This window comes from Henckelia pumila, unplaced genomic scaffold (genome assembly GCF_033568475.1).
Source record: "Henckelia pumila isolate YLH828 unplaced genomic scaffold, ASM3356847v2 CTG_525:::fragment_3, whole genome shotgun sequence".
NCBI classification, from domain to species: domain Eukaryota; kingdom Viridiplantae; phylum Streptophyta; class Magnoliopsida; order Lamiales; family Gesneriaceae; genus Henckelia; species Henckelia pumila.
The window spans coordinates 1,205,627-1,349,805 of record NW_027331857.1 but is presented as its reverse complement, the minus strand read 5'-3'; the positions used below and the strand labels follow the sequence as shown (position 1 = coordinate 1,349,805).

General features: G+C 37.2%; 3 protein-coding genes, 1 long non-coding RNA gene and 2 pseudogenes across 10 annotated transcripts; 4 read left to right on the top strand and 2 right to left on the bottom strand.

Moving 5' to 3' along the window:
* Window positions 1-26,232: 26,232 nt before the first annotated feature.
* Window positions 26,233-28,559, top strand: LOC140873323 (uncharacterized). Its single transcript, XR_012147998.1, has 2 exons — window positions 26,233-27,961; window positions 28,282-28,559. It is a non-coding gene; the product is annotated as an uncharacterized lncRNA (long non-coding RNA).
* Window positions 28,560-30,642: 2,083 nt separating this feature from the next.
* LOC140873266 (accelerated cell death 11) lies at window positions 30,643-34,421 on the top strand. The gene is made up of 4 exons (XM_073276347.1): window positions 30,643-30,952; window positions 31,774-31,946; window positions 33,392-33,537; window positions 34,070-34,421. The coding sequence occupies exons 1-4, from the start codon at window positions 30,746-30,748 to the stop codon at window positions 34,174-34,176; spliced, it is 633 nt and encodes a 210-aa protein (XP_073132448.1). The 5' UTR covers window positions 30,643-30,745; the 3' UTR covers window positions 34,177-34,421.
* Window positions 34,422-39,839: 5,418 nt separating this feature from the next.
* Window positions 39,840-85,286, top strand: LOC140873083 (uncharacterized; annotated as a pseudogene).
* Window positions 85,287-96,762: 11,476 nt separating this feature from the next.
* LOC140873372 (histone-lysine N-methyltransferase family member SUVH9-like) lies at window positions 96,763-107,080 on the top strand. 7 transcript variants are annotated; one of them, XM_073276478.1, is made up of 3 exons: window positions 96,763-98,898; window positions 99,015-102,451; window positions 106,603-107,080. In XM_073276478.1, exon 1 carries the CDS (start codon window positions 96,893-96,895, stop codon window positions 98,834-98,836), a length of 1,944 nt encoding a protein of 647 aa, XP_073132579.1. In that variant the 5' UTR covers window positions 96,763-96,892; the 3' UTR covers window positions 98,837-98,898; window positions 99,015-102,451; window positions 106,603-107,080. The 7 variants fall into 7 exon arrangements, with proteins under 7 accessions (XP_073132579.1, XP_073132582.1, XP_073132580.1 ...); XM_073276481.1 differs by having other exon boundaries at window positions 100,207-102,451; window positions 106,603-107,077; XM_073276479.1 differs by having other exon boundaries at window positions 96,764-100,523; window positions 100,691-102,451.
* LOC140873373 (uncharacterized) lies at window positions 103,518-105,673 on the bottom strand. The gene is made up of 2 exons (XM_073276484.1): window positions 105,049-105,673; window positions 103,518-104,970 (listed from the first exon to the last, which is right to left on the bottom strand). The coding sequence occupies exon 2, from the start codon at window positions 104,919-104,921 to the stop codon at window positions 103,971-103,973; it is 951 nt and encodes a 316-aa protein (XP_073132585.1). The 5' UTR covers window positions 104,922-104,970; window positions 105,049-105,673; the 3' UTR covers window positions 103,518-103,970.
* A 36,858-nt stretch (window positions 107,081-143,938) lies between the features above and the next one.
* LOC140873082 (uncharacterized) overlaps window positions 143,939-144,179 on the bottom strand; it is a 13,027-nt pseudogene continuing 12,786 nt past the window's right edge.

Genomic DNA, 144,179 nt, shown 5'->3' with positions numbered 1-144,179 from the left:
ACCGTTAAATTTTACAATATCAGTAATTTCTAAAAAGGTCCTGAGATGCAAGTGAGGATCAGCTGTGGCACTCCCATTAAATTGGTTCGATTGTACCATGTTGATCAAGGCCGGCTTTAGCTCAAAATTGTTGGCATTGATTGTTCCTCGAGCTATTCCAGAGTATGAGCCTGGATCGTCGGCCTGAAGTGATCTCTGATAGGCACCAGGGGAGCTTGATTCACATTCTCTTCAGCCATGTTATTAATTTCTTCTCTTCTCGCTCTTCTCAAACACGTGCAGTTCGTTCGATCTCCGGATCAAAAAGTAGAGAATTCGCACTTTGAGATCGTCGCATAAACTGCAATTAAAATTAAGAAGAATTTAATTAGTAACTTCAAAATAAAATAAAAAAACTCTAAATTAAAATCTAGACTAATTGGTAACAAGACTAAAAAAAATAATCAAAATTACTCCCCGGCAACGGCGCCAAAAACTTGTTGTGAAAAATCCTCGCAAGCGTACGAGTGTCAAGTTTTAATATAGTGATTTAAATCAGATATCGATCCCACAGGGAGTAAAATGAAAATATTCAATACTTGTAATTAAAATAGTCTAAACTTTATCTAGAAAATCAATATTTGAGAAATTTTCAATAAATAAAAATAATCAGGATGTTTTTGATAGCATGCACACAACTTGCAGATATAATCAATCAGAGAAAATTGGTCTAGAGGTATAGATTTCACCTGGTTTCAACAACAGTCAATCCTAAATGATTAATCTTCATGAATTTCAGTCAATTAATAGCCAAGAACACTTAAGTTTATTATTTTCCTCTCCCGAGCAACAAATAGTGTTTATCAACTACAATTCAATTCCAATATTCCTATTAAGAATTTATCGCAGTGATCTATCACAAAACAATGTTATTTTTAAAAGCTCTGTTAAAATCATACACTCTCCCGAGCTGTATAAATAATTAACAGTGTAGTTTCTAATGTCCTATTCAAAATCCCCTCTCCCGAGCAATGATTTCAAATAAATATAACAAATCAATTATTAATCAGATAATTGAAAAGACAATCAATTCAAGAAAAAACAATTAATCTAGAATAAACTCAATCCAATAAAATCAAGAATTCATGAAAGCGTCTACACCAGGTTCCATCTGACCTCTAGACTCTAAAAATTTAGTTCATAATAAAATTTTGAATAAACCAAAACATGTTCAAAAATCCAAACATAAATTCAGAATTAAATAAATAAAGATAAAAGAAACAAATCCGTCATCGACGCCGTGTCCGGTCGATCAAACTCCGTCTTTGTTCTTTAGATAAGCTCCAGAAAATCCTTCCCAAAAATCTTCACAATTACGATCAATCTCTGATGTGCGTGTAAAATATTGTGGCGGCTCCATCTCTTCCATAGTCTGATCAAAATTCCCTTTTATACCGTGCACAAAAGCCCACTCAAAAGCCCATAAAATAATTGCCCGATATAATAAAATCTTTCCAATTCAGCAACGGGCGAGCGCTCTAGTGAAGGCGCGGGTGCCCCTTTATCTCGACTTCAATTCTCTCGCTTCAACAAAAACCAAGCGCGATTGCACTTTCTTAACGCTAAAGAGAAGCGCTAACAAGAATTCTTTGGCCCAATAAGAAAGCCCAAGAATAATTATTCCTTGTCTGTACGTTTCTTTCTTTCTTTCTTCTTCTTTTCTTTCTCAATTCTTTTCTTTTCCACATATTTTTCAAAATTCCCTACAATCACAAAAACAACAAAACCCCCACATAAATCTGCTCGAAACAAATAATTAATAATTAAAATCATATATAAATTAAGTGTATAAAATACACTTATCAAGAGACCTTTGCGTATCATAGGTCATAAGGATAAGGTGTTACGCAATAAGACCATTCCTCTTGTTCTAGTTCAAGGGCAACGCCGAGGCATTGAGGAGGCCACTTGGGAATTTAGAGTCGTATGCGTACAGATTATCAAGAGCTATTTTGAATTGTTGAATTTTCAGATTGTAACTTGTAAAATAAATCAATTTGAATAAAATATGTTTATTCAGTATTTTACTACATTCAGTACTTAAGATTGTTTGAGGATGAAATATCTTAAGTAGCGGGAGAATGTAGTAGCCCGGTTCCATTTTACAAGATTAAGTGATTTTAAACATGTTAGAAAATGACATATAATTTTAAAAATGTCAAAACATGTTCAAGGATTCCTTATTTGGTGAAAATAAGTGGAAAATCAGATCCGAAACGTCCGAAAATGGTAGGGTAGGTCCCGGGGGGTCCAAAATGAATTGGAAGGACCAAAACAGTTTGGAGCGTGCGGACCAGTTCGAGCCATCCGAACCAGTTTGGACCGTCCAAACTCAGCAGGGTCTAGGTGTCTATTTGGATCGGACAAGTGGCAGTTCGGACCATCCGAACCCAGTTCGGACCGTCCGAACTCCGCCTATAAATAGGCCATCCGAGGCTCACTTTTCTTCACACCATTCAGCTCCCCCCTCTCGGTTCTTAGGCTTTTCTAGGTGTTTTGGGATGATTCCAGTCTTCCTAGGCTTGGTCCCTAGGTTGGTCAGGTGCTCCGGGGTTGCGGCAAAGCGGTGCCCAAGTTCTGGGGCAGTCGTCATCAGTGGGCTGACAACGGACGCAGGTATAGCTCTGGCTACTTATAGTAAATGGGGAGTATGCTATAGAGTAGTTAAGGCTTTTAAAATAAGATTATAATGCATGAGTACTTTGCATTGTAGTGCGGATTATAGGCTTGGACATAGTGTTTGTGGGGACCCGGGTTGCTAATCTTATCTTAGGGAAATTTATAATCATAACAATGAATCAAATACACAAAGGATATAAAGATCCAAGAGTTAAAAAAAAATTTTTTTTTTAAAAAAATTACAGTGTCTCGCTCGATCGGCGAAAGTTGCCCAATCGAGCGAGCTCAACTAGAAGCTCTCGGATCCAGGGAATTCTTGGCCTCGCTCGATCGGTGAACTTCTACCGATCGAGCGGCCAAGAAAACTCAACCCCCTGTTTTGCAAAATAAGGCCCTCGCTCGATCGGTGAACTTCTACCGATTGAGCGGGCTACATTTTCCAGAAAATGCAGGAAAGATTTTTGCTGTCAAACTTGAAACATACATCCACATACTCTGATACAAGCTCCAAAATAATAAACATGCAATCTAATAACCTCTGATAAGCTTTCCTACACAAGTTACACATGTATTTAACAACTTATACAACATTCTTGTATCCTTTCTAACATGTTTATCCACTCAAAGTACATGTCTTGCTGCTACAACCTGTGTCCTCACATGCTAAGACTCTATCTCGAGCTATCCCTGTCTTTTCTGACCAGCTCCTGCCCCACCTATTGCCATGCACACATACAAAACAAAGCAATAGCCGGATACCTCCGGTGAGAATAAAATCCCAGTATAAACATCATACAAAACGAGATAATAAACGTGAATGCAATGCATATGACAAAAGAGGCTATCAAGCTGATATCAATAGGATATAAGTTCTTTGGGATCCCGAGGAAATAAAATCTTTAACGAACACCAACTCACCAATCGAGGTGAAGTCAAATACTTTATTTCCTCTGACTTTGGTGCAACTATAGTGAGTCTTCTGGCTCTGGAAGTAAGTCTACATTCCGTGCCACTCAACTACATCCCTCCAAACGTCATATGCACTCTAGGCCTTTCAACTCTCTATGCTTTTCGGGCTGGAGTTCAAGATTAATGCAACATATTATGTATGCATTAAATGCTATAAAACACCTTGAACACTTAATCAAATAAGCAAGCAAAGCAATCAAAACATCTAATCACATAAAAACACATAAACAACTAAGTATGTGATTAACAAGGGAATACTCGAAACAATAGCTATTTCGAGCATTCTATGCCATCTGGATTAGCTGTCATTTATACCTTTCGATAGCACGTCTGAAAGTACTTTAAATCTGCAATGACATCAATGATAAACCATATCAAAAGGTTGCTCAATTTCTCACTCAATCTCAATTGCAATGCTATCAAACCTTGCTTCAACTTTGTCACTGTTCGAAGACTACTTCTCGAGTCGTCAATCTTGTGCTAAGATCTGAAATGATATGTATACAATCTCACAAGATCAGATTTCAACTCCACTTCATGTTTCATTCAATCAACAATATCAAAGTCTTGACATTTTTCGAATCGACGGCATAACGGCTAAAAACCGGCAATCCAAACAATATCCAAATCAATCCAACAATCAAGATAACTTATAATATCATTTCAATACCATCAAAAGCATCATAATCAGATAAGGTAGGGTTCGAATTTTGCTTGCTAAAATCATATAAAATCCGAACGATAGTCTTAATCCGAACCGTCTGCGAATACACAATCGGTACAGCTCATATATGACTATATCTTAAAATCATAAAATTCCATCTTCAACATAAAAATAAAGTTTGATAAAGATGAATAAAACTTGTACCAAAACGAAGGTCTCGGAGCGGTGATCGCAGATATATATTTATTCGAAATTTCTGACAATCGGAGCGCAAGTTATCGAAGCTTTTACGGAGCAAAAATGGCGTCCAAAGGTTTCAGCCGTGATTCTGCCTTCTTGTCTGATGCTTCACGTGAGAATGGATGAATATAAGTGTAAGTTTAGATAAATATTATCCAAATCGCAGTTTATGAAAGAGTGGGTGCCCGGTGAGCCAACTTGTGGCTAAGGGCTTTTATGACTCTATGTATAAAAAATCTTTTGTTTAATATAATTTACACTTTTATAATGGCATTTACTTTATCTTTTATCATATTATTATGTTGTGACATACTATAAGATGTTTAGATGAAGACCTTGAATATACTATAGTGTATGTAAGATGTGGTAGCACATGGGGATGGCTATCATGAAACACATCTTATAGTCACTGTATATTCTAAACAGTTCCTAGTCGATTGAGCCGTCCGTTAATAAGGATAAGGATCGCTCGAGATTGAGACTAGCGTTTGCGATGCCGAGTACCACGTTTCATTGGTATGGAACATAGAGATGTTCAAAAGAATGCAAATGGATATTCATATGATGAATGATTGAACTACCCTATCCGGACTTTCCAAGTGGTTATCACTTATCGAGTGGATAAAGTCCGCGGTTTTGGTTGTACACCATTAGTCCTTACTACTTGAAACATCATTGAGACTCTATATGCTAGTACTGTACTTTGACTCGTTTACTGACTCTATTGGGTCATCAGGTGTTGGGATTGGGTACAGTTATGACACATATAGGAGTCGATGCTTTGTTGTCAAGGATTCACCACATACTTGCAAGTGTGGATATCCTATGCGATATGAGGAGATATTAGTGTGACGAATCTCTGGCCAGAGTACATGATGTGTTTTAGGTTACTTGGTGTTCCTAGTAACACATGCGATGTCACTATTTGATCTCCAAGATGTAATGCATAGTTATCGAATCTCGAACGACTCTCGATTTACCAATGATTGTTGATTCGATCGGGATATATGGATGAAGGGACCGTACTGTACTGTAACGCCCTGTTTTTATCTTAAATGAGTTTATTTGAGTTAATCAGAGTTTGCAGAGTTCACGAACCGATTTGATTTTGATCAGGGTCCTTTTTGCAAATTTTGGAAATTTCGGGGACTAAAATGCAAATATTGATTTTTATATATTATCTACACTTGGAATTTATTTCTAAAGTCTTCCTCCTCCTCCACACAACCGAGAGACTCCATTGAAGCGCCCCTTTTGGATTTCAAGCTTCCAGATTTCCTCCCGAGCTCGATCCGGCCGTTAGAAATTATTTCTGAAGGCAGATTATCGATCACTGCAGTGAGAGCTCTGTTATACCGTAAGTATTTCTCCGATCAGATATGTTTTGTTTTTCGGAGGTTGTTAGAATAGATCTAGATTCTAGTATGTTGTTCTTGGCGGAGTTCTGATCGTTTATTATCTGTCGATTTTGAATTAGAGCGACGTTCGGAATTGTTATGATTTTTGGAAGCTATTTTCGAAAATCATGATTTTGAGATATGTTGGGTTTGTCTTGTTGTTGTTGTATTAGCATTGAATTGAGTTGATATCGCTATTGAACTGCTGTCTGCGTTGTCGGTTTGTTCAGTTTATAGCCGTTATGCCGTCGGTTTGAGTTTTGGGGATTTCAAACCGTTATTGAGTTGTTGAACTTGGCTTGTAAGTCGATCATGGTAATTGATCTTTGATTTGTATCTGAACAGATTCGTTTGGAGTTTTTCAAGCCCGTGTTAGCAGCATTGTTCGTCAAGAGTTGGACGAAGATCGGTAAAGAGATTTTCTTGAACCGTTGTTTGTTGTTTAGGTTGTATAGTTGTTGATACAATCTTTTGTTGTAGCTTGTCCGGAGTTGGATCTACGACATTGAAAGGTAAAAGCAGACATCGATAGCGGGATAGCATACTCGGGACAGTTGGTTCTCGAGTTTTCCTTAAAAGCACATACTTGCATCTACACTCGTTCTAGCATGAGGAACTTGTGTTCTGTTGTTTTGATTGAGCTTTTGTTATATGGCTATGTTTTATGTTTCTGTTATGCATTCATCTTGAGCCAATCTTGTTTTCAGTGGGCAGAACCGCCCTTTTTGTTTAGACGTTTGGGAACTATGATTGAGTGGCCTAGGTCGTAGTCGTTTCGCCTAGTGCTAGCATACTCATTATAGTTGTTCAAAGTCTAGAGGAGTGGGATACGTGGAACCACCTCGATTGGGTGAGTCGGTGAGTCGTTACGTAATCTCACCCTCGGGATCCCAAAAGCACAGCAGCAATCCCTCGTTTATCAGATTTGATATCCCGGTTTAAAGACATGCATCTCATTACGTTGTCATGGATTTCGTCGTTGTCTTGAAAGCATGATTATTGTTATATTACTTGTTATGTTGCTTTTACTGGGATTATCATTCTCACCGGTTATTCGGTTGTTGCTTTGTTTTGTATGTGTACTTGGCAACAGGTGGGGCAGGATCAAGTCAGAAGAGGCATGGTTAGCTTTGAGGGAATGATGTAGAAGTGAGACTCGGTTTAGAAGTCTTGTTAGCATGACAATCTAGTTTATGTTTTGAAGCATGTTAAGAACTGGAACTTGGATTGGAAGTGGTCTTGCTTGTGGTTAGAACTCTTGTATTCTGTATTCGGCTTATAATAGCTAGCATCGATGCGTGTTCTTCACTTTTTATGTATTTAAATGCTATGTTGTTGGATATATATTAGTTGGATCATGTTAGAGTTCTTTTGGTTATGTTATTGCACTTTTGGAGGCTTGTTTTGAACCAATTCAGCAGGCCATGTGCTCCCACGCCTCGGGTGGCGCGCCCGCGCGTCCCGCACTTCGTTTCGAAATTTTTGGGCAGAGCTTCAGGAGCGCCCATGCCTCGGGTGGCGCGCCCGCGCGAGGGCTTGGGCAGGACGCCATGTGCGCCCGCGCGTCGCCTTTTAAAAAAAATGCTCTTGGCTTTTAATTTCTTACTTATTGAATTACTCCTTTAACTGTTGTTTAGAACCGAGGTCTCACATTAAGTGGTATCAGAGAGTTAAGATTCTTGGTCGGACTAGAGTGAGCGGGTAGATCGAGTCTGCGTGTATTGGCTCCTCGCATGTGTTTGAATTATTTTAACTGTGTACTTAATTCCATGCAAGCATGCTTTATTATTGAGAATTATTGAATTACATGGTTATGTGATTTAATTTATAAAGCATGATCTACTTGAGATATAACTGTTTCTATTATCGACTGGTATCCGGTATTCCAAGCGGTTGTAAGGGCACTGATTGTAGCGATTGAGATATCTCGTGTCCTAACCTTTGATTATCAGATGGGTCCTCGTCGAGTGATAAACAGAAACACACCGCCAGTTATCCCTGCAACTGATCAAGCTAGCACTGAAGTTGATCAGTTGGATGCTTCAGCAACGCCTATGGAAACCTTGTTGAAGAGGTTTCAGTGTTCAATCCGCCATTATTGATGGGTTCAGAAAATCCAGTTGACTGCGAGAGTTGGTTGGATGATATTGATCAGCTATTCGATTCCATTGATTACACAGATGACCGCAGAATCAGGTTAGTCATTCATCAGCTACGTGGGGTTGCTAAGAGCTGGTGGATCATGACAAAGAAAGCAATAGAGAATAGAGGTATGGAAGTTACTTGGAATCTTTTTAAATCTGAATTCTATAAGCGGTTTTTCCCTATCTCATACCGTAAGGACAAGGGAGCAGAATTTGCCAATTTGAGACAAGGGAATCTGAACATCGAAGAGTACGTTGCAAAGTTTGATAGTCTGTTGCGTTTTGCACCACTAATTGCCGGAGATGAAGAAGCTAAGGCAGATCACTTCATTAATGGCTTGAATCCTGACATATTCACTTTGGTAAACACTGCTAGGCCAGACAACTTTGCGGATGCCATGAATCACGCAAAGGGAGCAGAAGCAGGCTTGTGGAGGCAAAGAGGTAATCAGGTAGCACCTCAGCAGCAGAGGCAGCATCAGAACCAACCCTCTCAGTATCAGAATCAGCCACCTCAGCATCAGAACCAGCAGCAGAGGTATGAAGGTGGTAACAGTGGGGGAAACAGAAAGGATCAGTACAAGGCAAGGGGTAAACAGTTCAAGAGGCAGGGGAACAGTTCGTCCAGTTCCAGTGGTTCGAAGCAATTCGGTTCAGGACCGAGTTCTGGGTCATCATCCTTGTACTGCAGCAAGTGTGGAGGAAGGCACTCACTGGATCAGTGTGTGGGAGTCTTCGGCAATTGTAACACATGTCAGCAACCGGGACACTTCTCTAAGGTGTGCCCTCAGCATAATAGAGATAGAGCTCAGAGTGGGAGTTCGTCTAGACCTGCAGCTCAGCCTGAGAGGCAGTCTTCTGCAGTGCACTCTTTCCAGCCTCAGCAGCAGAACAGACAGGGATGTAGTACCAGTGCAAATCAGCCTCCGAGACAGCAAGCACGAGTCTTTGCTCTGACAAAGGATCAGGCTCAAGCAGCACCTGACGAAGTTATAGCAGGTAACTGTTCGATTTTCGGTTATTCTGCTCATGTCTTGATAGATACAGGTGCTTCCCATTCTTTTATCTATGAGAAATTCGTATTATTGCATGCTTTGCCAACTGAATTGTTGCCTACAGTAGTAGTTGTTACTTCACCTTTGGGTGGAGGAATTGTTTCTGTTAGATTAGTCAGGAACTGTGAACTGTGTTTTGAAGGAAATTTGTTAGAATTCGACTGTATTGTACTTGGACTGTCAGATTTTGATTGTATTGTCGGGATAGATGCTTTAACCAAGTACAGGGCGACAGTCGATTGTTTCCAGAAAGTTGTCAGGTTCAGACCGGAAATGGCAGACGAGTGGAAATTCTTTGGTAAGGGTTCTCGATCTAGAATTCCTTTGATTTCAATGTTATCTATGACTCGTTTGCTACAGAAAGGTGCAGAAGGATTTTTGGTGTATGCAGTTGATGTACTGAAATCTAGCCCAGCTTTGGTAGATTTACCGGTGGTTAGAGAATTTGCGGATGTGTTCCCGGAAGATGTTCCTGGATTGCCACCTATTCGAGAAATCGAATTCAGCATTGACTTAGTGCCAGGTACTCAACCTATTTCAAAAGCTCCTTATCGTATGGCACTTGTTGAATTGAGAGAGTTAAAGGAGCAGCTTGAGGATTTGATTACCAAGGGATACATCAGACCTAGTGTATCGCCTTGGGGTGCTCCTGTTCTATTCGTTCGGAAGAAGGATGGTTCTATGCGGCTCTGTATCGACTACCGTCAATTGAATCAGGCTACAGTTAAGAACAGGTATCCTTTACCCCGAATAGATGACTTGTTTGATCAGCTGCAGGGTTCTTCTGTCTACTCTAAGATTGATCTGAGGTCAGGTTATCACCAGTTGAGAGTGCGAGAGGAAGACGTTCCTAAGACCGCATTCAGGACGAGGTATGGTCACTTTGAGTTTATAGTCATGCCGTTCGGTTTGACTAACGCCCCAGCGGTTTTTATGGGTTTGATGAACCGTATCTTTCAGCGTTATTTAGATGAGTTCGTCATTATCTTTATCGATTATATTCTTATCTACTCGAAGAACCGTACTGACCATGCAGAGCACTTGAGGACCGTACTGCAGATTTTGTGAGTTGAGCAGTTGTTTGCCAAGATGTCTAAGTGTGAATTATGGTTAGATCGAGTTGTCTTTCTCGGTCACATTATTTCTGAAGATGGGATTTCTGTCGATCTCAGCAAGATTGAAGCGGTTATGAATTGGCCTAGACCTACTTCAGTGCCGGAGATCTGAAGCTTCATGGGTTTAGCTGGTTATTACCGTTGTTTCATCGAGGGTTTCTCGTCTATTGCCAAGCCTATTACCCAGCTGACTCAGAAGAATGCGCCTTTTGTTTGGACTCCAGATTGTGATGCTAGCTTTGTTGATCTGAAGAGAAGACTGACCAATGCTCCAATTCTTTCTATTCCGAAGGGTACTGGAGGTTTCACAGTCTATTGTGATGCTTCTAACCGAGGCTTGGGTTGTGTTCTTATGCAGCATAAGCATGTGATAGCGTATGCATCGAGGCAGCTGAAACCGCACGAGACTCGTTATCCGGTCCATGATCTTGAACTAGCTGCGATCGTCTTTGCTCTGAAGATCTGGCGTCACTATCTTTATGGTGAGTCTTTCGAGATCTTTTCTGACCATAAGAGCCTTAAGTACTTGTTTTCACAGGCAGAGCTAAATATGAGACAGAGAAGATGGTTAGATTTGTTGAAGGATTTTGACTGTGAAATCAAGTACTATCCGGGGAAGTCTAATGCAGTTGCAGATGCCTTGAGCCGAAAGCTTTGTTCTTTATCTCTTTCTACTATCGGTGTTTCTCAGTTGATCGATGATTGTTGCACTTCTGGTTTAGAGTTTGAAACAGATAGGGAGACTATCAGAGTGTTTGCTATTCAAGCCGAGCCAGAGTTGTTTGTTGCAATCAGAGAAGCACAGAAGTCTGAGCCGAGCATCCAGATTTCAGTAGAGAAAGTCAGATCGGGTCATCAGTCTGAATTCCAGGTTAGAGATGATGTTTTGTTCGTGAATAACCGTATTGTTGTGCCTGATATTTCGGATTTGAGACAGATTATTCTCCGAGAGGCTCATTGAAGTCGGTTTAGTATTCATCCTGGAGGTCGTAAGATGTACAACGATCTGAAGAACCAGTTCTGGTGGAAGAGAATGAAGAGCGACGTAGCGAGGTTTGTATCTCGGTGTTTGAATTGTCAACAGGTGAAAGCAGAACGGAAGCGACCAGGAGGTCTGTTGCACAGTCAATCTGTTCCTGAATGGAAGTGGGATCACATTTCCATGGATTTCGTCACGAAACTACCACGATCCGTTCGAGGATGCGATGCTATTTGGGTAGTGATCGACCGATTGACGAAGTTTGCTTGTTTTATTCCGTACAGGATGACGTATCGTCATGATCAGATGGCTGAGTTGTATGTTAGCAATGTTGTGAGATTGCATGGTGTGCCGAAGTCGATTGTTTCAAACAGAGATCCTAGATTCACTTCTCACTTCTGGCACAGTCTTTAGGGGGCACTTGGTACTTGATTGCATCTGAGTACAGCTTATCATCCTCAGACCGATGGACAGTCAGAGCGGACTATCCAGACGTTAGAGGATATGCTGCGAGCAGTAGTGCTAGACTTTGGCACTATTTGGCAGGATTCTTTGCCTCTTGTCGAGTTTTCTTACAACAACAGCTTCCAAGCGAGTATCGGTATGGCGCCTTTTGAGGCATTGTACGGTAAGAAATGCCGATCTCCGTTGTTTTGGGATGACTTGTCCGGGTCACCAGATTTGGGACCGGATATGCTTAGAGATATGGCAGAGCATGTTAAGATCATTCAGACCAGAATGAAGTCAGCTCAAGATAGACAGGCGAAGTATGCGAACGTCAGAAGTAGACCTCTGAGTTTTGAGCAGGGAGACCGCGTTTTCCTTAAGATTTATCCGTTCAGAGGCACTGTCAGATTCGGTAAGAGAGGGAAGTTATCTCCGAGATTCATCGGTCCGTATGAGATTCTCGAGAAGATAGGTGATCTTGCCTACAAACTTGCACTTCCTCCGTCTTTATCTGGTATTCATGACGTTTTTCACGTCTCTATGCTGCGAAAGTATCATCCAGATCCTTCACATATCCTTCAGCCTGACGAAGCCGAGTTAGACGAGACTCTGAGCTACTTTGAGCGACCGATTCAGATCCTTGATCGGAAGGAGAAACAACTCAAGACCAAGTCGATTCCGTTGGTGAAAGTGCAGTGGAGCCGTCACGGCGTCGAGGAAGCAACTTGGGAGACAGATTCTGACATGAGACAGCGTTTTCCGGAGTTATTCAGATGACGTGAGTTCTTCTTACTGTCTCTAGTTCTTCTTTCTATCTTATGAGTTGTGGTTCTCATTGATTTCGAGGACGAAATCTTTTCTTAGTGGGGGAGAATTGTAATGCCCTGTTTTTATCTTAAATGAGTTTATTTGAGTTAATCAGAGTTTGCAGAGTTCACGAGCCGATTTGATTTTGATCAGGGTCCTTTTTGCAAATTTTGGAAATTTCGGGGACTAAAATGCAAATATTGATTTTTATATATTATCTACACTTGGAATTGATTTCTAAAGTCTTCCTCCTCCTCCACACAACCGAGAGACTCCATTGAAGCACCCCTTTTGGATTTCAAGCTTCAAGATTTCCTCCCGAGCTCGATCCAGCCGTTAGAAATTATTTCTGAAGGCAGATTATCGATCACTGCAGTGAGAGCTCTGTTATACCATAAGTATTTCTCCGATCAGATATGTTTTGTTTTTCGGAGGTTGTTAGAATCGATCTAGATTCTAGTATGTTGTTCTTGGCGGAGTTCTGATCATTTATTATCTGTCGGTTTTGAATTAGAGCGACGTTCGGAATTGTTATGATTTTTGGAAGCTATTTTCGAAAATCATGATTTTGAGATTTGTTGGGTTTGTCTTGTTTTTGTTGTATTAGCATTGAATTGAGTTGATATCGCTATTGAACTGCTGTCTGCGTTGTCGGTTTGTTCAATTTATAGCCGTTATGCCGTCGGTTTGAGTTTTGGGGATTTCAAACCGTTATTGAGTTGTTGAACTTGGCTTGTAAGTCGATCATGGTAATTGATCTTTGATTTGTATCTGAACAGATTTGTTTGGAGTTTGTCAAGCCCGTGTTAGCAGCATTGTTCGTCAAGAGTTGGACGAAGATCGGTAAAGAGATTTCCTTGAACCATTGTTTGTTGTTTAGGTTGTATAGTTGTTGATACAATCTTTTGTTGTAGCTTGTCCGGAGTTGGATCTACGACATTGAAAGGTAAAAGCAGAAATCGATAGCGGGATAGCATACTCGGGACAGTTGGTTCTCGAGTTTTCCTTAAAAGCACATACTTGCATCTACACTCGTTCTAGCATGAGGAACTTGTGTTCTGTTGTTTTGATTGAGCTTTTGTTATATGGATATGTTTTATGTTTCTGTTATGCATTCATCTTGAGCCAATCTTGTTTTCAGCGGGCAGAACCGCCCTTTTTGTTTAGACGTTTGGGAACTATGATTGAGTGGCCTAGGTCGTAGTCGTTTCGCTTAGTGCTAGCATACTCATTATAGTTGCTCAAAGTCTAGAAGAGTGGGATACGTGGCACCACCTCGATTGGGTTAGTCGGTGAGTCGTTACGTAATCTCACCCTCGGGATCCCAAAAGCACAGCAGCAATCCCTCGTTTATCAGATTTGATATCCCGGTTTAAAGACATGCATCTCATTACGTTGTCATGGATTTCGTCGTTGTCTTGAAAGCATGATTATTGTTGTATTACTTGTTATGTTGCTTTTACTGGGATTATCATTCTCACCGGTTATCCGGCTATTGCTTTGTTTTTTATGTGTACTTGGCAACAGGTGGGGCAGGATCAAGTCAAAAGAGGCATGGTTAGCTTTGAGGGAATGATGTAGAAGTGAGACTCGGTTTAGAAGTCTTGTTAGCATGACAATCTAGTTTATGTTTTGAAGCATGTTAAGAACTGGAACTTGGATTGGAAGTGGTCTTGCTTGTGGTTGGTTAGAACTCTTGTATTCTGTATTCGGCTTGTAATAGCTAGCATCGATGCGTGTTCTTCACTTTTATGTATTTAAATGCTATGTTGTTGGATATATATTAGTTGGATCATGTTAGAGTTCTTTTGGTTATGTTATTGCACTTTTGGAGGCTTGTTTTGAGCCAATTCAGCAGGCCATGCGCGCCCGTGCCTCGGGTGGCGCGCCCACACGTCCCACACTTCGTTTCGAAAGTTTTGGGCAGAGCATCAGGAGCGCCCGTGCCTCGGGTGGCGCGCCCGCGCGAGGGCTTGGGCAGGACGCCATGCGCGCCCGCGCCTCAAGCTGCGCGCCCGCGCGTCCCCTTTTAAAAAAAAATGCTCTTGGCTTTTAATTGCTTACTTATTGAATTACTCCTTTAATTGTTGTTTAGAACCGAGGTTTCACATGTACGCTAACCAAAATCTATTGGTTCTTGCCGGCACTATCAGTGATACCTAGGGAATCATGGGGCGATGTTGCTAGGCGCTCTTACCATGATTTGATGGGCAAGTCAGAAACTGTTGTTCCGAGTCACAAGGAGTTGTGAGCCCACGGCTAGCTGCATTCCTGAACCATTGAGGGTCACACAAGTAATGGATTTTTAATCCCCGTTGAGATAATTAAATTTAAAGATTTAAATTTAGTGAATAAAGAAGTGGGACTTCTTATTTAAAAGTAGAGGGAGTAAGATTTCCTAAAATGACATAGTGATGGACATTTTTGGAAACCACTGAATTCGGATTCAGAAAATTTATCTTGACTTTAAAAGATGCAGAAATGGTTTCTGTGCACATTGGTGAAATTGGTTTATCAATCTGAGTCACGATGAATTTTATATTAATTTCTGAACATGAGGGTTTTGCTTGTCAGGCTTGAACTTATGACTAATGGGCCCTAAGCTGTTAGCAGCCCACATTATAAATAAGTTATTGCAGTACAAAAATTATACAACACAGGTCATAATTTTCGAAAACTCTAGAGCTCTCTCTCTAGAGAATTCGGCCGCCCCCCTCCCCTACTGTGTTCGAAAATTCAGTCTGTGAATTTTTGAATTTGCAGACTGATTTAACAGATCATATCTGTTCTATCTCTTCGTAGAAACTTCTGATTGATTTTCTAGTGCAGTCTATCAGAGGGATTAAATTTCTGTTCGTGGACCTGATTGAAGAATTGTTCGTTCATCAGTTCCTGGGATATACAACAAGAGCAGATTAATCTGTTGGTGTCCATAATCTCGCTTCGAGATTTTAAGGTAAAATTTATATTGTTTAAATTTTATGTTATCAATTTTAATCGTAAGAATTTGATACCCATATGGAATCGTTCCATATAAAATTTTAAAACTTCCGCTGCACCGAGTATCACTTTCTTTTTCGATCCGGAGAACGACCGTGTTCCAACAGTTTAGTCCCTGAACTTTTGGCTATTTGCAATTCAGTCCCCGAAAAAGCGATTTAATTCAATTTCAATCCTTATTCATTTAAGAATATTAGAATTTAATTCTAAACTCTAAATATTCCCAAATTAAATATTCTCGGATTAAAATTAAATAATCCCGGGCCTTACAGTGTTGGTCTAGCTTTCCTAGTTTATGAGGTACGGAAGTATTATTCGAGATATCCAGATTGAATATGCATGTATTTTATATTTGCATGGATTATGTGATTGCATGTTTTATATGATTTATATACAACATGTCATGACTGTATGTTGCATACATGAGCATATTGAGCCTTTATCTTAGAGGTATCCTGTAGTAGGGCGCTCACCCTATGATTTTGTGGATGGTTGGATACATAAGTCTTGTGTTAGGTTACCGTGATGGTTGGACACTTGTACTAGTATTAGGTCACCATTATCCACTAGGTATATGAGCCACCTCCTGAGGCGACGGCGCAGCGTGCTATATACCCTGGGCCCGATCTTTGAGCTTGTTTCTTGACCTGAGAGTCTTAGTACCCATTTCATTTACATGCATGCACACGTAACACCGTAAACGCATACTCTCGTACTGAGCTTATCATGCTCACGTCCCGTACTTTTTTGTATCTGGACAAACTATTCTATGGGCAGGTCTGCGGCTGGACGATGCGGGTGGTTCCAGGAGGCTTAGGCGTTGGATGACCAGCAGGGCTTTGTCTAGGATTTTGTTTCTGTTGTATTTGGGTTAATACACTGGATTTATTAGATATGGTTGTAAATAATTTTTTATTGTTGTTTAAGTTTTCCGCTGTTTAATTTCTGATTTATTTAATTAAGTTAAATGCATGCTTAAGCATTTTATTAGTATGTGATCACGGTGCGGGTCACTACAATATGTCTTTAAAAGACCACGAAATAAAGCCCAAAAAGTCCAGAGTTTTAATTCCCAAAAATTATAGTTATTTTTTCTACGCGATTTCTAGCTCGAGCACGTAAAGGTGCGCTCGAGCGAGCTGCTTTCTGCCCCAAATCCAAAACTTTCGCGACATGCACGGACCCCGAGACAGGTCCGTGCCTGGGTCCGTGCATACCCCCTTTCCACCGCGCAGTTTTCTTGAAAAAATCATATCTCGAGTTCTAGCCGTCGGATCGCGCCGAAATTTAAAAATCAAATTCAAAATATCTTTATCTTTAATTTGAACGGTAAAGATCGGATTTGGATTTTTTTAAAATAAAAAATGATTTTTTTTACCATTGCTGCTCCGTAATTCATTCTTACGGTTCTTCTCTTGCTCCAAAATCATGATTTCTTCACAAATTCCTAAAGCAATCAACCTGGAGAGTGAAATGCACATGAATGAGATTAATTATAAGTAAAACATGTAAAAACACACATGAAACCATATGAATCCATGTCAAATAAACCTAAAAATAACACAAAATAATGCACACAAAATGCACCTATCAATTGTCATGGATCCAATTCCTTCTAATCTCGATGGAAAATTATGAGAAAAATCTTGGAACAATATAAATCTTTGATAGCATTCTAGATTCATATCAGTATGCTTAGTTTCAAGTTTTATATGTTAATTCGTTCGAAATGTTTGTTCTAGAATTATTGTCTATATTTGTTGGAAATCTTTTGCGTGCTAAGAATTTAATATTAGAACTTGCACTGTTAAAATTCTGGAATTCCTGCATGCTATGATTCGAAACCTTGTAGGAGAACAAGGTTCGGAAATTGGGAATTAGGTTATATTTTAGAAGCTAAGTTTGATAATTTTTTATGTCATAATTTAAGTTTGACATTTTGATGTTGGTAGCAACTTATTGATTCTTAGTTAGAATGATTTCATGGGTGCATTCTTTGTTTAAGTTATATTGATTTTGGGACTTGTACTTAAGAGTACATCATAGATAGAGTTATTTAAATCATGCTATTGAGATTTATAAAGGATTATTTGGGAACTATGGTTTACACTCGTAAGATATGAAACAAATTTGGGAGCCGAGACTACCTTTAGTGGAGTTCCCCTATAACAACAGTTTCCAGTCATCAATAGGTATGACTCCATACGAAGCTCATTACGGGAGAAGTTGTGGTTCTTCCGAGCATTGGGACGAGGTGGGTCAAAGGATTTTTTTTTAGGACCAGAGTTAGTGCAGCAGACTGCAGATATCGTGGTTCGGATTCAAGATAGGATGAAAACCGCACAGAGTCGTTAGAAGAGTTATGCTGACCGACGACTACGAGACCTCGATCTTCCCATTGGTGGCCTTGTCTTTGTGAGGATTGCTCCAATGAAGGGCGTGATGCGCTTTGGTTGGAATGGGCAAGCTCAGTCCAAGGTTTATTGGTCCGTTCGAGATTCTGGAGAGGATTGGCACGTTGGCCTACCGTGTAGCACTACCACCTAAACTTGCAGCAGTTCCCAATGTATTCCAGGTATCTATCTTGCGGAAGTGTATCTCGAATCCATCTCACGTACTGGATTGTGAGCCTCTAAAGTTGACATCAGATTTGTCGTTCGAGGAATGACCAATGCAGATCTTATAACGAGAGGAGCGGAGGCTTAGGACGCGAGTTATTCTCATGGTCAAGGTTCGGTGCTAAAACATTTAGAGGTAGAGGCTACCTGGGATACCGAGGCCGATGTTCGAACGCGCTACCCAGATTTAGTCGGTACGTACGTAAATTTAGCGGACGCTAGGCAAAAGGTAAATAAGAGGGTTATACCTTATTGAAACTAAGTTATTGTTTTGGAGATTTAAGTCAATCTGCTTTGGATTCAATTAACTTTGTTCAAAGAATTCCATATTAGCATAAAATTGGTTGATGAGATTCTACCTATGGGCATTATGGTTAAGATTATTTTTCTTTAGGAGAATACACTTACACTATATGGGACGTAGTGTGATGGTTGCTTGTCCTCTTGGATTCCTTGGTTATATAGGATTTATACATTGATAAAGATTGTTTCTGGTCTTCTTGCTTTGAACTCTAGGAAAAGTGATGATGGATTTAGTTTTGACTAGGAACGCAGTGGATTTGTGATGATTATTTTTGAGTTGCGTCGCTAAGTTTTGATAAGTTAAGTTATTATAGGAGTTTAAGTTTTAATTGCTATGTTTAAATGAAAAATCTTGGAACATAAAGGTTGGCTTGTAGATGTTTGAGGATAGATAAGTGGATTGTACAAACATGGTCAACTAGTGAAGTTGTGGTAAATTCAATTGTTGTGTCTGGGAAATGAACATTAGAGTAACATTTGGGTTCTATTTATGAGTTAATATAATATCGTGGTTGGAATTTTTACTTGTGGTACTACGAAGTGCATAAAAATATCAAATTTGGGTTACAGTGGACTATAGGAAAATTGAAAAAGTTCTCTTTAAGTTGTGTTTGGAAACGAAACTTTTTAAATGTGGGCTTGATTGTGATGAAGTAGAGACATGGGAAGGATAAGATATTTTATTTTATCAGAGTGCGTAGTAAAAGCATGACTTTTGGGATACTGAAATTGAAAACTAGATGTGTGATAATGGATTTAGTAGATTAGATTTTCGAGAGACTCCATTATTAGAAATTGATCAGTTGAATTTCGAGGAAGAAATTCTTTTTATGAGGGGGAGAGTTGTAACGCCTAGAATTTCTTCTACGTTAAATCGTATGCACAACTAGGGAAAATTTAATTATTTTAAAAATAAATTAAGGGGCTAAATGACTTTCATGTTCATTTTTATGTGTTTTAAATTTATTCATGACACTTAACCCGAGTATTTTGAGCATCATGAAATTTTTGGGAATGATCGATTTGCGTGCGCGTAGACGGGACCGTTGACGATCGGGGTACAAGTTCTTATGAAAATTTTTGTCTAAGGATTTTAAGAGCCCAAAATAAATATTTTGAGATTTAATTTTGAAAAATATGGGTTATATATATATATATATATATATATATATATATATATGTAATTAATAGTCTATTTTTCACCTTAGTGGGCAATTTTAAGGGCTTTTAGGGCACTTTTAAATTTGGGTCTTAACTAAAGGCCCTAAGCCCACTATACAAACAAATATATACTAAGCACTAATTTTTATTTCCACCATCTTCAACCCCACGTTTTCTTGGAGCTCAAGGAGGAGCCATATCTGCCAATCCCTCACTTGCACACACAGCACGAAATATGAAGAAACATCTCAAGATTTTGGGCTTTCCGGGCGTCCCATCGCGAGTTTCGTAATCACATCTCTTGTTCTTGAGCTAAGGCATGATCTAACCTTTTTTTCTCACCCGTTTAGATCATAGTATACTCTGTTTTTATGCTTAAAAACCCGTGTTTGCATTTGTATGTGGATTTAAACTCATGACATTAAGTTCCACGCAACATTGCTCACGTTTTTGGCTTGGTGGGTCGGTTTTGGGGAAAAACATGTTGCACGTCTGGTTTGAAGGGGGGGTGCCCTGGGTTCAGTGGCTGGGCTGGGTCCTTTGGGGTCAGGTTTCATGGTGTCTTGGGCTGGAATCAGGGGGCAACGGCTGGCCAAAGGAGTTTTGTTGAATAAGGGGTTGTGCGTGTGTGCAGATTTTCTTGATCGGGAGATTGGCCCTTGGCTGAGCCATGTACACTATGGCTCGAGCCAGGGCTGGGTTCAGTGGTTTTCTATGTCCCTTAGGGGCTTAGTTCAAGGCTGAGTGTGGTTTGGAAGTGGCTAGGCTAGAGGGACGAAGTGGGTTAGGAGGGTTGTGCGCAGGGGGAGCTGAGGTGCGCATGCTGTGGAAAACATGGCTCATGGCCGAGCCATGCAAGTCATGGCACAGGCCTGGCCTGGTCCTGTAGCACCGGCAGGACCTTGGAGTGGTCCTACCGGCAGGGCTCCGGCTATATGTGGCCAGAGTAGGGGTGGCCAAGGGAATTTTGTGGGCTGCTCAAGAGAGTTGGCGCGAGGAGCTTGAGTTGGGCTAAGGCGTGAGTTAGGTGGTCTTTGTTGGATCAGGTCCGGTGGCCTGGCAGGGCTCAAGATGTTAATGGTCCGGGTTGGGTCAAGAGATTTAGGGTCATAGGTTACGGGTTTGGGTCCAGGTTATTTTATTTCGGGCCGGGTAATTTTAATTTAGGAGTTCAAGTTGTCTACTGGGCTTAAATTTGATATTGGGATTAAATATTATATTTTAGGCTTGAATTAATTTTTATTTGGGCTTGTTAATTTAATTAAGTTTATTTGGGCCCAAATGAATTAAACGGGCCTTAAGTGTGTAATGGACTTAAATAGTTATTGGGTCAATCTTACTGGGCCGAACTAATAGGATTGAGGGAATTTAATTGTACATGATCCAACCTAGTTTAATTGGGTTAATTTATTGAATAATTTGAATAGTTTAATTATTTTAGGCCAGATTTAGTTTCGGGGTTCAAATTAAGGGGGGCACCAACTCGACCCAGCCAGTGACAAGTAAAATGGTTCGTAAATATATATTTAATATATATGTATGTATATTTTTATAAATAAGTATGATTTTTGGAAAATAAGTTAAATACATATTTACAGGCAATATTTTAAGGAAAATGATATTTTTATAAGTTCATGATTCATGCATTTATTTTATGAAAGATTAAGGGCATGTAAAGAAAGTATTTTTGGAAAATTGATGTGATTGTGCCAACTCAAGGGATTGGAAGTCAGGATACCGGGTCCAATGACCTCTCCACTGAATTTCAAGGCCTATGGATCCCCAAAGGTTGGGTGAAGTGGCATAGAAGGTGTAGGAAATCCCCAAAGGTTCTGTGAACCTCGCCGTCACGTACGTTGGTTTTATAGATTGTTCAATCGCTCAAGTTTAAGGTCACACATCAATGATATGACTCACACTGATGATTTTATGATTATGAAATGCCATGAATATGTTACGTATTATGTTAAGTATTATGATTATGATCAAGATTATGATGATGTATGTTTACGACTCAACTTTATGCATAAGTTTTATGATCATGCATGCATAAGATACCTCAAGATATTTTTATATGATATATGCTTGCATGCGATTTTATTATGTAGTATTTATTATTAAAGGTACAGCATGTTGAGCCTCTAGGCTCATTAGATCTAAATGACGTGTAGATGAGTATGATGTTATTCAGGAGAATGTGGTCCCGACACGCGGCGAGGGCTTCTGAGCATCCGGAGCTAGCTAGCGTACCTGTGACCTTTGCAGTATTTATGTTTTCAGTACTTTATGAGATTCTATTGGGGTTGTATTAAACTAATTTCCGCACACGTCCACTACTATCATTGTGTTACTTGATTTAGAACTGTGGTTGTTTGCTTGTGGTTTGGATTTAAACTTTGATTTTCCGCATTTGACGTTATCAAAATTTTGTGCATGGATTTTCTTTAATTGTCCGAGTATTTTAAATTTTTAGAACGCAATCAACTTACTATGTATTATATTACTTGAAATAAATCTATTTTCAGTATAGATGCATATATGTATGGGCATATATTTAATATTTTAAATAAAAAAATCCCTCGAGTTTGGGTCGTTTCATCTGGTATCAGAGCAAGGTCCTTGGAAGGTAAGCTAGCCTGCTATGTGAAGCTCAGAAGTCGCACTGCCAGTCTGTGAGTTTTTAATGATTTAAGTGTATGTTTTATGAATGGGACCCATGAGTTAAACATTCATTGAAATTTATGTTATAAGAGTTTTAAATTAAAATACTTAGTTATGCAATACGGTTACGTGAGAATTTTTGGAATTTCAGTATGCTTCCGAGACGTGTTTTGCGACAGGCTGACCACGAGGACGCTGGATAGGGTGGAGCTCATCGGGATCCACCTCCACCTCCTTCACCACCAACCCCACCACTTACAGCTTTCGAGAGGGCCAGCGTGGATATGCTAGCCGGTATCACTAGGATACTTGAGCATCAGGCTGGATCTGGACAGCCTATTTGGACCCATGAGGAGGATATCGCCGAGAGGTTCCCCAAGAAGGGACCTAAGGAGTTTGCAGGGACCACTTATCCGTTGGCTGCTGAGGGGTGGATTCGATCATTGGAGATGATCTTTGCTTATATGGGGATCCAGGACGCTGATCAGGTTCGTTGCTCCATTTACATGCTAAAAGATGACGCAACCCTTTGGTGGGAGGGCGCCGTGATTGGGCTTGATGTGGCGAGGACGACGTGGAGGGATTTCCGGACTGATTTCTTTGAGAAGTATTTTGCTGAGGATGTTCGAGGACAGTTGATCCGGGATTTCATGACTCTCCGACACGGAGACCAGACGGTAGCTGAGTACGTGAAGCAGTTCGAGCGTGGGTGTCACTTTGTACCCATGATTGCTGGCGATGAGAGGGAGAGGCTGCGGCATTTCACCGATGGCTTGAGGTCCGACATCAAGCACGATGTTTATATGGCGGACGTGACGACGTATAAGGCAGCGGTGAACAGGGCGTATCGGTCGGAGAAAGGAAGGAGAGAGATGCAGGCTGCCTATCAGAGGAAGAGGCAGTTTCAGCATTCATCTCAAGGACAGTCTTCGCAGCAGCCGGCAAAGAAGTCTTATCTTGGGTCATCTAAGGGCCCAAATCCTCTGAGACCGCAGCAGCCGAGACAGCAACAGTAGGGGGCCGCCCCTAACACTAAAGGGATACCTTTTTGCAGGCAGTGCCAGAGGCCTCATTCGGGATAGTGCATGTTTGATTCGGATAAGTGAAATTATTGCAATGAGTCGGGCCTTATTCCGAGAAACTGTCCCAGGAGGAAGCATAACACAGGGCGTTTATTTGTGACACAGACAGAGGAGACAGACCCTGATACTTCCCTCATCATGGGTATTCTAAATTTACGTTCTTGAATTTCAGCTAATGAGATGCTTGATTAAGACCTACATGAATATTGCTTGACTACTTGTACCGGTTGTTTTCGAAATGCATGAGTAGGATTAGGTAGAATTTTTGAAGTTTGTGAACTTGGTATGCTTAGGTTCGGGTTTTATATGTTAATTGGTTCGGAATGTTTGTTCTAGAATTATTGTCTATATTTGTTGGGAATCTTCTGCGTGCTAAGAATTTAATATTAGAACTTGCACTGTTAAGATTCTGTAATTCCTGCATGCTATGGTTCGAAACCTTGTAGGAGACCAAGGTTCGGAAATTGGGAATTAGGTTATATTTTGGAAGCTAAGTTTGATAATTTTTATGTTGGAATTTAAGTTTGACATTTTGATGTTGGTAGCAACTTATTGATTTTTAGTTAGAATGATTTCATGGGTGCATTCTTTGTTTAAGTAAAATTGATTTTGGGATTTGTACTTAAGAGTACATCATAGATAGAGTTATTTAAATCGTTCTATTGAGATTTATAAGAGATTATTTGGGAACTATGGTTTACACTCGTAAGATATGAAACAAATTTTGGAGTCAAGACTACCTTTAGTGGAGTTTCCCTATAACAACCGCTTTCAGTCATCGATAGGTATGACTCCATACAAAGCTCATTACGGGAGAAGTTGTAGTTCTTCCGAGCATTGGGACGAGGTGGGTCAAAGGATTTTTTTTAGGACTTGAGTTAGTGCAGCAGAATGCAGATATCGTGGTTCAGATTCGAGATAGGATGAAAACCGCGCATAGTCGTTAGAAGAGTTATGATGACCGACGACTACGAGACCTCGATCTTGCCATTGGTGGCCTTGTATTTGTGAGGATTGCGCCAATGAAGGGCGTGATGCACTTTGGTTGGAATTGGCAAGCTCAGTCCAAGGTTTATTTGTCCGTTCGAGATTCTGGAGAGGATTGGCACGTTGGCCTACCGTGTAGCACTACCACCTAAACTTGCACCAGTTCCCAATGTATTCCACGTATCTATCTTGCAGAAGTGTATCTCAAATCCATATCACGTGCTGGATTGTGAGCCTCTGCAGTTGACGTCAGATTTGTCGTTCGAGGAATGACCAATGCAGATCTTAGAACGAGAGGAGCGGAGTCTTAGGACACGAGTTATTCCCATGGTCAAGGTCCGGTGCTAAAACATTTAGAGGTAGAGGCTACGTGGGAGACCAAGGCCGATGTTCGAACGCGCTACCCAGATTTAGTCGGTACGTACGTAAATTTAGCGGACGCTAGGAAAAAGGTTAATAAGAGGGTTATACCTTATTGAAACTAAGTTATTGTTTTGGAGATTTAAGTCAATCTGCTTTGGATTCAATTAACTTTGTTCAAATAATTCCATATTAGCATAAAATTGGTTGATGAGATTCTACCTATGGGCATTATGGTTAAGATTATTTTTCTTTTGGAGAATACACTTACACTATATGGGTAGTATGATGGTTTCTTGTCCTCTTCGATATCTTGGTTATATAGGATTTATACATTGATAAAGATTGTTTCTGGTCTTCTTGCTTTGAACTCTAGGAAGAGTGATGATGGATTTAGTTTTGACTAGGGACGCAGTGGATTTGTGATGATTGTTTTTGAGTTGCGTCGCTAAGTTTTGATAAGTTAAGTTATTATAGGAGTTTAAGTTTTAATTGCTATGTTTAAATGAAAAATCTTTGAACATAAAGGTTGGCTTGTAGATGTTTGAAGATAGATAAGTGGATTGTACAAACATGATCAACTAGTGAAGTTGTGGTAAATTCAATTGTTGTGTCTGGGAAATGAACATTAGAGTAACATTTGGGTTTTATTTATGAGTTAATATAAGATTGTGGTTGGAATTTTTACTTGTGGTACTACGAAGTGCATAAAAATATCAAATTTGGGTTACAGTGGACTATAAGAAAATTGCAAAAGTTCGCTTTAAATTGTGTTTGGAAACAAAACTCTTTAAATGTAGGCTTGATTGTGATGAAGTAGAGACATGGGAAGGATAAGATATTTTATTTTATCAGAGTGCGTAGTAGAAGCATGACTTTTGGGAGACTGAAATTGGAGACTAGAAGCGTGATCATGGATTTAGTAGATTATATTTTCGAGAGACTCCGTTATTAAAAATTGATTAGTCGAATTTCGAGGACGAAATTCTTTTTAAGGGGAGGGGGGGGGGGAGGGAGAGTTGTAACGCCTAAAATTTCTTCTACGTTAAATCGCATGCACAACTAGGAAAAATTTAATTATTTTAAAAATAAATTAAGGGGTTAAATGACTTTTATGTGCATGTTTATGTGTTTTAAATTTATTCATGATACTTAACCCAAGTATTTTGAGCATTATGAATTTTTGAGGAAAGATCGATTTTCATGTGCGTAGACGGGACCGTGGACGATCGGGGTAAAAGTCCTTATGAAAATTTGTGTCTAAGGATTTTAAGAGCTCAAAATAAATATTTTGAGATTTAAATTACGAAAAAATATGGGTAATATATATATATATATATATATATATATATATTATATATATATATATATATATGTCCATTTTTCACCTTAGTAGACCATTTTAAGGGCTTTTAGGGAACTTTTAAATTTGGGTCTTTTATTATTTCGAAAATTTGATATTTTTATCTTCAAAATGTTATGTTCGGCTTGTATTATCTTATTCTAAATCCCCATAGCCATTTATAACTAAAGGCCCTAAGCCCACTATACAAAAAAAAAATACTATGCCCTAATTTTTATTTCCACCATCTTCAACCCCACTTTTTCTTGGAGCTCAAGGAGGAGCCATAGCTGTTGATCCCTCACTTGCACACACATCAGGAAATTTGAAGAAAATATCAAGATTTTGGGCTTCCCGGGCTTCCCGTCGCGAGTATCGTAATCGCATCTCTTGTTCTTGAGCTAAGACATGATCTAACCTCTTTTTATCATCTGTTTAGATCGTATTATAGTCTGTTTTTATGCTTAAAAACCTGTGTTTGCATTTGTATGTGGATTTAAACTCATGACATTAAATTCCACGCAATATTGCTCACGTTTTTGGGTTGGCTCGGTTTCGGGAAAAAAATGTTGCACAACTGGTTTGAGGGGGGGCTGCCCAGGGTTCAGTGGCTGGGCTGGGTCCTTTGGGGTCAGGGTTCATGGTGTCTTGGGCTGGAATCAGTGGGGCAACGGATGGCCAAAGGAGTTTTGTTGAAGAAGGGTTGTGCGTGTGTGCAGATTTTCTTGATCGGGAGATTGGCCCTTGGTCAAGCCATGTACATTATGGCTCGAGCCAGGGCTGGGTTCAGTGGTTGTCCAGGTCCCTTAGGGGCTGAGTTCAAGGCTGGGTGTGGTCTGGAAGTGGCTAGGCTAGAGGCCGAAGTGACTTAGGAGGGCTGTGCACAGGGGATTTGAGGTGCGCAGGCTGTGGAAAACATGGCTCACGGCCGAGCCATAAAAGTCATGGCACAGGGCGTGGCCTGGTCCTGTATCATCGATAGGACCTTGGAGTGGTCCTGTCGGCAGGGATCCGACCATAGGTGTCCAGAGCAGGGGTGGCCAAGGGAATTTTGTGGGCTGCTCAACAGAATTGGCGTGAGGAGCTTGGGTTGGGCTAAGGCGTGAGTTAGGTGGTCTTGGTTGGATCAGGTCGGGCAGCCGGGCAGGGCTCAAGCGAGTTAGTGTTCCGGGTCGGGTCAAGAGATTTAGGGTCATAGGTTACGTGTTCGGGTCCGGGTTATTTTATTTCGGGCCGGATAATTTTAATTTAGGAGTCCAAGTTGTCTATTGGGCTTAAATTTGATATTGGGCTTAAATATTATATTTTAGGATTGAATTAATTTTTATTTGGGCTTGTTAATTTAATTAAGTTTATTTAGGCCTAAATGAATTAAACGGGCCTTAAATGCGTAATGGGCTTAAATAGTTATTGGGTCAAGCTTATTGGGCCAAGTCTATTGGGCCAATCTTTCTGGGCCGAACTAATTAAGCTTGAGGGAATTTAATTGTACATGAGCCAACTTAGTTTAATTAGGTTAATTTATTGAATAATTGTGCTAGTCTACGTACTTTAGACCAGACTTAGTTTCGGGGTTTAAATTAAGGGGGGGCAGCAACTCGAACCAGCCAGTGACAAGTAAAATGGTCCTTAAATATATATTAAATATATATATATATGTATGTATAATTTTATAAAAAAGTGTGATTTTTGGAAAATAATTTAAATACATATTTACTGGCAATATTTTAAGGAAAATGATATTTTTATAAGTTCATAATTCATGCATTTATTTTATAAAAGATTAAGGTCATGTAAAGAAAATATTTTTGGAAAATTGATGTGATTGTGGCAACTCAAGGGACTGGAAGTCGGGATACTGGGCCTGATGACCTCTGCACTCAAGTTCAAGGCCTATGGATCCCCAAAGGTTGGGTGAAGTGGCATAGGAGGTGTAGGGAATCCCCAAAGGTTCGGTGAACCTCGCCGCCATGTACGTTGGTTTTATAGATTGATCAATCGCTCAAATTTAAGGTCACACATCACTGATATGACTCACACTGATGATTTTATGATTATGACATGCCATGAATATGTTACGTATTATGTTAAGTGTTATGATTATGATCAAGATTATGATGATGTATATTTACGACTCAACTTTATGCATAAGTTTTATGATCATGCATGCATAAGACACCTCAAGATATTTTTATACGATATGTGCTTGCATGCGATTTTATTATGTAGTATTTGTTATTAAAGGTACAACATGCTGAGCCTCTAGGCTCATTAGATCTAAATGATGTGCAGATGAGTGTGATGTTAGTCAGGAGAATGTGGTCCCGACAGGCGGCGAGGGATTCTAAGCATCCGGAGCTAGCTAGCGTACCCCTAACCTTTGAAGTATTTATGTTTTCAGTACTTTATGAGATTCTATTGGGGATTGTATTAAACTAATTTCTGCACACGTTGACTACTACCACTTTGTTACTTGGTTTAGAACTGTGGTTGCTTGCTTGTGGTTTGGATTTAAACTTTGATTTTCCGCATTTGACGTTATCGAACTGTCGTTCATGTATTTTCTTTAATTATCCGAGTATTTTAAATTGTTAGAACGCAATCAACTTACTATGTATTATATTACTTGAAATAAATCTATTTTCAGTATAGATGCATATATGTATGGGCATATATGTAATATTTTAAATAAACAAAATCCCTCGAGTTTGGGTCGTTTCACTTAGCATGCTAACATGCTTCCAAGATTAGTTTTGCAGCCGAAAAAAAAAAGAATAGGATCGCTTGAGCAATCGACGAATTTCAAAGTTCAAGCTCTGACGAAGATCCGGAGTATTCAAAATATGTTTTATTTAATCGTGATAAATTTTAGATTTTCAACTATGAAATTCAACGCTTGAGTTACATTGGAATTTTTAAATTTGTTTTTGAAAAGTTAAAACATGTACGCAAATTTTGAATTTTTCAGATTTTTTAAAAAAATTACTGCCTAACCCACACAGGGGCATGCACGTGTGGGCAATTAATCCAAGAACCAATAAGCATGTCTAATTAGAAGTGTCAAAATAAGTTTGACCCGTCGGATTGGTTCATCCCACCATATAAAATAGGTGGGTTGGATTGATAATTTTTCAACCCACCAAATGGTGGGCCGACCCGCACTGCACTGTCTCGTCTAATGATGGGTTGTAGCGGGTTGCGGGTCGGCCCGTCCCAACCCACCAAATTATACGTAAGTCCCACCTTGATGGCCCTTCCCGCCACCTAAAATATGTGGGTTGAGTAGGTATTTTCCCAACCTGTCTATAAGGTGAGCCGGGTCGTCCCACTCCGCCTAATGATGGGTTGTGACGGATCGTGGATCGACATATCCCGCTAGCCCGTTTTAACACCTCTACTTTTCATGATCAAAACGAATAGAAGATCCATATGCAAAATTGAATCATGAAATGATTTTGCTAGAGTTTTACGTAAACAAAAAATACATAAAAAAATATATTGTTTAAGCCCCATTTGACTATATTGTAATACCAAAAATCCCACTTACTTCACTTTTTTTTTTAAGATTGCGTTTAATTAGTGAGATGAGATTATATGTGATAAATCATATTAGGACTATTAAAATGATTTTAAAAGATGTGAAATAATGATGATAAACAATACATGTTTAATTTGAGTTATTAATTTTGAAATTGAAACAATGATTGATGGACGAATTACAGTCTTACCCCCCACCTATGTCAAATAATCTTATGTTTAATTTTATATTCATATATAATTTGGATTTGATTATTTTTTTAATATTGTAAACTATTATTGATTCACAATCGAGTCATTTTCACGTATCAAAATTATTGGGTATAAAAATATATATTGTTTTAAAATAGTTAAAATTGATAAAATGAGTTATGAAAGAGAGAGAGAAATTGGGAAGGAAACAAATGAATTAAAAGAGGGTAGATTAGGTTTTCTGTAAAAAAAATTTCACAATTATTGTTCATGATATGTTATACCATATATAATTAAGGATGAGATATCCCATGAAATAAGGTTGAATGACGGACTTTGAGAATTGAAGAGAATTGATTTTTTTTAAAGTAAACAATGGATGAGATTGAATTAAGAAGCTCATTTTATGATTATCAAGTCACGTAAACATATTCTAAGCAAACAAAAGACAAAAAAAGGAAAAAGGAAAATTTCCCACTTACTTGAAATCTATTGTTCTATTCCTATTTTTCTTAACGGTTTGTTTTATTCGTAGTTACTCTGTTAAGAAGTTTGGAAAATTGTAATTCCTTACTTTCTCAAGATAATTCTTTAAAATTCTCCATGGTTATAAAAAACATCATAACAAATTAGAGAATTATGTTTTAAAGCATTGAAACTCAAATATTATATGTCGATCATTATCTTTGCAAAAACAATGATTAAAATTCAAGATATTCAAATCATATTTGATATGAGATGAGATGTCTATTGTAAGAAGGCCTTGCAAATTTATGTTTCCTAGATGGGATCAGGTCCACATCAAATAATACATTCGATACGGAAAAATAATATTTTTCATTCATAGATCGAATCCAATATCTCACGCCAGTTTTTTATGCTGATATAAAAGTTAATGTTTAATATTATTGGATTTAGAAAAATAAAATAAAATAGTTGAGACGGAAGTGCGAATAGGCGTAAACACAACGCCCTTTGTTCAGAATCTGATTCTATATTTCTCTGGCTTACTTGGTGCGATCCATCAATGGCGAATGAAGATGAAGCCAGACCTCTCAAGAAAATGGCGGATGCCTTCAAAGAGCTTGCAAACATATTAAATGCAGCCGACCCAGATGGCGAAGAAGCCCGAATCGAATTGGGGCCCTTCTCTCGGGCCTGCTCTCTCGTTTCCCCTCTTTTCCGCTGCCTTGGCATCGCATTTAAGTTCGCCGAACTCGATTACATAGAAAAGGTAATGTTTTTCCCGTGTTTGATTCCAATCTTTTTAATGTTTTTGAGGATCATTGTATTGTTTATGTGAATTGTTGGTATGCTGATTGGAAATTTGTGTTTTTTCCGTGGAGTTTGAGAAGTGATGGTGATGGTGGTAAAAAGCTTAAAATAAAATGGAAATTCAAGTTTTATGTCAATATGTTTCAGGAAATGAAATTTAGACTAGTTTAAGGTACTTTTATTTTGCATTTCTCTAGTGAATTTCGTTACTTTTCATGGGTACATGAATTATCGGCAGAAGTATAATCGAAGGGTGGCGGGATATGGCATCCCCGACTGCTAAGACATCGAGGCTACGGGTTTTGTTCATGTCGTTCCTAATATTCTTCTGTCAGGAATTTGTGAATGTGCTACTTTTGCATCTTTTTGTATGTGATTTTGTATGCACCTTACCTAGTGGTTGGATCGACAGCAAAAGCTTCCTCTTTCTCTATGGTATGGGGGAGGATAAATATTCATTTTTCTAGACACGAAGTTTGTAGTTCATAATGTCGGATTTCTAAAAATTTTCGTGGGAATAGATTTTGATAGTTGCTCAAAAAAATGAGTGGACGTGTTGCTGCTTCATGATTTTGTTTTTGTAGAATCATCCATAATCCCTAGCCAAGTCATTATGATTCCTTACAAGTTACAATTGCAACAATTTATCTTTTGTAGGCTATGTATATTGCTTTGCGATTTTGTAATTTTCAAGAAAAGCCATGCTTGGTGTGCACATTTAAACATGCATTTTAAATTGTTATTTGTGCATTTGAGGTTCTTATTGTAGCATGAGATCAGGTGGAGGATCTTTCAGAGGCATCAAAATCAATATCAACTTTGCCGGTGATGATGGCTGGTGATATTCAAACCAATTGTGTACGCATAGCCGGGAGCCATACGAGGAATCTTCTTAGAGTGAAGCGTGGGATTGACATGGTCAAAGTTTTGTTCGAGCAAATTATTGTTACAGAGTACGTGCGTTTTCTAGACCCTTTGACCTTATAATTGCTTCATCAGGATGCTCTTATTTGTCTCATATAGATTAGATAGCCTGTGCCTGTGCCTGTGCCATTGGTGTCACAATGAATATGATTGTGCTTTAAGAATTGGCCATTCAACATCACCTAGTGAAATGCTTGATTTCACACTCGTGAACCTGTTCTTTAATTTTTATTTTTAATTTTTAATTTTCTAACCTTTGCTTATATTTCATTGCCGTCCCGAAAGCCTGCATCAGGTCAAGGTTCAGCCCTCTCTGATGTTCAAGATTCTTTAGTCGCACCATCATTAACAACTCTCACTCCTTGCTTTTATCAAACGTGTGAAATGCTCACTATTTAACATTATGTCAAAGAATGAATTTGCTCATAGTTTATAAGCTGAGAAATTGCCTTTACCATGCATTTACACTTCTAGAGTAAATATCATAAGAGGAGCGAGAGCATAAAAACATTATTAACTTTGTTACTGGTTATATAGATAATAGAATGAGGTGTTTGGGTTTGTATTGACTTGTAGGATTTTTAACCTCTGAAATGAAAATTAAGAAATTTTGTTGCTGTACAACTATTGAAAGATTCAACTGTTTGAGAAAAGTGTAATAAAACTAATGGTTATTATAAAGCATTAGGTACCGTAATAAGCGGCACTAACTGTTGACTTTAAATCCAAATTGGTGTAGTTAAACTGTTGATGTTTGAATTCAAAAAATGAAGAAATAGATCTAATGTTTTATCGAATGAGTTTGAGAATTGAACGATGCCACTGGAACACAGAGTGTGATATCACAATACTCGAAGAAAGAACTCAGAGAAACTATTAAGCACACAATCAACACAATGACTTACGTGGTTCGCCCGAGATCGACCTACATCCACGAGAGAAAACTGCCAACTTTCTTTAGTAACCTCAAGTGTATAATACAAGAGACTTGTTCAAGAAGAGTACAATACACTCAGAGTCTATCTCTATATTGTTTAGAGTTTCTTCTCACTTTTTCTCTCTCTGATTTTTTTATCACTTGCTTTCTTTTGGTGGGGAATGCCACTCTGTTTTTCTGCTTCTCCCAGAAGCCATGTATATATAGGTTTACTTGAGCTTCCAGTTTCCGGTTGACTTCTTGGATCAATGTAGCATGTTTCCAGTTGACTTCTTGGATCAATATAGCAATTCCTTTCCCAACTAATTCAACAACCGTTGCCTTTGTCGAAACCTGCTTTGGTTATGGCCACTAAGATTTGTTCCCTTTGCTGTACTCCTTTGGCTTGAAGGTTAACCTTCGGAGACACACCTCAACATAACTAATGGTTATTTTCCAAAATTTTTCGTCATCTGTTATGAACAAACTGTTGACTGTAATTTAAATTAGTATATCATAACGAGCGGTTGTATAAAGCATGGAAACTTGTTTTGTCAGGGGAAATTCCCTGAAGGATCCTGCCTCAAAAGCTTATGCACAAGTTTTCGCTCCATATCATGGATGGGTGATCAGAAAAGCTGTAGCTGCTGGAATGTATGCGCTTCCCACAAAATTTCAACTTTTGAAGAAGCTCAATGAAGACGGTGAGTTTGTCTTTCTGCCTCTCTCACATTTTCTAAGTAACTCAATTCCGAGCATAAGTTGGTTAACTGATAGTTGACTCCGTTTGCACTGCATGATACGGCTAATAGTTATTTTGACATCTACATACAATAGCATCTACTAATTAAATTTATCAGTTTACTGGCATCTCTCTGTCTCTGTATATGAATAAACAAAAAAGGGATCAAACCTTTGTACTCTGATTCTTACCGTGGAAATCGTGATGCAAATGAATTAAGTTGGTTGGTGAACTTTCTGAAATGACAAAAAAACATTGCATTTGTATTCAAAGTATAAAACTCGTGCTGAAGCTGAGCATGTTTGAATATTCTTTGAATTGGATTTGAGTTCAAATTATCATGTGCAATAACTTTCGAGTAGCTCATTTAAATTTTAATGTAGTGATTAGACATGTAGAGCTGATTGATGCTAAACAAAGTACTCCATTTATTTTTCATTAATGGTCGTTTTTTTTTTTTTTAAATAATTCAAGAATTGTATTCTCTTATTCAGAAACGTCTGCAAGTATACAGATGCAGAGCTACGTTGCTTCAGTGACGCCTGTTATATTGTACATCGATCAGCTCTTCATATCGAGAGAACTAGGAATCGACTGGTGAATATCGAGCATCGTGCTTCCATCTTCGTTGAGCAGTCGCGTATCGTCCGATTATTCTCTGGTTTATTCGCTAATTGAATGTATCTTACATCATGCATTTCTTCAAATTGTATAGTAAAGTTATCACCATGTCTGAGGAAAAATGTATAATTTCAGATTGGAACATTATTTTTTTTCTCCTTTGTGTTATTGTGGCTTTCGATACATATGGCCTTTTCTATTTTGAAAGTATAGATTTCCGGATAATTTGCTTTTGTGTTGTGTTCCTCGAATTCCAAATGCGAAAACATATCAAAAGTTTTGTTTGAAAGTTTTCTAAAAAGTTTTAATTAGTTTCCGGTAATAACTTTTTCGAAGAATAATTGAAATTATTAAATTCGAGCCGAACTCGAATATATTCGATTTTTTTTCACGTCAAACTCGAGTATCTCGATTAATTATTTTATTTAACAACTTTAACAACTCGCAAGTTTTTTGTGAACTTTAATATTTTATTAGTATAATATAATTATATATGATATAATTATATTATATTTTGAGACTTTATTTTCGTGTAGGTCGTTAATATGATTGAATATTTCGAGCCAAAGTCGATCTCGAGACATGATTCTTAATCAAATTAAGCAAAATATTTAATTTTTTTTAGTTAATTGAGTTCAAGCTCCCGTATATCTAATTCAACATTTAAATTTTTCTACGTATTCGACTCGATTTGGTTTGTTTACACCTTGCAAATGGAAAACTAAAAATTTTATTCGCAACACTAAAAATTCCAAAAACCAGCTCGTATGACTTGTTGAACAAAATATTTCTATTTTTTAACACCTAAAAAAGTTGGAATAGACGCGACAACTTGCTCAAATTGAATCTTTTATTCCGCGTGGCCGAGGACCCTAGCTGATGTTAGAGTAGATGCTCTGCAAGCCAACTGTTGCCTAGGGATTTTATTGACTCAAATATAATAAATAATTTTTATTTTAATATAATTAATTTTTTATTCAATTCTGGCATTTACTTTATCTACATACCATGCAAGCTGCATAGATAAAGATCTTAAATATACTATAGTAAATAAATATGAGGTTGTACATGTGATGAAAATCATGAAACACATATTTTAGTTACTTTATATTCTAAATTAAGTTCCTAATCGATTGGACCGTCCAAAATAAGGATAAGGATTGCTCTAGCTCGAGATTAGAATCTGTGATGTTGTGTATCACGTTTCATTGGTATGGACATAGAGATGTTCAATCATACAGATTGGTGCTCATACGATGAGTTCACTGAACTACCCTCCCTCGAACTTTCCAAATGGTTATCATTCATCGAGTGGATAAATATGTGGTTATGGTTGTACACTATTAATACTTATGACCCGACACAACATTGTGCTTTGACTCGTTTAGAGACCCAGGAGGCTCATCAGGTGGCGAGATTGGGTACATTTGCAACACATGTATGAACCAGTGCATTGTAGTCAGAAATTCACTGCTCACCTACGGGTGTGGATATCCTATGTGATCTTTGAGATAATAGTGCATGGAATCTCTGGCCAGAGTATGAAATGTGCATTAGGGTAAAGTGGTTCCCTAGTTGCACATGCGATGCCACTATATATTCTAAAAGATGCATCACATCGTTATCGAACTTCACATGCAACCCTCGATGAACCAATGGTTGTAGATTCGATCGGGATATATGAGATGAAGAGACCGTACTGTACAATAACCATAATAGATTGGTTCTTGCAGATACTATCTGTAGTAGCTCGGTTCCATTTTACAAGATTAAGTAATTTTAAACATGTTAGGAATTGACATAATTTTAAAAGTGTCAAAACATGTTCAAGGAGTACTTATTTGGTGAAAATAAGTGGCAAATCAGATCCGAAACGTCCGAAAATGGTAGGGTAGGTCCCGGGGGGTCCAAAATGAATTGGAAGGACCAAAACAGTTCTGAGCGTGCGGACCAGTTCGGGCCATCCAAACCAGTTCGAACCGTCCAAACCCAGTTCGGACCGTCCAAACTCAGCAGGGTCCAGGTGTCCATTTGGATCGGACAAGTGGAAGTTCAGACCATCCGAACCCAGTTCGGACCGTCCGAACTCCGCCTATAAATAGGCCATCCGAAGCTCACTTTTCTTCACACCATTCAGCTTTCCTCTGTCGGTTCTTAGGCTTTTCTAGGTGTTTTGGGATGATTCCAGCCTTCCTAGGCTTGGTCCTGAGGTTGGTCAGGTGCTCCGGGGTTGCGGCGAAGCGGTGCCCAAGTTCTGGGACAGTCGTCATCAGCGGGCTGACAACGGACGCAGGTATAGCTCTGGCTACTTATAGTAAATAGGGAGTATGCTATAGAGTAGTTAAGGCTTTTAAAATAAGATTATAATGCATGAGTACTTTGCATTGTAGTGCGGATTATATGCTTGGACATAGTGCTGGTCTAGCTTGCCTAGTTTATGAGGTATGGAAGTATTATTCGAGATATCCAGATTGAGTATGCATGTATTATGTATTTGCATGGATTATGTGATTGCATGTTTTATATGCTTTATATACAGCATGTCATGACAGTATGTTGCATACATGAGCATATTGAGCATTTACCTTAGAGGTATCCTGTAGTAGGGCGCTCACCCTACGATTTTGTGGATGGTTGGAAACATAAGTCTTGTGTTAGGTCACCGTGATAGTTGAACACTTGTACTAGTATCAGGTCACCATTATCCACTGGGTATATGAGCCACCTCCTGATGCAACGGCGCAACGTGCTATATACCCTGTATTATGATATCCTATCAGTAGATGGTTGGACACAGAGACACGTGTTAGGTCGCCAAAATCAGTTGGACACAGATCTCGTGTTAGGTCACTGATATTTGGTTGGACATGTGTACTTGTGTTAGGTCACCATCAGGGCTTCTGAGTATGTTGGTCACCTCCTGTAGCGATGGCTCAGCGTGGCACATACCAGGACCCAAGTTTTTTCTTGATCAGATATTCTTGACCTCGTGTCTTTGTACCCAGTTCACTTGCATAAATGAACATATAATACCGTATACTCATACTCTCATACTGAGCTTTTCATGCTCACGTCCCATACTTTGTTGTATCTGGACACCCTATTCCATGGGGCAGGTCTGCGGCTGGACGATGCGGGTGGTTCCAGGAGGGCTTAGGTGTTGGATGACCAACAAGGCTTTGTCTAGGCTTTTGTTTCTGTTGTATTTGGGTTAATACACTGGATTTATTCGATATGACTGTAAACAATATCTTATTGTTGTTTAAGTTTTTCGTTGTTTAATTTTTTATTTATTTAATTAAGTTAAATGCATTCTTAAGCTTCTGATTAGTAGGTGATCACGGTGCGGGTCACTACATTTATTGTATCAGAGCATGCATAGAAATCTTGGGATATAGATTTGTACGTCTTGGGATTAACCTTTGTGTCACCTTTAGATGGAAAATCAGAGTGATCAGAATAATCATGGTATCGAGACATAGTATCTGTTAAAGATGATATGTTTTCATCAGGGGCACAGTGATGAATTATACTAAGTACTGTGGACTATGTAAATAGACGATTAGACTGAGAAAGAAGCGCGAACCTAAGCTTTTATCTGGAAGTCTCTCATGTTTTCAGATGGTTATTGAAACGACCCTAACTACTTCTTATAATTAAACTAAATAAAATACGGATTTTTCAAAATTTCGTCATGACCTATCTATTTAAATCACAAACCACCTGTCACAAACAGAAAATTTTAAAGAAAAGCAAACAACACTAAATAAACTAGACCGAGAAAAGAACGAGAATTGGAGAAGAAATTCGACATTTCGAACAACAAAAGATTAAGCAATTACATATTTACATGCCCACAAATAATTCTATAAATTCTTACAATATCATTTATCCAATCAACAAAATAAAAGACTTTAAATAGTTAGAATAAACTTTTGCGGAAGATTGGCATGCTCAGAGGGATGTGCCGTGCCCGCATCATAGTCCACTCAAAAGTCCTGCCCCGCAATCTCGATGATAACTTATACCTACACCAAGTAGATGTAGTGAACCTAGGGGCCCAACAAGAATATGGGAGAAATAACGAGGGTTTAAAAGTACATGCTTATTACTTAAAATACTTGTACTTAATGTACTTTGAAACTTACTCCGAAAAGTTGAATTATAAATGAGAATGTGATGTAATGCATGCAATGAACTCACACATTTAAACTTGGGAACTTTCTTAAACTTTACTCAATCTCATGTGTGACTGAAACTGAATATAAACGAATTCAAGTCAAATTATAACTGATCTGTAACTGAAATTGAAACTATAACTGTAACTGTAACAGTAACTGTAACTGTAACTGTGAACTTAGATCCATGAATTGTGACCCTGTGATTTCGATCATGATCATGGCTACAGTGCACTATGCCGCAAGGACGTCAGGATATCACTCAACCCAATCTTGCCCTGTAATTGATAAGGGAGGCCAAGATTTCTCTCAACCCCACACATACACGTCAAATATTTGGTAAGGTAGGCCAAAACGTCTCTCAGCCCCACACATACACGTCAAATGGTAAGGTAGGTCAGAACGTCTCCCAACCCCACACATACACGTCATTTCTATAGTCACAATTTCAGAAGATCTATCCAGCGTTGCTGTCTCATATTCAACTTAGATTGAGTGAATAAATACTTCAGACTCTTATGATCAGTGAATATCTCAAATCGCTCGCCATATAAATAATGTCTCCAAATCTTAAGTGCAAACACAATGGCAGCTAACTCCATATCATGTACTAGATAGTTCAACTCATGCTTCTTCAGCTGTCGAGAAACATAAGCAATAACATGCTCATGCTGCATCAGTACACATCCTAGCCCCTGACCAGAGGCATCAGTGTAAATCGTGTAGCCTCCTGTTCTCGATGTTAAAGCAAGCACATGTGCCGTCGTTTGATGTATGCGAATTTCCTTAAAAGATTTCAAACGGAATATCCTTCCATGTAAGCTATGTCAATGGTCTGACAAGTTGGGCGAAATTCTCAATGAACCTACAGTAATATCCAGCTAGACCAAGGGAACTGCAGATCTCAGCCACCGTAATAGGTCGTGCCCAATTCAGCACTGCCCCAACCTTACTTGGATCCACCGATATTCCATCTCTGGATATAACGTTACCAATAAACACGACTCGATCCATCTAGAACTCACATTTACTTAGTTTATTGATGAAACTTAAAATTTGTAATTGTTTATATGTTAAAATTTGTGTTTTAAAATTAAAGTTTCATTAAAATTATGAAGTTTTATTATTTTAGTGTTATGTGTTTATATTTAAATATTTTACTAAAAATGTTGTATTTTGTGGTTTGCGCAGGTTTGATAAAAATAAAATTACTCAAGCTACAGAGGTCATATTGGAGTAATCTCAAATCCTGTAGAATCAAAAAAGAGACATCTTCAACTTTGTAGAAGACAAGAAATTCCAAAAACCTCATTAAGATGATCAAATTATCAAAAATAAAAACGGAGACAGATTTACTTTTACTATGACCAGCTTGTAGTAAAAATATCATAACTATTTCACCGTTTACCCAAAAGAGGTGAATTATATGTCCAAACACATCTACACAAAATGTCCTACATGTTCTATGTTGAATGGAAAGGCTGCATCGGTGGTATAAGATATCAAACATGCCAATTAAAGTTGGGTCATGGTATTGACATTCAAGGAGACAAGCACCCACCAACTTTACTATTCCACATTTAATGAGCCTTGAACTCTTGCTCTCATTTGGCCTATAAATAGATGTGTTGTATAAGCTTTGAAGTGTGCAAAAGTGTAGAGAAATTTCTCACTTGTAAAATAAATATTGTGTGTGTAAGAATAAGAGTTTGAGTGTGCATATTTCTCCAAGTTTAAGTATGAAATTTCTTTATCCTTACTCTTGAGTCTTATGTTCATGGCAAGATAAATCCTTTTATGTCAAGGTGAAAAGGTTTCATTGTTGGTCAAGTAAGATTGTTTATATTTTGTATATTCTTTCCTTCTCTATTTTTATTTTGTTTTACTAATTGATCTTTATTTGTAGGTATAATTTGGATGATTTATTGTTATCTATTTACATCAAATACTTGGTACCTTAAATGTGGCTACCTTGATTTGTTGTCTAATATGATACAATAAATACTATAATAATTATATACTATAAATATATGTATCAATTTATAATAAAGTCATATATATTATTTAGACAATAGTGTGGCTCTGCCGGTTGTTCTAAATAATATATTGTGATTTGATCTAACATTTACTTTTCCGCAACTAACATTTACTTTCTCGCATCTAACATTTACTTTTTCGCAACTAAAATTTACGTTCTCGCAACTAACATTTACTTTCTCGAATCTAACATTTACTTTTTCGCAACTAACATTTACTTTCTCGCATCTAACATAAAAAAAAGTCATATATTTTATTTAGACAATAGTGTGGCTTTGCCGGTTGTTTTAAATAAAATATGGTGATTTGATCTAACATTTACTTTTATGTCAATTTATATTTATGGATTTATATATATATTATGGGTACCATGTATTAAATATCGGTTAATCTGATATTAATATAGTGGAAACTATATTATATGATTTACTTGTTTAAATATTTAATTGTTCTTTTATGTTTATATTTATTTTAGTTTCTTTTATTTATTTTTTGTTAAGAAATCTTAAATAAACCAACAATGAACCTTTGAAACCTTGACAATTTTATAATTTGTGTATTTGAAGTTTTATAATAATATTTTCATCTATAATATATCATTGTTAAAATTAAACTTACAGCATCATCTCCATGGATCGATCTCGTACTCACAAGTATATTACTTGCAGACAACCTACACTTGGGTGAATTACAATTTAAGTTGTAGCAAGTTTTTGGCGCCGTTGCCGGGGAGGTATAAATTAAGTTTAATTTTTATTATTTATGTTATTTATGTAAATAGTATGTTATTTTTAATTGTATGATTGTTTGGAGTCGTAAACAAAGTGGTAGACTTGTTCGAGTATCTGAAAATATTTTAAACATGGAGGATAATTCTAATAATCAAGATGATGATGATGATGATAATAATAATAATAATAATAATAATAATAATAATAATAATAATAATAATAATAATAATAATCAAGAACATGAACAACCAAGAACACTTAGGCACCATATGAATCCAATAAGAACTAGTACACCATCTTGTTTAGTTTTTCCTCCTGATGCGTCTAATTTCAATTTTAAGCCACAAATCATTCAACTTTTACCAAATTTTCATGGCTTAGATTCTGAAAATCTATATTTTCATTTAAGGGAATTTGAGGAGGTTTGCAACACTTATAATGATAAAAATTGTAGCATGGATATTGTTCGATTAAAGCTTTTCCCTTTTTCCTTAAAAGATAAAGCTAAAACATGGTTGCAAAATTTGAGATCAAGTTCAATAAGATCATGAGAAGAAAAGCAACAACAATTTCTTAAAAAGTTTTTTCCTTCCCATAGAACAAACTCTTTTAAAAGATAAATTACAACTTTTTCTCAAAAACAAGGGGAAACATTTTGTCAATGTTGGGATAGATATAAAGAGTTACTTAATACATTCCTACATCATGGTTTTGAAATATGGAGGATAGTTTCTCACTTTTATGAAGGTTTAATACCTAAAGATAGGCAAATGATAGAATTCATGTGTAATGAAACTTTTGAAGATAAAAACCCAAATGAAGCTATGGAATATTTGGAGTCATTAGCAGAAAATGCTCAAAATTGGGATAATATAGGCTCAATTGAACCACCAAGTAAAACCAATAATTCAACAAATGGGGTTGGTATTTATCATCTTAAAGATGATGTAGATATTCAAGACAAACTTGCATCTTTAGCAAGAAAAATTGAGTCATTAGAAATGAAAAAGAGTGATCAATTAAAAAGTGTTCAAGAAATTGTTTGTCATATATGTGACGCACATGATCATCTAACAAAAAATTGTTCTACTTTGCCTTCATTTAAATATTGTCTCCGTGAACAAGCCAATTATGTTAACAATTTAAAAAAACCAACATTAGATCCTTTTTTCACAAACATATAATCCTGGTTGGAGAAATCATCATAATTTTAGTTGAAGGAACGATAATAATGCACAACCTTCACAACAACCTTTTCAAAATAACCAAAATCATCAAGGTTATGCTCCTTATATCCCGCCTCCAAGAAAATATTTTGAAGATGAAATTCATGCATACATTCAAAAGCAAGAGTCTATCAATATTCAAAACATTCAATCTATGAATGATTTGAAAGAAACTTTTGCAAAATTTGCATCTACACTTAATATTCATGAAAAAGGAAAATTTTCATGTCAACCACAACCTAATCCTAAAAATCAAAATCAAGATAAATTTGATCAAGTAAAATCTGTTATTACTCTTAGAAGTGGTAAAATAGTTAATGATCCATATAGTGATGAAAACAAAGATCAGTCAAACTCAAAGAGTAAGGATGAAAATCTTGATACTTTCGAAAAAGATGATACTTTGAGTCCTAAGATTAAGAAAGTTGATGATAAATTATCTGAAATAATATGTGAGTCAAATAAACATGTTCCTTTTCCACATGCATTAGTAAATAATAAAAAACCAAAAAATGATTCTGATATTTATGAAGTTTTTAAACAAGTAAAAATAAATATTACATTATTAGATGCTATTAAACAAGTGCCTTCTTATGAAAATTTTTTAAAAGATTTATGCACTGTGAAAAGATAATTGCATGTAAAGAAGAAAGCATTTTTAACTGAACAAGTAAGTTCTATTATTCAAAATAATTTTACTTTGAATTATAAAGATCCTGGTTGTCCAAAAATTTCATGTATTATTGGAAAAAATAAAATTAAAAAATCTTTGTCAGGTTTGGGAGCAAGTGTGAATTTACTTCCTTATTCAGTTTATGAAAAGCTTAACTTTGGAGATTTAAAACCTACATTTGTTACTCTTTTACTAGCTGATAGGTCAATCAAAATACCTAGAGGTATCGTAGAAGATGTGTTAGTTCAAGTCGATAAATTCATATATCCTGTGGATTTTATTGTCTTGGATACACAACCAATAGAAGTGCATAATGAAATTCCAGTAATATTGAGACGTTCATTTCTCGCAACTTCAAATGCTTTAATTAAGTGTCAAAATGGAATAATGAAATTATCTTTTGGAAATATGACTTTAGAACTTAATGTGTTCAATTTATGTAAACAACCATGTTTTAATGAAGATGAAGATGATAATGCAATAGAAACAATTGTAGAAGAAAATATACACCAAGAAAACTTAAATAAACAATCTGAAGTTTGTTTAGTGGAAAGTTTTAATTCAAAAAATATTTTTAAATCAAAGTTATTTGAAGAAATTAATGAACTTGAAGAAGTAAAAGAAGATGATCATCCAAAACTTGAATTAAAACCTTTGCCAAAAGAATTAAAATATGTTTTTCTTGGAAAAAATCAAGCATATCCTATTGTAATATCTTCTACCCTCTTACCAAAACAAGAAGAAAATTTAATAATATTACTTAAAAAACATAAAAATGCAATTGAATGGACTTTGCAAGATATAAAAGGTATAAATCCTTTAATCTTTACGCATAGAATTCACTTGAAAGAAAATGCTAAAACATATCAACTATCTCAAAGAAGATTAAATCCACACATGAAAGAAGTTGCTAAAAATGAAGTGTTAAACTATTAGATGCAGTAATTATTTATCCAATCTCGGATAGTAAATGGGTAAGTCCAACACAAGTAGTATCAAAAAAATCAGGCATCACTATTATAAAAAATGAAAAGGGAGAATTATTACAAGCTACGATTCCATCTAGTTGGCGTATGTGCATTGATTATAGAAAATTAAATGATGCAACTAAAAAAGATCACTTTCCGTTACCATTTTTAGATCAAATTTTTGAGAAAGTGGAAGGTAATTTTTTTTTATTGTTTTCTTGATGGGTATTCGGGGTATTATCAAATACCAATATCATTAGAAGATCAAGAAAAAACTACTTTCACTTGTCCGTTTGGAACTTTTGCTTTTAAAAGAATGTCATTTGGTTTATGTAATGCTCCGGCTACTTTTCAAAGATGCATGATAAGTATTTTTAGTGACATGATTGAAGAATTTGTGGAAGTTTTTATGGATGATATAACTGTTTTTGGAAACTCGTTTGAAAACTGTCTTAAAAATTTGGAAGAAGTTTTAAAAAGATGTGAAGAAAAAAATCTTGTTTTAAATTGGGAAAAATGTCACTACATGGTTAAATCCGGAATTGTGTTTGGGCATGTCATATCTGAAAAAGGAATTGAAGTTGATAAAGCTAAGGTTGATGTTATTGCTAATTTACCATCACCAAACACGATCAAAGAAATTCGATCATTTTTGGGTCATGCGGGATTTTAAAGAAGATTTATAAAAACTTTTAGCATAATATCGAAACCAATTTCAAATCTTTTAACAAAAGATGAAAAATTTGAATGGACTCAAGAATGTGAAACTTTTTAAAAAAAGATAATTTGAAACGACCCTACTTCTACTTTAAATTAAACTAAATAAAATACGGATTTTCAAAAAAATCAAAATATTAAACATTTTATTAAACATTTCGGCATGACCTCTTTGTTTATATTACAACCAACCTGTCTCAGACAGCAACCAAAATAAAATAAAAGAAATAGATGATTGATGACACAAGTAACTAGATCGAGACAAGAACGAGACCCAAGAAAGAGGTTCGACATATCAAATATCCACAAGATTAGAAATCTAATGTTTACATGCCCAAAAAATATTCTATCAAAATATTACATATGCATTTGTAAAATAAGCAAAATAAATGCTACTTAACATAAAAATGCGGAAGACGAGCATAGGTCGGAGGGATGTGTCGTGCCCGCATTACAGTCCACTCGATAGTCTTGCCCCTCGATCTCAATGAAGTACATCTCACCTGAAAACAATAAGTGTAGTGAGTCTAAAAGACTCAGCAAGAATATGGGGGGGGGGGGGGGATAACGAGTACTACGTAAATACAAGCACACGCAAATTAAAAATAGCTTGATAATAAAATACTTTGTGCCCTTAATTTGAATAAAATATACTTCTAAAATGAGAGAACATGAATATAACATATGCATGACTAAGTAATTTATAATCAATGTAACTGCATAAACTGTACTAAAACGTAGTCATAAAAACTGTGAACTGTAACTGTGAACTTAGATCCTTGATTGTGACTCTGTGATTTCGATCATGATCATGGCTGCAGTGCACTATGCCGCAAGGGAGTCATGATAACACCCAACCCATCTTGCCCTATGGTTGGTAAGGGAAGCCAAGATTTCTCTCAGCCCCACGCATTACACATGAATAGTTGGTAATGGAAGATAAACGTCTCCAACCCCACACATTACACATGAATAGTTGGTAAGGGAAGCTAAACGTTTCCAGCCCCACACATTACACATGAATAAATGTAGTCACAATCATCACTTCGTTCAAAATATTTTATTTCCTTCTTGAATATGGGACTTAGCATGCATATGTAAATATGACGTACATGTAAATGTTAATCAATAATCATGCATATGACTCACACATGGATGATCGGGATGGTGATTTAGGAGACAAACAAAGGACGGGAAAACTAAACCATAATGTAGCTCTTAGGACAAATTCGAATGGTTCGCCCGTAAAATTTGTAACTTGCTCGATTCTTAATCAAAAAGGATTACGCTTGAACCCACGACTCCATGACACTTAGAACTAAATATAGAAGTCATCCTCGAATTATTATTCACATCCAATCATTTTATAAAAATCCAATTCCGGGCAGCAACCTATGCCTTCAAAATTCTGCACACATTCATTCAAAAATCTAGAACATCACCAAAACTTAACTGAATTAATTCCCGCTTGAACCTACATAATCCCGACATCAAAAACGAGTTCCAGATCCGAGCCCATAATGAAATACCACTTTAGCCCTGCCTTAGACATATATTTTCGGACAGCCACCTCTTTATAGTTCAAAATCTGCACTTAGCCATTCGAGCACCTAGAACTCGACCAAGACTTAACCAAATAAATTTCCGCTTGAACCAAAATATTCCCAACATCTTAGACTAATTTCAGACCCAAGCCCTTGACCAAAACCCGAGTTTAATCCCTGTTTTAAAACCAATTCCCGGACAGCCCCAAAGTAGCCAAAATTCTGCTCATTCCAAACTTTATACTTGATCATTAACTTATCTATTTGTCTTCCAATTTCCAAGCCATTATCCTAAGGTCATGACCAACATATAGGCTCATTCAAAACTCCATAAAACGCACCACAAACCAGCTCAACTATACACGAAAATGGCCGCCCCTTCTACACCCCAAAACCGAGACCAAGCCTACTCTAGTGCGAATGATCCCCACTCCATCTAACAAACTTACTTCAAGTCATCCTAGTTGCTACCATGTGAACTACATATCATCCATGGTAGCTCTAAATCACCATCCAAATCAACACACAAGCAAACAATATTCTCGAATCACATACAATGAAATTTCTGAAATTTTCAAAAATTTAACATCAAGACATTCAACATTTTAATTTCATACTCATTTCAAATCCCATCACACAATCAAAAATATCTAATTTCTCAAGCATGAATGAAAAGAAAGTAAAAAAAATAACAGGGCATTCTCGGCCAAGGCATAAAACCGAGCAGGGCCTATGAATTTCATTTTCGAAAACTTCATGGAAATGCAACAACAAGAGTACTAATCTAGATAAAGAAGAGAAAGAGCCATATCCTTGCCTTAGCTTCAACAAAGAAAATCGAAGGGACAGAGGAGCTCGATTGAGTTATGGTCGACGCGAGCTAGAAACGGCTGAACACCAAGCTCGAACGAAGAGGAAGCAGCTCGATCAGCTGTCATGAGGAAGCTTTGCCAGAAAAGACACGGGAAATGATGTGTTGCGGCGGCGAGAAATGAAGTAGAAGGTGAAGCCGATGGGTTTGGTAGGGGAGGAGAAGAGAATGTCGCGTAATGTGTAGCATCTAAGATTTCATAATTTAAATTTCATGCCTAAAATTCTTTTTTTAATAATAATTATGATTTTTATTGCTTGGAATTAATTGCTTACATTTCCTTTAAATTTTAAGTGCTCAAATATATTAAGTTCTTTATTATTGAAATTTTTGAGATAGTGGCTTCCGGTTCCGGCGTATGGCAATGGTGGATTTTGGCGATAAATTCCAAGAATTTCTATTTTAAAAGTTTAGTAGGGAGGTAGGAGGAAAATTTAGAAGGGAATTCAAAAGTTAGAAATTTTCGGATATAAAAAATCATTTTTCTTAGTATTGCAATATTGGGCTTATTCTTTAAATTTTTCAAAAATTAAAATTTTCATAAACCCGGATTAGTAAAACCCAATTTAATATTTATGATTAGGAGTTTTTAAACTTAGGAATTTTATTAGTGTAAGTTAGTAGGAAAAGTTGTACTATAAAGTTGTACTTTTAAAAGCCCACTCACACCTACTTCTACATGCTTACACCTATACATATACACACATGTACACACAACACACAACTTTTAAAACACACACTTAAATCATTTTAATTGGAACCCTAGCCACCCAACCCCTCACTACCCGATCCCTCACTCCCTTTTCTTCCCAAACCCAATCGGCCGTTTCTTCCCCCTCCAACCTTCAGCTGCTGCTGCCACCCTCCACCACCATTTCCAACGTCGGGAAGCCACCTAGGGAGGTCCTTCTAGCTGTGGTTTGAAGTGTTTCAGCCCTCTCCCCTTTCCTTGGTTCGAAATTTTGGTAGAAAAGGGTTAAGGCAAGTATAAGTGGTTTCTTTGGGCATCCAAACAAGTTATCTATGCATTTTTCCATGTTTTCTTGGCATAATTCGAAACTTTAATGATTTTTAGGCTTAGGGTTCATGTGTTGAAATTTTCAGATTTGTGTGAGGTGCAAATTTTCGAAAACTCCTTTGTGCTTTGATGTTTATGGGTTGTATGATGTGTTGTAGTAAAGAAAATGAGGTCAAGTGTTGCATCTTATGGCCATCGAAAATTTCAGAGGGTTATTTTGCCTAAAATTTGAAATTTGCATGATGCTTGGGCTGTTTTTGAAGTATATGAGTGTATTTTATTGATTGGCATATGGTCTTGATTGATTATTCATGAATGTGAGGCTTTTGGAGCATAATATTGATGATTATGAATTGTGGAGTTGAAGTGTGGTAAAGGGGTTGCCTAGGTGTTTGTTTTAAGTCCCAAGAGATGTCTTTAGGTTGGTTTTGAGTGGTTTTGGTGGTTTGGAAGAAAGTGGAGGTAAGGAAATAATTCTTGGTGGTGTTTTCTCAAGGTAGAGGTGTTGTAGAGTGAGTTTGGCTTGGACAGGGCAGCTCGGTTTTGGGGCATGGGAGGATCTGGACGAGGTCTGGGCATGGTTAGGACTGTTCCTAGGTCACGTTCATGATGTTTTGGTCGCATCGGTATAAAATGGGCCCGTTTCGGTTAAGATTTCAATAAGTTATGGATTTTTGAAGTTATGGTGTCGGTGCAGAATTTTTAGGAGTAAAGTGGGCTGTCCAATTTTAGTTTTTCATCATTTTGCTTAGGCTTTCAAATGAAGTTACAAATTGGTCCATTGGTTAGTTGGTAGTGTTTGGAGAGTGTCTCTTTGAGCGGAGTCGAATTTGGTTAAGGGATGAAAGAGTTAAGAGATTTTCGGTGCGATTGCTCGGGTTGTGCCTTGTATGTGAGGATTTGAGTTAAGGTTGGGTTAGCACCTAGGGGCAGCCATTTACTCACCTAATACCCACATTTCTGTGTAGAGTATTCGCTCATATAAATGCATACATGTGTCTTTAAGCCTTGGCCTTGGGTCAAGCAAAAAGGTTGCAAAGAAAGTCTCTTTCATGCATGCTAAGTATTTTTTTTTATGTCGAGTCAAAGGAGGAAAAGAAAGAAAATATTTTTGAACAAAGTGAGTTGATTGTGACTGGACAGGGCAATGCGGGTTGAGGGATGCCTCACCCACTTGCCATAGATGTGTAGTAAGCGGCTGGGAGACATCCCAACTCCCCTACCAAAAGAGCATGTAGTAAGCGGCCAGGTTCATCTCGGCTCCCCTACCAAAAAGGAAAGTAAAGGGGCAAATCGCGTCGGGAGAAATCTCGGCATCTTGCCGGCATAGTGCACTTCAGTCATGATCATGATCGAAACTTGAGTCACAATTCGAGGATCTAAGTTCTAAAGCAAAAACAAAAGTTAAAGTTTCAAGTATCAGTTGACTCGGCTCAATTTATTAAGTTTTATGTTATGCATGCATTTCAGTTAAGTCAGAAAAGTTCAAAAGTTTCATAGCGTGAGTTGGCGTGAGTTCATACTTCATGTTGTCTCATTTCCCTTATTTCACGCATGTTTACAGTTTAAGCTTCAAAGTATATTATGTATAGTAGTTTGAGTATTGCTTGGAGTATTTTAAAACCCTTGTTATATCACTGTTTATACTTAATGGGTCATTAGACTCACTATTCTAGTTTGTTTGCCAGGTGAGGAGGAGTTCGTAGGGACCGAGGGGCAGGGTTCTTGAGGGGAGGTCACCGGCGGAGCGAGGCCCTACAATCGTTGCTATTTCATGTTTCCGCACTAGTTTATGATTGTAATAAAGAATTTAAACTTATGTACTTTTGGTAATAGCCAGGATGTGTTTTTCCTATGCTTAAATTTTTAAGACTTGAAATTGTTATCGCTCTTTTTGGCAACCGTGTGGGGTTGCTTTCACTTTTGAAGTTATGATTATCGCAGTGGTTATCTTTTGCCGCATTTACTGCATTTGTTTGGATTGTTAGCTGTGACAGGGAGGTTTTACCTACTTACAAAAAAGTCCTGGAAATTTTTTTTTAAAATCCGTATTTCTTTTATTATTTATTTAAGTATAGATGTTAGGGTCGTTTCAGTTGGTATCAGAGCACGGTCTTGGTTTGGGCTGAGCCTACTGCCGGTTGCCGAAACTCAAGGGATCTCGCCTCAAAGTCTGAAAGATTTATGTTTGTTATTGGTTCAGATTAGTAGCATTAGTTTCTTAAATTATTTGAGCATGTTTTAAGTTTAAATAAAAATCTTTTTTTTAAGGCATGAAATTTGAATTTTTGAAATTTGAACTTGCGCTCAGATGACACCTCGATGTGATCCCCATGCACCTCCACCGCCTCCTACGCTGCCGCCACCTCCTCCGCCCCCTCCACCAGTTTATGTTGGGGCTCAGGTGCTAGCTGGACTGGCTCGTATCTTAGAGCAGCATGCCGAGCCCCCGAGGGCTAGACCTAGCGCGGTCTATGAGCAGTTCAGGAAGGTGGATCCTAAGGACTTCTCTGGTACTACGGATCCGATGGTAGCGGAGGGCTGGATTCGCTCGCTAGAGGCAATTTTCCGCTACATGTATTTGGGAGATGCGGACCGAGTTCGCTGTATGACCTTCCTTCTCAAGGATGACGTCGCCTTATGGTTTGAGGGTGTGGAGAAGACTGTTGACATTACCACACTGACTTGGGAAGCATTCAAGACTCTCTTCTATGAGAAGTACAATACAGCTGAGGTGAGGGCGCAGTTGAAGAAAGAGTTCATGAGTCTCCGGCAAGGAGATCTGTCTGTATCCGAGTTTGTTTGGAAATTTGAGAGGGGCTGCCACTTCATGCCGTTGATAGGGAATGACAAGGCAGAGAAGTTGCAGCACTTTGTTGCGTGTCTGAGGCCTACTATTCGTAGGGATGTGATAATGGCGGAGCCAGTGGATTATGTAGCTGCCGTCAGGAAGGCTATGAGGTCCGAGCAGTCCTTGAAGGACATCAGTGCCAAGGTTCATGGCAAGAGGGCCCTTACTCATCAGGGTCACCCACAGCAGCATGGCAAGAGGCCATATCAGGGACAGCAGAGGCAGCAGAGGCCCCAGGGGCACCATTAGGCCCAGAGACCTGCTCCTCCCAGGACTGAGGATAAACCTATTTGCCAGATATGCCGCCGTTCGCATTTTGTTAAGTGCTTGATGAATGCAGGAGTGTGCTTCAAATGCAAAAAGCCGGGTCATGTAGCTAAAGACTGCCCAGAGTTGAGGAGGCCCATGCAGGGTCGAGTGTTCGTGATGCAGGCTGAGGAGGCCGACCCAGAAACCACACTCATCACAGGTAACATCTTAAGTTTTCTTGGGTTAGAGCAGTTGATCGATTTACTGATGCATGTGGTTTTAAGTTTTCTTGTTTGGGGTCAATAATTTTGTAGCATGTTGCATGTTGGAGGAATTTGACCGTATTAGCATGCGTCGTATCTTGTTTGGGATTTGATGACTTAGTTGCCAGAACGTCCAGATATTTCAGCTGTGGACGTGGTCAAGGATTTTGAGGATGTGTTTCCGGATGAGGTTGCAGGTATTCCACCAGATAGAGAAGTCGAGTTCTCTATCGACTTGATACCGGGTACTGTGCCAATCTCTAAGGCACCGTACAGACTAGCTCCCACAGAAATGAAGGAATTGAAGGAGCAGATTCAAGAGTTGCTTGATAAGGGATTCATACGCCCTAGTTTCTCTCCATGGGGCGCTCCAGTCCTCTTTGTGAAAAAGAAGGACGGAAGCCTAGGGTTGTGCATTGATTACCGAGGGCTGAATGGAGTGACGGTAAAGAACATGTACCCACTTCCTACGATCGAGGACCTCTTTGATCAGTTGCAAGGAGCTTCTGTTTTTTCAAAGATTGATCTTTGTTCGGGATATCACCAGTTGAAGGTGAAGGAGTCTGATGTGTTCAAGATAGCGTTTAGGACTCGTTATGGCCACTACGAGTTCCTTTTGATGCCGTTCGGGATGACGAACGCGCCCGCGGTCTTCATGGATCTTATGAACCACGTGTTCCAGCCGTATTTGAATCAGTTTGTCATTGTCTTTATTGACGACATACTCATTTACTCAAAGGATAGAGAAGAACATTCACAACATTTGAAGACTATCCTAGGAGTACTCCGAGAGAGGAAGTTGTATGCTAAGTTCGAAAAGTGCGAATTCTGGTTAGAGAGAGTACAATTCTTGGGCCATATTATTTCCAAGAGTGGAGTGGAAGTGGATCCTTCTAAGGTGCAAGCAGTGAAGGAGTGGTCTGTTCCAAGAAACGCATCGGAGATTCGTAGTTTTCTCGGCTTGATCGGTTACTACCGGAAGTTTATCAAAGGCTTTTCATCGATTGCGGTGCCCTTGACAGTGTTGACCAAGAAGAATTCCAAGTTTATTTGGAAGCCAGAGTGTCAAGAGAGCTTTGATGTGTTGAAGGAAGCTCTCACGACAGCACCAGTGTTAGTTATGCCATCTGGAGAGGGAGATTTTGTGGTTTACACTGATGCTTCCTGTTACGCCTTAAACGCATACAAATCTCGTGTTATGAGATTAATGTTTTTAATGCATTAACAAGTCTCATAATATTATGTTTTGATGATTACAAAACTCGGTTAATTGTTACTAACCATTTAAAGTGAGATTTTGCAGATTAGAATTTATTGACAAATAAATTGTTGGAAGTTATTTTGAAGCTACATGTATTTATAAAATCTTTTATTGCTCATTGAATGGATGGAACATTGTTAAGAGATATGAAAAAAAAGAGAAGAAGAAGCCAAAGTATGGAGCAGCAACTTCCGAAAATTACGGGGAATTTTCTAGGCATTTAAATCCGATCTCCACCAGTCATAATCGTGATGAAGAAGTTTTACATGTGTTTTCCAAATTTGAGAGCAATCCAACGGCTAGATATGGAGTTATGATTTTTCCACAAAAATTGTGCAGTACCTATTTCTGCAGAACTTTTAGTGAAGAATGAAGAATCAACTTCTGAAAATTACTGGACGTGCTTGAGACATCCAAATCAAATCTCACCAATCAAAATCAATATCAGGATGTTTTCAAACTTATATCAAAATTTCATATCAATCCAACGGCTAGATATGAAGTTATGATTTTTCTACAAAGATTGCACAGTACTTATTTCTGCAGAACATGAAGCACATTATGAAGATTCAAATTCAGAAATTAACTGGGATTGTTTGAGACATCCAAATCACATCTCCACCGATCCGATTCAAATTCAGGATGTTTTACAACCTCTGTCCAAATTTCAGATCAATCCAATGGATGGATATGGAGATATGAATTTTTCAAATATGTTGCACAGAACAAGTTCGAAAACTTGATGAAGTGACTTCCGAAAATTACTGGTAATGTTTGACTCGTTAGAATATAATCTTCACTGTTCAGATTAAAGATCCAGATATTTTAAAGCTTCATTTCAAATTTCATATCAATCCAACGGTTAGATTGGAAGATATGATTTTTCCACAAAATCCGCTCAGTGCTGGGAAAATGTAGGCAGCGGCGCCGAACACTTTTTGTCACTCCTTGACTTCTTACCACACGCTCCAAGCACTCAAATCAGATTCAAATCTTTGCCAACTATAAATAGAGGCCATCCAAGTTCATTTGGAGATATCCCAACTCATCTCTTCTCTCCTTTGCAAGCAATTTCTCACTATCAAAGTGTTTGTGTGATATATTTGAGAGTGTTTGTAAAAATAGTTTGTGAGTTGGTTGTGCTATTGTTGTAAACACTTGAGTGTGAAGCCAAGTGTGTTGTGCTATCATTGTAAGCACTTGAGTGTGAAGCCAAGTGTTGTGTTGAGGCTATCCTTGGAGCCCTTAAGGCCAAGAGTGTTGAGTTGTATCGGCGCGGTGATCGTGTCAAGTTGTAAGGCTATCCTTGGAGCCATCAAGGCCAAGACATTCGAAGTGCTAGTGGATCCTTGGTTAATCGACTTAACCAAGAAGGGGAGACGTAGACGATTTATCGTCGAACTTCCATAAACATCTCTTATCCCTTTTACTGCTTTATTTACATTACGCATTTATTTACCACACTTATTATTTGATTGCTTAAGTCTTCCGCTTGCGTACTTGCATAATCGCTTTAAATTGCTAAAGTTGCCAATAGAACCTAAATCCCCCCCCCCCCCATTAGGTTCTAACAAGTGGTATCAGAGCCATTTGAAAATACTTTTCAAATCCTTTTTATGGCGAACCTAGCGAGTGATTATGCTCAAGGGCAATCTACTAATCGTCCTTCTCTTTTTAATGGCATAAACTACGGGTATTGGAAAAATCGTATGTCCCTATATATCCAATCCGTAGACTATGATCTATGGAAAGTGACGGTGAAAGGTCCCTATACACCTATGAAAATAGTTGATGGGGTTGAAATTCCTAAGGGAATGGATGACTTTTCAAAAGAGGACATGAAATTAATTTCGCAAAATGCTAAAGCTATGAATATCTTGCATTGTTCCTTAGATATGAACGAGTACAACCGGATATCGATGTGCTCATCCGCTAAAGAGATATGGGACAAGCTAGAGATATGTCACGAAGGCACCAACCAAGTGAAAGAGACAAAGATCGACTTACTCCAACTCAAATACGAAACATTTGAGATGGAATCCAATGAAGATGTTGACACCATGTTCCGAAGGCTTACTCAAATCATCAATGAGTTAGCACAATTGGGAGAACAATATCCTACCAAGCAAGTTTGGAGGAGAGCTCTTCGTGCCCTACCAAAAGAATGGGATGCAAAGAGAACCGCCATCATCGAATCCAACAAAGGGGACACTGCCGCCTATGATCTTGATCAACTACATGGGACCCTAAAAACCCATGAGTTAGAAGTGTCCACGAGAAAAGAATCAAAGAAAGAAGATGTAAAGCACAAAGGGATAGCTTTGACTACACAAGTCGAAGAAGATGACGATGATGACATGGCTCTCCTCGCAAGAAAATTCAAGAAATTCATGCGAGGAAACAAATTCAAGAAAGACAAGAAACCTGAGAGAGAAGTGACCTGCTACAACTGTCAACAACAAGGTCACTACGCTAATGAATGCCCACTCAAGAAGAAAGTGGACAAAGGAAAGAAGAAAGCCCTACTAGCTACCTGGAGTGATAGCGACGACGACGACGAGGAAGCAAACCTCTGCTTCATGGCTAAGAGTGATGACATCGTCTCTGACGACGATGACGAGGTACCTACTTACGATGAACTCTTACATGCTTATAAAGATATGTTTGATATGGCTAAGGTTCTTAGAAAAGAGAATAGAAATCTTAAAAAGGAATTAGAAACTAAGGAGCATGATAATCTTAGACTTAAGGATGACCTAGATCACTTAGAAAAATCATTCGATAGATTCAATGTGAGTAGCAATAAATTGAACAACCTACTTAGCATGCAGAAATGTAGCTTTGATAAGGGAGGAATAGGCTATGGTAAGAAGTCTATAGACTTTGCTAGTCTAATAGCTAAGGCTAAGATGAGATCACCCCCTACTTGTTCTTATTGTTGCAAATCTGGTCATGTTAGACATAAATGCAGATCATTGAAATATCAATATGTTCAAAATATCTATATGAAATGGAGGCCTAAGAGTACTTAACAACTCATTAGTCGGCATTATGAGATCACAATCTAAGGGAGTTCAATATAGACCGGCTTAAAAATGCCTTGACTTGCGGCTGGTCTCCCTGTTGAACGTTGCTCTGTCCAAGGAAATAGGTTTTTAAAGTGGCCATATGCCCTACCTACTACTGGGAGCACTCTTAGAAAGTGGCGATGATGTTGCTATGAGAGACTGAACTCTTAGAAGTCTATTTTGTATATCTCTTTTCTAACATTGTGGACCCAAAAGAACTAAAGGGTACCAAAATAATTCTTTTCAGGGAACTAGAAAAACTGTTCTCCCTAGCATATGGTATCTAGACAGTGGATGTTCTAGACATATGACGGGGAACAAGGATCTACTCCAAATAGTCAAACCTAAGGAGAAGGGAACAGTCACCTTTGGAGACAACAGCAAAGGAGTCATTGAAGGCATCGGCTCAATAGGTATATCTGAATCTTGCGTGATTGATGATGTACTCCTAGTGAAAGGGCTTAAGCATAATCTACTAAGCATAAGTCAATTGTGCGATAGAGGTTATGAAGTCAAATTCACTCCCCAACACTGCACTATATCACTCATGACTGACAAATCCATAAATTTCAAAGGATATAGAAGTGAAAATGTTTACAAGGTTTCTTTAAACAATTTATCTTTATCAAATATTAAAAGCCTTGTATCCTTGAATGTTGATGACAACATTCTTTGGCATAGACGACTAGGTCATGTTGGTCCTAGTACCATAGAAAAACTTTTTAAACTTGATTTAGTTGTTGGTATGCCAAAACTCAATTTAAAATTAGATTCTATTTGTGATGCATGTCAACTTGGCAAACATATAAGGGAATCTTTTAAAAGCAAAAATTTTATATCAACTTCTATGCCCCTTGAACTTCTTCACCTAGATCTATGTGGTCCCTCGAGGAACGCTAGCCTAGGAGGGAAGCTTTATGCATTTGTCATTGTGGATGATTTCTCACGATTCACGTGGACATTGTTTTTAGCCCACAAAAATGATGCCTTTGATTATTTTAAAACTTTTGTGAAACGTGTTGAGAATGAGAAAAATCTTTCAATAAAGCAGATCCGTAGTGACCACGGAACTGAATTTCAAAATGAGAGTTTTTCAAACTTTTGTGAAGAGAAAGGCATCGGTCATAATTTTTCTTGTCCTAGGACTCCTCAACAAAACGGGGTCGTTGAGAGGAAAAATAGGACACTTGTGGAGATTGCGAGGACCATGATATGTGAGCATTCTCTACCAAAATATTTTTGGGCTAAAGCAATGAACACTGCCTGTTACATTATCAATCGCGTATCAATAAGGCCAATTCTCAAGAAAACTCCATATGAATTACGGAGAGGGAGAAAGCCTAACATTTCTTACTTTCGAGCTTTCGGTTCCAAATGCTACATACATAACAATGGTAAGGACAACCTTGGCAAATTTGATGCCAAATCCGACAAAGGTATCTTTCTCGGATATTCTACCTCAAGTAAGGCCTTTAGAGTTTTTAATAAACGCACTTTACTTGTTGAAGAATCTATGCATGTTATTTTTGATGAATCTATGTCTACTATTGTTCGCACTAACATTGATGATGTAGAATTACTCGAAGAAGAGTTGGCTTCCTCAAGCCTAAATGATATAGATGTTTCCGTTGAGAAAACACCACTTCCGAAGGATTGGACGCTTCACAAAGATCACCCAATGGATCTTATCATCGAAAGTCCTTCGAAGGGAGTAGCCACTCGTTCTTCTCTTAATAATATTTGTAATCATCTTGCCTTTGTTTCGCATGTTGAACCTAAATGCATAGATGATGCTTTGTTAGATGATGCATGGATAATTGCGATGCAAGATGAGTTGAATGAGTTTAAACGCAATGATGTTTGGTTTCTTGTTCCTAGGCCGCATGATAGATCTATCATTGGTACTAAATGGGTGTTTAGGAATAAACTTGACGAGCATGGCACTATCACTAGAAATAAAGCTAGGCTTGTTGCTAAAGGATATAGTCAAGAAGAAGGCATAGATTATGATGAAACTTATGCGCCTGTTGCTAGACTAGAATCTATTCGCATGCTACTTGCTTTTGCTTGCTCTAGAAATTTCAAGTTATTTCAAATGGATGTCAAGAGTGCATTTCTTAATGGTGAATTGAAAGAAGAGGTTTATATTGAGCAACCTGATGGCTTTGTTGATCTTTCTTTGCCTGATCATGTGTTTAGACTAAACAAAGCTTTGTATGGTTTGAAACAAGCTCCTCGAGCTTGGTATGATAAATTGTCTACTTTCTTGCTTTCAAATGGTTTTTCAAGAGGAAAGATCGACATTACCTTATTTACTAAGAATGTCAAAAATGATCTTTTGATTGTGCAAATTTATGTTGATGATATAATTTTTGGTTCTACTGACGAAACTCTTTGTCAAGATTTCTCTAAGTTGATGCAGGAACACTTCGAGATGAGTATGATGGGGGAACTTAACTATTTCCTCGGATTACAAATCAAATAGTGCAAGGATGGATTCTTTGTGAACCAAATCAAATACATCAAGGATATTCTAAAGAAGTTTGGAATGGAGAACACAAAATCATCATCCACACCGATGAGCACAGCAATCAGACTCGACAAGGATGAAAATGGTAAAACTGTAGATCAATCTTCCTTTCGTAGTATGATTGGATCCTTACTTTATGCTACTGCTAGTAGACCGGACATTATGTTTAGTGTTTGCTTGTGTGCACGATTTCAATCATGTCCAAAGAAATCACATTTGTTCGCCTTAAAACGCATTTTCAAATATCTTTCAAATACTCCAAATCTCGGCTTGTGGTATTCGAAAAATTCTTTCTTTGATTTAAAAGCATATTGTGATGCCGACTTTGGTGGATATAAGATGGACCGTAAAAGCACTAGTGGAACTTGTTTCTTTTTAGGAAACTGTTTAGTTTTTTGGTTTTCAAAGAAACAAAATTGTGTTGCGTTGTCAACGACCGAAGCCGAATATATGGCTGCTGGTAGTTGTTGTGCGCAAATTCTTTGGATGAAGCATCAATTGCTCGACTATGGCGTCTCTTTTTCAAAAATCCCTATTTTCTGTGACAACACTAGCGCCATATGTCTAACAAAGAATCCGATTCAACATTCGCGCACCAAACATATTGACATTCGTCATCATTTTATTCGTGACCACATCGAACGAAATGAAGTTGAACTTCAATATGTTGACACGACAAATCAAATTGCCGATATTTTTACAAAACCACTAGATGAAAATACTTTTATTCGTTTGCGTGGTGAACTTGGCATGATTGAGTTGTAATCACTTGTTTACATATTCTAAAGATAATGACATATTAAGGGGGAGCTTAATATAAAATTCGAGAAACTTAATTTTGGATAATACAAATTAATTGTATTTATTCAATATTATACGCTCATATTTTGTTATTTATGTGAAATTTATGTGTTGCATTTTAGAAATCATATTTCAATTCTCATGTTTTTGCATACTTTTCCAGTCTTTTTGATTATCACAAAAAGGGGGAGAATTAGTTTGGTTAAATACTTTAACTAAAGGGCAGAGTTAGTATGGTTAAATGCATGAAGAATAAAATCGGTTATTTGATAAACAAACTCTTCTTCACTAATTGTTTAATTTAGGGGGAGTTTTATTCATGCAATTATATTGTGCAAATTTAAATTATTTATTTAATATTGTACATTTATTTCTACTATTTAACCAAGTTTTGTGATCATCAAAAAGGGGGAGATTGTTACGCCTTAAACGCATACAAATCTCGTGTTATGAGATTAATGTTTTTAATGCATTAACAAGTCTCATAATATTATGTTTTGATGATTACAAAACTCGGTTAATTGTTACTAACCATTTAAAGTGAGATTTTGCAGATTAGAATTTATTGACAAATAAATTGTTGGAAGTTATTTTGAAGCTACATGTATTTATAAAATCTTTTATTGCTCATTGAATGGATGGAACATTGTTAAGAGATATGAAAAAAAAGAGAAGAAGAAGCCAAAGTATGGAGCAGCAACTTCCAAAAATTACTGGGAATTTTCTAGGCATTTAAATCCGATCTCCACCAGTCATAATTGTGATGAAGAAGTTTTACATGTGTTGTCCAAATTTGAGAGCAATCCAACGGCTAGATATGGAGTTATGATTTTTCCACAAAAATTGTGCAGTACCTATTTCTGCAGAACTTGTAGTGAAGAATGAAGAATCAACTTCTGAAAATTACTGGACGTGCTTGAGACATCCAAATCAAATCTCCACCGATCAAAATCAATATCAGGATGTTTTCAAACTTATATCAAAATTTCATATCAATCCAACGGCTAGATATGAAGTTATGATTTTTCTACAAAGATTGCACAGTACTTATTTCTGCAGAACATGAAGCAAATTATGAAGATTCAACTTCAGAAATTAAATGGGATTGTTTGAGACATCCAAATCAGATCTCCACCGATCAGATTCAATTCCGGATGTTTTACAACCTCTGTCCAAATTTCATATCAATCCAATGGATGGATATGGAGATATGAATTTTTCAAATTTGTTGCACAGAACAAGTTTGAAAACTTGATGAAGTGACTTCCGAAAATTACTGGAAATGTTTGACTCGTTAGAATCAAATCTTCACCGTTCAGATTGAATATCCAGATGTTTTAAAGCTTCGGTTCAAATTTCAGATCAATCCAACGATTAGATTGTAAGATATGATTTTTCCACAAAATCCGCTCAGTGCTGGGAAAATGTAGGCAGCGGCACCGAACACTTTTTGTCACTCCTTGACTTTTTACCACACGCTCCAAGCACTCAAATCAGATTCAAATCTTTGCCAACTATAAATAGAGGCCATCCAAGTTCATTTGGAGATATCCCAACTCATCTCTTCTCTCCTTTGCAAGCAATTTCTCACTATCAAAGTGTTTGTGTGATATATTTGAGAGTGTTTGTAAAAATAGTTTGTGAGTTGGTTGTGCTATTGTTGTAAACACTTGAGTGTGAAGCCAAGTGTGTTGTGCTATCGTTGTAAGCACTTGAGTGTGAAGCCAAGTGTTGTGTTGAGGCTATCCTTGGAGCCCTTAAGGCCAAGAGTGTTGAGTTGTATCGGCGCGGTGATCGTGTCAAGTTGTAAGGCTATCCTTGGAGCCATCAAGGCCAAGACATTCGAAGTGCTAGTGGATCCTTGGTTAATCGACTTAACCAAGAAGGGGAGACGTAGACGATTTATCGTTGAACTTCCATAAACATCTCTTATTCCTTTTACTGCTTTATTTACATTACGCATTTATTTACCACACTTATTATTTGATTGCTTAAGTCTTCCGCTTGCGTACTTGCATAATCGCTTTAAATTTCAACACTTCCAAGTTGGGACTTGGGGCAGTACTTATGCAGCGAGATAAGGTTATCGCTTATGCTTCTAGGCAGTTGAAGGAGCATGAGAAGAACTACCCTACTCATGATTTGGAGTTAGCAGCAGTAGTGTTCGCTCTCAAGATTTGGAGGCACTATCTCTACGGAGAGAAGTGTAAGATATTCACCGACCATAAAAGCCTCAAATACTTCTTCACTCAGAAGGAGTTGAATATGAGACAGCGGAGATGGTTAGAGCTGGTGAAAGACTATGACTGCGATATTAGCTACCACCCGGGTAAAGCTAATGTAGTTGCAGATGCATTGAGTAGAAAGTCAGCAGTAATTGCCTCTTTGACGGTGTTTAGACCTTTGCAGGATGAGATTCAGAAATTTGGACTAGAGTTCTATGCCGAGGGTAGAGCTCCTAGATTTTCAGCTTTGTCAGTGCAGACTTTGATCGTATCAGAGTTGCTCATGCAGTTGATGAGCAGTTGGGTAAGTGGAGACAGAGAGCAGAGGAGAAATACAGTGGTCTGTATTCTGTATTTGATGGGATTGTGAAGTTCAGAGGTCGTTTTTGGATTCCCGCAGGTGATTCTCTGCGAGATACTATCATGGCAGAGGCACATACATAGCCGTACTCTATCCACCCAGGGAGTACAAAGATGTATAGGGACCTTCAGCAGTGGTACTTGTGGCCAGCCATGAAGCGTGATATCGCTCGCTTTGTGTCAGAGTGCTTGACATGCCAGCAGGTCAAGGCAGAACTTCAGAGACCTGCAGGGTTGCTTAAGCCACTCCCTATTCCAGAGTGGAAATGGGAGAATATTACCATGGATTTTGTTTTTGGCTTGCCGAGGACAGTGAGAGGTTCGGATGCTATTTGGGTTATTGTAGACCGTCTCACTAAGTCGGCGCACTTCATACCTGTGAGGAAGACCTTCACTATGACTCAGTATGCCGAGTTGTATATCCAGGAGATAGTCAGACTACATGGTATTCCTGTGTCCATAGTGTCTGATAGAGATCCGCGGTTTACTTCGTCATTTTGGAAGAGTCTTCATTCAGCTTTGGGTACGAAGCTTCTGTTTAGTAAAGTCTTTCACCCGCAGACGGATGGCCGGTCTGAGTGGGTGATTCAGATTTTGAAAGACCTTTTGAGGGCTTGTGCTATTGATTTTCAGGGTAGTTGGGAGTCGAGGCTACCACTAGTGGAGTTCGCATACAACAACAGTTTTCAGGTCACCATTGGTATGGCGCCTTACGAGGCACTCTATGGGAGACCTTGTAGATCACCGGTATTATGGACCGAGATCGGTGAGAGGTCAGAGTTTGGACCCGAGATTTTTCAGCAGACTGCTGAAGTGGTAGCCAGGATCCGTGAAGCAGGAAGAAGAGTTATGCCGATCATAGGAGGAGAGACTTGGAGTTCTCAGTGGGTGATCATGTCTTCATCCGGGCCGCTCCTTTGAAAGGCGTGATGAGGTTCGGAAAGAAGGAAAAATTGGCTCCGAGGTTCGTTGGACCTTTAGAGATTCTTGATAGAGTGGGGACGTTAGCCTATAGTGTGGTCTTGCCGCCTAATCTGGCTGGAGTACACAACGTCTTCCACGTATCCATGTTCAGGAAGTACATCTCGAATCCTTCTCATGTGCTCAACCTTGAGCCTCTTCAGTTATCGCCTCATATGACTTATGAAGAGAGACCTGACCGGATTATGGAAAAGCAGGAGAGGAGACTCCGTAACAAGACTATTCCAATGGTCAAGGTTAAGTGGTTGATTCATTCAGATGAAGAGGCCACTTGGGAGACAGAGGCAGATATTAGGACTCGCTATCCAGAGCTATTTGGTAAGTTCTAATTTCGAAGACGAAATTCCTTATTAGGGAGGGAGGAATTGTAGCACCTAAGATTTCATAATTTAAATTCCATGCCTAAAATTCTTTTTTTAATAATAAATATGATTTTTATTGCTTGGAATTAATTGCTTACATTTTCTTTAATGTTTAAGTGCTCAAATATTTTAAGTTCTTTATTATTGAAATTTTTGAGATAGTGGCTTCCGGTTCCGGCGTATAGCGATGGTGGATTTTGGCGGTAAATTCCAAGAATTTCTATTTTAAAAGTTTAGTAGGGAGGTAGGAGGAAAATTTAGAAGGAAATTTAAAAGTTAGAAATTTTCGGGTATCAGAAATCATTTTTCTTAGTATTGCAATATTGGGCTTATTCTTTAACATTTTCGAAAATTAGAATTTTCATAAACCCGGATTAGTAAAACCCAATTTAATATTTTTGATTAGGATTTTTTAAACTTAGGAATTTTATTAGTGTAAGTTAGTAGGAAAAGTTGTACTAGAAAGTTGTACTTTTAAAAGCACACTCACACATACTTCTACATGCTTACACCTATACATATACACACATGTACACACAACACACAACTTTTAAAACACACACTTAAATCATTTTAATTGGAACCCTAGCCACCCAACCCCTCACTACCCGATCCCTCACTCCCTTTTCTTCCCAAACCCAATCGGTCGTTTCTTCCACCTCCAACCTTCAGCTGCTGCCGCCACCCTCCACCACCATTTCCGACGTCGGGAAGCCACCTAGTGAGGTCCTTCTAGCTGTGGTTTGAAGTGTTTCAGCCCTCTCCCCTTTCCTTGGTTCGAAATTTTGGTAGAAAAGGGTTAAGGCAAGTATAAGTGGTTTCTTTGGTCATCCAAACAAGTTATCTATGAATTTTTTCCATGTTTTCTTGGCATAATTCGAAACATTCATGATTTTTAGGATTAGGGTTCATGTGTTGAAATTTTCAAATTTGTGTGAGGTGCAAATTTTCGAAAACTCCTTTGTGCTTTGATGTTTATGGGTTGTATGATGTGTTGTAGTATAGAAAATGAGGTCAATTGTTGCATCTTATGGCCATCGAAAATTTCAGAGGGTTATTTTGCCTAAAATTTGAAATTTGCATGATTCTTGGGCTTTTTTTGAAGTATATGAGTGTATTTTATTGATTGGGATATGGTCTTGATTGATTATTCATGAATGTGAGGCTTTTGGAGCATAATCTTGTTGATTATGAATTGTGGAGTTGAAGTGTGGTAAAGGGGTTGCCTAGGTGTTTGTTTTAAGTCCCAAGAGATGTTTTAGGTTGGTTTTGAGTGGTTTTGGTGGTTTGGAAGAAAGTGGAGGTAAGGAAATAAGTCTTGGTGGTGTTTTCTCAAGGTAGAGGTGTTGTAGAGTGAGTTTGGCTTGGACAGGGCAGCTCGGTTTTGGGGCAGGGGAGGATCTGGACGAGGCCTGGGCATGGTTAGCGCTGGTCCTAGGTCATTTTCATGATGTTTTGGTCGCTTCGGTATAAAATGGGCCTGTTTCGGTTAAGATTTCAATAAGTTATGGATTTTTGAAGTTAGGGTGTCGGTGCAGAATTTTTAGGAGTAAAGTGGGCTGTCCGATTTTAGTTTTTGATCATTTTGCTTGGGCTTTCAAATGAAGTTACAAATTGGTCCATTGGTTAGTTGGTAGTGTTTGGAGAGTGTCGGTTTGAGTGAAGTCGAATTTGGTTAAGGGATGAAAAAGTTAAGAGATTTTCGGTGCGATTGCTCTGGTTGTGCCTTGTATGTGAGGATTTGAGTTAAGGTTGGGTTAGCACCTAGGGGCAGCCATTTACTCACCTAATACCCACATTTTTGTGTTAATTATTCGCTCATATAAATGCATACATGTGTCTTTAAGCCTTGGCCTTGGGTCAAGCAAAAAGGTTGCAAAAAAAGTCTCTTTCATGCATGCTAAGGAATTTTTTTTTTATGTCGAGTCAAAGGAGGAAAAGGAAAGAAAATATTTTTGAACAAAGTGAGTTGATTGTGACTGGACAGGGCAATGTGGGTTGAGGGATGCTTCACCCACTTGCCATAGATGTGTAGTAAGCGGCTGGGAGACATTCCAGCTCCCCTACCAAAAGAGACGTGTAGTAAGCGGCCGGGTTCATCTCGGCTCCCCTACCAAAAAGGAAAGTAAAGGGGCAAATCGCGTCGGGAGAAATCTCGGCGTCTTGCCGGCATAGTGCACAACAGCCATGAACATGATCGAAACTTGAGTCACAATTTGAGGATCAAAGTTCTAAAGCAAAAACAAAAGTTAAAGTTTCAAGTATCAGTTGACTCGGCTCAATTTATTCAGTTTTATGTTATGCATGCATTTGAGTAAAGTCGGGAAAGTTCAAAAGTTTCATAGCATGAGTTGGAGTGAGTTCATACTTGCATGTTGTCTCATTTCCCTTATTTCACGCATGTTTATAGTTTAAGCTTCAAAGTATATTATGTATAGTAGTTTGAGTATTGCTTGGATTATTTTAAAACCCTTGTTATTTCACTGTTTATACTTGATGGGTCATTAGACTCACTATGCTTGTTTGTTTGCCAGGTGAGGAGGAGTTCGTAGGGACCGAGGGGCAGGGTCCTTGAGGGGAGGTCACGGGCAGAGCGAGGCCCTACGACCGTTTCTATTTCATGTTTCCGCACTAGTTTATGATTGTAATAAAGAGTTTAAACTTATGTACTTTTGGTAATAGCCAGGATGTGCTTTCTCTGTGCTTAAATTTTTAAGTCTTGAAATTGTTATCGCTCTTTTTGGCAACCGTGTGGGGTTGCTTTCACTTTCGAAGTTATGATTATCGCAGTGGTTATCTTTTTCCGCATTTATTGCATTTGTTTGGATTGCTGGCTGTGACAGGGAAGTTTTACCTTCTTACAAACAAGTCATGGCAAAAATTTTTAAAAATCCGTATTTCTTTTATTATTTATTTAAGTATAGAGGTTAGGGTCATTTCATAATGAGTGTGTGTTTAGGCATGAGTTGTGTGTGTGTGTGCATGAGTTTTAGGTGTATTTTGGGTGTAAAATGTTGGAGGCTAGGGTTAAGTCTTGAGTCTAAGTGTAAGGTTGAGAGTGTATGCATAGGTGTAAGCATATAAAATGTGAGTGTGTATGAGTGTTAGGAAAAAGTGCTACACATTTTGAAGAAGTGCAAATCCAACTAGCGATTTAGGAATTAAAAATCAACACTTTAAATTAATTGATGTCGCAGCGATAAATAAGATTTTTAAACAATAAACAGAGCTGTTAAAATAATTTAAACAGGCTAGACTAATGTTTAAAAATAATTTAAATAAAAACACAAACGGAAATAAAAACCTTTAAAATAATTTGAACAATTAAAAAGGATTTAAATAAATAAGCTAGACCTTTAAAATAATTAAAAATAACTAACCGCTAACTTAGATTATTTAAAATAAATAAGTTGGACACTCAAAATATTTAAACAAATAAGCTAAACAATTAAAATCATTTAAATATGCAAGTTTAAACCTTTAAAATATTTAAAACAAATAAATTACACAATAAAATCATGTGAATAAATAATCAAATATTCTATTAGCACGCAATTCAAATAAGGAATTTAAATCAGATAAACTTAAAAATAAAATCCTAATATTTATTAAATTAATGCATGCGATTTAGTAGAATGGATTTTAGGCGTCACAATTCCTTTCCCCCTTAAATGGAATTTCGTTCTCGAAATTCGAGACTTATTAACTAGGTTCGAATAATTTAGACCAGATCAACACTAAATTTTTCAACTTTTCGCCCACATGAGTTGGCCCAAATCAGCTTTCGCTGCGCACTCTGATGCTTACTGATATATATATCATCAAGAGCCTAATTAACTCTTACTGCAAAATAAATTTGCAAACTTCTATTTATCCCCGTATGATTGTAGCCTAAGAGAATTTTCTAATCACTGTTCCCATGTAACTGTAAGAGTTTTCAATTCGCCACCTAAACTCCTAAAATATCTGATACCTTCTTTAGTTTGATAACCTTAAATCCTGGATCGCAATTTCAAGCATTAAAGTTCCTGTATACCCATTAAAGAATTTATGCCGATCTTACTCATAACTTAAAAAACTTTCTAACAACAAAACTACGCTTAATGTCTATTTACCATTCAACTTAACTCATACAATATAGAACTCGAGCTCTTAAAAAATTCACAAGTTTCCAAAATACTTAGCAACTAAACACTAAACTTTTCTAAATAGGATAGCTAAGTGACTATATGATTCTACCTCGTTAGACCTCAAGATACGGGATATATCTGATCCATTTCTATAAATAAATAAATCTAATTCTTGATACAAAAATAAAATCTTAAAATTCACTGTTGTTCAGTTCAAAGGTATTAACCTATAATATATAGAATCCAAATAGGTGACTAAACAGATCTCAAATATTCATTCACCAATTTATACGTTCATCTCTAGCATCTTTGATTCTACCGAAAGTTCAATTCTTAAATAAAATTTCCCAACGGATTTATCCACTTTTCTTCATCTCAAATGCAACGACTAAGTAATCCATATTTATCCTTGAAGCCAAATCATACCACGAGATATTATCTACTTATTGGATTAGATGGTTTCGAAGTACCAAACAATTCTTACATATCGTCTTGAAAAAATCTCTCAAACCCTTAGTTCAACTTGACAGCAAGTCTGAAAATCCGAAGAAATTCCCAAATTGTTATATGTACAACATAAATTCATATTTCAAGAACTTAATACCCAATTAGACATCTTGAAGAGTTTGTACTTTCGATCGTAAATGCTTACTCATTGATCCTCCAGTACCTTAGCATTTTGCCGATAGATAAATCTTCAGTTTATCCAGAAAACTTCCTAAATATTCTATTCATCCTTCTGCACCTATAGTTGGTGCATTACTCTTACCGATTGACGTTCACAAAATCTTAGAAAGCTAATATAAAGTAGCCAAAGTCTCTAGGAACAATTCTATTTCTCTATCTCACGACTGACCAGCCATTCAGCTTACCAAAAATGTCTGCTTACTCTTAACGATCCTATTTAAAATGGAACAACCCATTCAACTAATTCACTAACTAGCAATATTCTCGCTAGAACTAGTTATAACTAGTAGTCGCCATTCCTCGGATCACAACAATAACTTAGTTAGCACTAACACTAATTTCCAACGGTCTAAACACTCACTATGCGGTTACGAGCCAAATTTCTACACAAGGAATCGAAATGATAGTTGAAACTATAATCCACCCAAGTCCCTGTCATGGTGGATCATGAAAAGAAACAAACATACAAGTGATGCTGTTCAATACGAAATGGAATAGTGCAAGCATTACAACAAATGAGTTGGAGATAAAAATTTAGATAAGTGAAAACAAATCACTCTTAATTAAATTCTAGGGATGACTGAATAATAATGGAGGCTCCTTGAATAATAAATATGAGCCAACAAGGTGCAAATTTCGTGATCATTCATCCAAGGTTAATGAAATCATGCTCAAACAATCGAGGTACAATTAAGGGAGTCAGTGTGACTTCAGTCGAGAGAAGTTCACTCAAGTTAACAATTAGGGAAAGCAATGGTCCTAAGACATATTCATATGTCAACCACAACATAATTAGATCAATAAAAAGAAAGACAAAGTGGATCTTACTCACATCATGTGGCTCTAGAACCGAAAAAAAATTTTAAGAAGTGCGAAATATAAACAAGATTTTACTAAAAAGTTCAACCAATGCCAAAGTTGCAGAATTCAACTCTGATTAATGTCATACGAATCCATAAATGCTCAAAGAAAGTGCAAACAAATTTTGGATATTCAAAAGTATATGTTGCAACGGATTTGAGCACAAAAGAAGAAAAAGGGAATAACGATCGGAATAGTAGTTCACATAATTGAAAGGCTCATGGTAACCGACTCACTAAATCCAAAATCATATTTACCCAAATAAACAAAGAAAAACTCAAACTATACCTAATAATATAAAACCAAGTTCGTAACCCAAGTCTTTACATGAGTTCTATTCATAAACTTAACTGACTAAACATATGCCTAGAAATTTCTAAGCAAACTATGCACTTAGTTACATCCGACAAAAATTCTAATATAAGAAAATAACTTACAATAATAGCACACAATTAAAATCTCCTAATACGCAAGTTTAATATTTCCCAACAAACTTTTACAATCTCATCAAAATTGTTAACATTACCTAATAACTCAAGCAACAACCACGTACTATCCAAAACTATAAGGAATATTAGTACACCAACTCCGTTTAACATGGAACCGCATGCTACAAAAATAAACAGTCAAATAATACACTTTAAATTATAAAATAAGTTTTAAACAAGAATAAAAACTAAACTACACACTTAAATAAATTAAACATCTAGTTTTGAAAATATCCTAAAAAAGAAGGTGACATCAAAATATTTAAAGTAATAAATCAATTACGACTACCATATAAAATTCATTAAAACTTACAAACTTTGAGGCGAGACTTCTCGAGTTTCTTGCAACCGGCAGTAGGCACAACCCAAACCAGAACCATGCTCTGATACCAACTGAAACGGCCCTACTTCTATTTTAAATTAAACTAAATAAAATACGGATTTTCAAAAAAATCAAAATATTAAAAATTTTATTAAAAATTTTGGCATGACCTCTCTGTTTATGTAACGTCCCAAAATTTATTATAGAATTAATTGGCAATTAAAATAATTATTGAGTTGGAAAAATAATTATTACTGCCAAATGAGTTATAGAGTGTATTTGCAAAATACACGTGACAATTAGTCAATGAGTTTGACTATTTCTGAATATCTGATAATATTGAAATTTTGAGATAATTATTGAGATAATGGAATTAAAAATAATTATTGATGTCAGATAATTTAAATTGGAGAAAATAATCAGTTAGGGTGACTGGTCAAAGCCTAAGATTGACTCAATTTATTTTTTGGGAATTAACTAGTCTAGTTGACAGGTCAAAGTTCGCTATTTCAGATAATTGTAAAAATGTATTAAATTACATATTGGAGTAAAATAACACAAGAGCATTAAAATGGATCAGACCGGGTCATTTTAGGACCAAATTTTATAATAGTAAGTGGTACACTCTCTCTCACGCATAAAACACCCAAAACACACACTAAAACCCTAACCCCCAATTCGTCCCTACCATCGCCGGCCGTCCGATCACCGCCATTGCCGTCGATTGACCCCGCCATCTTGTATCTCTCGTCAAGGCGGTCACAACCATACCAAGAATCGTGAGTTTTGACGTTCGTTCGGGTCGGATCGAAGCAAAATCGTGGTTGCCTTTGTTCTTCATCTTCCTCGCGCGTTTTGATCGGATTTTTGCTCGATTGGGTTGGTTTTTGAGATGCTAGATGGTAGTAGGTGATGTGTAGAACATTTCCTAAGCTTGTAGTAGCTTTTTCTGTCGCGAATGGTGCAGATCGGAGCTCGGGAAGCTCACGTCTCCGCCACCTATTTTTCACCGATTTCGGCCGCCACGGTGGTCCATTCCAATCGTGGCCTAGTCCGTTAGAATCGTCTTGTCAAGCTCTACAACCCTGCCAAATTTTGTGAATTTTGGAGTTGATTTGCAGATCGCCGCCGCGCCGCCGTCTTCCCCAATTTTCCGGCGAGTTTTGACATGTTAACCATTTTTTATCGTCTTGACGTGATAGATCCGAATATCCAAGTTTCGAGTCGAGATTCGAAATCGTTAAGAGGTGAGAGCGCAATAAAGTTCGATAATTTTTTGGTCGAATTTTAACCAGAGTTGACCAGGGTTGACTTTTGACCATCATATGATTTTTCGCAGATCGGAAGCCCGTTGAGGATAATTAGAGGCAGAAATCAGCAGATTAGGGATTTGATCTTCCACAATTGGATAATTATGAGATTTTCGAGTTCCGATATGCGCAACCGCAACTGTATAGGTTTTTTGTGCGTTTTAAACGCAAAGACATGTTATACTCTTCCTTGCTCACACCATTTAGATCAGTATATTCACTGTTTTGGTTATTAAATTGTGTTGTTGCATTTGTATGTGGATATGATAACTCAAATTTTTACTTATGTATCATTCGTGTTTTTATGTATTGTGGATGATTTTTCTGTCATGACTGGGTCTTAGTTGTTGTTCACTGGCTGATGGCTGGGTTAGGTCCCTTTGGGTCTTGGTTTAAGATGTCTTGAAGTAGTGTCGGCTAGGTGAATAGCTGGATGGTTGTAAGGGTGGTCTATCTAGCAGGCAGCTCAGGCAGGGCTCGGACGAGTGGGTTGTCCGGGTCGGGTAAAGTGTATTAGGGTCATATGTTATGGTTTGGTTTCGGATTCTTTTATGTTGGGCCGGGTAATTTATTTAAGAGTCTAAATGTTTAGTTTATTCATTGGGTCAATTTTGTTATTGGCCTAAGATGTTCATTGTGCTTAATTTAGTTATTGGGTGTAAAATATTTATTGAGTTTAATTTATTTATTGGGCTTAGTTGTTTATTTGAGCTAAAATATTATTTGGGCTTGCATGAATTGATTTAGTTATTGAGTCAAGCTTATTGGGCTTAATATAGTTATTGGGGGCTTAATTTATTAATTGGGCTAAATTCGTTAATGAGCCTAAGTTGTTTAATTTATTTGGTTGAGCTAAATTCTAAGTCGGGCTAAGTACTATTGGGTCAGTCTAAGTCTGATCTGGGTCATTTTAAGTGTGATTGAGCTAGTCTAAGTATTTTTGGGCCAGTATAAATGTTAATGAGCCAGTTTAAGTTTATGGGCTTTAGTAAAGGGGCAACAACTCGAACTAGCCAGTGACAAACAAAATAGTCCGTAAATATATACATAATAGATGTATATGTATATTTTGATATAAGTATGATTTTTATTATGAAAAATAAATTAAATATATATTTACGGGCAAAATTTTTAAAAAATGATACTTCTAAGTTCATGATTCATGCATGTATTTTATGATGAGATAACGGGCATGTAAAGAAAATATTTTTGGGAAGTTGAAGTGATTTGTGACAAACACGGGACTGGAGGTCGGGATACCGGGCCCGATGACCTTTCCACTTACGATTATGAGCCTATGGATCCCCAAAGGTTGGGTGAAGTGGCATAGGGCGTTAGGGGTACACCCCACAGGCCGCCACCACGCACGATGAATTTAGATTGATCAATCGAATTAGGTTACACTTCACTAATATGACCCACAGAAAATGATTTTGATGTTTATGACATGCCAATACTTATGTTACATATTATGTTTTGATTTATATTGCGACGCAGTTTATGCATACGATTTTATGATCATGCATGCATTAGAATCCTCGGGTTATTTTTATATACGTTATGTGCTTGCATGTGGTTTTATTTAGTAGTACTCGTTATTAAAGGTAGAGAATGTTGAGTCTTTAGGTTCAGTAGATCTAAATGGTGTGCAGGTGAGATTTATGTTATTCAGGAGGTTGTGGTCCTGACTGGTGGTGAAGACCTCTGTGCATTCGTGGCAAGCTAGCACACCCGTGACCTTCGCGCTTTTATGTTTCAATGATTATGAGATTGTATCAAACTATTTTTCCGCATTTTACGTTATTGAATATTTACGCATGGATTTATAATGTGTTCGAGTATTTAAGTTTTGACATGAAAACGATTTTTATTATGTATTAAATTTTATGAAAATCTATTTTTAAGTATAGATGCATATATGTATGATCATATATGTAATATTAAAAAAAATAAAAAAAAAATTACGAGTTAGGGTCGTTTCATTTGGTATCAGATCCAGGTTCTTGGAGGGTTAGCTAGCATGCTACGTGGAGCTCAAAAATCGCACTGCCAGTCTGTGAGTTTTTAATGCTTTTAATTATGTTTTACGAATGAGACCCATGAGTTAGATTTTCTCTAAAATTTATGTTACAAGGCTTTTAAATTAAAATACATAGCTATGCAATACGGTTGCGTGAGGAATTATTGGGAATTGCAGTATGTCTTCGAGTCGCATAGTTTGCGATGCGGGTAATCAAGATCCACCTTCGCCTCTACCTTCACTTGCAGCTCTACCACTCGCAGCTTTTGAGAGGGCCAACATGAGCATGCTAGCTGGTATCACGAGTTTACTTGAGCATCAGGCAAGGCAGCATAGGAGGACGCACGAGGAGAACATCATCGAGAGGCTCTGCAAGCATACACCAAAGGAGTTCGCGTGGACCAGTGAACTACTTGTGGCATAGTAGTGGATTCAAGCGTCGGAGACGATCTTTGCCTACATAGGGATCCAGGATGCCGATCGGGTCAGATGCGCAATCTACTTGGTGGGGGATGTGGCAGCACTTTGGTGGGAGGGCGCAATGACTGATATTGACCTGGCTAGGATGGCGTGGAATAATATCAAGATGGATTTCTTTGAGTAGTACTTCACGAAAGATGTGCGAGGCCAGCTGATTCGTGACATCATGAGCCTTTGACAGGGAGACAGGACTGTGGCTGAGTTTGTGAGGCAGTTCGAGCGGGAGTGTCACTTCGTGCCCACGGTTGATACATTGGAGAGACGCTGCGACATTTCACTGGGAACTTGAGGTCCGACATCAAGCATATGTTTCCATGGCAGACGTGACGAAGCACTAGGTAGCGGTTAATTGAGTGTGCCCATTTTTAGAAGGGGATGAAGGAGATGCAGGCTGATTTTCAGAAGCAGAGGCAACTTTAGCAGTCATCTAGGGGACATTCTTGACAGCAGCCAGCAAAGAAGTCTTATTTTGGGTCATCTAAGGGATCAGATTCTCCTAGACCGCGTCAGCAGCAGTAGAGGCCGCAAGGCCAGTTGGGACAACAAAGATAGAGGTAGTTGCCCCTAGCACTGGAGGTGTACCTTTCTGCAGACAGTGTTAGAGGTCTCATGCTGGAAAGTGTTTGGTTGGTTTAGGCAGGTGCTACCATTGCGAGGATCTGGAACGATTTCGAGGAACTGTCACAGGGCGAGGCAGACCATAGGGCGCTTGTTTGTGGTGCATTCTGAGGATGCAGATCATGATACTTCTCTTATCGCGGATAGTCCTAATTTGCGTTCTTAAATTCAGTTATTGAGATGCTTAGTTAAGATTTGCATTGGAAATTGCTTGATTATTGTACTTGTGTTTTAGAAATGGACGTGTAGGATGAGAATTCTGAATTGGTGAAATTAGCATGCTTAGGATTGAACTTTAGATGTTAATTGGTTGCTATTGAAGAACGGTCTATATCTGTTGGGACACCTTTTGCGTGCAGGGAAGATTAGCATTAGAGGTATTGTTACGCTTGTGTTGCTAGATTCTGGAGCTACGCATTCTTTTATCTCTCAGTAGTTTTTGAGGATTTTTAGTAATTGTTTGCTATAGGTTATATGCAAATGTTGGGTCAGAGAGAATGTTTTGAGAATTCTCTTAGAGATTTGATTGATTGCTATTGAGGAATTCAGATTTTATTTTTTCTCAGGAATCGTTGAGCCAAATGATTCGGGTGAAGGGTACTATTGAGATATGATTTAGTTTGTTGCAGATATGAAATTTGGGAATTTGGTGATAGTTCTAACTGAGTAATTAAGTATTGATTGACGTTTAGTTGATTTTGTGAGGGATTGGGAAGGTGCTTTTGGGATAGATAAAAATCAGTTACGTGAGCCATTTTATCGATTCTTTCCAAAAATATTGGAATTCTTCTTGTAGTTCATGCATTCCTTGATTTGCATGACATTGTTTATTGAAGATTCAGTCAATTTGTCTTCGAATGATATTTCGATTATGAATTTCAAAAATTCATATTTCTTGAGAACTTGAATCTAAATTTAGACATGGATATTGATTTGGGTGAGTAATGTTATTCTATTCCATTGGGATCTCGATTTTATTTTGTTGACATCGGATTACACCTTGGGATTTTATTTCTTTTTCGTTGAGTGCATTCGGATTTCTTCGTGTGTAAGCCACGCCGACAGCCCTGATTTTTTATTTTTCTTGATGATGGGCATGGTTTCCTACCCGTTGACAGTGATTACCTGATTTGATATTTATTGATTGGCTCGTATCCATTGTTCATGGAGCCTTGAATTTATTTGCTCACCCCTTGTATTAGACTACAAATGAGTTGTTTCCTTTTTGCAGATTTGTCTTTTAGATTATTGAATTTTGATATTGTTCTGAATCATGTCTCTTCGATTTAATTGAGCTGAGTTATACTGAACGTTGTCTTGACATTGTTTTGGCTCGTAACTGATATTGATTATTAGCACCAATAGAATTTAGTGTTTGGCGGGCACCAGATAGAATCGTAGGATAGTTGATATCGAGGTTTTGTTGAGATCCTGTTGTGATTGAATTTCAGGGCTCTTAGGAGTCGAGACTACCGTTAGTGGAGTTCACCTATAGCATCAGTTGACGGGCGTCCATAGGTATGGCTCCATACGAGACTTTTTTCGAAACAAGGTGTAGATCTCCCGTGCATTGGAACGTTGTTGGCGAGAGGATTCTCTTAGGTTTCGAGTTAGTTCAGCAGACTACAGATATCATGGTTCAAATTTGAGACAAGATGAGGGCCACACAGAGTCGTCAAAAGAGTTATGCTGACCGACTACTATGAGACCTCGAGTTTGCTGTTGGAGACCATGTGTTTGTGAGGATTGCGCCCATAAAGGGCTTGATGCGTTATGGGTATGAGCCTCTGCAGTTGGCGTCAGACTTGTCGTCCAAGGAACGACTAGAGCAGATCTTAGCACGGGAGGAGCAGATACTTAGAACGCGAGTTTTTCCCTTGGTCATGGTCCGGTGTTAGAATCAGTCAGAAGAAAAGGCTCTCTCGGAGGCCAAGGTCGTTATGTGGACGTGTTATCCAGATCTCATCGGTACGTACTTCAATTTCGAGGACGAAATTCCATTTAATGAGGGGAGAGTTGTAACGTCCCAAAATTTATTACCGAATTAAATGGCAATTAAAATAATTATTGAGTTGGAAAAATAATTATTACTGCCAAATGAGTTATAGAGTATATTTACAAAATACACGTGACAATTAGTCAATGAGTTTGACTATTTCTGAATATCTGATAATATTGGCATTTTGAGATAATTATTGAGATAATGGAATTAAAAATAATTATTGATGCTAGATAATTTAAATTGGAGAAAATAATCAGTTTGGGTGACTGGTCAAAGCCTAAGATTGGCTCAATTTATTTATTGGGAATTAACTGGTCTAGTTGCCAGGTCAAAGTTCGCTATTTCAGATAATTCTAAAAATGTGTTAAATTACATATTGGAGTAAAATAACAGAAGAGCATTAAAATGGATCAGACCGGGTCATTTTAGGACCAAATTTTATAATATTAAGTGGTACACTCTCTCTCACGCACAAAACACCCAAAACACACACTAAAACCCTAACCCCCAATTCGTCCCTACCATCGCCGGTCGTCCGATCGCAGCCATTGCCGTCGATTGACCCCGCCATATTGTATCTCTCGTCGAGGCGGTCACAACCATACCAATAATCGTGAGTTTTGACGTCCGTTCGGGTCGGATCGAAGAAAAATCGTGGCTGCCTTTGTTCTTCATCTTCCTCGCGCGTTTTGATCGGATTTTTGCTGATTGGGTTGGTTTTTGAGATGCTAGATGGTAGTAGCTGATGTGTAGAACATTTCTTAAGCTTGTAGTAGCTTTTTCAGTCGCGAATGGTGCAGATCGGAGCTCGGTAAGCTCACGCCATTGCCGCCTGTTTTCACCGATTTCGGCCGCCACGGTGGTCCATTCTGGCCATGGCCTAGTCCGTTAGAATCGTCTTGTTGAGCTCTACAACCCTGCCAAATTTCGTGAATTTTGGAGTTGATTTGCAGATCGCCGCCGCGCCGCCGTCTTCCCCAATTTTCCGACGAGTTTTGACATGTTAACCATTTTTGATCGTCTCGAGGTGATAGATCCGAATATCCAAGTTTTGAGTCGTGATTCGAAATCGTTAAGCGATGACAGCACAATACATTTCGATAATTTTTTGGCCAAAATTTGACTAGAGTTGACCAGGGTTGACTTTTGACCATCATATGATTTTTCGCAGATCGGAAGCCCGTTGAGGATAATTAGAGGCAGAAATCAGCAGATTAGGGATTTGATCTTCCAGAATTAGATAATTATGAGATTTCCGAGTCCCGATATGCGCAACCGCAACTGTATAGGTTTTTCGTGTGTTTTAAACGCAAAGGCATGTTATACCCTTTCTTGCTCACACCGTTTATATCAGTATATTCACTGTTTTGGTTATTAAATTGTGTTGTTGCATTTTTATGTGGATATGGTAACTCAAATTTTAACTCATGCATCATTCGCGTTTTTATGTATTGTGGATTATTTTCTGTCATGACTGGTCTTAGTTGTTGTTCACTGGCTGATGGCTGGGTTAGGTCCCTTTGGGTCTTGGTTTAAGATGTCTTGAAGTAGTGTCGGCTAGGTGAACAGTTGATGGTTGTAAGGGTGGTCTATCTAGCGGGCAGCTCAGGCAGGGCTCGGACGAGTGGGTTGTCCGGGTCGGGTAAAGTGTATTAGGGTCATATGTTATGGTTTGGTTTCAGATTCTTTTATGTTAAGCCGGGTAATTTATTTAAGAGTCTAAGTGTTTAGTTTTTTCATAGGGTCAATTTTGTTATTGGGCCTAAGATGTTCATTGGGCTTAATTTAGTTATTGGGTGTAAAATGTTTATTGAGTTTAATTTATTTATTGGGCTTAGTTGTTTATTTGAGCTAAAATGTTATTTGGGCTTGCATGAATTGATTTAATTATTAAGTCAAGCTTATTGGGCTTAAGATAGTTATTGGGGGCTTAATTTATTAATTGGGCTAAATTCGTTAATGAGCCTAAGTTGTTTAATTTATTTGGTTGAGCTAAATTCTAAGTCGGGCTAAGTACTATTGAGTCAATCTAAGTCTGATCTGGGTCATTTTATGTGTGATTGAGCTAGTATAAGTATTTTTGGGCCAGTATAAATGTTAATGAGCCAGTCTAAGTTTATGGGCTTTAGTTAAGGGGCAACAACTCGAACTAGCCAGTGACAAACAAAATAGTCCGTAAATATATATTTAATAGATGTATATGTATATTTTGATATAAGTATGATTTTTATTATGAAAAATAAATTAAATATATATATACGGGCAAAAGTTTAAGAAAATGATATTTCTAACTTCATGATTCATGCATGTATTTTATGATGAGATAACGGGCATGTAAAGAAAATATTTTTGGGAAGTTGAAGTGATTTGTGACAAACACGGGACTGGAGGTCGGGATACCGGGCCCGATGACCTTTTCACTTACGATTATGAGCCTATGGATCCCCAAAGGTTGGGTAAAGTGGCATAGGGCATTAGGGTACACCCCACAGGCCGCCACCACGTACGATGGATTTAGATTGATCAATCGAATTAGGTTACACTTCACTGATATGACCCACATAAAATGATTTTTATGTTTATGACATGCCAATGCTTATGTTACTTATTATGATACGTATTATGTTATGATTTAGATTAAGACGCAGTTTATGCATACGATTTTACGATCATGCATGCATTAGAATCCACAGGTTATTTTTATATGCGTTATGTTCTTGCATGTGGTTTTATTTAGTAGTAATCGATATTAAAATTAGAGCATGTTGGGCCTTTAGGCTCACTAGATCTAAATGGTGTGCAGGTGAGATTTATGTTATTCAGGAGGTTGTGGTCCCGACTGCTGGTGAAGACCTCTGTGCATTCGTGGCAAGCTAGCACACCCGTGACCTTCGCGCTTTTATGTTTCAATGATTATGAGATTGTATCAAACTATTTTCCGCATTTTACGTTATTGAATATTTACGCATGGATTTATAATGTGTTCGAGTATTTAAGTTTTGACATGAAATCGTTTTTTATTATGTATTAAATTTTATGAAGATCTATTTTTAAGTATAGATGCATATATGTATGGGCATATATGTAATATTTTAAAAAAAAAATTGTACGAGTTAGGGTCATTTCCGTTTATATTACAACCAACCTGTCTTAGACAGCAACCAAAATAAAATAAAAGAAATAGACGACTGACGACACAAGTAACTAGACCGAGACAAGAACGAGACCCAAGAAAGAGGTTCGACATATCAAATATCCACAAAATTAGAAATCTAATGTTTACATGCCCAAAAACAATTGTATCAAAACATTACATATTCATTTGTCAAATAAGCAAAATAAATGCTACTTAACATAAAAAATTGAGTAACTATGCGGAAGACGAGCATATGTCGGAGGGATGTGCCGTGCCCGCATCGCAGTCCACTCGATAGTCTTGCCCCTCGATCTCAATGAAATACACCTCACCTGAAAACAATAAGTGTAGTGAGTCTAAAAGACTCAGCAAGAATATGGGGGGGGATAACGAGTACTACGTAAATACAAGCACACGCAGATTAAAAATATCTTGATAATAAAATAATTTGTTCCATTAATTTGAATAAAATATACTTCTAAAATGAGAGAACATGAATATAACATATGCATGGCTAAGTCATTTATAATCAATGTAACTGCATAAACTGTACTGAAACGTAGTCATAAAAACTGTGAACTTAGATCCTTGATTGTGACTCTGTGATTTCGATCATGATCATGGCTGCAGTGCACTATGCCACAACGGAGTCAGGATAACACCTAACCCGTCTTGCCCTATGGTTGGTAAGGGAAGCCAAGATTTCTCCCAGCCCCACGCATTACACATGAATAGTTGGTAATGGAAGCTAAACATCTCCAGCCCCACACATTACACATGAATAGTTGGTAAGGGAAGCTAAACGTCTCCAGCCCCACACATTACACATGAATAAATGTAGTCACAATCATCTCACTTCGTTCAAAATATTTTCTTTCCTTCTTGAATATGGGACTTAGCATGCATATGTAAATATGATGTGCATGTAAATGTTAATCAATAATCATGCATACGACTCACACATGGATGATCGGAATGGTGATTTAGGAGACAAACCAAAGGACGGGAAAACTAAACCATAATGTAGCGCTTATGACAAATTCGAACGGTTCACCCGTAAAATTTGTAACTTGCTCGATTCTTAATCAAAAAAGATTACGCTTGAATTCACGACTCCATGACACTTAGAACTAAATATAGAAGTCCTCCTCGAATTATTATTCATATCCAATCATTTTATAAAAATCCAATTTCGGGCAGCAACCTATGACTTTAAAATTCTGCACACATTCATTGAAAAATCTAGAACATCACCAAAACTTAACCGAATTAATTTCCGATTGAACCGACATAATCCCGACATCTAAAAAGAGTTCCAGATCCGAGCCCATAACAAAATATCACCTTTAGCCCTGCCTTAAACATATATTTCCGGACAGCCACCTCTTTATAGTTCAAAATCTGCACTTAGCCATTCGAGCGCCTAGAACTCGACCAAGACTTAACCAAATAAATTCCCGCTTGAACCGACATATTCCCAACATCTTAGACTAATTTCAGATCCGAGCCCTTGACCAAAACCCGAGTTTAATCCCTGTTTTAAAACCAGTTCCCGGACAGCCCCAAAGTAGCCAAAATTCTTCTCATGCCAAACTTTATACTTGATCATTAACTTATCTATTTGTCTTCCAATTTCCAAGCCATTATCCTAAGGTCATGACCAACATATAGGCTCATTCAAAACTCCATAAAACTCACCACAAACCAGCTCAACTATACACGAAAATGGCACCCCCTTCTACACCCCAAATCGAGACCAAGCCTACTCTAGTGCGAATGATCCCCACTCCATCTAACAAACTTACTTCAAGTCATCCTAGTTGCTACCATGTGAACTACATATCATCCATGGTAGCTCTAAATCACCATCCAAATCAACACACAAGCAAACAATATTCTCGAATCACATACAATGAAATTTCTGGAATTTTCGAAAACTTAACATCAAGACATTCAACATTTTAATTTCATACTCATTTCAAATCCCATCACACAATCACAAATATCGAATTTCTCAAGCATGAATGAAAAGAAAGAAAAAAAAATAACAGGGCATTCTCGGCCAAGGCATAAAACCGAGCAGGGCCTAAGAATTTCATTTTCGAAAACTTCATGGAAATGCAACAACAAGAGTACTAATCTAGATAAATAAGAGAAAGAGCCATATACTTGCCTTAGCTTCAACAAAGAAAATCGAAGGGACAGAGGAGCTCGATTGAGCTATGGCCAACGCGAGCTGGAAAGGGCTGAACACCAAGCTCGAACGAAGAGGAAGCAACTCGATCAGCTGTCATGAGGAAGATTCGCCGGAAAAGACACGGGAAATGGTGTGCTGCGGCGACGGAAAATGGAGTAGAAGGTGAAGCCGATGGGTTTGGTAGGAGAGTAGAAGAGAATGTCGCGTAATGAGTATGTGTTTAGGCATGAGTTGTGTGTGTGCGTGAGTTTTAGGTGTATTTTGGGTGTAAAATGTTGGAGGCTAGGGTTAAGTCTTGAGTCTAAGTGTAAGTTGAGAGTATATGCATAGGTGTAAGCATATAAAATGTGAGTGTGTATGAGTGTTAGGAAAAAGTGCTACACATTTTAAAGAAGTGCTAATCCAACTAGCGATTTAGGAATTAAAAATCAACACTTTAAATTAATTGATGTCGCAGCGATAAATAAGATTTTTAAACAATAAACAGAGCAGTTAAAATAATTTAAACATGCTAGACTAATGTTTAAAAATAATTTAAATAAAAACACAAACGGAAATAAAAACCTTTAAAATGATTTGAACAATTAAAAATGATTTAAATAAATAAGCTAGACTTTTAAAATAATTTAAAATAACTAACCGCTAACTTAGACTATTTAAAATAAATAAGTTGGACACTCAAAATATTTAACCAAATAAGCTACACAATGAAAATCATTTAAATATGCAAGTTTAAACCTTTAAAATATTTAAAACAAATAAATTGCACAATAAAATCATTGAATAAATAATCAAATATTCTATTAGCACGCAATTCAAATAAAGAATTTAAATCAGATAAACTTAAAAATAAAAAACATAATATTTATTAAATTAATGCATGCGATTTAGTAGATTGGATTTTAGGCGTCACATAATTAATCTTTTAACTACATCACCTATTTTACAACCTCCTGATTGGTCTTTACCATTTGAATTAATGTGTGATGCAAGTGATTATGCAGTAGAAGCCGTGTTAGGACAAAGAAAAGAAGGTAAACCTTATGTGATCTACTATGCAAGTAGAACCTTAAATAGTGCCCAAATCAATTATTCAACAACTGAAAAATAATTACTTTCAGTAGTATTTGCATTAGATAAATTTCGATCCTATTTAATTGGTTCTACTACTATTGTTTACACTGATCATTCTACCATAAAGTATTTATCAAATAAACAAGATGTTAAGCCAAGATTAATACGATGGATTTTGTTGTTACAAGAATTTGATCTTGTAATAAAAGTTAAAAAAGGAAAAGAAAATGTAGTAGTCGATCATTTATCAAAAATAATTTTTGAATCATCTCAAAATAAAATACCAATAAATGAAAATTTTCCGGATGATCAACTATTTTATGCTACTACTATGCCTTGGTTTGCTAATATTGTAAATTTTCTTGTGACAAATAAAATGCTTTCTCATTGGAGTTCACGAGATAAAAATAAATTCTTGAAAGAAATCAAAAAATTTTATTGGGATGATCCTTATTTGTTTAAGTATTGTCCTGATACGCATTCATTTATTCAAAGATACACATTCATTTTGCAAATCTTATGAAAATTGTCAGAAAATAGGTTTAATTTCAAAACGAAACATGATGCCTTTAAATACAATCATGATTATTGAAATATTTGACAGTTGGGGAATAGATTTTATGGGTCCATTTCCATTATATTTTGGATTTACTTATATTTTAGTGGTTGTAGATTATGTTTCAAAATGGATTGAAGCAATTGCATGTAGAACTAATGATCATAAAGTTGTGATAAAATTTTTGAAAGAAAATATTTTTAGTCGATTTGGAATACTTAGAGCTATAATCAGTGATGGGGGAAGTCATTTTATAAATAAATCGTTTTCTTCGTTGTTAAGAAAATATGGTATTACACATAAAGTTTCTACTCCATATCAACCTAAAACGAATGGTCACGTTGAACTTGCAAATAAAGAAATAAAACAAATTTTGGAAAAAACGGTCAATCCAAATCGAAAAGATTGGTCTTTAAGATTAAGTGATGCATTATGGGCATATAGAACTACATTTAAAACATCATTGGGGATGTCACCATATAGATTAGTTTTTAGTAAGCATTGTCATCTACCAGTTGAAATTGAACATAAAGCTTATTGGGCAATTAAAACATTTAATACTAATTTAGATGATGCGTCTAAATTAAGAAAATTGCAATTAAATGAACTAGAAGAATTAAAAAATGATGCATATGAAAATGCAAATATTTATAAAGATAAAACAAAAGCCTTTCATGTTAAAAATATTATGAGAAAATCTTTTGAAATCGGACAAAAAGTTTTACTTTATAATTCTCGCTTGCATTTGTTTCCAAGAAAACTTAGATCACGATGGTCTGGACCATTTATTGTTAAATTTGTCTATCCTCATGGTGTTTTTGATGTTGAAAATCCTAAAAATAATAATGTATTTAAATTTAATGGGCAAAGACTTAAACCGTTTATAGAAAATGAAATTCTTAATGATGAGTTCATGCCTTTATATGATCCAAATTAATTGTTACTTATATCTTTATTTTATTTTTGCAGAATTGAGTTCACTTCCCGGTTAAGTGGCGGATAACGGTACTCCGTGACAACTTTTAGTCGGTTTTATTTCCATTTCCCAAAATAATTGAATATATATATATATATATTAATTTGGATGTTTGTATTTTTAATCTTCGTAAATATTTTCGTGGTATAACTGATAATAAGTTAAAAAATATTTATAAAGCTAGATGCGAAAGATTACATTTACTTATGTCGTATAATATTCCTGATGATATTCGCTTTATTATTGAAGAAAAGGTTCGACTTGATGGGGAAGCAAGTAAGATCATTATTAAACAAATGCCTGGATTTGGAAAAAGTACTTACGCTAAAAAACGTAGAGCTAAAAATATAGGTAAATGTTACAAATGTGCATGGTGGACTTGTCACGGACATTGTAGGAATGTTGGAATGACATCCGCAAACAGAGAAGATAAAATATTATTCATTAGGAATGGGCTGAGTAAAGAACCATTGAATCTACTTCTAATGTCTCTTGAGACGCATTCTAGTGGATACGTGCAAAATAAACTTCTTAAATTGTGGACAAAATTTCTTTATGAGAGGGATCATTATATAGATTGTCTTGCATTTAATGTGGATACCGTATGTCGTCTATCAGAAGAATTGGGTATTTCAACTCCAACGAGAAGAGATAGATGGTATTATCCCCGATGGTAACATATATCTTTCACTTTTTATGTATGTATGTGTTCTACTATTCATATTTTGACTTTTCGTACAGTTTTTTTTCTATAAATTCATGCTTGAATTTTCTTTACATATAAAAAAAAAAAGAGTGTGAGAGAGAAATAGAGAAAAGAAAAAAAAATGGCAGGATCTTCTTCACAAAAATTGAAAAATATTTGTCTCTTTTGTGGTTCTAGTATCGGAAAGAATGAAATATTTGTTGATGCAACAATTACTCTTGGAAAAAAGTTAGCAGAGAGAAAAATTCACTTGGTATATGGAGGAGTCAATATTGGGTTAATGGGATCTATTTCAACAGCAGCTCATCTTGGAGGTAGTCAGGTTTTGGGTATTATTCCTACAGCTTTAGCTGAAGAAAATATTACAGGTGTTACGGTTGGGGAAGAGTTGAAAGTTTCATCAATGTACGAGAGAATAACTAAAATGATAGAAAATTATGATGCTTTTATTGCCTTACCAGGTGGTTTTGGTACTTTAGAAGAAATTTTTCATGTTGTTTCTTAGGCACAACTTAATATCCATAATAAGCATTTTGGCTTGTTGAATATCAATAACTATTATGATGGTTTGTTGAATTTTCTTGAGGCAGCTGTGGAACAAAATTTCATTTAAGAAAATTCACGTAGGATGCTCATCTCTGCTTCAAATGACGACCAATTAATTGATGATATCCAAGCTTTTGTTCATCAACCTGATTCGGCTATAACAAAGATCAATTGGTATGCCAGCCAGTAAGAAAAGAAAACTTGATCATTGATTCAACATGTCGTGAAATGGTTTGTGTTTGTTCTTTATTTTCAATAAATCTCAGGTGATATCTCTTTCGTCATTTACTATTTATTCGTTTTGTTTTAAAAACAATGTCAAATTCAGATTTGGGGGAGGGTTTATCTTTAAAAAAAAAATTTTAAAAAATATTTCTATAATAATATTTATTTTTCTTTTTCAATGGCAGAGTAAGAAAAGAAAAACTCCTGACACGCATTAGTTTTTATTTATCATATTATCATAATAGTTTAGATTTTAATATTCCGTATGTATTTAAATTGCAAACTACTAAGAAAATGAAGTCTTTTTGTATATATGTTTATTTATACTTATTTCTATAAATTTAATATAAAATATATAATTGATGGGATATATGTTATAAATAATATATAATTGTGTGTTTTCAAATAACATATTTTCTAAAATTTTTATGAGTATATAGTTAAAATGATATTGATTGAATGAATAATAACATGTATAATTGAAGGAATTAATTTGTAAAAGTGCAATATATACTAACATAAATTTTGTGAGTGAGAGGTGAGAATTGAGAAAACAACTTATAAAATTTTATTGATTATTAAGAAATGGTTGATTACTAGATTAAACCCATTTTTAAAAAAATAAAAATATTGTGCAAATAAAAATTGGTTGCAAAGTTGTTTGAAGTTTGATTGTAATAATGTAAAGTATTAATATCTCTACTTTAATTATCAATGTAATAGATTTACCTCATAACAAAATAAACAAATAAATAAATTTTGAAAAAAAATGTTACATTTTCAAAGTTTATTGGAGGTATTTGGTTATATAAAATCAATTTTGCAGCCAACCAAAAAAGAAAAAAAAATAGAAAAACAAAAAAACAAATAGGTTTATTATTTGTAAATTATCCTATCTTATTTTAAATATTAGGTTATTTGATTGTCTATTTTACTAGCCATTTTCAATGAGCTTATAATTTTATTCCAACTCCATGAGTGAAAAACAGCTATATATGAAATATCATAACCCGAGAGAATATGGAGTTGAGACTTTTACATTAATATTCCTGATGATATACATGTTATGAAAATGATTTCTATTATCATTTTAATTATATTATTCTCAAAGTTTTAAGAAAATATTTATATAAAAAATTATTTATATTTAATATTTTGATATTGTGTGAAATATATATGTATAACCCATCCAATTATATATTAATATATTAGTTGATAAAAAGATTTATAAATAAACATATAATCACCTTATAAGTGTATTTTAAAATTTCAAAGTTTGCAAATTGAAAATATATAATAAGGAATAAAAATCTAACTTGTGATTTTATGATATTTTATTACTAAGTGACTAGTAATAAACCAGTTTGGGGGTGTGATAAAACTTAAAATTCGTAATTATTTATATGTTAAAAGTTGTGTTTTAAAATTAAAGTTTCATTAAAATTATGAAGTTGTATTATTTTAGTGTTATGTGTTTATATTTAAATGTTTTACTAAAAATATTGTATTTTACGGTTTGCGCAGGTTTGATAAAAATAAAATTACTCAAGCTACAGAGGTCATATTGGAGTAATCTTAAATCCTGTAGAATCAAAAAAGAGACATCTTCAACTTTGTAGAAGACAAGAAATTTCAAAAACCTCATTAAGATGATCAAATTATCAAAAATAAAAAAAAAAGACAGATTTACTTTTACTATGACCAGCTTGTAGTAACAATATCATAACTATTTCACCTTTTACCCAAAAGAGGTGAATTATATATCCAAACACATGTAAACAAAATTTTCTACGTGTTCTATGTTGAATGGAAAGGCTGAATCAGTGGTATAAGGCATCAAACATGCCAATTAAAGTTGGGTCATGGTATTGACATTCAAGGAGACAAGCACCCACCAACTTTACTATTTCACATTTAATGAGCCTTGAACTCTTACTCTCATTTGGCCTATAAATAGATGTGTTGTATAAGCTTTGAAGTGTGCAAAAGTCTAGAGAAATTCCTCACTTGTAAAATAAATATTGTGTGTGTAAGAATAAGAGTTCGAGTGTGCATATTTCTCCAAGTTTAAGTATGAAATTTCTTTTATCCTTACTCTTGAGTCTTATGTTCATGGCAAGCTAAATTCTTTTATGTCAAGGTGAAAAGGATTCAATGTTGGTCAAGTAAGATTTTTTTATTTTGTATATTCTTTCCTTTTCTATTTTTATTTTGTTTTACTAATTGATCTTTATTTGTAGGTATAATTTGGATGATTTATTGTTATCTATTTACATCAAATACTTTGTACCTTAAATGTGGCTACCTTGATTTGTTGTCTAATATGATACAATAAATATTACAATAATTATATAATATAAATATATGTATCAATTTATAATAAAGTCATATATATTATTTAGACAATAGTGTGGCTTTGCCGGTTGTTCTAAATAATATATTGTGATTTGATCTAACATTTACTTTTTCGCAACTAACATTTACTTTCTCGCATCTAACATTTACTTTTCTGCCACTAAAATTTACTTTCTCGCAACTAATATTTACTTTCTCACATCTAACATATATTTTTTCGCAACTAACATTTACTTTCTCGCATCTAACATAAAAAAAATCATATATTTTATTTAGACGATAGCGTGGCTCTGCCGGTTATTCTAAATGAAATATGGTGATTTGATCTAACATTTAATTTTATGTCAATTTATATTTATGCATTTATATATATATTATGGGTACTATGTATTAAATATCGGTTAATCTGATATTAATATAGTGGAAACTATATTATATGATTTACTTGTTTAAATATTTAATTGTTCTTTTATGTTTATATTTATTTTAGTTTCTTTTATTTATTTTTTGTTAACCAATCTTAAATAAACCAACAATGAACCTTTGAAGCCTTGACAATTTTATAATTTGTGTATTTGAAGTTTTATAATAATATTTCCATCTATAATATATCATTGCTAAAATTAAACTTATAGCATCCTCTCCGTGGATGGATCTCGTACTCACGAGTATATTACTTGCAGACAACCTACACTTGGGTGAATTACAATTTATGGTGTAGCATTTATCATACAATTTCTTTTCCCGTAACTTCTGCAAAATAATTCTCAAGTGTTGTGCATGATCATCCATATCGTGTGAATATACTAGGATATCGTCAATAAAGACAATCACGAATTTATCCAAGTATTCACGAAACACACGATTCATCAAATCCATAAAGACTGCAGGTGCATTCGTCAGACAGAATGGCATCACCAAGAATTCATAATGTCCGTACCTGGTTCGAAAATCAGTCTTAGAAATATTTGAGTCGCGAACACTCAAGTGGTAGTATCCTGACCTCCGATCAATCTTCGAGTCGACAGAAGTACCCGGCAACTGATCAAACAAGTCATCAATGTGTGGAAACGGGTACTTGTTCATGATGGTGAAACGATTCAACTGCCTATAGTCAATACATAGCCGCATCAACCCATCTTTCTTTTTTACAAACAGGATTGAAGATCCCCAAGGAGAAATACTTGGGCGAATATATCCTTTATCCAAAAGATCCTGTAACTTTTTTTTCAACTCTCGCATCTCCGACGGAGCTAGACGATACAGTGCACGAGATATCGAAGAGGTTTCTATCAACAGATCAATACCAAATTCTACCTCCCGCACCGGAGGAAAACTAGGAATCTCATCAGGAAATACATCAGGGAATTCACTAACAACAGGAATATGCTCAATATCATGACTACTCAAGGTTGAATTGATCAAGAAAAGGATCAGGACCATGCAGGACAGACATACCAGCTATTTTAACACCAAGAGTAGACCATTGCATTTTGAGGTAGGAGAACATGTTTTCCTGCGAGTATCATATTTCCGGAAGGTGATGAGATTCGCTCTAAGGGGCAAGTTGGCGCCAAGATTCATTGGTCCATTTGAGATACTAGAGAAGGTTGGAGACGTGGCTCACCATTTGGCGCTACCACCGTATCTCTCTAGAATTCACAATGTGTTCAACGTATCGCTGCTTCGTCAGTATATTGCAGATGAGTCGCACATTTTGCATCCGAAAAGGTTCAATTAGAACACGATTTGTCGTATGTAGAGAGACCGCTCATGATTCTTGACAGGAAGGACAAAGTTCTTCGGAATAAACACATTCCTCTAGTCATGGTTCAGAGAGGTGACTTGGGAGTTAGAGAGTTGTATGCGTTCGGAACACCAGAAGTTTTTTTTATTGTAATTTTATTTGTGAATTCAGTGTATTTATAACTGATTGAATTGAGAAATTTTTTTCCAGTGTTCTTTTATTCTGATTATCTTAGTCTGGATTTCGAGGATGAAATCTCCTAAAGTTGGGGAGAATGTAGTAGCCCGACTTTTAATTAAGTTAATCAACTTCCTAAACATGGTTAAGGGTTCCTAAGTGAGTTTAAGAAGTTGAAATATGGATTTGGATTGATCGGCAATGATTCCAAGGGCTTCAAGTTAAGGGACAGTTCGGAAGCTCCGAAGAGAAGTTCGGAAGTAATTTAGTACTTCGGAGGCAGAGGGTGAGTTCGGAAGCTCCGAACCCAGGATCAGAAGGTTTGATCGCCTTTGGATAAGAAAGTATAAGCTTTTTGATTTGTGACTTGATTGACACAGATCAAAAACTCTGAACCTCCAATTCGGAATGTCCGAACTTTTTCGGCAGCAGTGTGTTGTCCAATCAGGGACACACGTTCGATAAATGGAGATCGAAAGCTCCGATAGAGAGATCGGAAGCTCCGATCGAGGGATCGAAAGGTCCGATCGTTGCCTATAGATAGGGGTCGATAGATTCATTTGCAAATCGCCAAGTCACTCATTTCTCTCTCGTTTTTGGTGGTTTAGCAAGGCTTCCGGGCATCGTCTTGTAGGCCAAAATGCTACCGGGATCGTAGCAAAGTTGTGACTAGGTTTTGAGGTCATTTCATCAAAGGACTAATGATAGAAGCGGATATAAGTCTAGACTCTGATTATATTCTGTGAGTAGCTATTAGTCTAGTTAAGGATTTTAGTAGAAAAAAGTGATATGATGATTATCTGCTTATAGGCTTGGATAAGAGAGCCAGTGTTGCTAGATTGCTTGAGTTGCTTAATAGAGGTAAAGATGTACTATCCGAGATATCTTGGTTGAGTATGCATGTTCTATGCTTACATGGTTTATATGACATGACTCATGTGCATTTATTATGCAACGGTTATTATTGTTACTCGCATTATCATGTTGAGCCTATACCTTGATATTACCAGTACAGGGGTTGCTCAGCCCCGAGTTATTTGTGGATGGATTCTGTGGATTTGGGGCTGGGTGTGGGAGTAATTTATGGTATGGGAGTACCTTATGTCATGATGATGGAGACTGACGCTACATCGCATCAGGGGTTGCTCAAAAAATGGGCACCATGGTATGTAGCACACTGGGCCGTTACATCATGTTGAGCCTATACCTTATTGTATGGGAGTATCTCCTGATGCGATGGCCCAGTGTGCTACATACCATGACGCCCATTGTTTGAGCAGGATTTTCTACCGTGATAGATTTTCGGTTCCATTTCATTTGCATCAGCATTCATGAAATGTGTATACTCATACTTTTGTACTGAGCGTTTTTAGCTCACGTTCTTGTTTTTTGATTCTAGACACCCCATTCTACGGGGAAAGGCTTAGGTTGGACGGATCGGGAGGTAGCGGTCGTTGAGCTGCAACAGGGTTGGATTTGTACCATACCAGGTTTCTATTAGTGAATTTTTAGTATCTTCGATGGGGTTGAATAACATTTGGCTACACTTGATTTCAGTACCGGTTGTATTCCACCGGGGTTTTTAAGTTGTATCATTTTAGTTTTCGCTGGTTTTTATTGATTATTTCTTTAAGTTATTTATTGCATGCTTAAGCTTTGATTAGTTAATGATTCCGAAATAGTTCACTACAGGATTTCTATTATAGTCTCAGTTATGCTTGCCATTTTTTGAGCCATGTTTGGCTCGACTGGTCCTCCAGTCGTGCCTTACACTTGATCTCTTTGGCACATATCATAGGCCGAACTTCATGTGATTGTTCTTGAATTTAAATATTTTATCATTTTGTGGGGCAGGGTTACTTTGTTCATGTAGCAAACTGAATTTAACAAAATAAATGTGTTTTCCTTTGCACATATCCAGTTTTGGTCGAGTATCAACTTTAGAAATGCTCTTGTCATTTTTAAAACCCAGACCAGTTTTGTCTCTAGCTGGTCTCTGTAGTTCTTGCATTTCAGTTAAGGTGACTGAAGAATTGTTCCAAGTCTTGAACAGTTTAGTCAGCTTCAGATTTTCTGATTCTAACTACTGAATCTCAATTTGTATCATGTCATTCTCAGTCCTCAGCTTAGCAATCTCTGCTTCTAGATTTAGCATGTCAACTGAATTTACCCAACTGGGTTCAGTCTTGGGATCTGGTAGATCACTTTGGATAGATTTTACTTCCTCAAATGACAGGAAAAGCCTTTGATACTCATTAATCATTTAATGTAATGCATCAATTAACTCTTCACGTGTAAAGTTACTAAAATTGAAATCAAATGCTTGCTTGTTGGTAGATTCCAATTCTTGATCAGTTTTGGTTTGCTGGTAGATAATCTCTTCTTCATCATTAGAGCTTGTGGATGCTTGGTTATCATTGCTCATAAGACACATGGTTGGTTCATCAACACTTTGACTTGATTTACTATATGAACAACAAGATTATTCAATTTTCTTACCAAACTCGATCAATCTTTCCCAAATGTTCTTGGCAGTAGAACATGTCCTGATCTTTCCAAATATGTAATCATCAAGAGTGTTGAACAAAAAGTTCTTGGCAACATTGTCAAGATTGGACATCATCTTCAATTTGGATGTCCATCGACATCTTGGCTTGTAATTTTAATTGGTCCATCAGTTATGACAAACTACATATCATCATTATATCACCAAATGAGCTTGTACTCTTATATTCTATTCTTCAAAATCTTCAATAGAGAACATGGGAATGATGCTTATAGAATCCATCTTGAAATATAAATGTTCAGAGACGAGAAAGAACCTCGCTTTGATACCACTTGTAGGATCGGTTGAGGTCTTATAAACCACTGTTGTATTGATAATGTCTGCTTTCCACTAAAGTGAGTTCAGTTCGGTTGGAAACTGAACTATTTCTTTCTTGTGTGTCTATATCAATCAACCAACTAGAAAAGTGCGGAATGAGTTCAGTTGATAGATTGAACAATAACAAGATGGATTGAGTAAATAAATGAGACATTAAGTAAAAGTCACAAGAAATTTGTTTGTGGATATTCAGAGACTGGACTGCTTCTACGTCACCCCTTCTCCTATCTCAAAAAAATATCACTAGAAGACTATGAGTATTACAAGATCTTTGAAACACCCCACCTTAGCTAGGACTTAACGTCAATGCCTACAATTGAGACTCCTATACTTAACTCAAGAATTTAGTCCTTGACTGATTCTGTTATAGCTTGATTGGTTAGTCCTCGACTGACTTTACATATAGTGACCCGATCCGGATCATCTACTAACAAGAGACTTAAGCATGTAATAACAATAATCAGAAAACTTAAACATAGTTACTACGGAAAATAAAACAACACCGAAAAACAACTGGTAAATACAATCCAAAGCGAAAGAATCATACTTAACCGCAACCTAGCGGCTAACTCTGTAATCCAGCCTTGGTCACCAACTAACCCTGGTCCAAGCTAAAACACCTATAATTTCTTTGTCGAATGGGGTGTCCAAGAAACACAATAACATGAACGTGAGCAAACTACGCTCAGAACATAAAACACGAGTATACAAACCTACTATGATGCATGCATATGACTGGGTACTGGGTAGATCTCAAGTCTTGCTCAGTCGAGGCGCCAATGAGTATTTAGTACCATCTGGGGTCAACTCCATTGGATACATCTACACACTCGTCAGGATCATCGTAGCGTCAGTCTCCATCATCATGACGTCTCCTGGTGTCCGACAATATAACAAGAAATATAGGGCCGAGCAACCGTACTACCAAGGATATTTTGAAGGAAACTTGACTTAGAATATGTACATGCAACATAATGTTTAAAGCAGTAAAACATAGATCATGACACATAATATGCAACACATAAGCATGCATACTCGCTGAATATCTCAGACATTACTTTATGTACTTCAACAACTGGCCTAGATGTACAAGTATATACAGTCCAAACCTATAAGACAAGATAATATCATATCACTAATACTGGTCTATAAGCCTTAACTAAGCTAATAGATACTTCTTAATACTAATAGGGATCTCGGACTATACCTGCGTTCGTCATCAGCCCACTGATGTCGAAGGTCATGACCCAAGCACAGCTTTGCAACAAGCCCCGTATCACCTCGCTATTGCCCGACCCTCGAGTGTAAGGCTATTGCCCGACCCTCGATTGATTTGTTGAGTAACTCAGTTCAGTTGACCAACTCGTTCAATTGAGTTACTCTTTATTTTGACTTTAATTTGTTCAACACCAAAACTTAAATTTATTCTCCAACAATTTTCGTTCATACAACATATCATAATGAAATTTTGGTATACTAATATTTCGGTATATAGTACAAAATATATATCAATTATATCGAATATTTGCAACATACAAAGATATCGGTACGATATTGATATTATATCGTTCATTAAAAAAAATCTTAGTTTATAAAATGGAAATGAGGGAGAAAATAGATTTGTTTTTTGGGAATACATTTAGTTTTAAAAATAGATCATTTTGAGTCTTTCACCTTAGTTTTCTTATTTTGTTTATAATTTCATTACTTAAAAATATTATATTTTAAATTTGTAAATATTTTGTTAGTATTTTGGTATATTTCAAAATTCTATACCGACACGGTATCGAAAATTTTAGTATTTTTATCATGTCGTATCGAAATTTTCGATATCATGACCGAAAATATCTCGGTATTTCTTGTATGTTAACTTCATTATATCAAAAATTTCGATATTTTCCTCACCCCTATACACGTGTAGTGCATGTTACTGATGAGAGAAAGTTTTTTATTTTGATATCAAAATCTTACCATATAATGTGAGCCACATTAATATATTTAACATTCAAAATAGAAAAAAAAAAAAGAATAATCTTTATCATGATTAATGAACATATTGAAAGATTTAGATGTCCATAGTCTACCAAATCTTACCTTATCATGCAATTTATATATTTTTAAAAGTGGAAAAAATCTTATTGTGATATACTACAATATTTTAGATTTGCTCAATCATGACTTTTATATATTCTATAAAAGTCTAGTGGTATTCAAAATAGACTTTTTTAGAGTTTTAAAAGTCAAGTTGTATTCAATCTTGACTTTTAAAATCTCTACAAAAGTCTAGTGTTATTCAAAATGTCAATGAACTTTTAATAACTCCATAAAAATCATGGACATACAAACATTAATGCTTAATGTACAACTATATTTTGTAAAAAAAAGTCTTTGGTCTAACCCAAAGATTTGGATGGATTTCTAAACTTATAATTTCCATCTTTTTTTCATATTTCCTCACTTCTCACTATCTCACTACTCTCTATCTTACATTCTCTCATATTCAAAATGAATTAATATATATATATATTCGTTCTTTTCCTAAATTCAAAATAAAAAATATTATTTAAAAATTTGAAATTTTCGAAATATTTTGTTTTTTTTTAATTTATGATTTATACCAATAATTTTAATATTTAATGATAATAATATATGATTCAAAAAATTATAATATGATTTAATTCAAATATTTGAATAGCGGATAACAGACATGATAAAAAATAAAAATTGACAAATAAATTTTTATGATATAATTGATAAAATAATTTATAATTTATCATATGTTTTTTTTAAAAAAAATAACTTTACACAATCGCAAAGTTTTTTAGTTTATAATTTTGTTACATTAATATATATATATATATATTATATATATATACATTTAAAATAAATGAAATCCATTTCATCAATAAATTAAAAAAATATTTCAAATAAATTTATTATTTATGTCAAATAATTATTATTTCAAAAAAAAATAATAATAAAATATATTAAAGATACAAATTCATGTAATTGTATGAAAAGTTTACAAATCTCTATAAAAGTTCTGCAAAAATCTACAAAGAATCCATGAAAATCTGTTTGTAAATCCGTGAGATTCTATAAAAGTCAATAATAATCCATAAACTCCACAAAAGTCTATCATTTTAAAAAGTCACTGAAAGTCATTAAAACTCTGGATTGAATACACCCCCTAAAAGGTTAGTCTATGCTACGATGAGGTTGTTTATTACCTGTTTTAGTATCGTTAGATCATGTGGGTTCCTTAAATTTTATGAAAGCTTACATGTGGGTTGATGATCCAAAGCCTAACTTTTGACAACATTATAAGAAAAGAATACTCAGACGTAGAATAAAATAATCCGTTTTAAATGAGTATAATCCACCAAATCTTATCCATCGCACAATCCATTTATTTTCAAAAGTACATAAAATCTCATCGTGATTTGTTGCGATCTTTTGAATTTGTTCGATGATGATGGAAATGAGTTACCTATAAATAATGACGTGTGAGATCCCTAAACATATTCCAACAAAAACAATTTATATGTTATTTAGATTTGGAGTGGTTAAACGACTTTCAAATAATTAGAAGATATATTCAAGTGCCGATCAAGGCATTCTTCAAATTCAATGGCCGGAGGTAGCATATGATCCATTTTCTTCGTTAAGTTTTCATATAAATATGTTATACACGAATTCTTAAATTCTTACAACCAAAACTATTATAAAATAAAATGTTAATTAATTCCAGTTGTTTTGATAAATTAATTAAAATTTTAGATTTATCCTGTAATCTTTAAAAGACATGTAACGTTCGTGTCACTAGAACTAATATAAAATAAAATTTTGATTAATTAATTTTTTTAAAAGATATTATTTACATTATTATTTCTATGATATAATCTTTCCTATAGACTATACATGCAATGTGTGTGTTTTATATGATTTAACATATAAGATTTCAAAAAAAAAAAACATATAATATTTTAATATTAATATATGTGCAACCGTGTGTACAACACGTATGTAATGTCGGTATCATACGAAATAATATAAAAAAAACATAATATTAGATGGTTACATTGTTTTTAGAAGTTAATTTAAATTTTTAGACCAACCAAATAATCGGTTTAATTACTTGCTGTGTTTTCTCTTATTACAGCATTTCATTTCAATGCAATTGCCTAAAACTTCAGCAGCCCAAGAACACACACTTCACCATTTCAGAATCTCTCATATCTTCATTCTTTTCGATTCTTGAGAGAAGCTTGCGCAAAAATTCGAAATGGGTTCGAATTCTACGGCTCAATTTCAAGATTTGAACCTCTGTCCAGACCCTGCGGCCCCTAAAATTGTGCCCAAAATTGAACCAAAGCTGGAACCTATGGATGAACCATTGACGCCGGCACCTCCTCCAGGGGTTCCCACACCACCTCCCCAGTCCCCTTCCGCCACCTCCGATGTGTTCTCTGAGTTTTCCCGCATTTCTGAGCTGTTCCGCTCTGCCTTCGGGCAACGCCCAGACGAAAACGGAGACTGTTCAGTCCTACCCGACTCCGACCTGGATTCTCTAGCGCTGGCGCTGGTCCCTGTTCCCGAACCGGAAACAAACCTCTCGAACACTGTCGTTCCCGGAACCCGTAAGTATGAGCAGCGCTCTGCTGAACTCGTTCGAGTCACTGATATGAAATCCGAAGATCAGCGGTACTATCGCGAATTAATTCGGAAAACCAGGATTCTGTACGATTCTTTGCGGGTGTTTGCCGTGTTTGAAGATGAAAAGCACAGGAATGTTGACAATGGGCTCTTTCTGCATAAGCGGACGAGGGCGGACTTGAAAGCCGCGGCATTGATGCGGGGGCGAGGATTGTGGTTGAACCGCGATAAACGGATTGTGGGTGATATACCTGGAGTGTTGATTGGGGATGTATTTTATTTTAGGATGGAATTGTGTGTTTTAGGATTGCACGGGCAGCCGCAGGCTGGGATTGATTATGTTCCAGCTAGCCATAGCTCGAATGGGGAGCCTATTGCAACTAGTGTTATTGTTTCGGGAGGTTACGAGGATGATGAAGATTCTGGGGATGTTGTAATATACACGGGCCATGGTGGACAGGACAAGAATGGGAAGCAGGTTGTACATCAGAAATTAGAATGTGGGAATTTAGCCCTGGAGAGGAGCATGAACTATGGAATCGAGGTAAGGGTTATCCGTGGTTTGAAGTACGGTGGTGGTATTAATGGTAAAATTTATGTTTATGATGGTTTGTATAGAATTGTTGAGACTTGGTTCGATGTGGGGAAGTCAGGGTTTGGTATTTTTAAGTTTAAGCTAGTTAGGATAGAGAATCAGGTGGAAATGGGGAGTAATGTGATGAAGTTTGCATACAGTTTGAGGACTAAGCCATTGGATGTGCGACCTAAGGGTTATGTGACACTCGATTTGGCGAAGAACAAGGAGAATTTTCCTGTGTTTTTCTTTAATGATATTGATGGTGACCGTGACCCTCTACATTTTGAATATCTTCCATCGACGATCTTCCCTTCATATGTATATAATTATGGGAGTAAGACTGGATGTAAATGTGTTGGGGCATGTTTGAATGATTGCTTTTGTGCAATGAAAAATGGAGGCGAGTTTGCATATGATATGCATGGGATTCTGGTGAGGGGAAAGCCGCTGATTTTTGAGTGTGGCCCAAATTGTGGCTGTCCCCCTAGTTGTCAGAATCGTGTGAGCCAAAAGGGTCTTAAGAATCGATTTGAAGTGTTTAGGTCGAGGGAAACTGGTTGGGGTGTTAGATCGTTGGACACGATCCAAGCTGGCTCCTTTATTTGTGAGTACGCTGGAGTTGTTCTCACTCGTGAGCAAGTTCAGATTTTCACTATGAATGGTGATAGTTTAATTTATCCGAGTCGCTTTGCTGACAGATGGACCGAATGGGGTGATTTATCACAAGTATTTTCGGACTATGGTCGTCCAGAATATCCAACGGTCCCTCCTTTGGATTTTGCCATGGATGTATCAAGAATGAGGAACTTAGCATGCTATATGAGCCACAGTTCATGTTCGAATGTTATGGTGCAACTTGTGTTGTATGATCACAATAATGTGTCATTTCCTCACCTCATGCTGTTTGCTCTGGAAAATATCCCTCCTATGAGAGAGCTTAGCCTTGATTATGGGGTTGCTGATGAATATATGGGGAAGCTTGCGATTTGTATCTAGTTATGACTCTAAGCTGGATCAATTTTGAAGATGATGGACTGCTTTCGACACAATGTACTAAGGTAAACTTAAGTTATTTTTATTTTATAAAGAATCATCCCTAATACTTTTGATTTCAATGAGTTTAAATGTTTTGATTTCTTAGATCTATATATGACTTGTTGACATTCACATGCAGCAAGCTGACAAGTAAGATTGGACTTCTCTCTGTTAATATTTTTCTATCTACCCCTGATGCATTGGTGTTTCACCATGCAACTTGCTAAGGTGCACATGGAAATGATTTAGCATGGTGTTTTTTTTTCCTTGAAGTGGAGCCATTTTTGGTTGAGAACTTGAGATGGTTGGTTGGCCACCTCAATCTTTTCTGAAATCCATCTTCTATCTTAATTTTTTAGGTTTTTTATAGATATATAGTACAGAATACTTTGTTAATCGGTGGAAAGTTTAAAAAACTTAATATAATATGGGTTAAATTTTAAGAGATTACATTGAAATAGATCTTAGAAACTTAACTATGCTTGCAACGAGTTTTCTTTTTATCATCAATTTGAAGCCTAGATAAAAGATGGGTTAGTGGCTATGAAGTTGGTATGTGTTTTATGTTGGCGTAGTGAAAGTGGGCAAGAGTCCATGCCTATGCTCTGGTGTAAAGGTTAGTGTAAGGTGATGAGACTTTTTGAAATGCTGAAAATTTGATTCTTTAATTGGAATGTGTATGGAGCTTGCAAATGTTAAACCTAAAATAAGAACTACTTTAGCATGTTTGCAAGAAAGAAAATGGAGTTGAGAGAAAGTGAGACAAGTTAGAAACCCATGATACGAATTATGCTACTCAGTAACAGATGTGCGGCAGGTCAAGCTGCATTAATTGAAGTTATCTATAGCGAAACTTTTCACCTTCACATAAGATAGTAGCTACCAATATGAGTTCTATAAAGCTGGACCAAGAGGAAGAGAGTGCGACCTCCACAAATTAGATGGTTGGTGTTATGGGCCCAAATACAGCTAGATGTTTTATGTTATTGGGCCTAACCAATCAAGCCCAAGGATTACGAACCCAATTATTATTGGGCCTAGATATTTAAGAAAATTAAGGCCCAAGTTTGGAAGGTCCATCGGCAGCTACCGTTCACAAGGAAAGGCAGGAGAAAACATGGTCAGCTGCAAATTCAATTTGACTGGGTCGCTGATGTCTTTGGTGGAAGTTCGGGCTCTTACTCTTTGTGTTGATCCTTTTCATTTTCAGGATTTTGCTAATGTTTTAGTTGACCTTGGTTTTGAGATCATGGTTTTTGATGTTGGTTGGAAGGATGACAAATCCGTAGCAGTTCAAGTTGTGGCTAACCTATTACTTTTTGTGTGGGAAGATGGAATGGGACTGCTTGCTTTTATCATTGTGACTGGGGTACTCATGCTTGAAGCCAAATATCCTTTCAATTTTTTTGTATTTTGGAAACGAGTTTTTCGATTTTGGTTTCGAGTTAATTGTCTTCGATGTTGGCTGGAGCCTTAAACAAGATCATCAAGTTTCAAGACTCAGCCTTGAGGACAAGGCTGATTTGAAGATGACGGTATTGCTATGGGCCCAAATACAACTAGATGTTTTATGTTATTGGGCCTAACCAATCAAGCCCAAGGATTACAAGTCCTAGAAGAATCTAGATACAGTGGAGGTTATAAGAAGGTAGAGTGAGATAGATAGGGCATTCAGTTCATTTTATTTGTTGAGTGTTAACTAGCTTGTGCTAGGGACTAGCTTTGTGCTAGGGACAGAGTTCATCTCTGGGTGTTTCTTTCAATTTTCAGTGCAATACATTTCTTATTATATATATAAAATTGTGGTTGTAACAGTTGGACTTTAAGGGAGTATCAAATCATGCAAGGACAAGCGACGAGGGTGAGATATTTGAAAGCTAGAAGTTGGTCAAAATTGGATGTGCGTGGGAATGTTGAAGATGATTCAAACTTTATCAAGATAAGTACGAGACCTATGGAGAGAGCTGCTTGTTAGAGCAGGTTGCAACAATTTCTGCATGAACTGATCTCTTATGTATTATGTTTGGTGACCTATGCATTATTTATGTTTCATGGTTTGAAGTGTGTTTTAATGACCTGATGCTGAGGCTAGAGAAATTACCGGTAAGGGCCTCAGAAGTGGGTGTCATGTAGCTTCCTTGTTTTTTTTTTTTGTAGATTGGATTAAATATCCTATACATAGGGTATAAAGTATTACCACCCGAACCCAATTAACCCTGACTTGTTTTATTTCTCAACTAGTGGGTGCCCAGTACCTGTTCGTTTCCTTCATCTTGGTTTAAAAAGGTTTGTCAATGTCTATGTCCATAGAGTTGATTCACTATTCGTTTTAATTTCTTCCTTGTTTATGACATAACTCAAGTACCCAACAACTCCTGAGTCACCTTTTGGAATCTATTTTACATAGTAAGGGGTCAACGTTGTAAATGGCCGGAGGTGGTGGCTGGGTGGTCAGTGACCGCCTACCGCCTTGGCCGCCTAGGAGGTGCTTAGGCAACCGCTTAGGTGGTTGAATTCTTCTAGAAATTTTCTATAGTTACCTATACAATATCATGTAATGTAATTACAAATAGTCATCATTTTTAGGCAATATATGGAACTAAATAATCTCTATGCATAAAGAAGCTTCATACACAAATAAATATATAAATGTAAACAAACAAGTTAATTAAGGTGGTGGCTGATGGAGGCGGCGGTGGCTGGAGGCGGTCTGAGGCAGGTGGTGGCTGGTGGTGGACACTTGAAACCAAAAGTAAATACAAAAGAGGGTGATAGGTGTTATTATTATATCTATGATTTTTTAAATATATTGACTTTAACTAGTTTTAAATTTATTTGACTTTGACATTTGCCTAAAATTTTAAAATCATTAACCACCTCGGCAGCCTGCCCGTCCCCCGGATAGCCTTAGACCGCCTATAGAGACCGCCTTAGACAAAGGCGGGGCGGTCGCTAGGTGGCCTCCTCGTCCGCCACTTAGAATACTGTAAGGAGTACACTAACACACACGGTGACCTAGAAAAGCGTATGGCTCGAGGTTATGTGTGTTGGTTCGAAGTGACACTCACTATGCATAGTGTTTTAAATGGCGGTTAAGGCGGCAGGCGACCATCGACCGCATTGCCTTTTCTTAGGCGATTCTGTAGCCCGTAGAAGATGAGCACGGCGGCAAGGCGGTCAAAGTCATCAAAATTTAAAAAAACTTTATTATTAACTTGCAAAAAATAGTAGCCCCAGGAGCCCAGTCATGCGCAACCCACTCCTCCTTCCGTCTCGAAATGCCAACTGCCGCCGTCGCCGACAGCCCACTAGGTCAGCACTTATTTTTTTTTTTTTAAAAAAAAAAAAAAAGGGTTGACCCCGAAGGGACTCCATCCCACATGAGCCAGAGGCCCATTGGCTCATGCGGGGATTAAATCGAGGGATGTGCACGAGTAGGCAGGGACCTGAGGGAGGGAACAACATGGTCCAACTCCCAGAGCATACCCCCAAATATTTCAATGAGGAATATGCTCCACACGAGGATCGAACCCGCAACGCTGGAGAATTTCTTCCCACGTCACCTCAGCCCACCAGGTCAGCACTTATATATATCTAATATATTGTATTGTATTGTATTGTGTGAATCTTAACATTATTATGGTGATGGATCTTTATTAATTATATAGTTAGTTGCATTTATATATTTATTTATTGTATTTATTTGTACTTTGTATAAATTGTATTGTATTGTATGAAAGCTAATTATACATAAACATCATTCAATTGCATATATTACGTAAAGAATAATGACTATTTGTAATTGCATTGTATGATTATATATAATTATTTATAAAAATAATAAAAATAAATTCCACGGTGCCTCGGTGGTGGACAGTCACTAACTGCCCTGCCTCTACCTAGTGCCAATTACAACGCTGACTATGCAATAATATTATTATAAAATGAAAGTTGCATTCATTTGATCTTGATGAATTGGTTGAGTAAACGAATTTTAGGTTTTAAATATTTATTTTAATCAACAAATTTGGTTAAGGAGAGAGAGAGATGGTTTTGCTTTTACATTTCTTTAAGGGAGTATTTTCGAGAACTTTTGCTTATGTAAATGTGATTCTTGTAGAGATTATTTTCAAGTTGGTGAGAAGCTAAAGTAGGGAGTTTTTGCAAATATAAGTTTAAAACTAATACAAGCTAAAGTTTGAGTGTTTAGAGAATAATTGATTCTAAGTTTAATTTTTTAGTTAAATGACAATCATACTCTTAAACTATATAAAATTGATCTATTTTAATTATTTAAATTTGATACTCACACCATAAAAATGTTTTTACTTTTATATAATTATTATTACGTTATGAATTTTGTATCAAAAATACTTTATTTTTTATAACATGAATGCTAGAAAAATATATAAGATTCATAAAAATAAAAATATAAAAAATGACAAAATTTGTATAAATGCACAAGATATGTACAAAAAAATTTATGGAAATGTAATATATTTGTTTAAAAAATTAAGTGCTTGTAATAAGATATGATTGAAATTTTATAAATTCTTTAGAAACTATTAAAACTTATATATCAATAAAATTTAACAATGTAAAAAAAAAACCCTGATATGCTTTGAAAAGTTAATAAATCAAAACAAAAAAAATGGACAAGTTAATGGACTAAAAAAACTATTTTCCCTTAGCACTTCAGTGATCCTTGCATCCTTTATAACTATGGTGTGTATGAAAAGATGACCCTCAACTTCCTTTGATCCATATTATTTTCTTGGGCTAAACTATGTGATTGTAGTGTGTTTGTTTCTTTTAAGCAGAGTAGAAAAATATCAATGTGCTAAGTCATTCATGTATAACTTACCATTAGGCATATGAGTCGACGAGGAGTTTTTTCCTCTTAAAAGTAGCTGTGTCACATTTGTAATAGACTAATAGTCTATTTGTAGAAATATATATGTTAGATTTAGGACAGAATTACAGTAATCTAAGTTAAACACCCAGCCAAAGGATTGAATCCTTTACAAATTCCCTAGCTCAAAGCTAGTCACTAACTCAAATGTAAAAACGTGAATGAACTTTTCCTAACAAACTCCTATTTAATCCCCCTCTCCCAATCTAGATTCTTTTGAGATAAAGAGGCTTGGACCTCTTCTAGCATATTTGGTCTAGGCCCAATATAAGGCCTGAACCTCTCTGAATTTGGACATAGTTCTTGGGCTGCCTTGGTCCAATACAAGTAAGACCATAACAATACTCCCTCCTGAAAAACAGTCTTGTCCTCAAGGCTGGGATTAAGAACGCAAGGTGCCATGGTTTTCAAAGCTAAATTATACCAGCCTCCATTTGCCCTAGCTCTATACCCTCCTCTGTCAAAGACTCTTGTTTGGTTTGTACCCCGAATTGGCTTAATGATTCCTTGCTTTGCATATTTACCAGCTGTTCCACTGTCTTGCACCTTCACAAAATCTGAATTTAAATTGTGGTGCCCTTCTATTAAACCAAAATCGGTAGATGACCCTTCCCATGAGATATCGTCAAGGATACAGGGGTCATAAGCAATGACAACCTCACCCCTATCGTGTGTCCAGCACCTACCTAAACGTATGCCAATGCCTCCAAGATTGATGAAGTTTTCTGCACAACCCACCAGTTGTTTGGACCAAGAATTACCAATCACAATTTGGTCAGCACTCACCGTGATCGATTGTCTATGGCTTAGTGAACTTCGGGTGTTTTGTGTCTTGAAGTCTCCCCAATTCCTTTCATTGTGTTGTTGTCTAGTAGTTCTGTCGATCTCCTCGTTGTGAGACTTGAAGCTTGTTCTTCCCGTGAAATCTTCATCATTCCAACCCACGTCAAATACGATAATTTCAAAATCAAGGACGCAGAACCGATTACCAAAATATAGAGGATCAAGGGAATACTCTTGAGCCCGCGCGCATATGGTAGCAGCAAGGTTGACTGCCTTGTTAATTTTCTCAATACAATTTGGGTGCTTCACTTCCACCAAACAAGAAAGTAGCCCTATACTCCTCTTGAGCATTTCATCGAACACCTTCTTTGCTTCATCCACTCTTTCTTTCTTACACAACCTACCAATGAGAACATTATACACAAACTCTTTGGACCTCACAAAAGAGTCCAAATTCTGCCTAGTGGAAAAACCTTACCTTAGTTATCTTAATCAAATACGGTTGCCCCTCCTTGTGGTACATCATGAGCCATAACATACTGAAATAGCAATCCCCTTTTTTCTGTGTCCTTAGATAATCCTCTCGAGCCACTCTGTGTTGTTGCTCAGACCATTCCTCATCCACCGGTTGAAGTTGGCCGTCGATTACTTGTCTTGCAATGTAATATGAATTGTCCGCGCTAATGGATTGGGCCCTCATAAGTGGAATTAGCCCACGGGCTCCTTTCTCACTGCTACCTTCCTTGAAATAATTAATTATTATTGGGCCTTCAGTTATTTTCCAACTCTCAACACCATCTTTGGGCTTATTGATGTTATAACCCGTATAATATTCTTCCCCCAAAGCCCACTCCTGGGCTGTCCACCGCTCAGCCCTCGCGATTCCCAGTTCTATAGTTGATCGTCGTTGCATCGACGCAGCGTAACCCTCCCTTGGATGCGTTTCCGTATATGAGGGTTTCTTTTTAAGCCATCGGAGCCCCGTGCTCGTCGCCGTCGGCTCCTTCTCAGCAGTGCGTGTATTTGGTTGGTGTCTGGCTGGAAAACTTGAGATGAGTTCAGTCGTGAACTCCCGTCGGAGTTGTTTTATCACAACCAACTCAGGTAAACATACGCTTGTCAGAGCCCGTTTCTCGTCCTTGGAATAGTTTTCTTCTTCAATTTGCTTGAAGCCAGCGCATTCCTTCGGTCCCCCATCGGTGGCTGGCCTTCTACTTTCCTCCCTCTCCTCTTCCGTCACTCTGTTTCCCATTCCTTTCAAAATTTGTTGTACTATGACTCGAATTTCCCCTAGCTCCTCCTACATTTTCGCCTCCAAACCTTGCATCCGCAGCTCCATCATTTTGTCCAGCTCCTCCGATCTCCTTGCAAATTTCTCTAATGCTTCTAATCTTGCAACAGTACGTGTGATCGCCATTTTTCCCTCCGATCGATATCCGACAGGTCGGACCAATTGTTAGGAACTAAATTTCCAATCGATTCAAAGTAAAACATAATTACAGTAATCTGAGTTAAACACCCCGCCAAAGGATTGAATCCTTTACAAATTACCTAGCTCAAAGCTAGTCACTCACTCAACTCTCCCAATCTAGATTCTTCTGAGATAAAGAGGCTTGGGACTCTTCTAGCATATTTGGTCTAGGCCCAATATAAAGCCTAGACCTCTCTGAATTTGGACATAGTTCTTGGGCTGCCTTGGTCGAATACAAGTAAGACCATAACAGATGTCGTATAGTGAAAAACTGGCTAATCCAATTACTACATAGAAAGAATGATATAGAATATTAAATGATTTAACAAGGTTCTAAATGTGTCCACATTGTTTCAAAACACAACTGTACTGTGCAAGTACTGTATTAGATCTAACCAATTCTCAATCATTAGTATTTCTGGATGATTTATACTCCATGTGGTCTGGGGATAAATGATGGAGCTAGTAGGAATTTTCTAAATGAACATATCTTCTTTAGAATTCAAAATGTATTATGATTTGAATGTGTTGGTTTTTACTTAATTTAATTTCTTTGTACAGATATAAAGTGGATAATCTTTGTGAAACTCCCACATTTTTGGCGTCGTATTGCACTAGCTTTTGTTGGATGGTGTTAAATCGTGCAGCGGCGTTTCTGCTGGATGGAGTTCTTTCTCCGTTTGACAGTCTCTGCATTTCTATAGGAATTAAAGATATGTAGAACTTCGATTAGATTGTCCAAGACTATGTGAACTCATGTACTATTAGCCAATGTATACTTGTATGGGAATCCATGTTGCCTGGAATTGTAAAGAAATTACAAGTGTTTTTGTCAATGGATGATTCTAACAAAAATTTTGGAATGCCCATGTACTATTAGCCAGTGTGTACAATACCGCCAGTTGGTATTCGATATCTACGTGCCCATTGATATTAGAGTATAACATGAGTTTTACATTTTGAACATGGACATTATTGAGACTAAAAGTTTGGTGCATCTAGATGTGCAAGTGGAATTGTTTGGAAAAAGAGTTGTATTGATTATATCTTTTAAGGGTTGACAAGAATTGTTTATTTTTCTCATTGTATTTGGATTAGTATATCGTTCATTCCATTGGTTATGTATGTTCCGAGGTACTTGTAACTGTGATTCTTTTTCTCGAACCAGTGTCTTTTCTGTACAAATTGATATATTTATTGTGTTCCGGAATCTTCGGGTACAAAGGTTCATTTGACCAAGGAAGTCTCCCTATAAGAAAGATTTCCCCAAAAGATGCTCGACATATTATGCTGTGAATGTGATATTAGTGTTTTGATAGGCTCGACTTTGATAGTTTTTGCAAATGCTTAAAAAATGTAAATATGAATTTTTTTAAAAAAAGTTTCCAAAATTTTGCAATGAAAATTTCATAATCATTTTTTAAAAGCATTTGCAAACACTACTTCTATATATGCTTTGTTGGATAAACCTTTGATGATGTGAAAGACCTTGTCCCTACCAATTTACTTGCTTCAGACTAAAGAGGTTAATAACGACAAAAAATTCTCATCTCTTTCCAGCAGGAGTTATATGCAGAGAAAGCGATACGATCTTAGCCTTTATCTTTATCAGTACTAGCACTCATGCGCGTGTGTGAAATATAAATACATAAATATTATCAAGATTGTTTAAAACTCTTTTGAATGTATATTAAGGTAATATATATCTCAACAACCTAAGGGCAAATTATTTTAAACTCTCCACTACCAAACTTTTCTTTATCTTAATTTCCTACCCACCTCTTTCTTTGTTTTCACTCTCTAGTGGTCCCCATTTTTGAATTAATAATTAATTAAAACTAATCCTTTGTACGTGACATTGTTATACCTATCGAATCAGTTCCGGCCATGCAAGACTATCAGTTACGCAAGGTTTTCAGCCGATATACTCTGGATTAGGGTCTAATTTGCTTTCGTAAGATGAATTAAATTTAAATATCTCTTTGACCATAATGTCGTCGGGTCATATCTGCCGAGTTTTACGAAGTGCTCCTCACACTCCAACCACGCAGTCGCAACAAATGGTTTCTGTAAGGCCCTGAAATTAATTATTTCATGATTAGCAGAGTTGATTATTAATTATTAGTGGAGATTATTTTAGCCGGGATTGAATTGATTTAATTTGGAGTTTCAGTGACCGGTTTGCAATTAGTCGGTTGACTAGTCTATGGGAGTGTATATTATTATTAGCCATCACCTCTCTCCTCCATTCTCCTTCCTCCCCTATCCACACGTAGACCGAGAGAGAGAGAAAGCCATGGCCGTTGCTTCTCCAAGCTTTTCTTCCGTCTGATTCGCACGATCCGACCGTCAGATTTCAGATTCGAGTTGAGATTCACGATCACCGCAACGAGGGCGTCATTTTGACGTAAGTTTTGCTACGATCCATGAACTTTGATTTTTGTCGGGTTGTCAGAATTTGATAATTTTCGAATATGTCGTTCTTGAGTTAGCATAGACCGTGTATTCGAAGTCGGTTTGGAAAAAGATCGAAGTTTGGATTTTATATGATTTTTGGAGCATATTTTCGAAAATGGGTTTTTGTGATTATGATTGGATTTGGTTGTTTTGATGGATTGGAAGATGATATGAGTTGTTAGAGTTGGATGATTGTTGATTGGAGATTTTTGGTTTGACCGTTTATAGCCGTTATGCCGTCGAAATCGAGTTTTGGATTATCGGTTGTATTGTTTCGGTTTGATTTTTGGGTTTGTTTTGAATAAGTAGATTGATATCGAATCCGTATGTTCAACATTTTCAGATTTGGATTGACGATTCGGGTTTGGAACGGACTTGGGAGTTTGAACCGATTCGAGAATTGAAGACGGTATAGTATTGAACTTCTTGTAATGATTCGTTTTGATTCGATTGAATATTGATTTGAGTTCGTTGTCATTTTCAGATTTGAATCCTCGACGAACTTGAAAGGTAAAAGACGACATTGAATTTATTGGGGTTGAATACTCGAGTTCGATTGATTTTTGAGTCCCTAAAATCACATACTGCATGTTTATTTGTTGGTGTGAACTTGATTGACTTATTTTTTTACACTTGCATTCATATTGAGCCGAATATTCGATTCGTTTTGAAATTAGACGATTTAGGGAGCTATATTGAAGTGGCCTAGTATTTTGAGTTTTTCCAAGTGCTAGAATACTTCTTATAGTTGTTCTGAAGTTTAGGGGTTGAGTCAAGCGACATCCACCCCGAATGGGTGTGTCGGTGAGTTGTTCGTGAAGACTTGGCCCCGGGATCCCAACCGAGTACCGATTGATATTTCGATTATCTGACGTGATAATCCCGAGTTTTGAAGTCATGCATACATTCATTCTCATTTTGATTTGTTGTTGATTGATACATTTCGATATGAGATGTTTAATTGATATTGTATGCCTGTCTCTTCTACTTAGAAATTATATTTCTAACCGGGTTATCCGGCTGTTGTTTTTGTTTGTATGTGTACTTGACAACAGAAGGATCAGGAGCCGGACCGAGTCGTCTGGGTTAGCTCGGGGTGAGAATGATAGAAGTGAGACACCGTGTGTCGTAGGGTTTTACCTTTTGGTCTTATATTATTTTGATTAGTCGATCGAATTATATCGTCAAACTTGTATTGTTAAACCACGTCTTGATGGTGTTTCGAACCCCTTATTTCATGTTTGAACTATGGATGAAACCTTGGTTGCTTGGAATATTGTATTGAGTTTGTGAAGTTATTATTTTGTATTCAGGATTCAGCAACCCGAGAGGGCAGCGCGGGCGCACGACCTTGGACGCGCGGGCGCGCAGCTTTGTTTAGCAGAAAATGTTTCTGCCCGAGAGCACTGCGCGGCCGCGCAGTGTTTGAGAGCAGATTTGGTGGAAACCCGAGGCGGACGCGCGGGCGCGCCTGATGTTGGCGTGGGCGCGCGGTGTTCTTTAAAAAAAAATTATGTTTTTATTCGAGTTCTCTGCTCTCTCTCTCAGTGTTCGATTGTGTAAATTATTCGAGGATAGACGATTAGAAAATGGGGTCTCACATTAAGTGGTATCAGAAAGATAAGATTCTTGGATTTGAACTAGAGTGAGCGGGGTAGATCGAGTCCGCATGAATTGAATTCTCGCATGTGATTGATTTATTTAAATGATTATTTTAAATATGTGCGAGCATGATTTATTGATTCTTGAATTAATTGAATTACATGATTTGTGATTTAATTTATAAAGCATGGATTACGTGATATGTATCTGCCTTTATGCTATTATCTGTTTCCGTATATCCTTGAGATTCATGAGTAATCAGAGCAGAGTTTTGGACACCGAGGTTATGAGATTGAGATTGAGTTTGAGATATTGTGTCCTAACCCTTTGATATCAGATAACACCTCGACGATCTGTGAGAAGGAATCAAGCACCTTTTGTACCTCCTTCCACAGAGAATCCGCAGTCAGTAGTAACTCCTCCGAATGATCAGGGTAGTACTGGAGTGGATCAGTTTGATGCAACCGCGACCCCTATAGAAACTCTATTGAAGAGATTTCGATCGTTCCGACCGCCTACCTTGATGGGTACCAAGAACTCCGTTGACTGTGACAGTTGGCTAGAGGAAATTGATCAGCTTTTTGATTCTCTCGACTATACCGATGACCGCAGAATCAGATTAGTCATTCACCAGCTACAGGGTGTTGCTAAGAATTGTTGGACTACAACCAAGAGAGCTAATGAGAATCGAGGCACCGTTGTCACTTGGAGCTTATTCAAGATTGAGTTCTACAAGCTATTTTTTCCTGTGTCGTACCGTAAGGAAAAGGGTGCCGAATTTGCGAATTTGAAGCAAGGGAACTTGAGCATCGAAGATTATGTAAGCAAGTTCGACAGTCTCTTGAGGTTCGCACCTCACATCGCAGATAACGAGGAAGCCAAAGCCGATAATTTCATCAACGACTTGAATCCTGAGATTTTCACTTTGGTCAATACCGGGAGACCCAACAACTTCGCATATGCTATGGATCAGGCAAAGGGAGCCGAAGCTGGACTTTTGATGCAGCGAGGAAATCAGATAGCTCCTCAGCAGCAACATCAGAGATTTTTTCAGAATCAGCCTGTTCAGTTTCAGCCTCAGCAATCCCAGTATCAGTACCAACCTTCTCATCAGTCGAATCAGTCTCAGAGGGTTGAGGGAGGTAACAGTGGCAAAAACAGGCGGGATCAGTATAGACTGAAAGGGAAGCAATTTAAGAATTCTGGGAGTAGTTCATCGAGTTCCAGTGACTCTAGACAGTTCAGTTCTGGACAGAATTCAGGGTTTTTAGGAGCATCATGCAGCAAGTGTGGAAGCCGTCACCCAAGTGATCAGTGTCGATGTTGGAACACGGTCGTTCTCCGGATTGAAAATGATACCCGGTGCAGCGGAAGTTTTAAAATTTTATATGGAACGATTCCATATGGGTATCAAATTCCTATGATTAAAATTGATAATATAAAATTTAAACAATATAAATTTTACCTTAAAATTTCGAAACGAGATTATGGACACCAACAGATTAAACTGCTCTTGTTGTATATCCCAGGAACTGATGAACGAACAATTCTTCAATCAAGTCCACGAACAGAAGTTTAATACCTCTGATAGACTGCACTAAAAAGTCTATCAGAAGTTTCTACGAAGAGATAGAACAGATATGATCTGCTAATTCAGACTGCAAATTCGAAATTCGCAGACTGAAAATTCCTAGACTGGACGCTAGGGTTTTTGAAAATCTGAGTGTAAGTTGTGTGTAATTTCTGTACTGCAATAACTTATTTATAATGTGGGCTGCTAACAGCTTAGGGCCCATTAGTCCTAAGTTCAAGCCTGACAAGCAAAGCCCGCATGTTCAGAAATTAATATAAAATTCATCGTGACTCAGATTGATAAACCAATTTCACCAATGTGCACAGAAACCATTTCTGCATCTTTTAAAGTCAAGATAATTTTCTGAATCCGAATTCAGTGGTTTCCAAAAATGTCCATCACTATGTCATTTTAGGAAATCTTACTCCCTCTACTCTTAAATAAGAAGTCCCACTTCTTTATTCACTAAATTTAATTATCTCAACGGGGATTAAAAATCCATTACTTGTGTGACCCTCAATGGTTCAGGGATACAGCTAGCCGTGGGCTCACAACTCCTTGTGACTCGGAACAACAATTTCCGATTTGCCCATCGAATCATGGTAAGAGCGCCTAGCAACATCGCCCCATGATTCCCTAGGTATCACTGATAGTGCCTGGAAGAACCAATAGATTTTGGTTAGCGTACAGTACGGTCCCTTCATCCAAATATCCCGATCGAATCAACAACCATTGGTAAATCGAGAGTCGTTCGAGATTCGATAACTATGCAATGCATCTTGAAGATCAAATAGTGACATCGCATGTGCTACTAAAAAACTATTTCTTAAAACACATCATGTACTCTGGCCAAAGATTCGTCACACTAATATCTCCTCAGATTGCATAGGATATCCACACTCGCAAGTATGTGGTGAATCCTTGACAACAAAGCATCGACTCCTATATGTGTCCTAACTGTACCCAATCCCGACACCTGATGACCCCAATAGAGTCGGTAAACGAGTCAAAATACAGTACTAGCATATAGAGTCTCAATGATGTTTCAAGTAGTAAGGACTAATGGTGTACAACCAAAACCGCGGACTTTATCCACTCGATAAGTGATAACCACTTGGAAAGTCTGGATAGGGTAGTTCGATCATTCATCGTATGAATATCCATTTGCATGCTTTGAACATCTCTATGTTCCATACCAATGAAACGTGGTACTCGGCATCGCAAATGCTAGTCTCAATCTCGAGCGATCCTTATCCTTATTAACGGACGGCTCAATCGACTAGAAACTGTTTAGAATATACAGTGACTATAAGATGTGTTTCATGATAGCCATCCCCATGTGCCACCACATCTTACATACACTATAGTATATTCAAGGTCTTCATCTAAAAATCTTATAGTATGTCACAACATAATAATATGATAAAAGATAAAGTAAATGTCATTATAAAAGTGTAAATTATATTAAACAAAAGATTGTTTATACATAGAGTCATAAAAACCCTTAGCCACAAGTTGGCTCACCGGGCACCCACTCTTTCAATCTTCCACTTGCCCTAAAGCCAACTAGTCATACTACGTAGTCCCATTGCTTCGCGATGTTTGTCAAATAATGGTCCTGGTAAGGGCTTAGTAAGTGGATCAGCGATATTGTCTGCAGAGGCCACTCTCTCGATAGTGATGTCTCCTCTTTCCACGATATCCCGGATGATGTGGTATTTCCTCAGTACGTGTTTGAATCTTTGATGAGATCTTGGTTCCTTTGCCTGAGCAACGGCACCCGTGTTGTCACAGTACACCGGGACTGGACCAACAGTTTCAGGAATAACGCCCAACTCTTGGACGAAATTTCTCATCCAAACGACCTCTTTAGCAGCAGTTGATGCCGCAATGTATTCTGCCTCAGTGGTGGAATCCGCTGTGGTGTCCTGCTTGGAACTCTTCCAAGAGACAGCACCGCCATTGAGCATGAACACAAATCCAGAGCTTGACTTCGAGTCATCCACGTCACTTTGGAAGCTAGAGTCGGTATAGCCTTCCAATTTCAGTTCTCTTCCTCCATAAACCATGAATACATTCTTAGTTCTTCTCAAGTACTTAAAAATATCCTTCACGGCTTTCCAATGCATTTGACCGGGATTGGCTTGATATCTGCTCGTGAAACTTAGAGCAAATGCCACATCCGGTCTGGTGGATATCATCTCATACATGATACTCCCTATGGCTGACGCATATGGTATGTGTGTCATTTTCTCTATCTCTTCGTCAGTCTTGGGACACATAGACTTGGATAGAGAGACTCCATGACACATAGGTAGATGTCCTCTCTTGGACTCATCCATTGAAAACCTTTTCAATATAGTGTCGATGTAGGTAGCTTGAGTAAGTCTATCATTCTCTTAGATCTATCTCTATAGATCTGTATCCCTAGAATATAGGACGCCTCACCCAAATCCTTCATCGAGAATCTACCTGATAACCATATCTTTGTTGACTGCAACATCCCTACATCATTCCCAATGAGTAAGATGTCATCAACATAAAGTACTAAGAATGTCACAGCATCCTTAACTACTTTCTTGAACACGCACGGTTCCTCCGGGTTCTTGATGAAACCAAAATCCTTTATTGTTTCATCAAATTTCTGGTTCCAACTTCTTGATGCTTGTTTGAGACCATAGAACGATCTCTGAAGCTTGCATACCTTATGCTCGCTTCCCATGGATGTGAATCCCTCGGGCTGCATCATATAGATTTCTTCCTTAATGTTTCCATTAAGAAATGCAGTCTTCACATCCATTTGCCATATCTCATAGTCATACCATGCTGCTATGGCAATAAGAATTCTTATGGACTTGAACATTGCGACTGGTGAAAAAGTTTCATCATAGTCAACTCCTTGTCTTTGAGTATAACCTTTTACCACCAATCGTGCCTTGTAGGTCAGTACCTTTCCATCAGGCCCAAGTTTTCTCTTATAGATCCATTTACACCCTATTGGAACAATTCCATCGGGAGGATCTACTAAAGTCCAAACTTGGTTTGTATGCATCGAATCTATTTCCAACTGCATAGCTTCAAGCCATAAATTCGAATCTGCATCAGAAATTGCTTCCTTGAAGTTTCTTGGATCACATCCAATGTCAGGTTCACTTTGATCCCCTTCAAGAAGAAAACCATATCTAATAGGAGGCCTAGAAGTCCTCTCGGATCTTCTAGTAATAGGCGTGTCAATCAATGGTTCCTGAGGTGTAGGATCATTATTTTGTATCTTGGCTTCTTCTCGAATTTCTTCGAGTTCCATCATCTTGCCTTTCTTATCCAATAAGAACTCCTTCTCCAAGAAGGTGGCATTCCTTGAAACAAACACTTTTGTTTCAGTAGGATGATAGAAATAATATCCGATTGAATTCTTCGGATACCCTACAAAATAACATAAGGTGGATCGACTATCCAACTTATCTCCCACTGTCTGCTTCACGTAAGCAGGATATACCCAAATCCTCAAGTACGAATACTTAGGAGCTTTGCCATTCCATAACTCGTATGGTGTTTTGTTCACTGCTTTAGTGTGAACGTTGTTCAACAACAATACCGCCGTTTCAAGAGCATAGCCCCAAAACGAAGGTGGGAGCTTAGTGAAGCTCATCATTGATCGAACCATGTCCAACAAAGTTCGATTGCGACGCTCCGAAACACCATTAAGCTGAGTTGTCATAGGAGGAGTCCACTGAGAGAGAATCCCATTCTCTTTTAGATAGCTCAAAAACTCGGTACTCAAGTATTCTCCACCTCGATCTGATCGAAGTGCTTTAATCCTCTTACCTAGTTTGTTTTCTACTTCAGCCTTGAATTCTTTGAACTTTTCAAATGATTCAGACTTATATTTCATCAAATATAAGTACCCATACCTAGAATAATCATCAGTAAAGGTAATGAAGTAGGTGTGACCAAATTTTGTACCAATACTAAATGATCCGCAAACATCCGTATGGATCAAATCCAATAGATTTTGACTACGCTCAGGTTTTCCTTTGAAAGGAGATTTAGTCATTTTTCCTTTCAGGCAGGACTCACAAGTAGGTAGAGAGTTAATATCAGACATATCAAACATGCCCTCTCCCACTAGCTTGTTCATCCTCCTTGATGAAATATGACCTAGCCTAGCATGCCAAAGGTTTGCCGGGTTTTGACTATCGATTTTCCTTTTGTTCGTTGTTACCGGTTTATCAACATAATTTATTGGAACGTCTTTTAATTTTAAGTTATATAGATCATTTTCAAGTTGTCCATTTCCAATCAAACATTCATTCTTGTAAATATTGCAAATCCCATTCATAAAATTGCAAGAAAAATCATCTCTATCAAGCATAGAAACAGAAATAATGTTTTTAATCAAGTCTGGAACAAATAAAACATCTCTCAAAAGTAACTTAAAATCGTTCTGCAAAATTAAATAAACGTCTCCCACAGCTTTGGCTTCAACTCTAGAACCATTTCCGAGCCTCAGCTGGGTCTCACCCATTCTAAGCTTGCGACTTCTTGTCATCACCTGCAAATCATTGCAAATGTGAGATCCACATCCGATATCCAATACCCAAAAAGTAGTATTAAGTGAAACATTTATTTCAATATAAAACATACCCTTCGCAGTTCGCAACTGCTCTAGATATTCCTTGCAGTTACGTTTCCAATGACCGGGTTTCTTGCAGTGATGGCAAACATCCTTGGACTTTTCCATGTTTGAAGCCTTTGTCTTGTTCTTCTTCTCGGGTCCGGTTTTCTTGGATGGGGCAGAACGTTTCTTACCCTTTGTACTTGGCCCCTTCTTAGCAGAAGAAGAGGAGCCCACCAAGAGAACCGGTTTATCCTTCTTTAAAGTGGCTTCATAAGTTACAAGCATATTGACCATCTCTTCAAGGGAGGCCTCTATCTTGTTCATATTGAAATTCACCACAAAACCGTCAAACGATGAAGGAAGAGAGAGAAGTAATAAGTCCACATTGAGTTCATGCTCCAATACCAATTCAAGTGTTACCAACTTCTGAATGAGCCAAATCACGCGTACCCCATGATCACGGACCGAAGTCCCTTCACGCATGCAACACGTCATTAACTCTTTTACAGTAGCGAACCTTTCAGCTCTCGATTGAGCCCCAAAAAGTTCCTTGAGTTGTACGTGAATGTCAGCAGCATTCACGGTATCCTCAAATCGCCTCTGGAGTTCATCAGACATCGAAGCTTGCATATAGCATTTGGCCTTGATATCATGGTCCTACCATTTATCAAGTTTGGCCAACTCTTCCGGACTTATATCAGCTGGTGCTTCCTTCGGAGGAGATTTTTCTAACACGTAGAACATCTTCTCCGAGGTCAAGACAATCTTCAACTTACGGAACCATTCCGTATAGTTTGCGCCAGTCAGTTTATTTTGTTCGAGAATAGAGAATAGTGGATTGCGCGAATTCATCTTAATGAAATACTGAAAAGAAACAGACAATAATCAGTGATTGTTTAATTAATTTACTAAGACATAAAATAGGCAAAATTTATTTTTATGAATCTCACTCCCACTATTTTAACGATTTCACTACCCTCTAGTGAAAACGAGAAACATTTTCTTTAGTGGGAACATGGAGTCCAATTGACAAACTATAGTCCCGAATAATATCAGCCAACCATAATTTTCAAAAGGTAGAGCCCAATTGCTTCTAAAGCAACCTCCATGTTTTTACCTCATGTCCAATAAGGGCCCAATAATATGACGCCGTTTATTGTGACATGTCAAGATGACCCATCAATATCAAGTTGTGATGGACGGTCGTCATGTGGATCCCCAATAATATGAGCCAATCCCATGGGAGTTCCATCCAACTTACAACATGTGTTGATCCAATGTACAGCTTTCCGATGAACGGGCCCCCCCAATAATATGAGCCAGACCGTATCCGCGGGTAGCATTTCATACATTGATCGTTGATGGAAGGTAGGAACATTTAAACAATATTTAAATTTCCTTTATTTATCTTGATATCAATTTTAAATCATATTTAAAATGAGGGATTTTAATTTTGAAAATTTGTCTCATCATTTAAAATTTGTATGCTTGCGGGATTCATACAATTTAGTCTAAACATGCATACAACGATAATATATATTATATTTTAGGATGATCGATTCCATTACTAATCGACCCGTGGTTGCCAATCACGAGTCTAAGTCCAATCCTAGGTGATATGCAAGTATGCAATGCAATCCTATTACATTGTGCTTCCAATTTACATTTCTTCAGTCTTTATCATTGCTTGCTGGTCCCACCTCCATCTTCAAAAACTCCCACTATTTCTAGTGAATTTACAATAAATTACTATGACAAATAAAGGGATACATTGTAGGGGTGGGAACGGGCCATAAATCAGGCCCACTTTTATTACAAATGATAAAATCAAATTTGGGCCATAAACCAGGCCCATTAATAAAACCCAACAATCAATAATAAAGTCAAATGTAAACAACCTAACATACACCTATAATATTGGTCATGGCAATCGATCATCCTTATCCAATAATATTTAATTTAAAAATTAATTTATTGGATATCATGCAATGACAATAAATATAAATAGATAAAATCATATTTCATACATAAAATCTTATTTTATATATAAAATCATATTTTATCTAGTTTATCCATAAAATCATATTTTACATATAAAATCCAATTTTATACATAAAATCATATTTTATTATCAATTGTACCAAAATTAATAATTAAAGATTTAATTTATGGGATTAAATTTATAAATTTCCAAAATTCAAAATTTATCCAAAAATTAATTTTCTTAAAAATTTTGGGCTCAAACAATTTTGACCCATTGCCTCGTGGACCAACTGAAACAATTTTCAATCGGGCCAAAAACTGGGCCCAAAACCATTTTGGGCTAGAATTCATAATTCACGAAAAAATTTAATTTTTTTAAAAAAAAATTTCTGGGCAGCCCGGGACAATCCCGGGCTGCCCGCCCGTCGCTGGGCTGGACTCGTCCAGCACAGCCGCTGGGCCGCTCCATGCGGCCCAGCTGCGCGGGCTAGGGCAACGCTTGCCCTAGCTCGCGCAGGGCTGCTGCGTGCAGCCCATCTGCGCGCAGCCAAGCTGCGCGCAGGGCTGCACGCGGCGCTGCTCGCTGCCTTCGGGCAGCGGGCAGCCCCGAAAATATTTTTTTTTTCTTTTCCGTTTTATTTTTCTGAAAAATCGAGGCTTTGTACAATCGATAAAATTTTAATCGTAAAATCCGAGAACAGCCTGGCTCTGATACCACTGTTGGAACACGGTCGTTCTCCGGATTGAAAATGATACCCGGTGCAGCGGAAGTTTTAAAATTTTATATGGAACGATTCCATATGGGTATCAAATTTCTACGATTAAAATTGATAATATAAAATTTAAACAATATAAATTTTACCTTAAAATCTCGAAACGAGATTATGGACACCAACAGATTAAACTGCTCTTGTTGTATATCCCAGGAACTGATGAACGAACAATTCTTCAATCAGGTCCACGAACAGAAGTTTAATCCCTCTGATAGACTGCACTAAAAAGTCTATCAGAAGTTTCTACGAAGAGATAGAATAGATATGATCTACTAATTCAGACTGCAAATTCGAAATTCGCAGACTGAAAATTCTCTAAGACAGAGAGAGGGGGCGGCCGAAATTCCTAGACTGGAGGCTAGGGTTTTCGAAAATCTGAGTGTAAGTTGTGTGTAATTTCTGTACTGCAATAACTTATTTATAATGTGGGCTGCTAACAGCTTAGGGCCCATTAGTCCTAAGTTCAAGCCTGACAAGCAAAGCCCGCATGTTCAGAAATTAATATAAAATTCATCGTGACTCAGATTGATAAACCAATTTCACCAATGTGCACAGAAACCATTTCTGCATCTTTTAAAGTCAAGATAAATTTTCTGAATCCGAATTCAGTGGTTTCCAAAAATGTCCATCACTATGTCATTTTAGGAAATCTTACTCCCTCTACTCTTAAATAAGAAGTCCCACTTCTTTATTCACTAAATTTAACTCTTTAAATTTAATTATCTCAACGGGATTAAAAATCCATTACTTGTGTGACCCTCAATGGTTCAGGGATACAGCTAGCCGTGGCTCACAACTCCTTGTGACTCGGAACAACAATTTCCGACTTGCCCATCGAATCATGGTAAGAGCGCCTAGCAACATCGCCCCATGATTCCCTAGGTATCACTGATAGTGCCTGCAAGAACCAATAGATTTTGGTTAGCGTACAGTACGGTCCCTTCATCCAAATATCCCGATCGAATCAACAACCATTGGTAAATCGAGAGTCGTTCGAGATTCGATAACTATGCAATGCATCTTGAAGATCAAATAGTGACATCGCATGTGCTACTAAGAAACTATTTCTTAAAACACATCATGTACTCTGGCCAGAGATTCGTTACACTAATATCTCCTCAGATTGCATAGGATATCCACACTCGCAAGTATGTGGTGAATCCTTGACAACAAAGCATCGACTCCTATATGTGTCGTAACTGTACCCAATCCCGACACCTGATGACCCCAATAGAGTCGGTAAACGAGTCAAAATACAGTACTAGCATATAGAGTCTCAATGATGTTTCAAGTAGTAAGGACTAATGGTGTACAACCAAAACCGCGGACTTTATCCACTCGATAAGTGATAACCACTTGGAAAGTCCGGATAGGGTAGTTCGATCATTCATTGTATGAATATCCATTTGCATGCTTTGAACATCTCTATGTTCCATACCAATGAAACGTGGTACTCGGCATCGCAAATGCTAGTCTCAATCTCGAGCGATCCTTATCCTTATTAACGGACGGCTCAATCGACTAGGAACTGTTTAGAATATACAGTGACTATAAGATGTGTTTCATGATAGCCATCCCCATGTGCCACCACATCTTACATACACTATAGTATATTCAAGGTCTTCATCTAAACATCTTTTAGTATGTCACAACATAATAATATGATAAAAGATAAAGTAAATGTCATTATAAAAGTGTAAATTATATTAAACAAAATATTGTTTATACATAGAGTCATAAAAACCCTTAGCCACAAGTTGGCTCACCGGGCACCCACTCTTTCAGTCGAGGCGTGTTTGGTAGTTGCAATATCTGCCAGCAGCCAGGTCACTTTGCTAGAGTCTGTCCTCAGCGAGGATCCGATAGAGCTCAGAGCGGCAGTTCTTGTCGACTGCCAGCTCAACCCGAGAGATCAGCTTCTGCAGTCCATTCTTTTCAGCCCCAGCAGCAGTCTCGTCAAGGAGGTAATCAGAATCAGAACCAACCTCTTCGAGAGCAGGCGAGGGTGTTTGCTTTGACAGAGGATCAGACCAATGCAGCTTCGAATGATTTGATAGCAGGTAACTATTCGATTTTTGGTTATTCTGCGTATGTTTTGATTGATACAGGTGCCTCTCACTGTTTTATTTCTGAAAGATTTGTCGTGATGCATGATTTATTTGCTGAGCCTTTATCGGATGTTGTTTCTATTACTTCACCTTTGGGTGGAGAAACTGTTTCGGTGAGTATGGTCCGTATTTGTGTATTAGAATCCGAAGGGAATTCGATTGAGATTGACTGCATTGTACTTGAATTATCTGATTTTGATTGTATTGTCGGGATTGATGCTCTGACCAAGTATAGGGCGACAGTAGATTGCTTTCAGAAAATTGTTCGATTCAGACCTGAGATGGCAGATGATTGGAAGTTTTTCGGTAAGATTTCTCGATCCAGAATTCCTTTGATTTCTGTGTTATCCATGTCTCGTTTGCTTCAGAGAGGAGCAGAAGGATTCCTGATTTATGCAGTGGATGTTCAGAGGTCTAGCCCTGAGTTGACAGAGATACCAGTGGTTAGCGAGTTCCCCGATGTATTTCCAGACGAGATTCCTGGTTTGCCGCCTATTCGAGAGATCGAATTCAACATTGAACTTGCACCAGGTACTCAGCCTATTTCGAAAGCGCCTTACCGAATGGCTCCATTAGAATTGAAAGAGTTGAAGGAGCAGTTAGAAGATTTTATTGCCAAGGGATACATCCGACCTAGCGTATCGCCTTGGGGTGCTCCAGTGCTTTTCGTGAGGAAGAAAGACGGTTCTATGCGACTCTGCATCGACTATCGCCAGTTGAATCAAGCGACGGTCAAGAACAAGTATCCTCTACCTAGAATTGATGACCTTTTTGATCAACTGCAGGGCTCTTCAGTGTATTCGAAGATAGATCTGAGATCAGGGTATCATCAGCTGAGAGTTCGCGACGAGGATGTGCCTAAGACAGGTTTCAGAACCAGATATGGGCATTTTGAGTTTATAGTCATGTCGTTCGGTTTGACCAATGCTCCAGAAGTTTTTATGGATTTGATGAATCGTATCTTTCAGCGGTATTTGTATGAGTTTGTCATTATCTTCATTGACGATATTCTGATCTATTCAAAGGACCGTTCAGATCATGCAGAGCATCTGAGGATTGTATTGCAGATTTTGCGAGCCGAACAGTTGTATGCTAAGCTATCAAAGTGCGAGTTCTGGTTGGACCGAGTTGTTTTTCTAGGCCACATTATATCAGGAGATGGAATTTCTATGGACCCCAGTAAGATCGAGACAGTCATGAATTGGCCGAGACTGACATCAGTGCCAGAAATCCGAAGCTTTATGGGTTTAGCGGGGTATTATCGTCGATTTATCGAGGGTTTATCTTCCATTGCAAAGCCGATTACCCAGTTGACCCAGAAGAATGCACCGTTTGTTTGGTCCGAGGAGTGCGAGGCCAGTTTTATTGAATTGAAGAAGAGGTTGACCAGCGCTCCGATCTTGTCTATTCCATCAGGTACGGGAGGTTTTTCCGTTTATTGTGATGCTTCTCACCGTGGTCTGGGATGCATTCTTATGCAGAGGAAGCACGTCATAGCTTATGCTTCGTATCACTAAAACACAATATCGGGTTTTAGTTGTCGGGAACGAGTTGTGCAGCATTGGTTGGGCAACATGAATCTGTGTGCGACCACTAAAACCCGGTATTGGGTTTTTGTGGTGCAAAAATAAAACACTAAAACCCGATACCGGGTTTTAGTGGTAGCACATAAATCTCCTGCACCCTAGGGTGCATCCGATCATTTTTATATATATATATATATATAAAAGTTTTTAGTTACCTAACAAATTCCTGCCCACTTCATCATCGACCATTAAAATACGGTGATGAGTTTTAGTTGTTTTTTTTTAATTATTTTTTTCACCACTAAAACCCACCACCGGGTTCCACCACCAGGTTTTAGTGTTCAGGGCATAAAGTGGAGAGAAATTTTTGAGCAACTGAAAACTTATATATATATATATATATATAAATATAGAGTTCTTTTATGGTGCCCAACATTATGTGCCCACTTCATGCCCACCATGTACAATAGATGAGTTGACCGATACAATAGATGAGTTGACTTGTACATAGGGGGCATGAAGTGGGCATATAGTGTTGGGCACCATAAAAGAACTCAATAAATATATATATATATATAGAGTTTCTTTCAAGTGTCCACCTACCATGCCCACCAATGATGTGGCACTATTCTATTGGACCTACAGTTTATAAAATCTTTATCACATCCAATAGAATAGTGCCACATCATTGGTGGGCATAGTAGGTGGGCACTTGAAAGAAACTCTCTCTCTATATATATATATATACACACACTAAACCGAAATTACAATCTTCCCTAACTATTTAGTAGGCCTATATATATATATATGTATACACACACACACACTAAACCGAAATTACAATCTTCCCTAACTATTTAGTACCTAATTAATAGATAGATATTAATAGATGTGTGTGGGTATTATTTTTTGTGACAAATACGCCACAACAATAAAGTAGTAAGACCTTAAAAAAACAATAAAGTAGTAAGAGTTCAACCATATTAAATGACCTTAGGCATGATTAATGTGACAGCTGCAAATGAAATAAGTTGAAATACATACGCATAACATATAACATGGCCTATGCATGTGGGCAATCGATGAATACATTTAAGGGCTGGCCCCAAAAATGTTTTTACATTGAATAGCAAATGAAAAATAAAAATGGCTCACATGCTCTATGGACCCAATAATATCACATGCAAAGATGTATCTTTACGAGAATTTTTCCCATTTATTTTTTTTAAGCACCCATTTATTATTTATTACAAAGAAAAATGAAAATAATTTAGTATACGATCGATCGAGGAGGATGACATGACTCACATTTATATTAATAAAAACTCAATTATATTGCAAATTATATGACTCAAAGTTTGTCCATTTACAAAAATATATGGTTGGTGGAGACAATGTAATTCAAATATTTTAAATTGTAGAATGATCCAAATGTCATTTTATTCTCCTAGCATAAATAATCACTCTCAGAACGAATTTTACGTGAAATTTTAACCAAAAATCTTAGTTCTATTTCAACTTATCAACATTTAATTTATTATGGTTACGTTTTTGTAACACAGCATAAATTGTGGTTGTGCATCCAAATCTTTGGTTCTTTCTTACATAAATTAAACCCCTTTAGCATATGGTTAGGTAAGGTGTCAATATATTCATGCATGTGACTAGTTTTGGTCTATGACGTGTGCTTGCAAATAGTATCAAATTGACTATTTCATTTAGTTTATAAGGTCGCAGTTATGAGATACTTTCCAAGGAAAAAATATTTAAACTTGTACAAGAACTAACAAAATTAGCTATTTCTGAATTACTTCTTTAATTATGAAAATATATTATCTCATCATTTTTCATAAATTTAATATTCTCTTATATTAGTGAACACAAAAACTCCTATAAAACGGTCTCACTCGTCATTTTTATGATATTACAAATCTCTTATTGATCGATGAAATCTATTATTTTTTATGTCAAAATTATTACTTTTCGTTGTAAATATGAGTTAAGTCGACCTATCTCACGAATTAATTATGATATCATCTTACATACATGATATCTACTTGTATGATAATCTTCTCACACACACACACACACACACACATATATATATATATATATATATATATATATATATATATGAGGACTTTTCAGCTGTCAAACAATATTTTCTCACCTTGTCTTAGTTTTTTTTCGCATAACTAAGACACGGTACCGGATTTTAGTGGTCGGGGATCAGTTGGGCATCATTAGTTAGGCAGCTGAAAATTTCTATATATATATATATATGTCCATCGCAAATGTAGAGTTTTGTTTGTTTTTCGATAAAGATTGAGAAAATCATTAGAAAAATCAAAGTTTACAAATAAATTAACTTCTTATTTTGTACTTATTTAATTCATTCAAAAAATGTTTATACGTTTTTCAAGACTTAATTAATAAGAATTTTTTTAATAAAAACTTAATTATATATTTGGGACAACCGAAACGGAATTAGTATATATATGTATATATACACACATGCACGCTTTGAGGGTGGATTTGAAATGATGGTTGGTAATTTAATTCCACTAAGGGCATGATCGATATAAAAGAATGAGATGAAAATGAAATGTGCATTCCCATCTCATTCCTCATACCTATTGTAAGGAAATGGTGGTTGCACATAAACAGTTTGAGGTGTTGTCACAATGTGTTGACAACACCTACAATAACACCTTGAGTAATTTGCAGCGGAATATAATTTAAACGTTAATAAAATAAACAAGCAACCAAATAAATAGACTCAAATGTTTTAAGCAAGAGTTTTACAAACCCTAAAACTAGTGATTATTGTAAAATCATTTTTCTCAAAACATGTGAGAAAATAAACCATAAAAATAACTCCTAAAAATTCTATGCACGATAGAATAAATAAACGAAAGCAAGGAGTTGAAAATCTTGATGCCAAAACTTCGTCGAAATGGAAACCCTTTGATCTTTAATCTTCGAGTGTTCTTCAATGCATCAAGTAGTCTTGACCGATATGAACTTTAGAAGAAGTTCAATTCTTCTCACAAAGTACGTACGTAAAGCTCTTAAAAAATCTCATGGCCTCTCTAATTTTTAGTCGGTCCCTTTTTCTCGTGCACGCCTATCTCCTTAAATAGCACAAGAATCCTTCTTCGACATGTTTCCTTGTAGACGTGGGATTCTCTTGATTTGATCATATCAAATCTACACAAAGAAAGAAAGAAAGATATATTTTAGATATGATATGATATATATTATAATAAGCTTATCAATATCTCAAATCAACTTATTCAAGGAAATAAATAACTTAAGTAAAAGTTACTTCATGTTCAAGAAAGACAAAAGATACTAATTAAAATCTTTTTAAAACTTGGGAATTTTAAGGAATAAAATATTCCTTTCAATCTCCCCCTTTTTTTTTTCTTTCTTGACAAAACACATTTTAAACATAACAACTCAACTCCCCCTTGATCAAAACTCCCCCTGAATACTACAACAGATTCTCCCCCTAAGTGTAAGCAGAGGTGTTGTCACGAGATGTTGGCAACATCTAGCTACGACACTCCAGATCAGAAAACATAAGTGAAAGGAGAAACAAAAGAGAACATATCACAACTAAAATCACAAAAAACAGTTTTGATTAGGAGCAGAGCAAAAAATAAAAACTTAGCAACACAAAAAAATAAAAAATAAACTAAAACAACTGAAGAAAATCTAGAATTGATTGCTCTCAGATGAACCATCAGCTTTAGCTTCTTCATCAGCTTCACTTTCTTCTCCCCCTTTTTGTTCAGAAGGGCCAGCTCCACTTAATAGTGACTCGTAGTGAGCCTTCAATCCTTCATAATAGGCAAGATCAGACTTAGCCTGTGCAATCTTCTGCTCACATGCAATAATTGAGCTTGAACAAATGTAGGATCATTGTTCTGAGCAGCAGAGGGGGGGTACAAAAATTTCAGTGGCAGAGGGGGTGTTGGCAACACCTGCCACAACACCTGCGGCAACATCTGATTCAGACCAAGGAAGGTCTATCTTCCTGTTTCCTCGCAGCAATGCAGGTGAAATCTTCAACACTTCCCCAGGCCCCGTGAGCAGCTCATCATCATCCTTCTCAATATCTTGAGATAGTAGTAGAGAATAGATCAGAGAAGGGTAAGGCAACATCAAAGTTGTTTGAGCACAGTCAGCAAAAGCCATGACAGTGTCGAACACTAGCCGGCCAAAATTGAAATTGACTCCTGTTCCAATTGCATACAAAACTGGAGCCTGATGCTTAGTGAGAACTGTGAAGTTTCCAGATGGAGTCCACATCTTCACCGCAGTCTTGTGCAGAACAGAATACAATGAAGTGAGCTTGGCAGCTGACAGCTTTTTAGGATGAGCTGGAAACACTGTGACTTGAACACCTGTGATGACCGAGGTCATCTCATCCAAGGTAGGCAGTGTCGCATCATCACCAATAGGAGTATGAAGAAAAAAGTTTATGACAGCAGGACTAAAAGAAACAATCTGTCCTCGCACATAAACTTTTCCAAACTTGACATACCGTGGGTCCTTCACGGCTTTAGTGAGGTTGCAATAGAACTCCCGCACAAGTTCTCTGCAATATGGACCAACTGTAGTAACTGTTGAAAGCATGTTTCTTACCTCAAAGAATCTGACCATGTTCTGAGCTCCATAGCTCTCCAGATAAATATTGTGTTCCTCAAGGAACTCACGGTCAGCATACTTATCCCAACAATCAACTATCGCCTTGGAATAAAAGGCAGAGGAGTAGGAATAATATACCCGATATTCTTCACCCAAAGTGTTGTCCAGGGTGTCGGAAACACCTTCCTCAGCACCTTCTTCTTCTTCCTCAGAGTCATCAAATTTTGACTCTTCTCCCAAGTCTTTCTCAGCATCTGAGTCTTCACTTGAGTCAGTGATGGAGCTATCAGAGGTATGAGGAAGGTTATCAGCAAATTCCTGCATCATTTCTTCGTCTGGTTCATCATCAGAATTTTGATGAGATGCAGTAGGCTTCTTATCCTTTGATTTATTCATCTCAGCCATAAGTTGGCAATAGACACCTCCTCGTCGTCAGAAAACACAAGAGGAGCAGGTGGGGAAGACTCCTCAACAACAATAGACGCAGATGCATCTTTTTCAGCAGCAGGAACAGAAGTTTTAGTCTCTGAGGCAGAAGACTCATCATCAGTGCTGGAATCAGCCTCAGATGCTTCGACAGTATCAAATGGAACTGGGATGGTTGGAACAGTGGGTTCCATAACACTAGCTTTTCCTCTTTTTCAATGTATTAGCTTATAATATTCATCATCACTGGCATCACCCGAAGAATACTCTGTATCCATCATAGAAGGCCTTGATGGTCGACCCTTCCCACGGAATCTCTTTGATGCAGTGTAGTCAGGATTGTATCCGGCTTGTCTCTTGGATCGGGGAGTCAAGGGTTTCGCAGGGAGTACCTTGTCCAAGACGGCCATGTCTGGCAAATTATCCACATCAAGTGCATTGCAAGGCTCTCCAGGAGCGATAAAATCCAGAGGCACAGGTGAAAGAGTGGGTGCCCGGTTAGCCAACTTGTGGCTAAAGGCTTTTATGACTCTATGTAAAACAATCTTTTGTTTAATATAATTTACACTTTTATAATGGCATTGACTTTATCTTTCTTCATATTGTTATATTATGATATACTATTGTTGTTTTGATAAAGACCTTGAATATACTATAGTGTATGTAAGATGTGGTAGCACATGGGGATGGCTATCATGAAACACATCTTATAGTCACTGTATAATCTAAACTGTTCCTAGTCAATTGAGCCGTCCGCAAATAAGGATAAGGATCGCTCGAGATTGAGACTAGCATTTGCGATGCCGAGTACCACGTTTCATTGGTATGGAACATAGAGATGTTCAAAGCATGCAAATAGATATTCATATGATGAATGATCGAACTACCCTATTCGGACTTTCCAAGTGGTTATCACTTATCGAGTGGATAAAGTCCGCGGTTTTGGTTGTACACCATTAGTCCTTATTACTTGAAACATCATTGAGACTCTATATGCTAGTACTGTACTTTGACTCGTTTACCAACTCTATTGGGGTCATCAGGTGTCGGGATTGGGTACAGTTATGACACATATAGGAGTCGATTCTTTGTTGTCAAGGATTCACCACATACTTGCGAGTGTGGATATCCTATGCGATCTGAGGAGATATTAGTGTGACGAATCTCTGGCCATAGTACATGATGTGTTTTAGGTTACTTGGTGTTCCTAGTAACACATGCGATGTCACTAATAGATCTCCAAGATGTTATGCATAGTTATTGAATCTCGAACGACTCTCGATGCACCAATGATTGTTGATTCGATCGGGATATTTGGATGAAGGGACCGTACTGTACGCTAACCAAAATCTACTGGTTCTTGCAGGCACTATCAGTAATACCTAGGGAATCATGGGGCGATGTTGCTAGGCGCTTTTACCATGATTCGATGGGTAAGTCGGAAATTGTTGTTCCGAGTCACAAAGAGTTGTGAGCCCACGGCTAGCTGTATTCCTGAACCATTGAGGGTTACACAAGTAATGGATTACTAAAACCCCGTAGAGATAGTTAAATTTAAAGAGTTAAATTTAATGAAAGAGAAGTTGGACTTCTTAACTAAAGGGAGTGGAATTTCCTAAAATGACATAGGGATGGACATTTTTGGAAATCACTGAATTCAGATTCAGAAAAATTATCTTGACTCTAAAAGATGCAGAAATGGTTTCTGTGCACATTGGTGAAATCAGTTTATCAATCGGAGTCACGATGAATTTTATATTAATTTCTATAACAACAGGCTTGGCTTGTTGGGCTTAAATTATGGATTGTGGGCTTTAAGGAGTTAGAGTCCTGATATAATTATAACTTAATCCAGTCTAAAAATTATCTATAAATAGGACTGCAGTGTTCGAAAATTTTATTGTGATTTTCAGTCTTGCAATTTTCGAATTTCAGCCTATATTATTCAAGGGGATTTTCGAAATCCTCTGTCCCTTTTGGAGAAAATTCGGGTTGTGTTTTTGTGAAAAATTACAATGTGAATTAACAGATCATATCTGTTTATTCTCTACGCAAACTTCTGATTGATTTCTAGTGCAGTCAATCAGAGGGTTTCTGTTTTCTATTCGTGGACCTTATTCCGGTGATTGATCGTGACGCCATCGGTTCCCGGGATATACAAAAAGAACAAATTAAATTCTGTTGGGGTCCATAATCTCGCTTCGAGATTTCAAGGTAAAATATTTAATAGTGATTATTTGTTTTACTTACACAAATTTAATCGTAAAGTTTTGATACCCAGATATGGAATCGTTCCATATTAATAAAATAAATTTTTTAAACTTTCGCTGCACCGGGTATCAATTCTAATTGATCTGAACACAGTTTTCCAACAGTGGTATCAAAGCCAGGTTGCTCAGATCAAACGATTAAATTAATCGATTGTACAAAATTTTTAAGCTTCGGTTTTTGAAACAAAACAAATTTTTAAAAATCAAAATTTTGACGGGCAAAACACAGGCAGCGCACGGCGCTGCCCAGGGCAGCGATCGTCGCTGCCCAATGGGCAGCGACGGGCTGCCCAGCCCGAGCCCCGGTCGTGGCACGGGCTGCCCGGGATTGTCCCGGGCAGCCCGGAAAATTAAAATTTTATTTTTAAAAAAAAAAAATTTGAATTTTTGAAATTCTAGTGCTTGATCCGATTGAAAATTGTTTTTGATAAGATCATGAGGCATCGGATCGAATTGTTCGAGTCCGAAATTTTTAAAATTGATTTTTGGATAAATTTGAATTTTTGAAAAATTTATAAATTTTATCCGTTAAATTAGATTTTATAAAATTAATTATTTTGGTACAATTGATGATAAGAAATTATCTTATGGATGGATAAGATAAAATATGATTTTTTCTTTTAATTATGATGTCATTGCATGTTTATCCAATTATTTTAATTATTGAATTAATTATTAGATAAAAGGATGATCGATTGCCATGACCAATATTTTAGGTGTATGTTAGGTGATTTACATTTGTCTTATTGTTGTTGGTGTTTACTAATGGGCTTGGTTTATAGCCCAAATATGATTGTCATATGTAATAAAAGTGGGCCTGGTTTATGGCCCGTTCCCAACCCCAAAATGTATCCCATATTTGTCATCGAAATTTATTGTAAATTTATTAGACTTAGTGGGAGATAATGTTTTGAAGAAAAGGTGGGCCCAGCAGACAATGAAGACCGAAGAAATGTAAATTGGAGGCTCAATGTAATAGGATTGCATTGCATACTTGCATATCACCTAGGATTGGACTTAGACTCGTTATTGGCAACCACGGGTCGATTAGTAAATGGGATCGATCATCCTTAAATAATATATGATATTATTGATGTATGCATGCTTAGACTAAATTGTATGAATCCCGCAAGCATACATAAATTTGCATGATGAGACAAATTTTCAAAAATAAAATCCCTCATTTTAAATATGATTTAAAATTGATATCAAGATAAACAAAAGGGAATTTTAAATATTGTTTAAATATTCCTACCTTCCATCAACGATCAATGTATGTGATGCTACCCGCGGATACGGTCCGGCTCATATTATTGGGGGGGCCCGTTCGTCGGAAAGCTGTACATTGGATCGACACATGTTGTAAGTTGGGTGGAACTCCCATGGGATTGGCTCATATTATTGGGGATCCACATGGCGACCGTCCATCACAACTTAATATTTATGGGTCATCTTGACATGTCACAATAAACGGCGTCATATTATTGGGCCCTTATTGGACATGAGGTAAAAACATGGAGGTTGCTTTGGAAGCAATTGGGCTCTACCTTTTGAAAATTATGGTTGGCTGATATTATTCGGGATCATAGTTTGTCAATTGGACTCCATGTTCCCACTAAAGAAAATGTTTCTCGTTTTCACTAGAGGGTAGTGAAATCGTCAAAATAGTGGGAGTGTAATTCATAAAATAAAATTTGCCATATTTGATGTCTTAGTAAATTAATTAAACAAATCATTGATTATTGTCTGTTTCCTTTTCAGTATACTATTACAATGACTTCTCGCAATCCACTGTTTTCAATTCTCGAACAAAACAAATTGACTGGCGTAAACTATACGGAATGGTTCCGTAAGTTGAAAATTATTCTTACTTCGGAAAAAGCTTTCTACGTGTTAGAGAAGCCGCCTCCGAAGGAAGCCCCGGCTAATACAATTCCGGAAGAGTTGGCCAAACTTGATTTATGGTGGGACCATGATATCAAGGCCAAATGCTACATGCAGGCTTCGATGTCTGATGAGCTTCAAAGGAGATTCGAGGATACCGTGAATGCTGCTGACATTCACAAGAACCTCAAGGAACTCTTTGGAGCTCAGTCAAGATCGGAGAGGTATGCCACCGTCAGAGAGCTCATGACGAGCCGCATGCGAGATGGGACTTCGGTCCGTGAGCATGGGGTGCGCATGATTGGGCTCATTGAAAAGTTGGTAACGCTCGACTTGACTTTGAAGCATGAACTTAGCGCGGACTTGTTGCTTCTATCACTTCCTTCATCGTTTGAAGGTTTTGTGATGAACTTCAATATGAACAAGATAGAGGCCACCTTTGAAGAGATGGTCAATAAGCTTGTCACATATGAAGCCACACTAAAGAAGGATAAACCGGTACTCTTGGTTGGCTCCTCTTCTAACTCTAAGAAAGGACCAAGTGGAAAGGTTAAGAAACGTTCTTCCCCACCCAAGAAGATTGTACCAAATAATAAGGGAAAGGCCAAGGCTTCAATTGGGATAAAAGATGAAAACGTTTGCCATTACTGCAAGAAACCCGGTCATTGGAAACGTAACTGCAAGAAATACCTCGAACAGTTGCGAACTGCAAAGGGTATGTTTTACATTGAAATAAATGTTTCGCTTAATACTTCTTCTTGGGTATTGGATACCGGATGTGGATCTCACATTTTCAATGATTTGCAGGTGATGACAAGAAGTCGTAAGCTAAGGATGGGTGAGACCCAGCTAAGGCTCGGGAATGGTTCTAGAGTCGAAGCCAAAGCTATAGTAGACATTTATTTAGTTTTGCAGAACAATTTTAAGTTATTTTTTAGAGATGTTTTATATGTTCCGGATTTGGTCAAAAACATTATATCTATTTCTATGCTTGATAGAGATGGTTTTTCTTGCAATTTTGTGAATGAGATTTGCAATATTTACAAGAATGAATGTTTGATTGGAAATGGACAACTTGAAAACGATCTATATAGCTTAAAATTAAAAGACGTTCCAATTAATTATGTTGATAAACCGGTAACAACAATTAAAAGGAAGGACGATAGTCAAAACCCGGCAAACCTTTGGCATGCTAGGCTAGGTCATATTTCCTCAAGGAGGATGAACAAGCTAGTGGGAGAGGGCATGTTTGATATGTCTGATATTAACTCTCTACCTACTTGTGAGTACTGCCTAAAGGGAAAAATGACTAAATCTCCTTTAAAAGGGAAACCTGAGCGTAGTCAAAATCTGTTAAATTTGATCCATACAGATGTTTGCGGTTCATTTAGGATTGGTACTAAATGTGGCAACACCTACTTCATTACCTTTACTGATGATCATTCTAGGTATGAGTATTTATATTTAATGAAATATAAGTCCGAAGCATTTGAAAAGTTCAAAGAATTCAAGGCTGAAGTAGAAAACAAACTAGGTAAAAGTATTAAGGCACTTCGATCGGATCGAGGTGGAGAATACTTAAGTACCGAGTTTTTGGACTATCTAAAAGAGAATGGGATTCTCTCTCAGTGGACTCCTCCTATGACACCTCAGCTTAATGGTGTTTCGGAGCGTCGCAATCGAACTTTGTTGGACATGGTTCGATCCATGATGAGCTTCACTGAGCTCCCACCTTCGTTTTGGGGCTACGCGCTTGAAACGGCGGTATTGTTGTTAAACAACGTCCACACTAAAGCAATAAATAAAACATCATACGAGTTATGGAATGGCAAAGCTCCTAAGTATTCGTACTTGAGGATTTGGGGATGTCCTGCTTACGTGAAGCAGACAGTGGGAGATAAGTTGGATAGTCGATCCAGCTTATGTTATTTTGTAGGGTATCCGAAGAATTCAATCGGATATTATTTCTATCATCCTGCTGAAACAAAAGTGTTTGTTTCAAGGAATGCCACCTTCTTGGAGAAGGAGTTCTTATTGGATAAGAAAGGAAAGATGATGGAACTCGAAGAAATTCGAGAAGAACCCGAGATACAAAATAGTGATCCTACACCTCAAGAATCATCACAAGACACGCCTATTGCTAGAAGATCTGAGAGGACTTCTAGACCTCCTATTAGATATGGTCTTCTTCTTGAAGGGGATCAAAGTGAACCCGTCATTGGATGTGATCCAAGAAACTTCAAGGAAGAAATTTCTGATGCGGATTCGAATTTATGGCTTGAAGCTATGCAATCGGAAATAGACTCGATGCATTCTAACCAAGTTTGGTCTTTAGTAGATCCTCCCGATGGAATTGTTCCAATTGGGTGAAAATGGATCTACAAGAGAAAGCTTGGGCCTGATGGAAAGGTATTGACTTACAAGGAACGATTGGTGGCAAAAGGTTATACTCAAAGACAAGGAGTTGACTATGATGAAACCTTTTCACCAGTCGCAATGTTCAAGTCCATAAGAATCCTTATTGCCATAGCAGCATGGCATGACTATGAGATATGGCAAATGGATGTAAAGACTGCATTTCTTAATGGAAACATTAAGGAAGAGATCTATATGACGCAGCCTGAGGGATACACATCCATGGGAAGCGAGCATAAGGTATGCAAGCTTCAGAGATCAATCTATGGTCTCAAACAAGCATCAAGAAGTTGGAACCAGAAATTTGATGAAACAATAAAGGATTTGGGTTTCATCAAAAACCCGGAGGAACCATGCGTGTATAAGAAAGTAGTTAAGGATGCGGTAACATTCCTAGTACTTTATGTTGATGACATTCTACTCATGGGGAATGACGTAGGGATGTTGCAGTCAACAAAGATATGATTATCAGGTAGATTCTCGATGAAGGATTTGGGTGAGGCCTCCTATATTCTAGGGATACAGATCTATAGAGATAGATCTAAGAGATATGATAGGACTTACTCAATCAACCTACATCGAAACCATATTGAAAAGGTTTTCAATGGATGGGTCCAAGAGAGGACATCTACCTATGTGTCATGGAGTTTCTTTATCCAAGTCTATGTGTCCCAAGACTGACGAAGAGATAGAGAAGATGACACACGTGTCATATGCGTTAGCCATAGGTAGTATCATGTATGAGATGATATCTACCAGACCGGATGTTGCCTATGCTCTGAGCGTCACGAGCAGATACTAAGCCAATCCCGATCAAATGCATTGGAAAGCCGTGAAGGATATTCTTAAGTACTTGCGAAGGACTAAGAATTTATTCATGGTTTATGGAGGGAGAGAATTAAAGTTGGAAGGCTATACCGACTCTAGCTTCCAATGTGATGTGGATGACTCGAAATCAACCTCTGGATTTGTATTCGTGCTCAATGGCGGTGCTATCTCTTGGAAGAGTTCCAAGCAGGACACCACAGCGGATTCCACCACTGAGGCAGAATACATTGCAGCATCAGCTGCTGCTAAAGAGGCGGTTTGGATAAGGAAATTCATCCAAGAGTTGGGTGTAATTCCTGAAGCTGTTGGTCCAGTCCCGGTGTACTGTGACAACACGGGTGCCGTTGCTCAGGCAAAGGAGCCAAGGTCTCATCAAAAGTCCAAACACTTACTGAGGAAATACCACATCATCCGGGAGATTGTGGAAAGAGAAGACATCAGTGTCGAGAGAGTGGCCTCTACAGACAATATCGCTGATCCGCTTACTAAGCCCTTGCCAGGACCATTGTTTGACAAACATCGCGAAGCAATGGGATTACGTAGTATGACTAGTTGGCTTTAGGTCAAGTGGGAGATTGAAAGAGTGGGTGCCCGGTTAGCCAACTTGTGGCTAAGGGCTTTTATGACTCTATGTAAAACAATCTTTTGTTTAATATAATTTACACTTTTATAATGGCATTGACTTTATCTTTTTTCATATTGTTATATTATGATATACTATTGTTGTTTTGATAAAGACCTTGAATATACTATAGTGTATGTAAGATGTGGTAGCACATGGGGATGGCTATCATGAAACATATCTTATAGTCACTGTATATTCTAAATTGTTCCTAGTCAATTGAGCCGTCCGCAAATAAGGATAAGGATCGCTCGAGATTGAGACTAGCATTTGCGATGCCGAGTACCACGTTTCATTGGTATGGAACATAGAGATGTTCAAAGCATGCAAATGGATATTCATATGATGAATGATCGAACTACCCTATTCGGACTTTCCAAGTGGTTATCACTTATCGAGTGGATAAAGTCCGAGATTTTGGTTGTACACCATTAGTCCTTATTACTTGAAACATCATTGAGACTCTATATGCTAGTACTGTACTTTGACTCATTTACCGACTCTATTGGGGTCATCAGGTGTCGGGATTGGGTACAGTTACGACACATATAGGAGTCGATGCTTTGTTGTCAAGGATTCACCACATACTTGCGAGTGTGGATATCCTATGCGATCTGAGGAGATATTAGTGTGACGAATCTCTGGCCAGAGTACATGATGTGTTTTAGGTTACTTGGTGTTCCTAGTAACACATGCGATGTCACTAATAGATCTCCAAGATGTTATGCATAGTTATCGAATCTCGAACGACTCTCGATGCACCAATGGTTGTTGATTCAATTGGGATATTTGGATGAAGGGACCGTACTGTACGCTAACCAAAATCTACTGGTTCTTGCAGGCACTATCAGTAATACCTAGGGAATCATGGGGCGATGTTGCTAGGCGCTCTTACCATGATTCGATGGGTAAGACGGAAATTGTTGTTCCGAGTCACAAGGAGTTGTGAGCCCACGACTAGCTGTATTCCTGAACCATTGAGGGTTACACAAGTAATGGATTACTAAAACCCCGTAGAGATAGTTAAATTTAAAGAGTTAAATTTAATGAAAGAGAAGTTGGACTTCTTAACTAAAGGGAGTAGAATTTCCTAAAATGACATAGGGATGGACATTTTTGGAAATCACTGAATTCGGATTCAGAAAAATTATCTTGACTCTAAAAGATGCAGAAATGGTTTCTGTGCACATTGGTGAAATCAGTTTATCAATCGGAGTCACGATGAATTTTATATTAATTTCTATAACAACAGGCTTGGCTTGTTGGGCTTAATTTATGGATTGTGGGCTTTAAGGAGTTAGAGTCCTGATATAATTATAACTTAATCCAGTCTAGAAATTATCTATAAATAGGACTGCAGCGTTCAAAAATTTGGTGTGATTTTCAGTCTTGCAATTTTCGAATTTCAGTTTATATTATTCAAGGGGATTTTCGAAATCCTCTGTCCCTTTTGGAGAAAATTCGGGTTGTGTTTTTGTGAAAAATTACAATCTGAATTAACAGATCATATCTGTTTATTCTCTACGCAAACTTCTGATTGATTTCTAGTGCAGTCAATCAGAGGGTTTCTATTTTCTATTCGTGGACCTTATTCCGGTGATTGATCGTGACGCCATCGGTTCCCGGGATATACAAGAAGAACAGATTAAATTCTGTTGGGGTCCAAAATCTCGCTTCGAGATTTCAAGGTAAAATATTTAATAGTGATTATTTGTTTTACTTACACAAATTTAATCGTAAAGTTTTGATGCCCTGATATGGAATCGTTCCATATTAATAAAATAAATTTTTTAAACTTCCGCTGCACCGGGTATCAATTCTAATTGATTTGAACACAGTTTTCCAACAACAGGTTCCTCAACAAAAGGAATGATGGCTTGCTCAATCGTGGGATGTGGTGACTGAGGTGTTGTAACACCTACAGCAGCATCTTCCTTATAGCCCATCTCCGATCGGATACCGTGTGCCTCAAAACCCTTTCCTGCCATTTGTATATGCGAGAGTGAACACACGAAAAGAAATTTAGGGCAATAAACAGCAGGGGTAATGAGAGTGTTGCGATGCGAGGGTGAAAACAAAGGAAATAATATCTTCCCAAAAATAGATAAACACCCAATTATAACACACAAACTTTCCTAATCTCACTCGAATTACGGCCCCTCTAATGATAACAAAGTACCCAATGGTAACAATCCAAAAATGGTAACAAATTGAATTAACTTAATTGATTAAATGAAAGCATCATCTCTTGGTACGTATTGTCTTGAATCTTGGTGATATCTTATCCATTGTTGTTCAAATTTTAGCTCCACTATCTATGAGGAATCCTTCTTTTTGCCTTCATAAAGATCCAACCAAAAATTAAACACATACATGCTCCGTTACTCCGTTTTGATACCTCAATCAAACTTAAAATTACCAACAAAAAAAAAATACACCAGCTCTTACAAAACATACATTTATCATATAGTTGGATGCTCTGTCTATTGTTTTTATGCGTGTATTTGTATTTGAGAAAAGATTCATGCTCATGCCAAAAACACAAAAGGTGGTAGTTTTTCCTCTGATTAGAGTAAAATGCTAAATGTGGCAATGAAATTAGTAAAATTAATGTAGCCTTCTAATATCAGACAAAAGTAAAATTAGACATTTACAACAAATGTACTTTGATATTCAGTGGCACTAAAACTTGCACTTATCTCACAGTAATTAATTATTATGTCGTTTTTACCAAGTGATAATTCCCACGGTTTTCGAATTGATTCAGCGATTTGCTCTTTTTGATCCAATGTTTATTGATGAAAGCCTCGACAGTACGCCGGAACTCTTCGCTACTCAGAGTGTCGATCGCCGCCGCTTCGAGTCGGAGCTCCAGCCTCTGGAGTAAGCTTAGTCAAAGAAGTGGTTACAAGATGAGCATAATCGAACTTTTATCAACTGGTTGCATGATATCGTAAGTTCTATAAGTATTACATATTTACGTACATGCAACACTTGATGCATTAAAAAAATATAAATCTTTATTCTTTCTGTTAAATATAGGTTGAACGGGTGATTGACCATTCCACTCATAAAATATCAGAAAGATTGAAATGGATAGCACGTGGTCCTAGCACACATGTGTTAAAGTATTCTAGTTACTTGATTGATGGGATCACTTATGCTACAAAAGAGCGTGATGATATACGAGTTTCTCAAAACTCTGGAGTAAGCTTAGTTTCAAAGACAATGCAAGTTGCAAGTGCAAAGGATAAAAATCCAGTTGTGTCAGATATGGTTTTTTATGGAGTTATTGAAGAAATGGGAACTTGATTATCACCAATTTCAAATTCCAATGTTTAAATGTAATTGGGTGGAGAATAATAATGGTATCAAAGTAGATGATCTTGGTTTCACGTTGTTGAATCTCAATAGAATTGGTTTCAAATCTGATTCTTTCATATTGGGCAGTCAAGCAAAGCAAGTATTTTACGTTAAAGATCTTGTAGATCCTGCATGGAGTGTTGTACTTGTACCTCCTAGCATGGAATCCTTTGAAGACTTAAATGGTGATGAAATCGAAGAGACTGGACTTCACAACCAATCTTTTAGCAAAGGGTTGCATCCTATGGATGTTGGTTTAGCAGATGACAAGGAAGTGTCATGCATTCGTGAAGATTGTGATGGAACTTGGGTTGACAATGTTTAACCAACAATATATTTTTCTTTTGAGGAAATGTTTATAGACATATTATATTGATATGTTATCTCGGATTTGAATATGAGTTTATTCTCACTATTGAACATGATTTTGAATTTTTTAATCACAATATGATATTTTTATTGCATTTTTCTTTCTATTTGTTGTATATTTCTCTATGTATTGATGTGTTAACTAAATTTTTTGATCAACATATTAAATCACCACTCAATGGCCTCCAATACAAAGCTTAAAATAGGGAATAACGATGATGTGACAAATGACTCAAACAAAATCAGTTTAGGGCAGCTCACAATGAGTAGGAAGGGTAAAGAAAAATTTGGACATGCTGTCAGTGAGAAGAGTTTGGAGGACAATACAATGTTGGAATCTACTGATGATACTGAAAGAACAAGAACTTCTAGAGGTTGTACACAGCTACATAAGCTTGCTAGGAGAAGGGTTCAAGGAATTCGAAAGATGGTAAGATTAAATAAACTAGGACAGCTAGTAGGAGATGTTGCTGCTGAAATGCAAAGTTATATTGGCGTGCTAGCTCGAGAAAAGGTTAAGATAATTTACAAGACGTGGAAGCAAGTTCGAAGTGCAGTCAAAGAATTGATTTGGGAATCCGTTAATGTAAGTGAATTAGTTTGTTTTTCATGGTTTTAATATTCTTATGGTTATAAAATTTTGAATTATGTATTTCAACAGTTGTCGTATGATGTTGACCAAAGCTGGAAGAAGGGATGTCTGAGTTCGGCGAATATTAAATGGCGTCAGTTTAAAACCCATCTCACTCATACTTTCATTTTGAGCAAGCTTGATGAACCGGAGAAATTGAATGAACCACCGATTGGATATGGTATTGCACAAGATGACTGGAGTTCTTTTGTCATTAGTGTTGGAACATGCGTTCTCTGATCACACGGATGTGATACCCGAAGCAGCGGAAGTTTAAAAATTTTATTTTTCAATATGGAACGATTCCATATCGTGGGTATCAAATCCTAACGATTAAAATTGTTGCAAGTAAAATAATAAACACAGTTAAATATTTTACCTATTCAAGCAAAGGCTTGATTATGGACTCCAACAGAATTTAATTTGCTCTTCTTGTAAATCCCGGGAACCGATGACTATCACGATCAACCTCCGAAATTAAGTCCACGAATAGAAAACTAAAACCCTCTGATTGATTGCACTAGAAATCAATCAGATTTTTATCAAAGAGAATAAACAGATTTGATCTGTCAATTCAGAATGTAATTTTTCACAAAAATTACAGACTGAATTATCTCAAAAGGGAGCAGAGGATTTTCAAAAATTCCTCTTGAAAATATATGTGTAATTCGAAAATTGCAAGACTTAAAGCTTATGATTTTCAAACACTACACATGTATTTATAGATAATTTCTAGACTAGATTAAGTTATAATTGTATTAGGACTCTAACTCCTTAGGGCCCACAATCCATAACTTAAGCACAACAAGCCAAGCCTGTTATTATAGAAATTAATATAAAATTCATCGTGACTCCGATTGATAAACTGATTTTACCAATGTGCACAGAAACCATTTCTGCATCTTTTAAAGTCAAGATAATTTTTCTGAATCCGAATTCAGTGATTTCCAAAAATGCTCATCTGAAAGAGTGGGTGCCCAGTGAGCCAACTTGTGGCTAAGGGCTTTGATGACTCTTTGTATAAACAATCTTTTGTTTAATATAATTTACACTTTTATTAATGGCAATGACTTTATCTTTCTTCATATTGATATATTGTGATATACTATTGTTGTTTTGATAAAGACCTTGAATATACTATAGTGTATGTAAGATGTGGTAGAACATGGAGATGTCTATCATGAAACACATCTTATAGTCACTGTATATTCTAAACGGTTCCTAGTCGATTGAGCCGTCCGATAATAAGGATAAGGATCGCTCGAGTTTGAGACTAGCATTTGCGATGCAGAGTACCACGTTTCATTGGTAAGGAACATAGAGATGTTCGAAGCATGCAAATGGATATTCATACGATGAATGATCGAACTACCCTATCCGGACTTTCCAAGTGGTTATCACTTATCGAGTGGATAAAGTCCGCGGTTTTGGTTGTACACCATTAGTCCTTACTACTTGAAACATCATTGAGACTCTATATGCTAGTACTGTGCTTTGATTCGTTTACCGACTCTATTGGGGTCATCAGGTGTCGGGATTGGGTACAGTTACAACACATATAGGAGTCGATGCTTTGTTGTCAAGGATTCACCACATACTTGCGAGTGTGGATATCCTATGCGATCTGAGGAGATATTAGTGTGACGAATCTCTGGCCAGAGTACATGATGTGTTTTAAGAAATGGTTTCTTAGTAACACATGCGATGTCACTATTTGATCTTCAAGATGTATTGCATAGTTATCGAATCTCGAACGACTCTCGATATACCAATGGTTGTTGATTCGATCGGGATATATGGATGAAGGGACCGTACTGTACGCTAACCAAAATCTATTGGTTCTTGTAGGCACTATCAGTGATACCTAGGGAATCATGGGGCGATGTTGCTAGGCGCTCTTACCATGATTCGATGGGCAAGTCGGAAATTGTTGTTCCGAGTCACAAGGAGTTGTGAGCCCACGGCTAGCTGTATCCCTGAACCATTGAGGGTCACACAGAGTAATGGATTTTTAATCCCCGTTGAGATAGTTAAATTTAAAGAGTTAAATTTAATGAACAAATAAGTTGGACTTCTTAATTATGAGTAGAGGAGTAAGATTTCCTAAAATGACATAGGGATGGGCATTTTTGGAAATCACTGAATTCGGATTCAAAAAAATTTATCTTGACTTTAAAAGGTGCAGAAATGGTTTCTGTGCACATTGGTGAAATCGGTTTATCAATCGGAGTCACGATGAATTTTATATTAATTTCTGAACATGCGGGCTTTGCTTGTCGGGCTTGAACTTATGACTAATGGGCCCTAAGCTGTTAGTGGCCTACATTATAAATAAGTTATTGCAGTACAGAAATTACACACAACAGGTCACAAAATTTTCGAAAACCCTAGTGATTTTCTCTGAAGTGGCCGACCCCCTCTCCCCTCTGCTCGGTAAAATCCAGTCTGTGAATTTTGAATTACAGTCTGGTTTAACGGATCAAATTCGTTAATCTCTTCGTAGAAACTTCTGATAGATTTTCTAGTGCAATCTATCAGAGGGATTAAATATCCGTTCGTGGACCTGATTGAAGAACAGTTCGTCCATCAATTCCAGGGATATACAACAAGAGCAGAGCAATCTGTTGGTGTCCAAAATCTCGATTCGAGATTGAAGGTAAAAAATTTATAATCGTTATTTAATTTTTACACACACAATTTAATCGTAAGGTTTTGATACCCACTATGGAATCGTTCCATATAAAATTTTTAAACTTCCGCTGCACCGGGTATCAATCCTGATTGATCTGATCGCCGCGTTCTCCAACAGTGGTATCAGAGCCAGGTTGCTCAGATCAAGCGATTAAATTAATCGATTGTACAAAAATTTTTTAAGCCTCGGTTTTTGAAACAAAATAAATATTTTAAAAATAAAAAAAAAAATTTCGGGCAAAAACCCGGGCAGCGATTGGATCGCTGCCCGGGGGGGCAGCGATTGGATCGCTGCCCGGGGGGGACAGCGATGGTCGCTGCCCTGCGCAGCGCTAGGCACTGCACAGGGCGGCTCACGGCGCTGCGCAGGGCAGCGCTCGGCGCTGCCCTAGGGGCAGCCGGGCTGCCCGGCCCGACCCCATTAGGGCGCGGGCAGCCCGGGAATGTCCCGGGCGGCCCGCGGGAAAAATTAATTTTTTTTTAATTTTTAAATTAAATTTTAATATGTTAAAATTCTATTTTTGGTCCGATCGAAAATTGTTTTTGATTGATCCACGAGGCGTCGGATCGAATTGTTCGAGTCCGAAAATTTTAAAATTGATTTTTGGATAAATTTGAATTTTTGGAAAATTTAAATATTTTATCCGTTAAATTGAATTTTGAAATTAATTATTTTTGGTACAATTGATGATAAGATATGATCTTATGGATATATTGAGTAAAATATGATTTTATGTATAAAATTGGATTTTATAGATAAAATATGATTAAAAAGACAACGCTTAAAAAGCGTTGTCGTTTTGAACAAAGACAACGCATAAAAAGCGTTGTGATATTTGAAAAAGACAACGCTTTTTAAGCGTTGTCGTTTTTAGTAACGACAACGTTTTTTCCACCTACGACAACGTTTAAAAAGCGTTGTCTTTTCTCAAATAAAAAACAAAAAAAAAATTTAATTCACAAATTTTGAATATTATCACTCAATATTCAAAATATTTGAAAATTAAATCTAATATACAATTTTTCAATATTATAAATCATTCAAATATAACAAAAATCATTCAAATATAACAAATAATCGAATTCTTCATGTTCATCTCGGTCATGTCAAAGTTCCTGTCTTATCACTGCAAATGGTAGTTGCTGATCCCATAGTCTCACAAGCTGAAATCCTATGCACCTGTAGATCAATTTGTATCAGCAATTTTTTGAAGAATACAATATCAACACTGAACAAAGCCTGACAGAGAACCATAATTAATGACATACCAAGGCCTTGTCAGCCATCATTTTCTTCATTGAGTACGCTAGACTGTAGGAAATTAAAGAGAAATCAAGCTCAT

What these genes read in the sequence shown, in the direction of transcription:
- LOC140873372 (XM_073276478.1), top strand. Translation starts at nt 96,893, where the DNA reads ATGGGTTCGAATTCTACGGCTCAATTTCAAGATTTGAACCTCTGTCCA.
- LOC140873373 (XM_073276484.1), bottom strand. Translation starts at nt 104,921, where the DNA reads ATGCTCAAGAGGAGTATAGGGCTACTTTCTTGTTTGGTGGAAGTGAAG.
- LOC140873266 (XM_073276347.1), top strand. Translation starts at nt 30,746, where the DNA reads ATGGCGAATGAAGATGAAGCCAGACCTCTCAAGAAAATGGCGGATGCC. An exon ending in AACTCGATTACATAGAAAAG is followed by an intron (nt 30,953 to 31,773) that starts GTAATGTTTTTC and finishes GCATGAGATCAG; the next exon opens with GTGGAGGATCTTTCAGAGGC. An exon ending in GAGCAAATTATTGTTACAGA is followed by an intron (nt 31,947 to 33,391) that starts GTACGTGCGTTT and finishes TTGTTTTGTCAG; the next exon opens with GGGAAATTCCCTGAAGGATC.